Source organism: Cervus canadensis, chromosome 11, assembly GCF_019320065.1.
Source record: "Cervus canadensis isolate Bull #8, Minnesota chromosome 11, ASM1932006v1, whole genome shotgun sequence".
NCBI lineage: Eukaryota > Metazoa > Chordata > Mammalia > Artiodactyla > Cervidae > Cervus > Cervus canadensis.
Genome location: NC_057396.1, coordinates 5,520,401 through 5,664,579, shown reverse-complemented (window position 1 = coordinate 5,664,579; position 144,179 = coordinate 5,520,401).

Genomic DNA, 144,179 nt, shown 5'->3' with positions numbered 1-144,179 from the left:
AGTGCAATGAAGTGTCCAGTAGTGAGTTTTGAGATATCTATGGGTTTGGTGTGACTATGGGAAGCCTGTGTATTGAAGCTCAGCGGTATGTTCCTGAGTTGCTGGAGAATTTGCATTGTATGTCTTGTTCTAGAACTTGTTGGCTCTTGGGTGGTGCTTGGTTTCAGTGTAGGTATGGAAACTTTTGGATGAGCTCGTATCAATTAATGTTTCCTGGAGTCAGGAGTTCTCTGCTGTTCTCAGGTTTGGGGCTTTAGCCTCCTGCCTCTGGTTTTCCATATTATTCTCACAGTAGCCTCAAGACTTCTCCATCTATACATCACCGATGATAAAACATCTAGGTTAATGATGAAGTTTCTCCACAGTGAGGGACACCAGGAGAGGTTCACAGTTACATGGAGAAGAGAAGATGGAGGAGGGAGATAGCGGTGACTAGGAGAAGAAGAGGGGGAATCAAAAGGGGAGAGACAGATCCAGCAAGTAGTCAGTTGCCTAAGTGTTCTCTACAGCCCAGAACACACAATGAGATTCACAGAGTTGAGTAAAGAAGAGAAGGGGGAGGGAGGAGATAGAGGTGACCTGGTGGAGAAAAATGAGAGTCAAAAGGAAGAGAGAGCAATCAAGCCAGTAATCACACTCCCAAGTAAAAATGGGTACTGAAGATTGGGTTCTTAAAGAAAAATTTGGTAACAAATACCAAAAAGCAAAGATTGAAAATCTAGAGTAGAGGTTAGAATCTCCAAAATCTATATTAAAAAAACAAAACAAAGTCACAAAAATTATAAAATATATATATGAAGTTTGCTTTAAAAATAAGGTCTGTTTTCTTTTTTTTTTTTTTTTTTTGCAAGGTAATAGTAGGTTATCCCAAAGAAAGGCAATGCCAAAGAATGCTCAAACTACTACACAATTGCACTCATCTCACACGCTAGTAAAGTAATGCTTAAAATTCTCCAATCCAGGCTTCAGCAACACATGAACCGTGAACTTCCAGATGTTCAAGCTGGTTTTACAAAAGGCAGAGGAACCAAAGATCAAATTGCCAGCATCTACTGGATCATCGAGAAAGCAAAAGAGTTCCAGAAAAACATCTATTTCTGCTTTATTGACTATGCCAAAGCCTTTGACTGTGTGGATCACAATAAACTGTGGAAAATTCTGAAAGATGGGAATACCAGACCACCTGACCTGCCTCTTGAGAAACCTGCATGCAGGTCAGGAACTAACAATTAGAACTGGACATGGAACAACAAACTGGTTCCAAATAGGAAAAGAAATGTGTCAAGGCTGTATATTGTCACCCTGCTTATTTAACTTATATGCAGAGTACATCATGAAAAACGCTGGGCTGAAAGAAGCACAAGCTGGAATCAAGATTGCCGGGAGAAATATCAATAACCTCGGATATGCAGATGACACCACCCTTATGGCAGAAAGTGAAGAAGAACTAAAGAGCCTCTTGATGAAAGTGAAAGAGGAGAGTGAAAAAATTGGCTTAAAGCTCAACATTCAGAAAACTAAGATCATGGCATCCGGTCCCATCACTTCATGGCAGATAGATGGGAAAACAGTGGAAACAGTGTCAGACTTCATTTTTCTGGGCTCAAAATCACTGCAGATGGTGACTGCAGCCATGAAATTAAAAGACACTTACTCCTTGGAAGGAAAGTTATGACCAACCTAGACAGTATATTAAAAAGTAGAGACGTTACTTTGCCAACAAAGGTCTGTCTAGTCAAGGTTATGGCTTTTCCAGTGGTCATGTATGAATGTGAGTGTTGGACTATGAAGAAAGCTGAGCACCGAAAAATTGGTGCTTTTGAACTGTGGTGTTGGAGATGACTCTTGAGAATCCCTTGGACTGCAAGGAGATCCAGCCAGTCCATCCTAAAGGAGATCAGTCCCAGGTGTTCATTGGAAGGACTGATGTTGAAGCTGAAACTCCAATACTTTGGCCACCTGATACGGAGAGCTGACTCATTTTAAAAGACCCTGATGCTGGAAAAGTTTGAGGGTAGGAGGAGAAGGGGACGACAGAGGATGAGATGGTTGGATGGCATCATTGACTTGATGGAATGGATTTGGGTGATCTCTGGGAGTTGGTGATGGACAGGGATGCCTGGCGTGCTACAGTCCATGGGGTCGCAAAGAGTCGGACCAACTGAGTGACTGAACTGAACTGAATAATAGGTTATAAAAATGAAAATTAAAGGAGTACTAGGGGACTTTAAAAAAATTTAAATTTTTGAAAATGATAATAGTTAAAATAAATCTAGGAATTTCTCTGGAGATGTTGCAGACAGTGTGGGGTCAGTTCAGTTTCAGATCGTTCCTTGACCTGACTTATACTTCTCAAGATCCATAGGCCCCTTCCAATGTAGTTGGTGCTAAATATAGGGTTTTAATCTGTTGCACCTGTCACTCCCAAAGCAGTTCCCTCTATTTATTTTAGCTTCTTCCGTTTGTTGGTCTCTTCAGTGTCTAATTTCTGCCCTGACACAGTGGGGCGAAGGTGATCACTTATATAGGCCCACTTGTTCAGTCGTGTTGTGGAAAGGGAGGAACACTGCAAACACATGTCACTGGCATGTGTGGGGAGTACTTTGTAGTGTTTTGGCCACACTGGGTTTGCCCCCACTCACGGCGTGTGTGCTTTCCCAGTCTACACTGCTCAGGTTCTAGGTTGCTTTGCCGGGAACTGTCTGACGCGGGTCCTGGTTTACATGCACTTCCCAGGCCTAAGCCACTCAGGTTCAGGTTCTCAAGTACTCCACAAAGGCGCAGACTCGGTTGGGCTTGCGTTTTGTGCCTGTCCCAGGTCTGAGCAGCTCAGGCGGGCAGGTGCTTGGTGAGCACGGTCTCCCCCAGGTGGGGGGCACGTCTTATCGCCTCCCCCGTCCCTGCCGCTCAGTTTTCTGGGTGGCTGCGGGTGCGCCCCTCTCAGGTGTGCCGTGTGTCTCTTCTGGGGAGCTGATCTCTGGCTGCGACCCTCCAGGTGGACGTCAACCGTCCAGAATCCCAAGAAGTCTTGGTTAGCAACGGAGCCTGCTTGCAGTTTGGTAGAGGTTGCCTCTCTGGGGCTGAGTTTGCTGCTTCCAGCTCTGGCTGCCCCCAGCCTGCCTGTCTCCAGTGGAGGATGGGTTGGTCCACAGCCTGCTAGCTCTCCTCTGGTATTTGCTTAGTCCTTTGTTCTGCGAGCAGGCCTGGCAGTGCCTTAGGTTAGGGCTTTTCGTGGGATAGTTCTCTCTCTCTCTCTCTCTCTCTCTCTCTCTCTCTCTCTCTCTCTCTCTCTTTTTTCCTCTCTCTGGCTATCCTACAGTTTGGGTTGCTATTTCAGGTTAGTTCCCTCAGATTGCCCTCAGGGCATTCGGGCCTGATCCTTACCCTAAGCAATGCAGTCTGCACCTCCCTGTTCAGCCCCCACTTGCTGGTGGTGGGAGTTGCTGTTAGGCACGTAATCTGTGGGTTTTATTTATTTTCCTCCCAGTTATGTTGCCCTCTGAGATTCCAAAACTCCCCACAGACCCCGCAGTGAGAGTGTTTCCTGGTGTTTGGAAACTCCTCCTCTTTTAAGACTCCCTTCCCGGGATGGATCTCTGTCCCTGCCTCTTTTGTCTCTTTTTATCTTTTATATTTTGTCCTACCTCCTTTCAAAGACAATGGGCTGCCTTTCTGGGTGCCTGATGTCCTCTGCCAGCATTCAGAAGTTGTTTTGTGGAATTCGCTCAGCGTTCAAATGTTCTTTCGATGAATTTGTAGGGGAGAAAGTGGTCTCCCTGTCCTAGTCCTCCACCATCTTCTGAGCCTCTAATTTATAGTTCCGTTCTGAATGTTTAGTATTGCATAAAAGTAGCCACATTTCATATTTATGTTCACTTTATATTTGCTGCAAGATAAAGCCATGCAGTAACCTATAATTCAGTTTGTATGAGCTCTTTTAATCAGCTTCTACTTAACTGACTCTCTGGACTAACCAAACTTTGCTTTCCTGCTTTAGAATTTATTGATGGCAGCAGTGGTGGCAGGCAGCTCTGTATGTCTGCTCTTCTGTCTTACTCAAGTTGAATGGAAAACAAGAAATTTGTGTTTATTCCCAAAACTAGTTATACCTTTTGTATTTGTTATACAACTAACATATAATTTGATGGGTTACTAGTTAATCACTCAGTCGAGTCTGACTCTTTGCAATCCCACGGACTGTAGCCTGTCCAGCTCCTCTGTCCAAGGAATTCTCCAGACAATGGTACTGGAGTGGGTTGCCATTTCTCTCTCCATTCTAATTTGATTAACTAGTATGTAAATAGAAGAAATATCAGTGTGAAACTCATTGATTGCTTTGTAAAAACTCAATAAAATTGAGCATAAAATTGCTGCTGATTTGATTGTGGGAAAAACAACTTTAAAAAGAGAGAACAAAATCATAAAAATCTAGGAAAATGTTGCCTTCAGAATTCATTGCAGTGTCATTAAATGCTTACCTGACATAAAAAGGCAGAAATAGGTGATAGCAAGTGCTGCATTATGGGTAGGATTTATGCAAGAAATTGAATAGAGAACACTGGTCAGCCAAATTCATGGACCCTTTCCACTGGAACTGGAAGAATCTGGCAATCTTCTCATCACCTTCCACTATAGCACTAAACTGAAATTAATTTACCACACTGAGGCGATGATGCAATATTAGGCAATATTTCTACACTAATTCTGTTTGAAGACTACTTCTCATATAGGGAGGAGAGGAGAAATAAGAGGTCGAAGACAGCATTTTTTGTCTTTTTTGAGAACCAGAGAGTGTCAGACACTGCTACATTTTTTGCCTATTTAATCTCATTTAACCCTTACAAGAATGCTAGCATTGAAGTGTTAGTCTCATTTTACTAGTGGTGTTTTTTTGTTTGTTTGTTTTTTTAAGGCCAGGAGAAGATACATATATAGCCAAGGATACCTAGTTGAGAAGTGGCAGGGTCTAGACTCAGCTCAAGTCTTTTTTAATTCAAAGCCTGGATCTTTGCTATCCTCCATTTCTTTAGCAATCAAACACTAACTCTTAATATACAGTAATAATTTAGAGAAAGGTCTATATATCTCAAACTCAATCACTGAATGTGGCATAATGAATTTTAGGTAGGCCCATGAGTTCACAAAAGAATATAAAAAAGTGTTTACAAATCAATTCAAAGAAATATTTTTAATAGCATTCAGCTTCAAAATATCTATTCTAAATCTTCAAAATTTACAAGAGTACTCTTATAAACAATGAAACTTTAAAATAAAAATATTTTAAATAAAGTCTGCAAAAAAAGTTTATAGCTAAAAATTTCCCAATATCCCATTCCAATAAAAATACAGCTTTATTTTTGCAAATTCTTTATGCTATAATTGTGAGAATTCCATGGACAAAGGAGCCTGGCAGACTACAGTCCTTGGGGTTGCAAAGAATTAGACAAGACTGAGTGACTAACACACTACACTACACACTTAAGATGATTAGCAGATGATGACTTATTTCGATTAGCTTACTCTTATGAACAATGAAGGCTTAAAGTAAAAGGGTTTTAAATAATGCCTATAAAAATAAATTTTATAGCTAAAATTTTTCCTAATAGCCCATTCCAATAAAAAGACGGTTAAAAAAAAAAAATCTGTATGCTATAATAGTGAATGTATAACCTTATTATATTTTCTGACACTTTACCCTCAAAAAAAGCAAATGTTTAAGACGGTCTTCAAAATATTTCCTATACTTGACCAAAGAAGCACCTGCTGTAAAAATTAGGTCTCATCTCTAGTTAAATGTGTCAACACTGAACTTAAATTTCCCATGGATCTCAATGCTTGCTATTCCCTACTTGTACATGATTTTTCCTACTGTACTAACAAGGATTGGTTCATTCATTCATTCACAAACTCATAAACTCATTAAAGCAATTATTCAACAAATATTGAATTCCTACTACACACCTATCACTGTTATAGAGCCATGATGTAATGATAAATAAGTCACAGTTTCTGCTTCCTTGGGCAGTGTACCAGACTATACTCTCCAGCCTTCTTGAAATTACCAGACAGAGGGTGGGAACAAAGAAGCAAATTCAGTCAAATGAAATAGGAACAAAATAAATGCAAGTTATCTTCAAGCTTGGCATCAAAAACCTCTCAGTGATCCTCCACATGCCCCTTCTTCCACACCTACTGGCTGGAAAGAGGGATACACAGAAAGACTTTCAGTTCCTAGGGGATGATGAAGAAACCTGGCAGGGAAAACTCAAATTCTTAAAACACATGAAAGACCACTCATCCAACAGTTATGACATGGTGACATATAAACACATATTCTGATGGTGCAGCCACTGTGGAAAACAGTATAGTAGTAGGATAAAATCTTAAAAATAGAACTATATATGATGCAACAATTCCACTTCATGGAATATACCCAAAGGCAAATAAGACTGAAATATACTTTTAGATTTAATATGATTCTTCTTGGGCCCTGGAGCAAACTTGATTTCAAAAGATGGATGATCCTAAGCATAGGCCTTTTAAATTTTCAACTTACACTTTGATGTTTCATTTTATTATTTCTCAACCAAATATTTGGCAAATATTTTTTAGAATAATGATCTCTAATCCTTTTACCTATTCATTAATGAAATAGACCACTTTCTTCTAGGTAAAGTTACAGGTTAAGTCTCTGAAATGTAAAGCCGTTATTTAAGTTATTAAAAGATATGGTAAATAACTAAGATCCAAATGGAGACCAAATAGTGGAGAATGACTCTTTAATCTGTGGGAAAGACACATAAATCTCAGAGGTTAGCAAGCCCTCCAGGTATATTCTATGGCCTTGAATGTGGGTAGTGAAATCTGAGTGTGGGAGGCTAAAGATGGCAGAGGGAAGAGGAGAGTTCATAGAAATATAAGCCTACTTCAAGAAATGAAAGAGACATCAAACAAACAAACTTACACCTAAAGCAACTAGGGGAAAACAAAACAAAACAAAAAAGAATGTTAGTAGAAGGAAATAAATCGTAAAAATAAGGACAGGAATAAATGAAAAAGAAATAAAGCAACCTATAGAAAAGACTTAAGGTCGCTCAGTCATGTCTGACTCTTTGCGATCCCATGGACTATACAGTCCATGAAATACTCCAGTCCAAAATACTGGAGTGGGTAGGCTTTCCCTTCTGCAGGAGATCTTCCCACCCAAGGATCAAACCCAGGTCACACACATTGCAGGCAGTTTCTTTACCTGCCACAGGGAAGCCCATTGAGATATTATTACACAACTTACAAAGGACTAGGGAAACAGACTTTTTGGTTCAGTCGCTCAGTAGTGTCTGACTCTTTGCAATCCCATTGCAGCACGTCAGGCTTCCATGTTCATCACCAACTCCAGGAGCTTGCTCAAATTCACATCCATTGAGTCAGTGATGTCATACAACCATCTCATCCTCTGTCGTCCACTTCTCCTCCCGCCTTCAATCTTTACCAGCATCAGGGTCTTTTCCAAAGAGTCACTTCTTCACATCAGATGGTCAACATATTGGAGCTTCAGTTTCAGCATCAGTCCTTCCAATGAATATTCAGAACGATTTCCTTTAGGATTGATTGGTTTGACCTCCTTGCAGTCCAAGGGACTCTCAAGAGTCTACTCCAACACCACAGTTAAAAAGCATCAGTTCTTCATCGTGCAGCTTTATAAGCCAGCTCTCACAACTATACATGACTACTGGAAAAACCATAGCTTTGACTAAATGGACATTTGTGAGCAAAGTAGTGTCTCTGCTTCTTAATATGTTGTCTAGGTTGGTTATAGCTCTTCCAAAGAGCAAGTGTCTTTTAATTTCTTGACTGCAGCCACCACCTTCAGTGGTTTGGGAGCCCAAGAAAATAAAGTCTCTCACTCTTTCCATTGTTTCCCCATCTGTTTGCTATGAAGTGATGGGATCGGATGTCATGATCTTGGTTTTCTGAATGTTGAGCTTTAAGCCAACTTTTTCACTCTCCTCTTTCACTTTCATCAAGAAGCTGCATAGTACCTCTTCACTTTCTGCCATAAAGGTGGTGCCATCTGTGTATCTAAAGTTGCTGATATTTCTCCCAGCAATCTTAATTCTAGCTTGTGCTTCTTCCAGCCCAGCATTTCACATGATGTATTCTGCGTAGAAGTTAAATAAGCAGGGTGACAATATACAGCCTTGAGGTTTTCCTTTCCCAATTTGAAACCAGTCCTTGGTTCCATGTCTGGTTCTAACTGTTGCTTCTTGACCTGCATACAGATTTCTCAGGAGGCAGGTAAGGTGGTCTGGTATTCAAATAATTTTAAGAATTTTCCACAGTTTGTTGCGATCTACACAGTCAAAGGCTTTGGCATAGTCAATAAAGCAGAAGTAGATTCTTTTCAGGAAATCTCTTGCCTTTTCTATGATCCAATGGATGTTGGCAATTGGATCTCTGGTTCCTCTGCCTTTTCTATATCCAGTTCCATGAACATCTGGAAGTTCACAGTTCATGTACTTTTGAAGCCTGGCTTGGAGAATTTTGAGCATCACTTTGCTAGTGTGTGAGATGAGTGCAATTGTGCAGTAGTTTGAACATTCTTTGGCATTGTTGTTTTTGGGGATTGCAATGAAAACTGACCTTTTCCAGTCTTGTGGCCACTGCTGAGTTTTCCAAATTTGCTGGCATATTGAGTTGAGCACTTCCACAGCATCATCTTTTAGAATTTGGAATAGCTCAAATGGAATTCCATCACCTCCACTAGCTTTGTTCCTAGTGATGCTTCCTAAGGCCCACTTCATTTCACATTCCAGGATGTCTGGCTCTAGGTGAATGATCGCACCATCGTGGTTATCTGGGTCATGAAGATTTTTGTATAGTTCTTCTGTGTGTTCTTGCCACCTCTTCTTATTATCTTCTGCTTCTGTTAGGTCCATACCACTTCTGTCCTTTATTTTGCCCATCTTTGCATGAAATGTTCCCTTGGGATCTCTAATTTTCTTGAAGGGACCTTGAGTCTTTCCCATTGGATTGTTTTCCTCTATTTCTTTGCATTGATCACTGGGTAAGGCTTTCTTATCTCTCCTTACTATTCTTTGGAACTCTGCATTCAAATGGGTAAATCTTTCCTTTTCTCCTTTGCCTTTAGCTTCTCTTCTTTTTTCAGCTTTTTGTAGGGCCTCCTCAGACAACCGTTTTGCATTTTTGCATTTCTTTTTCTTAGGGATGGTCTTGATTCCTGCCTCTCATACAATGTCACAAACCTCTGTTCATGGTTCTTCAGGCACTCTGTTTATCAAATCTAATCCCTTGACTCTATTTGTCACTTTCACTGCATAATGGTAAGGGGTTTGATTTAGGTCATACCTGAATGATCCAGTAGTTTTCCCTGCTTTCTTCAATTTAAGCTTGAATTTGGCAATAATGAGTTCATGATCTGAACCACAGTCAGCTTCTGGTCTTGTTTTTGCTGACTGTATGGAGCTTATCCATGTTTGGCTAGAAAGAATATTCAAAAATTCACCAGCCAGCTTTCAACAGTGTGTGAACTGAGAACTTCCAGATGTTCAAAATGGATTTAGAAAAGGCAGAGGAACAAGAGATCCAATTGTCAACATCCATTGGATCGTAGAAAAAGCAAGAGAGTTCCTGAAAAACATCTACCTCTACTTTATTAACTACACCAAAGTCTTTGACTGTGTGGATCACGGCAAACTGTGGAAAATTCTTCAAGACATATGAATACCAGACCACCTTACCTGCCTCATGAGAAATCTGTATGCAGGTCAAGAAGCAACAGTTAGAACCAGACATGGACTGGTACCAAATTTTGAAAGGAGTATGTTAAGGCTGTATATTGTCATCCTGCTTATTTAACTTCTATGCAGAGTACATCATGTGGGATGCCGGGCTGGATGAAGCACAAGCTGGAAACAATTTTCCCAGGTGAAATACAAATAACTTCAGATACGCAGATGACACCACATTTATGGAAGAAAGCAAAGAGGAACTGAAGAGCCTCTTGATGAAAGTGAAAGAGACAAGTGAAAAAGCTGGCTCAAAACTCAACATTCAGAAAACTAAGATCATGGCATGTGGTCGCATCACTTCATGGCAAATAGATGGTGAAACAATGGAAACAGTGAGAGACTTAATTTTCATGGCACCAAAATCAATGCAGATGGTGACTACAGCCATGAAATCAAAATACGTTTGCTCCTTAGAAGAAAAACTATGACCAAGCTAAATAGCATATTAAAAAGAGGAACCATACCTTGCTGACAAGTCTGTCTAGTCAAATTGTGGTTACTCCAATAGTCATGTATGGATGTCAGAGATGGTCCATGAAGAAAGCTGAGCAACGAAGAATTGATGTTATTGAACTGTGGTGTTGGAGAAGACTCTTGAGAGTTCCTTGGACTGCAAGGAGATCAAACCAGTCAATCCTAAAGGAAATCAGTCCTGAATATCCGTTGGAAGGACTGATGCTGAAGCTGAAGCTCCAATCCTTTGGCAAAGAACTGACTCATTGGAAAGAACACTTATTCTGGGAAAGATTGAAGACAGTAGGAGAAGGGGATGACAGAGGTTGAGATGGTTGGACGGCATCACCAGCTCGATAGACCTAAGTTTGAGTTGGTGACAGGGAAGACTGACTTGCTGCAATCCATGGGGTCACAAAGAGCTGGATGCAACTGAGCGACAGAACTGAACTGATAGCAAAGGCAAATCTAAAAGATACTACAGCAAAGATAACATTAAAAGTTGGTTCTTCGAAAAAATAAAAATTGGCAAACCGTTAGTCAGACTCATTAAGATAATAGGCAGAAGACTCAAATCAATAAAATTAGAAATGGGGCCGGTCCCAAGATGGCAGAGGAATAGGACAGGGAGATCACTTTCTCCCCCACGAATTCATAAAAAGATCATTTGAATGTTGAGCAACTTTCACAAAACAACTTCTGTACGCGGGCAAAGGACTTCAGGCTCCCAGAAAGTTAGCCCATTCTCTTTGAAAGGAGGTTGGTCAAAATAAAAAAGACAAAAAGAGAGACAGAATATTTAGGAATGGAGACTTGACCTCAGGTGGGAGTCTAGAAGGAGAAGTTTCCACACAGTAGGAAATCCTCCCACAGGCAGGTCTGTGGGGAGTTTTGGAATCTCAGAGGGCAACATAATCAGGAGAGAAGAAGAAAAAAAAAAAAAAAACAGAATACACATCTAACTGCAACTGGGTGGCTCAGACATCACATCCACCACCAGCGAGCAGGGGCTGGACAGGGAAGCACAGGCTACATCATTGGTCATTAGGGTAAGGACAAGGCCTGGATGCTCTGAGGACAATCTAAGGGAGCTAACATGAGATAGTACCCCAAACCTTGGTATCGCCAGAGAGACAAAAAAACAAAAAACCTTTCCCACGAATGGCTCTAACTCGCAGCCTGTTGGTGCTCACAGAATAAAGGATTGAGCATATACCAAAGGAGAGCTATCCAGCAGCATATAGGCCTCTCCCCTACTGAGAGAGAGGGGCAGGCAGGTGACAGCCGGAGTCGAAAGGCAAGGGGCTACTGCAATCTTGGCCCCAGCGATGGCACCTTCCCTCCAAACTGAGAGTAGGTTCCTATGTCTTCTTGTGATCTTGGACAGTTGACATCTACTAGGTGTATCTCAGCCTGAGATCAGCTCCCCAGAGGAGACACACAGCACACCTAAAATGGTGCTCTCTGGCATGCCCGGAAAATTAAGCAGCCAGGATCAGGGGGTGTTTAATATTCCCGGCTCACATGGGACAGTGCACTCACCAAGCACCCAGCTGCCTGAGGTGCTCAGACCTGGGAAGGACACAAAACGCACCGCCCAACCGGGTCTGTGCCCTTGCAGAGCACCTGAGAACCTGAGCATCTTAGACTTGGGAAGTGCATGAAATGCAGTGCCCACTTGGGACACTGCCCTTGCAGAGCACCCTGGAGCCTGAGCAGTACAGACCCAGGAAGCACACGCTGCCTTGGGCTGTGGAAAACCCAGTGTGGTCCATCTACTGCAAGCACTCCCCACACATGCCAGCGATATTTGTTTGCAGTGTCCATCCCTCCCCACAATGCAACTGAACAAGTGAGCCTAAATAAGTGACCACCTTTGCCCCCTTGTGTCAGGGCAGAAATTAGACACTGAAGAGACTTGCAAACAGAGGAAACCAAAATAAACAAAGAAGGGGGAAACCCCTCTGGAAGTGCAACAGATTAAAACTCTGCAATTAATATTCACTGTGTATTGGAGGGGATCTATAGACCTTAAGAAAAATTACAAGCTGTAACAAGGAACTCTATGAAACTGAACTGACCCCACAACAGCTCCAGAGAAATTTCCAGATATATTTTAACAATTATCACTTCTTAATTATTTTTTTAAATTTAAGTTTTTTATTACTCTTTTAATTTTCTTTTTCAGAACATACTTCAGTTCAGTTCAGTTCAGTCGCTCAGTCGTGTCTGAGTCTTTGTGACCCCATGAATCACAGCACGCCAGGCCTCCCTGTCCATCACAAACTCCCGGAGTTTACTCAGACTCATGCCCATCGAGTCGGTGATGCCATCCAGCCATCTCATCCCCTGTCGCCCCCTTCTCCTCCTGCCCCCAATCCTTCCCAGCATCAGGGTCTTTTCCAATGAGTCAGCTCTTCACATCAGGTGGCCAAAGTACTGGAGTTTCAGCTTCAGCATCAGTCCTTCCAATGAACACACAGGACTGATCTCCTTCAGGATGGACTGGTTGGATCTCCTTGCAGTCCAAGGGACTCTCAAGAGTCTTCTCCAACACCACACTTCAAAAGCATCAATTTTTCGGTGCTCAGCTTTCTTCACAGTCCAACACTCACATCCATACATGACCACTGGAAAAACCATAGCCTTGACCAGACGGACCTTTGTTGGCAAAGTAATGTCTTTGCTTTTTAATATGCTATCTAGGTTGGTCATGACTTTCCTTCCAAGGAGTAAGCATCTTTTAATTTCATGGCTGCAGTCACCATCTGCAGTGATTTTGGAGCCCAAAAAAGTGAAGTCTGACACTGTTTCCACTGTCTCCCTATCTATTTCCCATGAGGTGATGGGACCAGATGCCATGATCTTAGTTTTCTGAATGTTGAGCTTTAAGCCAACTTTTTCACCCTCCTCTTTCACTTTCATCTAGAGGCTTTTTAGTTCCTCTTCACTCTCTGCCATAAGGGTGGTGTCATCTGCATATCTGAGGTTATTGATATTTCTCCCAGCAATTTTGATTTCAGCTTGTGCTTCTTTCAGCCCAGCGTTTCTCGTGATGTACTCTACATAGAAGTTAAATAATATATTACTACCTTCCAAAACAAGATCCTATTTTTTACAGCAAATTTCGTATATATATATATATATATATATTTAAATTTTGTGATTGATTTTATTTTGTATTTTTCATATTGTATTATTGAGAGTCTAACCTCTATTCTATATTTTCAGTCTTTGCTTTCTGATATTTGTTGTCAATTTTGTACCTTTAAGACTCTAATATTCAGTATCCATTTTCAGTTAGGGATCTGATTACTGGTTTGATTGCTCTCTCCCTTTTTAACTCTCCCTTTTCTCCCTCAGGTCATTTCTATATCCTTCCTCCCCAATCTCTTCTCTACATAACAGTGGAGAGCACTTCAGGATCTGATTACTGGCTAGACTGGTCTCTCCCCTAGGATCCAAATAAAGAGGAACAGCGAACTGCCAGCCTACAGAACAGGCACCCCAAACAAAGCAATCTAAACAAAATGAAAAGGCAGTGAAATATTCAGCAGCTAAAGGAGCATGATAAATGCCTGCCAAACCAAACAAAAAATGAGGAGATAGGGAGTCTACCTGAAAAAGAATTCAGAATAATAATAGTACAGATGATTCCAAATCTTCAAAACAAAATGGAGTTACAGAGAAATAGGCTAGAGGCAAGCATTGAGAAGATGCAAGAAATGTTTAAAAAGGACCTGGAGGAAGTAAAGAGGAGTCAGTCAATAATGAATAATGCAATAACTGAGATCAAAAGCACTCTGTAGGGAGCCAACAGTAGAATAACTGAGGCAAAAGAGAGGATAAGTGAGGTGGAAGATAGAATGGTGGAAATAAATGAAGCAGAGAGAAAAAAGAAAAAAATTATTAAAAGGAATGAGGACAATCTCAGAGACCTCTGGGACAATGTTAAATACCCAAACATTCAAAACACAGGTGCCCAGGAGAAGAAGACAAAAAGAAGCAGCATGAGAAAATACTTGAGGAGATAATAGTTGAAAACTTCCCTAAAATGGGTCAGGAAATAGCCATCCAAGTCCAAGAAAACCAGAGACTCCCAAACAGGACAAACCCAAGGCAAAACACCACAAGACACATATTAATCAAACTAGTGAAGGTCAATGCAAAAAGAAAATATTAATAGCATCAGGGGAAAAGCAACAAATAACACACAAGGGGATCCCCATAAAGATAACAGCTGATCTTTCAATAGAAACTCTTCAGGCCAGAAGGGAATGGCAGAACATACTTAAAGTGATGAAAGAGAAAAACCTACAACCAAGATTACTATTCCGAGCAAGGATCTCATTCAGATATGAAGGAGAAATCAAAAGTTTTATAGACAAGCAAAAGCTGAGAGAATTCAGTACCACCAAATCAGCTCTTCAACAAATACTAATGAATCTTCTCCTGACAGGAAACACAGAAAAGGTTTATAAACTCGAACCCAAAACAACAAAGTAAATGGCAACGGGATCATGCTTATCAATAATTACCTTAAATGTAAATGGGTTGAATGTCCCAACCAAAAGACAAAGACTGGCTGAATGGATACCAAAACAAGACCCCTATAAATGTTGTCTACAAGAGACCCACCTCAAACCAAGGGACACATACAGACTGAAAGTGAAGGACTCAAAAAGATATTTCATGCAAATGGAGACCAAAAGAAAGCAGGAGTAGCAATACTCATATCAGATAAAATAAACTTTGAAATACAGACCGTGAAAAGAGACAAAGCCTTTGACTGCGTGGATCCCAATAAACTGTGGAAAATTCTGAAAGAGATGGGAATACCAGACCACCTGACCTGCCTCTTGAGAAACCTGTATGCAGGTTAGGAAGCAACAGTGAGAACTGGACATAGAACAACAGACTGGTTCCAAATAGGAAAAGGGATACATCAAGGCTGTATATTTTCACTCTGCTTTTTTAACTTATATGCAGAGTACATCATGAGAAACGCTGGGCTGGAGGAAGCACAAGCTGGAATCAAGATTGCTGGGAGAAATATCAATAACCTCAAATATACAGATGTCGTCACCCTTATGGCAGAAAGCAAAGAGCTAAAAAGCCTCTTGATAAAAGTGAAAGAGGAGAGTGAAAAAGTTGGCTTAAACTTTAACATTCAGAAAACTAAGATCATGGCATCCAGTCCCATCACTTCATGGCAGATAAATGGGGAACCAGTGGCTGACTTTATTTTTCTGGGCTCTAAAATCACTGCAGATGGTGATTGCAGCCATGAAATTAAAAGATGCTTACTCCTCGGAAGGAAAGTTATGACCAACCTAGACAGCATATTGAAAAGCAGAGAGATCATTTTGTCAACAAAGGTCCATCTAGTCAAGGCTATGGTTTTTCCAGTAGTCATGTATGGATGTGAGAGTTAGACTATAAAGAAGGCTGCTTTTGAACTGTGGTGTTGGAGAAGACTCTTGAGAGTCCCTTGGACTACAAGGAGATCCAACCAGTCCATCCTGAAGGAGATCAGTCCTGGGTGTTCATTGGAAGGACTGACGTTGAAGCTGAAACTCCAATACTTTGGCCACCTGATGTGAAGAGCTGACTCATTGGAAAAGACCCTGATACTGGGAAAGATTGAGGGCAGGAGGAGAAGGGGATGACAGAGGATGAGATGGTTGGATGGCATCACCAACTCAATGGACGTGGGTATGGGTGGACTCTGGGAGTTTGTGATGGACAGGGAGGCCTGGCATGCTGTGGTTCATGGGATCACAAAGAGTCGGACATGACCTAACGACTGAACTGAACTGAACATAGACAATCTCGAAGAAATAAACAACCTCTTAGAATGGTACAACCTTCCAAGAGTGAACCAAGAAGAAATAGAAAACATGAATGGACAATCGCAATTGCTGAAACTGTGATTAAAAATCTCAACAACCAAAAGTTCAGAACCAGATGGCTTCACAGGCAAACTCTATCAAATATTAAGAGGATAGTTAACACATATTCTTCTGAAACTCTTCCACAAAACTGCAAGGAAATAAATACACCCAAGCTCGCTCAATGAAGTCACCATCGTCCTGATACCAAAACCAGACAATGCCATCATGAAAAAAAGAAAATTACAGACCAGTACCACTGATGAACATAGACACAAAAATTCTCAACAAAATACTAGCAAACTGAACCCAAAAACACATTAAAATATCATACACCCTGACTGAGTGGGATTTATTTCAGGGGTGCAAGATTTTACATTTGCAAATTGATCAATGTGATACACCATATTAATAAATTTAAGAATAAAAATAAGCATAGGATCATCTCAATAAATGCAGAAAAAGTTTTTGACAAAGTTCAACACCCATTTATTATAAAATTCTCCAGAAAGTGGGCATAGGGGGAACTTACCTGAACATAATAAAGGCCATATATGATAAATCTACAGTTAACTTTGTATTCAATGGTGAGAAGCTGAAAGCATTTCTTGTAAGATCAGAAACAAGACAAAAATGTCCATTCTTGTCACTTTCATTCAACATAGTTTTGGAAATCCTAAGCCACAAGATCAGGCTTCCTAGGTGGCACTAGTGGTAAAGAACCCACTTGCCAATATAGGTGACTGGGTTGGGAAGATCAATCCCTGGATTGGGAAGATCCCCTGGAGGAGGGCATGGCAACCCACTCCAGTATTCTTGCCTGGCAAATCCCATGAACAGAGGAGCCTGGTGGGCTACAGTCCATCGGGTCGCAAAGAGTCAGACACAACTGAAGAGTCGGATATGACTGAAACAACTCAGCACACATGCACAAGTCACAGATAACAGAGAAAGGAAGCAAAAGAAATCCAAATTGGAAAAGAAGTAAAACTGTCATATATGTATATGTTTAACTGATTCCATTTGCTGTGCACCTGAAACTAACACAACATTTTAAATCAACTGTACTCCAAGGAAAAAGTTTAAATAAATAAATTAAAGAGAAATCTGAGCAAGCTAAGTTGGCACTGAATAGTACGTCTAAAACAATAAATTTCAATGAGATTGCTATAAAATCTCTCTCAGTTCAGTTCAGTCGCTCAGTCATGTTCAACTCTTTGCAACCCCCTGGACTGTAGCACGCCAGGCTTCCCTGTCCATCACCAACTCCCAGAGCTTACTCAAACTCATGTCCATCGAATCAGTTATGCCATCCAACCATCTCATCCTCTCTCGTCCCCTTCTCTATATACACATTATATACACCTGTAATTCCAAGTTATATTTGTTGATATGGAAATTTTGTGCCAAAGGGCATATACATTTTTTCAAATATTGTCAAAATCAACTAATGGTATTTGAAGGGATAGTTTTTATGAACCCACTTCAGTATGTGTATATATATATAGTTTAGCACCTAAGTTTATATATAAACTTCAGTATATACATATAGTTTAGCACCTAAGTTGTGTCCAAATATTTTACAACCCCATGGACCCCAGGGTCCTCTGTCCATGGGATTTCCCAAGCCAGAATACTGAAGTGGGTTGCCATTTCCTTCCCCAGCGGATCTTCTCAACCCAGGGATTGAACCCATTCTCCTACATTGGCAGGTAGATTCTTTACTACTGAGCCAAAAAGGAAGTCCATATATATCTCTGAATCACTGACTATATGCTTGAAACTAACATAATATTGTAAATAAACTATACTTCAATTAAAAAACAACTTTGCAGCAACTTTGTTACCTGATATTTAAGATCTGAGAATGAACCTTGTCTGTCCTGCAGCTATACCATTTAAAGGATTTTTTTTAACGTCACCATATCTGTATCTTGGGATTGAAATTTAAAGCTTCTTTGTCTTTGATGTGATACCTAGCACCATCCTATCTCATTTAAACTTTTCTCTAATGATTTTGAGTAGTTTTATATCCCTATTGTTCATTTGTGAATTTGAGAAGTCTCTGCATAATAAACTATCAACTGTCATATTATAAATGTTTTCTAAAATTTTCCACTCATCTTTCAAATTTATTTATATTATGGCATACCAAATATATATAATAATGGAGTCAACTCTATCCATTTAAAATAATTTTTCAAATTATGTGTTTGAAAGTGATTTTTTAGAATGCTTCTAAGTTAAAAGTCTTTTCCATCTCTACAGAAGTATATAGATAGGTTTTCTCCTGAATTTAATAGCTTCTTGTTTCATTTAACACCTCAATATATCTGGATTTATTTTAATATATAGATAGTATATATTGTATAGGGATATTAATCTATATATATGTATTTTCAAATTACTATTCATTTGTTAGATATATATACATAGACATATAGATATTATATATTTTCAAATTATTATTCCATTTTTTAAAAACATTGGTTGACTCCTTTTATCTCCTAATTACTTGCAGTTTATTATTTAATAAAGTCAAACATACACACATGAGATTCTTTGTAGCTCACTTTATTATCCCTTTCATCTCTAAATCCTCATGTTAATATCACATTGTTTTGATAATATCTGATGTATCAAATACTTCCACATTTAAATACATTTACAAAATTTTATTATCTTTATTTTCTTATTCTTCAAATGAACTTCAAAATTTTTTTAGCTATCTTTATTTTTCAAGACAAATTTAAAGTCACTACCAAGTTCTAAAAGTAATCCAATGGGATTATTATAAGCACTGAATTATAATTAATTCTGATAGTGATTTTTTTTATGATATTTAAACTGTCCACTCAGGAATCTGGTATGCAAAATCATTTAGTCACTTCTACTTTTTATGGCCCACAGTATTTTTTTTAAATACATCTTGCTTAAAAAATATTAGGGAATATAATATAGAAAGCCAATATACAAAATCAAGTGTGTGTGTGTGTTTGTGTGTGTGTGTGTGCTAAATCGCTCAGCTGTGTCTGACTCTATGCAACCCCATAGGCTATAACCCACCAGGTTCCTCTGTCCATGGAACTTTCCATGCAAGAATACAGGAGTGGTCCACCATGCCATCTTCTGGGGGATCTTTCTGACCCAGGGATCAAACCCAAGTCTCTTGGGTCTCCCGCATTGACAGTTGGGTTCTTTACCACTAGTGTCAACTGGAAAGCCCCACAAAATCAAGTGGATGTGTATAAATAAAGATTACACAACATACAGACACCTACATAATGATAAATATTTGCTCTGGCACATGAGACATCTTTCTGTACTACTTGCTAGTCATTACTGGTATATTGGAAACCTATTGGTTTATTTATACTTATTTATTTCCAACTTCAGTAGTTGGGATCAAGGTAGAAAAACAGATGGCACATCCAAACACATAATTGATAAGAATTTCAAAAAGTCTACTGACAGAAGTAGAGCAAGGTCACAAATCCAATAAGAGGTGGTGAAGCACGAGGTACTGGCAACAGGGGAAGCCATTGCCTTGACTAGGCTGTGGGGGTGAGGGAAAGGTCTTGCACTGGGTACACAGAACCCATTAGGGTTGTCGCAATGGCAGAGGACCTCCTGAATGAATCCATGGCCTGACAAGGTGTAAACAGTAAACTACTACTATGATTTCATTCTGCTCTGCAGCTGGTGTCTGCCAGTTGCTGAATTCAACCAAAAGGTAAAAGGGGAGTATTCCCAGCTGAAAAGTTTTAAAGAACTCAACCCCACTACTGAGAAGAAAAGAATAAAGAAGGGCTCCCAAGAGCCAAATAAATAAGGGGAGTAGAAAAGCATGGTCTTTTAATAGAATTCAAACTTATGCATCTTTAAAAAAAAAAGGATAGATTTACAAATGTTGATAAGGATAATTACTGAAAATATTGAGTGAATAAACATAGGTTAAAAAATACAAGTTTGGTATGATTCAAGTCATGTATACTTATGAAACACAGAAAGCAGCAATATGTATCTTATGTACATAAACCAACTTATTAAAAATATCAAAAAGTAACAAAATGGAAAGAAAATATATGTATTAATTTCAGAGTTACCTCTAACAAGAAAGAGAATAAACCCTATGGGAATGAGAAGGCTTCCACTTCTATTTCATTAAATTAAAAACAGAGATTTGATATATTCTAAAGTCTCAGTAATGGACACATGAATTTGTGTTATACACTCTCTTTACTTTTCTGTACGTTTGAGGATTTTCATAATTAACATGACAAATCTAAAATTGGTGTGAGAAAGAAGGAGGGTGAGAGTAGCAAAGTGCCTTAAAGGAAGCAGCTGTATGTTTCTCTCTGATCGAGTTCTCTGAGTCAGGACGCACAAACAGATGGGGATTCTTTAAGTAGCCCGTGCTCCATAAACCAAAAGTCCAGTGCCATCTCCCTTAAGAGTCAATGGGGTGAGAGGGTATATATGGAGAGAGGGTATATATGTATACACATGTACATGTATATATGTGTATATACATATATGTATGTACATATACATTAGTTCATTCACTTTATTGTGCAGCAGAAACTAATACATCATAAAGCGAGTATATTCCAGTTAAAAAATAAATGATGGGGAAAGTCAGTGGGATTTGCAACCAGATTCCGACATTTGATTTTCCCTTAGTTTTAAGTAGTGTTGCCGTTTTCCTCCTTTCCTGTGACTTGATTTTAAGAAAGAATGTGAGATAACCTACACCAGCTTCTGGTAATGCTGATAGGCATCATTTTAAACTGGAGCTCACAGGAATGAAACAGTTTCTCTGAAGATTCTTGAGACATTGTATTGTAATTTATCTGTTTGTTGTTCTCTTCCTTAATAGTCTATAAATTCCTTTGAGAAAGAAAAGCATTTTGTATTTATTTGTCTTTGTGTCTTCAGCACCTGTCACAATGCCTGACAGCAATTAAAACAAACACTTTTGTTCAAGATATGACAATTTAGAAGTGCCTATCATTGCACAATAAGAGGAGCAAAATCGAAAAATGAAGACAATATATATAGAAAAAAATTTAAGAAAAGCTATATCTTAATAAAACACACTTACTATAATTAGGACAATTTTGACAATACATTTATTTCTATGTATATATATGTATTTCTAAGATATAAGTATTATTCTATAGTTCATGCCTATATGGAATTTATATTGATAATAAATTTATTTCAGCTGAACTATATGCTGCCCACTGACCTATACCACCAAGACCTTCTTGTTATTGTCTTTTTCTTACTTTTGTTTTAGTTTCTTTACTCTCTTCAATTTCAAACTAATGGAAAAATTGATCAAATAACACAGTAATAATAATAATAATAATAATAATCAACAAGCACCAGTATAATCTTTGCCTAGATAAAGGCTCTTTATAGCTAATTCTTCCCTATTCAGGATTCAATCAATGGATTGATTTTTATACATTACTTTCAGTTTCCACGTCCCTTTAGTCTCCTTTAATCTAGACATGACAAATTATCAACATATGTTTTTTGTTCTTCATAATATTTGCATTTTTGAAGACTCCAAGTGATTTGTCATATAAAAGTTATCTTCACCTGCATTTGACTGGTGGCTCCCTCACTTTCAGAAGTCCAGTTAAACATTTTTGGCAAAGATATTACTTAGGTGATTTTGTGTGTCTCAAAAGATGTGTGCATGATTAAAGGAAGTATGTGATGTCAGTTTGTTCTGATAGTAATGATGCCAAATTTGATCATTTGATTTAAGTAGTATTACCAAGTTACTCCTATAAAACACTGCTTTCTCTCTGTAATTAAAAAGTAATATGTGGGGTGGTTTTTGTAGATTGAATATTCTATTATTCCAATAAATGTAATATCCACTGATGAATCTTGCTTGAATAATTATTATACAGATTTTACAAAATAATGATTGTCTAATTCTGTCAGTCATTTTGCATTTATTATCTGACATCCTTTTTTAAAGCAGAGTTTTCTCTTCACACATACTTTTATTTTATCACTGTATAATAACAGATTCTATTTCTGACTTCAGTGTGCTATCATCCATTATCATTATTAGCTTTTTCACTGGCTTCTGAATAATTTTGATATACCACTATCATTTTTAAACATGCCTTTGCTTTCTGACTCAACAATATATTTCAGGATTTCCTCTTTTCCTTCTCCAGACCTGGAACTAGCCTTTACTCTAGTAACAGATTTTATTTTCTTGGGCTTCAAAATCACTGTGGACACTGACTACAGACTTGAAATTAAAAGACCCTTGCTCCTTCAGAGGAAATCTATAACAAACTTAAGCAGCATATTAAAAAGCAGAGACATCACTTTATCGACAAAACTTCATATAGTCAAAGCTATGGTTTTTCCAGTAGCCATGTATGGATGTGAGAGTTGGACCATTAAAAACCTGAGCACTGAAGAATTGATGCTTTTGAACTGTGGGCCTGGAGAAGACTCTTGAGAGTCCCTTGGACTTCAAGGAAATCAAACCAGTAAATCCAAAAGGAAATCAACTCTGAATGTCCATTGGAAGGACTGTTGCTGAAGTTGAAGCTCCAATACTTTGACCACCTGATGCAAAGAGTTGACCCACTGGAAAAGACCCTGATGCTGGGAAAGATTGAAGGCAAGAGGAGAAGAGGGAGACAGAAGATGAAATGGTTCCATAGCATCACCAACTCAATGGACATGAATTTGAGCAAACCCCGGGAGACAGTGAAGACAGGGGAGTCTGGCATGCTATAGTCCATGGGGTCACAAAGATTCAGACATGACTTAGCAACTGAACAACAACTAAACACTCCATTTTACTGGGATGGTGCTCAGATCCCAAAACTTTTGCAGTAAATATGATCATTGCTACTGAGGTCATTGCCTACATAGATCTCTGACCCATCTCCATTACCTTTACTATTCTACTGAAATAACCCACAGTTCTTCTGACAGGCAATTTGGCTTCCCTTCAAGAGTTCTTCCCACTGCATTCAGAGCAATCTTTCCAAAATACAAGTCCATTCCTGTTATACCCAGAGCAGAAGTATGTGTGCTTGCAAATATTTGTGTACTTTAAGACACTGAAAACCATTTGGTGGCTGCCTTTGGTTATAAGATAAACACTAAAATCATTAGTATGATCACAAAGACCTCACATGGCCTGTCCTTTCCATATGCCCCAGTCACATCTTGACCGCATTAACCCAGTCATAAACCAATATGACTAATGTCTTTCTAAGAAGAGAGAACTGGGACTTCCCTGATGGCCCAGTGATTAAGACCATGCTCCCAACGCAGGGGGCATGAGATCAATCCCTGGTCAAAGAACAAAGATCCTACAGACTGCAAAATGCAGCCAAAAAAGGAGGGGGTGAATTGTCTGGTATGTGAATTATATCATAGTAAAGCTGTTGTGTGTGTGTGTGTGTGTTAAGAAAAAAAGAAGAGGAAACTTAGACATAGACACAGCCAGAAGAAAGATAGTCTGAAGATAAAGAAGATGGCCATGTGGAAGCCAAGGAGCAAGGTCTAGAAAAAAATCCCTCCCTCTCAGCCCTCAGAAGGAACCCTGTCAATATGAAACTCAGATCTCTAGCCTCTGGAACTATGAGCAAAAAAATTTCTACTGTCTAAACCACTTAGTCTGTGGTACATTTTTAAAGCAGCCCTAGCAGGCCAATACACTATTTTTTTGCCTTTTAATTCTCCAGCATTTAGCTCAGAGAATTATATACCACAGAGACTTAATAAACATTTTTTTCTTATGAATTGAACTAATCCCCATGTTATGAAAAGATCCCGTGGAGGAGGGCATGACAACCCACTCAAGTATTCCTGCCTGGAGAATCCCATGGGCAGAGGAGCCTGACAGGTTACAGTCCTTTGGGTTGCAAAGAGTTGGATAGAACTGAAGCAACTTTACATACACACCATGTTATTGTGTATGCCTTCCCAATTAGAATGTAAATAACTTTGGTTTTGGAATCAAAACTGAATTCAAGCCTAACCACCTTACTAACTGACTTCGGAAAAGAATGCGAACCTTAGGTTGAAGTATAGGAATAGTAATAATCTAACTCGTGGGAGTAGTTTGATAATTCAATGAGATATGAATATAAAGTATTCAACACAGTGCCTGAAAAATAGTAAGCACTCAATAAATATTAACTATAATTGCCACTAACTGTCTCATATTATATGTGTAACAAAAACATAATGAGGCAGAATGGAGAAATATATAGAAGTACATTTTAGTGACCTCATAGGGGGATAATTTTAAACACATTTTACATTTTCTCTGGGGCCTTCCCTAATGGCTCAGTGGTAAAGAGTCCTCCTGCCAATGCAGGAGACACAGATTCAATCCTTGGGTCAGAAAGATCCCCTGGAGAAAGTAATGGCAACTCACTCCAATATTCTTGCCTGAGAAATCAGAGAAGACAGAGGAGTCTGGCGGGCTACAGTACAAGGGGTCACAGAAGAGTCAAACATGACTTAGCAACTAAACATTTTCCTCAGTATTTTTACTATAAGTGAACTGAAGAACATAATAAGTTCCCCAAAAGAAGAATATCTCTGTTCACTGTGTACTAAAATACTTTATGGGAATAGTCCTGGTTTAGGTCTCTCACAACCAATATTCTTTACAAAGAGACATATCCCCAGGGTAAGACAAGCTCAAATGCCCGGCAGTTCTCCAGATTGACGCACTATTAACTTTCAGAGTCAGAAGGAGGGCTAACCAGAGATAGGACTCTGAGAGAGTAGAACTATCCCACAGAGATTTACACACAGAACAGGGCTGAGCTGGAGGAAAGTAGATTTACGTATCTGAACAATACTGTTATTTCCTTCTGGGAAATGGCATTTTCACATCTATGTCACATTAGTGTTGGATGTAAAACTTTACATAAAAGGAAATAGTGAAATATGTACATTAGGGTGAGAATGTTCAATCTAGAAGATACTAGGGACTGTTGTTTTTCTTAAACACATGCACACACGCACAGTAGATCAGTGCCCGTCACCTCTAAGACTACAATGGAAATGCGTGAAGTAAGTCATACACAGAAAGACAAATACCATATGATATTGCTTATATGTGGAACATTTTTTTTAAAAGGGTACAAATGAACTTATTTACAAAACAGAGGTAGAATCGTGGATGTAGAAAACAAACTTATGGTTACCAGGAGATAATGGGGGGAGGGATAAATTAGGAGATTGGGATATACATATACACACTACTATAAATAAAAAACAGCTGATAAGAACCCAGTGAACAGCACAGTGAGCTCTATTCAATACTCTATAATGACCTGTGTGGGAAAAGAATATTTTTTTAAAAATGGATATATGTATATGTTTAATTGAATCACTGAGACCAACACAGCATTGTAAACCAACTATACACCAATATAAAATGTTTTAAATAAATAAATAAATGTAGGCTACTTCAAGTAGCAAGTGAAATCCATAAACCTTACTTAAGCAAAGAGCAGCAGAGGGGAAGACAGGGACAAGGAAGGGCCAAGTGTAAACTGAGGTAGTGAAGAGTGAGACTCACTGGCCTCAGCCATCCTGAGACAAGCTGAGAGTGAAATTTCAAGTTTGAGAAGCCCGATATGTTCTCTTAGCAAGTTTCAAGTATACAGTGCAGTATCATTAACTATCGTCACCAGGCTGTATCTTAGCTCTCCACAACTCCTTCATCTTGCATAACTGAAACTTCACACGTGTGACCAGCATTTTGTTCCCCCCAACCTCATTCCAGCAACCACTACTGTACCCTCTGCTTCTATGTATTTGACTATTTTAGATTCCACATACAAGTGAGATCAACCTCAGTAAAGTTAAGAACATTTTGAAAAGAAACACATTCTGATCTTGCCATCTCAGTTTGAGAAAATAGCTTCGGTAAATGATTTAAATGCTTTCCCATTATTTTTTAAAGATAAACTAGGATACTTCTGGGTCCATGTGGGACTACTTAGTCCTGAAAGGCCAAATTTTCCTATAACTAATCAAGAAAATGCTCTAAACTCCATTTGGATGATATTGATTGGTATGCTGCTCTCACAACAGCCCTTGGGAGGTCTGACCCACTTGAAACACTACAAATCAAAATTATTCTTACCCTTGGGAACAAGACATCTCCCACCTCAAGACAGTCTTCCAGACTGTACAATAGATAGGTACAAAATCTGCAGAGGCTCCCAAGACCTATAGCTGAATGATGGATACCCTTTCCCATCCAGCAGGATAACCTATCCAACTGTGAGCGTGTCACATCCCAAACTACTTTGCTTTCTCAAGATAGCTCGTGCTCACATGTGTGTGTGCTATCACTTCAGTTGTGTCTAACTCTTTGTGATCCCCTAAACTGTATGCATCTCATCAAGCTTCTCTGTCCATGGAACTTTCCAGGCAAGAATATAGGTGTGGGTTGCCATGCCCTCCTCCAGGGGATCTTCCTGACCCAGGGATTGAACCCAAGTCTCTTATGTCTCCTGCATTGACAGGTGAGTTCTTTACCACTAGCGCCACCTGGGAAGCCCAGCTAGATCCCCAAATTACCTCCATGTTTTTTTTCCCCAACTAAGGCAACTCTCCACCCACCCCAGTAAGCCAAGAGACATTTATGCCAACATAAAACACTATGGCCTCTTTCTCCACATTTTCAAGCATGCCCCTCCTGTCAAAATTGGAAGATTGCACAGAAGGTTAAGAAATTTTCAAAGCCCTTTCTGTTACAAAGTTTACTACTGTCTAGTTGTTATATTCAATGAACAGTACTATGTGGTTAAAAATAAATCAAATACAGCTAATGCTTTAAAAATAGCCACAACTTCACATCTGCAATGATGTGCTCTTTGATAAAGATGTGTGTTCATTTTTTTTAATAACTCCACATCCCATGACTAATTGCTGAGAAAATATTGTTTTACAAATTCCAGGTGGGTCACAAGCCCACTGATGATATCAGAGTATAAGTCCGTCATAGCTCTTCCTTTAAATTCTAAGCAACGACAATACCCAGCACTGATGATGCTGAAAGAAAAACATTTTTCTACAGAACCAAAGGCCATTTATGGGAATGTTTGAATTGCTGTTTAGTAAACACAGACACTTGGAAAGAGTCAACCATAAACTGAAAGCCCTGAGTATAAGAGACTGGGTAGAAAGAATAGCAAGCATCAGGTTTTCATGACCTAAGCGCAGACAGTTTGTATATGTTGTATACAACATATGTTGTATCTATTATCATAAATGTTTCTACAAGCCACTGAGGCAATAATCGTTCTTCTGAAAATGAACACTGACTTGTAGGTATTTAACAACTCAGTTTGTAATAGCTGTATTTTTGCACTTCATTTATGGTATTTCCTTTAATCATCATTTAAAAATTGTTTGCTAAATTAAAAATTATATTCATTAAACACAACAAATACTGTTGTGGTTCTCCATATCATCCCCACAGTCCACCTCAGATTCCAGCTGCAGTTTGGAGTTGCCAACATCCCATCTTAAGCATGCGCATTTCATCTAAATCAAGGAGCTTACTCAGCTCTGCAAAACCACAGCTCAAGAGTATGGGTGATTAAAGTCCCCAGAGGCACATTCCATCAGTGGGGCATGCAAGCCGGCAGAGAAGTGCCCTATTCTTTCTTTTAGATGAACAGTCCCAAGAGGTAATCTGTATGTTTCTCTGAGATTCTTACAAATCTGTGCCTGCCTCAGCTTCAGTGGCTTATCATGATATTGGTTTCTTCTCTTTCCTGTGCTCATTCTCTATGCTCCCAATCAAAATACCCGCTCCCAACTTCAAATCTCAGGCTCTGCTTTAGGAGAACCCAAACAAAGATGTCAAATATCTTAAATCTAGTGAAATCTAGATAGTGAAATCTTGGATATTGAGACAAAATCAGTGAGAGCAACATGGGAAAATATTATCTGATCATTGAACAAGTATCTATAAAGTACTTACTAGTGCCAAGCACTGTTCCATGCACTGAGAATGCTACTCCAGGGACTGGCTACTAAAAATAGCCATTTTCTGAGTTACTCATTAAATGACTGAGCCATTTTAATATTTATAAAACACTTTGGACTGTGTTACTGTTACTGACGCATATTAAGTGGTAGATGTCTATTAAACAAATAAAAAAATAAGCAAATGTATAAAATCCTAAGTATATATTGATTATGCCTCAAATTTTAAATCATGTCTCAGTTTTTCAACAAACTTTGATAGTTTTTTTTAACTAATTTTTTTAATTTTGAGATAGTTAAATATTTAATGTGATTATAAGTAGGAATAATAAAAAGATCCCAAGTACCTTTTATGTGAGTAGCTTAAGTTTAAATCTATTGCTAAGCAAATAATTCAAATCAAATTGTCTTTTTTTTTTTTTCCCCACTTGCCTGGAACTCAGAGTCCAGTGCTTTTATTTTTATTGAGGTGCAACTTTCATGTCAAAATTTACATTCATAATATTGTTGAACTACCATCCCTATTAAGTTCCAAAACATTTCATTAGCCTAAAGGAAAACTTCGTACCCAGTAAGCAGGCACTCCCAATTCTTCCCTTCTCCCAGCCCCTGGCAATCACCAACCTGCTTTCTGTCTCTCTGAATGTACCTATTCTGGGTTTTTATATAAACAGAATTGTGTAGTCAAAGGTATGGTTTTTCCAGTAGTCATGTATGGATGTGAGAACTGGACCATAAAGAAGTCTGAACACTGAAGAATTAACGTTTTTGAACTGTGGTATTGGAGAAAACTCCTGAGAGTCCCTTGGACTTCAAGGCGATCAAAGCAGTCAATCCTAAAAGAAATCAACCCTGAATATTAACAACATATTTGAAGGTTTATTTCTGGATTCTCTATCCTAGTCCACTGATCTTTATATCTGTCCAGTACCACACTGTTTTGATTACTGTAGCTTTTTAGTACATTTTGAAATGAACTAGAATTCCTTCATGGAGAAGGCAATGGTAACCCACTCCAATATTCTTGCCTGGAAATCCCATGGATGGTCTCTAAGAGTCAGACATGACTGAGTGCCTTCCCTTTCACTTTTCACTTTCATGCGTTGGAGAAGGAAATGGCAACCCACTTCAGTGTTCTTGCATGGAGAATCCCAGGGACAGGGGAGCCTGGTGGGCTTCCATCTGTGGGGCTGCACAGAGTGGGACACAACTGAAGTGGCTTAGCAGCAGCAGCAGGAGCCCTTCAACTTTGTTCTTTCTCACATTGTTTTGGCTCTTTGCAAGGTCACATGAATTTGAGGACTGGCTTTTCTGCTTCTCAAAAAAAAAAAAAAAATTGGAATTTTAATAGGGATTACAATGAATCTGTAGATCACTTTGTGTAATATTGCCTTTAAATTATCCAATCATTAACATAGGATATCTTTCCATTTATTTAGATCTTCTGTAATTTCTTCTAACAATGTTCTGTAGTTTTTCAATGTATAAGTTTTCGTCTCCATGGTTTAATTTATTCCTAATTATTTCATTCTTTTGGATGCAATTGTAAATGAAATAGTTTGCTTAATTTTATTTTCATGATTTATTTCTAGGGTATAGATATAAAACTGACTTTGTGTGTTGATCTTTTATTCTGTAATTTAGCTGAATTCATTTATAAGTTCTAATTGGGTTTTGCAGATTTTTTAAATTTTCTATATATAAGATCATGTCATCTATGAATAGAAATAGTTTTATTTCTTTCTTTCCAACTTGTATGCTTCTTTTTTTGTCTCATCGCTCTGGCTAAAACTTTCATCACAACCTTGAACGGAAATGGGAAATTGGGCCTCCTTGCCCTGTTCCTGATCTTACAAGGAAGAATTTCAGTCTTTAACCATTGCATATGAAGTTAATTGTGGGTTTTTCATAAATGCCCTTTGCTAGATTGAGGAAGTTTCCTTCCTCTTAGTTTAAGTTTTTATCAGGAGATGGTGCTGAATTTTATCAAATATTTTTCTGCTTTTATTGATGTGACCATGTGAGCTTTTTCCTTTCATTATATCACTGTGGTGTATTACACTGACTTTTATACATTGAGGCACACTTTAATTCTGAGAATAAATTCCATTTGATCATGGTATATAGTCCTTTTAATATGCTACTTAATTTTATTGAGAATTTTTTCATCTATATTCATAAGGGGGTGTTGGTTTATAGTTTTCTGTCCTTGTGATGTTATTATCTGGCTTTGGTATCAGAGTAATAGTCCACCCAAAATGAGCCTCTTTTAGACAGCATGTACTAGGATCATTTTTTTATCTTTTCTGACAATCTTTGCCTTTTAATTGGAGAATTTATTTAATTTTGAAGCAGTTACTGAAAAAGAAGGACTTTCTTCTGTGATTTTACTATTTGTTTTCTGTATGTTATATTTTTTTTGTTCCTCTATTCCTTTATTATTTTCTTCTTTTGTGTTTAATTTTTTATATCCTTTTATTCCTTTAATATTTTGTTTTCTGTATCTTTTTAGTTACTTTCCTACTGATTATCCTCTGCCCCAATAATCATGCTCCTATACAGTTCCATTTCTCCCCCTTGATGAAACTGTTATTACAAATAACATCTCTAAATGCTTTGTACAAATTAACATAGATTTATAATTTATGTTGTATGCATTTTTCTTTTAAGTCATGTAAGAAAAAAAGGGAAGTTACAAACCAAAAATACATTAAAATAATAATACTCTCACTTTTACTCACCTATGTACCTAACTTTACCAACATTTCCTATTTCATTGTATGGTTTCGAGTTGTGTTCCCTCATTTCCACCTGTAGGACTCCCTCTGGACAACTCTATGCAGAGTACATCATGAGAAATGCTGGGCTGGAAGAAGCACAAGCTGGAATCAAGATTGCTGGGAGAAATATCAATAACCTCAGATATGCAGATGACATCACTCTTATGGCAGAAAGTGAAGAAGAACTAAAGAGCCTCTTGATGAAAGTGAAAGAGGAGAGTGAAAAAGTTGGCTTAAAGCTCAACATTCAGAAAACTAAGATCATGGCATCTGGTCCCATCACTTCATGGGAAATAGATGGGGAAACAGTGGAAACAGTGTCAGACTTTATTTTTGGGGGTTCCAAAATCACTGCAGATGGTGATTAGTAGTGGTAGTAGTGAAGTCACTCAGTCATGTCCAACTCCTTGCGACCCCACAGACTATAGCCCACAAGGCTCCTCTGTCCATGGGGTTCTCCAGGCAAGAGTACTGGAGTGGGTTGCCATTTCCTTCTCCAGGGGATCTTCCCGACCCAGGGATTGAACCCACATCTCCCACATTGCAGGCAGAACGCAGATGGTGATTACAGCCATAAAATTAAAAGATGCTTACTCCTTGGAAGGAAAGTTATGACCAACCTAGATAGCATATTTAAAAGCAGAGACATTACTTTGCCAACAAAGGTCCATCTAGTCAAGGCTATGGTTTTTCCAGTAGTCATGTATGGATGTGAGAGTTGGATGGTGAAGAAAGCTGGGCACCAAAGAATCGATGCTTTTGGACTGTGGTGTTGGAGAAGACTCTTGAGAGTCCCTTGGACTGCAAGGAGATCCAACCAGTCCATCCTAAAGGAGATCAGTCCTGGGTGTTCATTGGAAGGACTGATGTTGAAGCTGAAACTCCAATACTTTGGCCAGCTTATGCGAAGAGTTGACTGCTTGGAAAAGACCCTGATGCTGGGAAAGATTGGGGGCAGGAGGAGAAGGGGCTGACAGAGGATGAGATGGCTAGATGGCATCACCAACTCAATGGACATGGGTTTTTGTAGACTCTGGGAGTTGGTGGTGGACAGGGAGGCCTGGCATGCTACGACTCATGGGGTGGCAAAGAGTCAGACACGACTGAGCTGCTGAACTGAACTGACTGTTGATGAACCACCTCAGATTTTGTTTATCTGGAAATGTCTTGAAGGATAGTTTTGCTGGGTATACAGTTCTTGATTGACAGATTTTTTTATTTTGTACTTTAAATATGTCATTCCACAACCTTCTGAATTCCAGGGCTTCTGCTGAAAAATAAATTTATTTTCTTATTGAGGATCACTTGTATATGATGGGTTGCTTATCTTGCTGCTTTCAAGACTCCTTGTTTTTGATTTTCAACAGTTTGCTTATAATGTGTCTTAGTATGGTACTCTTTGGGCATATCCTCCTTGGAATTTGCTTAGCTTCTTGCATGTGTACTGTGCTCAGACGTTCAGTCACATCCGACTCTTTGCAACTTCATGAATGGTAGCCCACCAAACTCCTCTGTCCGTGGAATTTTCCAGGCAAGAATACTGGAGTGGGTTGCCATTTCCCCCTCCAGGGGATCTTCCTCACCCACTGTTACTTCAAATATCCTTTCTATTTCTCTATGTCTCCTTTCCTTTGGGGTCTCTGATGCAGTTATTGGCACTCTTGGTGTTTCTAACAAGTCTCTTTTTCTTCTTTTTTCTTTCTTCTCCTCAACCTAGATAACCACAGTTGAACTATTTTCGAGTTTGCTGATCCTTCCTTCTGCCTGCTCAAATGGGCATGCTATTAAAATCTACTACTGAGTTTTCCATTTCTGCTATTGCTCTGTTAAGTTCAGAATTTCTTTGAGGTTCCTTTTTATAATTTCTATATCTCAAATGATATTCTTTATTAGTTGAGACATCATTTTACTGGTTTCCATTTAGATTTCTTTTTCATAACAAAAATTGGGGAGTTCCAAGGAGAGCAAGATTCCTCGATGTGTTTCAATTCTAATTGTGTATCTATAAGTTCTTTAGCAGCCTGTAGTTTCTCTTTTGTAAGGGGCCACTGCTCTGTCCAAATAGGCTCGTCATTCTTCCAAGTTATTTTAATAACTGCATTATTTGTTAAAGAGCAGTGGCCCCTAGGAAAAATGTGGAATGTATATCTGAGTTTGCCATTGCATAAGTAAATCCCTTCCTATTAAATTAAGGGGTGTATCTATCACATAAGGTCTTAAAGTTGCAGGTTGGCCTTCTGGTCCCTCACATCAGTAGATTGGAACACTTTGATAAACCTCTTGTACCTTGGTTTGAGAAACTCTTGCAGTTTGGCAAAAGACTTTTTATATAGGCTATGATTTGGGCCATAAATGTTTGGATATAATAGTAATATCAGATCCAGTATCAAAGAGACCAGAAAATATTTTACCATTAATTTTGATATTTATATTTTGTCAGGCATATTCAGATACCAATGATGTCCATAAAGATTGTTTTTGGTCTGTACTGCTGAATCCACCTGTCCATACATCACTAGAGGAGTTAATAGAAATGTAGGGTAAAAGAAGTAATTGAGCAATTTTGTCCCCCTTTTTGAATTGCCATAAAATCTTAGATGACGTCATAATTTGAATTTCTCCTTTATAATCTGAATCAATTACTCCAGGGTGAACAGTAATTCCTTTAGAAGTCTAATTAGATTGGCCAAGTAAAAGACCGAAGGTTTGTGGGGGCAGATTTTTGGAGGTTTTTTATTAGTTTCCTTAGGGCAATCTTTTTTTAAATGGTCCTTATCCCTGCATGTAAAACAGCCCTCATTTCCCTTTTTAAAGCAAGCAGCCATCGTTTCAGCTAGCATTTGCATTTTTTGAGTTTCTGATCCTAGATTGTGACAAGCCTTCAAATAATCAATAACAGTCCCTGTCTCACAAATTGGGGCTATAGACTTCTGACATTCCTGATTTGCATTTCATAAGCAAGTAATTTCTCTAGTTGCCTTTTAGGTTCTTCTCTGATTACAGTACGGGAAATAGCAGTTCCCAACCTAGCTAAAAAATCAGCATAAGTTTCATTAGGTCCTTGCAATATTTTAGTGTTGCTACCTGTAGGTTCCCCTTGAGGAATAATTCGATCCCAGGCTTCAAGGGCCACTGTTCTTAATTGTTCAGGCAACAAAGGAGGGCATTGTATTTGAGCTTCTATAGCGCCAAATTATCCGGTGCCAGTTAACACTTCAAAAGTAATTTGGTTTGGGGGAGTGCCAGCTCGAGCTTTTTTGTTAGCATGATCTCTGGCTATATCTTGAAACCACATCCTCCATTGAAGATATCCTCCTGGTTTAAGGAGAACTTTTATTAAAATTCACCAATCATAGGGAATAAAGGTTCCAATAGAAGCCCCATAGCATTTAGAATCTCTCTAGTAATGGGTGAATGTGGGCCATACATAACTACAGCCTTTTTCATTTGTTGCATGTGAAAAAAAGTTAATATGTTCATATTGAGGTATTATCTGCCTGTGAGTGTCAGCATTTCTTAAAACTGGAAAGGCAGAAAAATCATCGGCTTCAGAGACTTGTGATTGCAAAGCCAGCAATTCAGAGAGCCTCTGTCGTGAAGGAGAGTGAGTAGGTAGCAATTTTTTGCAATTATGAGTATGTGCTAGGGACTTATCATTATTATCCAGAAAAGTATTGCCAGTTTTTGTGTCAAAAGTGTCTCAGGAGAGTCGTTCTCAGAATCATTATGTCCTAGCAAAGGAGAGACTTTTTGATTCGCATCTGTTGGCAGAGGAGGAGCATTTGGAGCAGCCAGGGCAGGGCTTGTAGGAAAATTCTGCAATATTTTATGTTGTTCTAATTGGGCCTTTTGTAAAGTTTCATCATCTAATTCATATTCATGTAATAAGTGTTCTGTCTGTTGTCGAATATCAGGAGGGCTAGAATTACCTTGAAATGACAGAATTACAGCTTTAATGAGAGCCCAAAGGGGCCAGAAATCAATTGGAATATTTTTTCCCCGTCTGGTGGCTCATTCAACATTCTCTTTGACCTGGTGCCAAATTTCTAAATCAAAACTGCCTTCGTGAGGGAACCAGGGATTATGTTCAACTATTGTTTGAAGGCAAGCCTCTATTCGCTGGCGCAAAACCGAAAGTCCCTGAACTTTAAATAAATGATGAAGTAACGTAGAAAAGTGATAGGGCTTTCCATTTGACCCATGTCCTTGTACTTACTGACCTTAATAGGTCCCGAGTCACTCCGTCTGAAATGCCGTGTGTACCAGGTCCCTGTTTCAGGCGCCACTCGTTTGGGTCCTTTAATGGACCAGAACCTGGTGGTCCGGAGTCGACAATAAGAAAGTGAAAGAAGAAAAGAGGCTAATGTTCCCTGGGTTACACAGAAAACCAATAGAGCCCTAGGACAGGGCTTGTACCACTCACGTGGGCACAGGGTGCCCTCTTGAAGAGGTCTTGAAAGCCCAGGCAGGAAAATGAGCTTAGCAGGCTTCCATGCTCCAGAGAATCAGCCAGAAAGAGAAATAAAGAGAGAGAGAGAGAGAGATGGACACGGGGACCCAAGTCTCTAACGGAACAAGTGTGCTTTATTGAACTGTGTGAGTATATATATACTGTATTACAAGGTAACTTCTTCAGATAAAGATCAAAAGACCAGACTTTACAAGTTACTACGGAAACAAGGAGCAATAGAGGCCATAAAGCCAAAAGACAATCCATTTCAAAAGAGGGTCATAAATAATCACTTTCACCATATGGAAAATCTAATGAAGGAAATCCAATGCATGCATTCCATCTCTTGATCTCAGTCCTGGAAGCAGGGTGCCGCTCCGCTTCGCTTGTTCCTGACAGGAACTGATAAGGAACAGAGGGCTCTTGAGAGACAGGAAACAGCACACAGGAATCCTACTGTTAAACATCCCCTGACAGTTTCCTCTATCAGTTTACCCATGGTTTTCTTTAGTTCTTTCATCATATATGGAACAAGTGATTTAAAAATCTTTGTCTTTTAAGTCCAATATATGTGTTGCCTGAGAAGCAGTTACCATTCATTTTTCTAGGAATAACCCATACATTCTTGTTTTTTGTATACTTTACAATTTTTGAAACTGAACACTTTGAATATTATATTAACTCTAGAAATCTTATTCTTCCCCTCTTCATTTACTAAATTTTGGTTTACATTATTTTAGATTGTTCTTGTTTACTGTAGGTTTTAGTGATTTGCTTTCTATTTTTGTTATTTTTCTAAACTACTTTTGTAAAGCTTTTATTTTTTGTTGACTGTAGTCTCTGAAGTCTCTTGCAATCAAGTAATGTTGACAGAGATTGCTTTGAATGCCTAGATCCAAAAAAAGAAAGAAAAGGCAAAAATCTCTCCCAGCACTTGAAAATTGGTTCTCTTGATGCTTAACCAGGCTGTTCACAACTCTGAATTAGCCTGAGTTTGTGTTTTTACTGAGCCTAAAGAATGGCCAAAGGAGAAAGCTATGGGTGGTTTCTAGTTTTTACGAGCACGCACCTGCCCTGGGCATGCACATGTCTTTCTAGATTCCCTGGAATATGAAAGACTATTCAATGCCCTAAATTTTAAAAAAAGAAAAATTAAAAAAAACCTCTCTCCCCAGCTTTTCTTTCCAGGGTGCTGAAGGTCGAGTTGTTCTTTGCTGTTGTTTGTTTTGTTTTGCTTCAACTTTAATCTTTTGCCCCAGGCAGCAGCAAGTTTTTCATTTGCCTTAAAATGACTTCAAGGAATGCCCTTTGTGTGGCCACTCTTCACCCTGAGAAAACTTCAACTTAGGTGAAACAAAAGCAAACAATTTACATCGGTTCTTCAGGTAACCCCCAGATAGTTCAAAATATACAAACACAATTTTTTGAGAGTATATTGTACTTTGCTCCCTCCAGAAGCAGATACCAGGGCTCACGCTGTGCACACAGGCTGCCATTTTCCAGTCTACCATCAGACCAAGCAGAGGAATGAGGTGAGAGGAGGCAAACACCACAAAGCTTTCTTATCATTCATAAGTTGCCCCCTTTTAAAATAGCATGTTTGCTTCTTTTCTAAAAATCTTTGCCTATTTTCCAGAGTTCCCACAAAGTTGCTTCTAACAACTTTTGCATTATGTTTTGAAGTTTCTATAGAGAGAACAGGCCCTTGGATTTACCAACTCCTCCTTTAGGCCAACAGATGTACACTGCTGGTGGGAATGTAAATTTGTGCAGCCACTATAAAAAGACAATATGAAGATTCCTAAAATATTAAAAATAAAACTACCATACAATGTATTCATTTTACTTCTGGATATTTATTGGCAGAAAGCCAAAATAACACTCACTTGAAAAGAGATATGCATTCCTGTGTTCATTACAGCATTATTTAAAATAGTTAAGATATGAAAGCAACATAAATGATCATATGTACATATATGTAGGTATATGTACATATATATATTTATGAATATTAGCCATAAAACAAATGAAATCTTGCCATTTGTGGTAGCGTTGATGGACCTAAGTGGTATTATGCTAAGTGAAATATCAGACAGAAAAACACAAATACCATGTGAATTTACTTATATGTTAAATATAAAACCGAATTAAGTGAACAAACGTATCTAAGCAGAAACAGAACTATAGATACAGAGAGCAAACATGTGGTTTTCAGAGGAGAGAGAGGTGGGAAGGAGGAAAGAAATTAGATAAAGGAGACTAAGAGATACAAGCTTTCAGTTGCAAAATAAATGAGACATGGATATGAAATGTATACTCTGGGGAAAATAGTCGAGAAATATGTAATATCATTGTATGACAGATGACAACTAGACTTACTATGGTAATAATTTTGAAATATACAGAAATATCAAATCACTATGTTGTGTATCAGGAACTAGCATTATGTTGTAGGTCAATTAAACTTCAAAAAAATAAAACAAATAAAATCATTTAAAAAGAGATCATATTTGTGGCTACCAGGAATGTGGTGTGGGGAGGGAGAATTGGATGAAGGTGGTCAAAAGCTACAAACTTCTAGTCATAAGATAAATAAGTACTAAGGGTATAATATAGTATAGTTACTCTGTGTGTGTGTGTGTGTGTGTGTGTATTAGTCACTCAGTCGTGTCCAACTCTCTGTGACCCCACGGACTGCAGCCCACCAGGCTCCTCTGTCTATGGAATTCTGCAGGCAAGAATACTGGAGTGGGTTGCCATTTCCTTCTTCAGGGGATCTTCCCCCACCAAACCTGGTCTCCTGCATTGCAGGCAGATTCTTTACTGACTGAGCCACTAGCGAGGCCTAGTATAATTACAACTGTTGTACATTATATATGAAAGTTGTTAAGAGAGTAAATCCTAGGAGTTCGTATCACAAGGGGAAAAAAATGTTATATCTATATGAGATGATGGATGTTCACAAAACCTATTGTGGTAATCTCCTCATGATGTAAGTATTAATAAGTCAAATCATCATGTTGTACACCTTAAACTTACCAATACTGTATGGCAAGTATACCTCGATTATTTTAAAAAGCATAATCAGGGTTCAGGATGATGGTTGCAAAACACTTTCTGCACTTTGATTTGATGGAATATCTAACAGCTGTCCATCCTTGATAGTCATGAGTGAAAGCAACAGCTCCTGTGTTTTATATGCCCCATCTTCCCTTACCAACTAAATCCTTCCACTTATTCTTCTTTAATCTGGATCCAAATCAAGGTTGAATATCTTAATGAAGTGTGTGAAATACTCTTATGTACACTCATCTCTTCTCTCTACTTCTAGAGAACTTATTTCTAATATTTTTTTTTGTTTTTAATAAAATAATATACATACCTGAAACAAGTAAATGATAGTATAATAGTACCTTTTAAATGTTGAAAGTCATCTCCTGGTGTATAGGTCTCTTTTGGGGTAATGAAAATGAATTACAATTGTGGTGCTGGTTGTACAACTCTGTGAATATACTCAGAATCATTGAACCGCACACTTTATATGTGTCCGTCATATGTCATATGAATTATGTCTCAATAAAGAAGCCTATAAAAATAAAAAAGTTTTATAGTAAATAAAGAATTGTTTAATAATTGAAAATTATTGAAGAAAAAAAAAAACCCATATTTAAGCATTTAATTTTATATCTATCTCAGTACTGGACAAGTAGGATGCATTCCAAAAGCATAACGACATCATGAAAAGTGAGTGAAAGTCACTTAATCCTGTCCGACTCTTTGCGACCCCATGGACTATACAATCCATGGCATTCTCCAGGCCGTGATACTGGAGTGGGTAGCCTTTCCCTTCTCCAGGGGATCTTCCCAACCCAGGGATCAAATCCAGGTCTCCCACATTGCAGGCGGATTCTTTACCAGCTGAGACACCAGGGAAGCCCATTGACATTATCTTCTTTATCAAAGAATCTGCCTGCGATGCAGGAGACTGGAGTGCAATCCCTGTGTCAGGAAGATCCCTTGGAGAAGGGAATGGAAATCCACTTCAGAATTCTTTCCTGGGAAATCCCATGGACAGAGAAGTCTGGTGGGCTACAGTCCATGGGGCTGAGTCAGACATGACTGAGCAACTAACACTTTCACACTTCCCTCATCAAATAGGCCCACAGAGCACTATCTTAATCATAAATAGGCATACTCTTAAAAGATTTTCAACTTTCACTGTTTTCTAAAAATAAAATAAATATAAAAGTGATAATTCTTGAATCAAAGTAAAAAGGCAGTAATTTCATTAAAAGGCAAGTTTATATCTATTTTTATGCTTTATCTATTATGCTTTTGGAATGCATCCTATTTGCCCAGTACTGAGATAGATACATATCTATTTTTTTCTCCATTGCAGTCAATTAAAATCCCAATCATCTTAGACTCACATACCTGGATCTGAGAAAACATGTTTGCAATCTCCTTTCAAATTGATAAAATATTTCCAAAATATGTAACAAAACAAATAATCAGAAAAACATATGCATCAAAAAAATGTTATTTAGGGAAAATTATCAAGCATCACAAACATCTTTTGGCTTTCATTTTATTCTTGAGTCATCTATGATTAAAAACCTGTCACTGATATCACTTATATGTGGAATCTTTAAAAATAATACAAATAAACTTATTTACAAAACAGAAACAGACTCACAGACATAGAAAACAAATATATGTTTATCAAAGGAAAAGGATAAGGGTGAGATAAATTAGGAGTACGGGATTAACAGATACACACTACTCAACTGGCAGAGAATCTGCCTGCAGTGCAAGAGACCTGAGTTCAATTCCCGGGTTGGGAAGAGCCCCTGGAGAAGGAGATGGCAACCCACTCCAGTATTCCTGCCTGAAGAATTCCATGTACAGAGGAGCCTGGTGGGCTATAGTTGATGGGATTGCAAAGAGTTAGACGTGACTGAGCGACTAACAGTTTCACTTTTCACTGTATATAAAATAGATAAACAATAAAGACTTACTGTATAACAAGGGAACTATATTCAAAACCTTGTAATAGCCTATCATAGAAAATAATCTAAAAAAGAATATACACACATATATATACATGTTGTATATATATAAATCACTTTGCTGTATATCTGAAACTACACAATATTGTAAATCAACCATACTTTGATTTAAAATAATAATCTTTCAAATTGTCCTTTTTTCTTCTGAGCGAGATGTTGGGGGTAATAGTGATATGGAGGTAGCAACATTCCCTAATATTCAGGAGGTGCTGCCAGGGGAATAAATCTGTACAATATACACAATCATACAATGTAGAATATAATTTAAATGAATAAAACTTTTCACTTAAAAAAAAAAAACAAACCTTTTTTAACAAGGAAAAGAGAAGTAATTAGTACATCTTCAAAACAAGAGTCACAAGCAAGAGAGAAAATAAAATGCTTCATTTGAGATTCTTAGCTTGTTATCAAGGGTTTTCTAATCCAAAAAGATAAGAATATGTTAGCTAAATTAAAGTTATTCACACTTCGAATAATGGAGTCAAAAGTCTCTTCAATTGATGCTTTGTAACAAAATTCTTGTGTGCTCACATACCTTAACCTGTCACTTTTTTTGATCTGACAGTCTGAATTTACATGAAAAACACTATTCATGTTTTAGTGTGACTTGCATGTTGTTGGTGTTCCCCCCCCCCCATTTATTTTATTAGTTGGAGGCTAATTACTTTACAATATTGTAGTGGTTCTTGCCATACATTGACATGAATCAGCCATGGATTTACATGTGTTCCCCATCCCAATCCCCACTCCCACCTCCCTCTCCATCCCATCCCTCTGGGTCTTTCCAGTGCACCAGCCCCGAGCACTTGTCTCAAAATAATATCCAGAAAAACTGAGGCAATGAAGTCATGAAGTGGTTTGCTGGTATTATGAATTATTTCGTGTTTTTCTGATATTTTTTTCTGGCAAAGATTAGTAATTTGTTCATCTTTTCTAGATTCTTTGTTGTACGACTTCTTCTGCAGGTCTTTTGAGTTTGGGCATGTTCATGCCTGAACACAACAGCCATATGCTCAAAGCACTGTTTAACAAAAACAGCCTGTAGATTTAACCAACTATAAACTAAGCCATAAAATCACCTGTCCCATAAAACTGCTCTACCTGAAATAACTGAAGACTTCCTAACTATGAAATAAAATGGTTTTAAATAGCAGTCATGTTGGCAGTATTGATGAGTCAACATTTCTTCCCTTAGCTTCTCCAGTGATGTTCTCTAGCAGTTCTTTCCTTGCTTCTGCTCCCACATCCTTCCAACCATCTTCAGAGATTCCTTTTCTGCCAATTGTTCCCACTCCAAATGGTGTTAAATGCCAAAAAAAAAAACTTTAAATGTGTGGGAAAATGTTAGAAGTACCTATACAAAACTATTTTAATAGTGGTAGTGTTTGAGAGGGTGGTTATGTAATTTTTTTCTACCTTCTCTGATACCTTTCTTTAGCTTCCAAGTTCTCTTTCCTGAGACAAATTTACAAATAAATAAACAATAACTTTTTTTTTTTAAGTTTTAAGAATAAGATGGAATTCCCCATATTCCACTTTTAATGCCTTTCTCTTCCTATTGTATATATTCTCCTCTGGTTTTAGTCAGCAGATCTACAATATCAAAGTCTAACTTTACGTAGGTTGCCCCCTTTTTCAAAACGTGCATTCGGAAGTTAAAAGTGTGAAAGGCAAATAAAAGATACATGTGTTAGGGTACATTTACATGTTTGAAGAGCTTAAATTTTCTAAGACACTCTATATGCAGCATCTTTAGGAGCCGCAATTTATCCTAAAAACTTAGGGAATCAAGCCAGGTGTCCCCCTCCTTTTGCATGGGCCACAGGGGCCAGAGCAGAATATCTCCTTTCAGATGTCCCATGGGAGCATCAAGGAATACAAAATGAATTCTTATTCTTTACCTTTACTCTAAAATAATTTCTCATATTTTAACTGTCTCTAAATGGCATCTGCTCTAGCGAAGTATGCTATACAAGAGAGGAGAGAAAATTCAGGAGTCTAGAATAACACTTACATCTCAAATTTATACAACATTCTACTTAATTTTATTTATAAACATTTCTACCTTCTACTCCATCCTCACATACTTACCTTGGCTCAGACATTCATCATTTCCTAATCAGATCCATGATCTTGACAGTTTTCCAAGTTTGCAGTCTTGTCAAGAGTATGAGAACCCAGAACTTTCAGATGTACAAGCTGGATTTAAAAAGGCAGCGGAACTAGAGATCAAATTGCCAACAACCACTAGATCATAGAAAAAGCAAGGGAATTCCAGAAAAAAAAAAAAATCTACTTCTTCTTCATTGACTATGCTAAAGCCTTTGACTGCATGGATCACAACAACTGTGGAAAATTCTTAAGTAAATAGGAATACCAGACCACCTTACCTGCCTCTTGAAAAACCTGTATGAAGGTCAAGAAGCAACAGTTAGAATAAGACATGGAACAAAGGACTGGTTCCAAATTGAGAAATGAGAACAACAAGGCTGTATATTGACACCCTGCTTATTTAACTTATATGCAGAGTACATCATGAGAATTGCTAGGCTGGATGAATCACAAGCTAGAATCAAGATTGCCAGGAGAAATATCAACAATCTCAGATATGCAGATGATATCACTCTAATGGCAGAAAGCAAAGAAGAACTAAAGAGCCTTTTGATGAGGGTGAAAGAGGGGAGTGAAAAAGCTGTCTTAAAACTTAACATTCAAAAAACTAAGATCATGGCATCTAGTCCCATCATTTCATGGCAAATAGATGGACAAAAAGTGGATACAGTGACATATTTTATTTTCTTGGGCTCCAAAATCACTGCAGATGGTGACTGTAGCCATGAAATTAAAAGACACTTGCTCCTTGGAAATAAAAAGCATCACTTTGCCAACAAAGGTCCATCTAGTCAAAGCTATGGTTTTTCCACTAGTTGTATATGGATGTGGGATCTGGACCATGTAGAAGGCTGAGCACTGAAGAATTGATACTTTCAAATTGTGGTGCTAGAGAAGAATCTTGAGAGTCCATTGAACTGCAAGGATATCAAACAAGTCAATCCTAAAGGAAATCAGCCCTGAATACTCACTGGAAGAACTGATGTTGAAACTGAAGCTCCAATACTTTGGCTACCTGATGTGAAGAGGCAACTCATTGGAAAAGACCCTGATGCTGAGAAAGACTGAGGGCAGGGGGAGAAGAGGGTGATGGAGGATGAGATGGTTGGATGGCATCACCAACTTAATAGACATGAGTCTGAGCAAACTCCAGGATATAGTGAAGGACAGGGAAGCCTGGCATGTTGCAGTCCATGGGGTCACAGAAAGTCAGACATGACTTAATGACTGAGCAGCAACCTGCCTCCAGGCAACCAATCCACAACATTGTTTTAGAGTGATGTTTCTGTAATATAAATGTAATGAATAGTTAGCATTCAATAAACATTTTTCGTATACTTGAATGATCAAAATTGGGTAAATCACTATCCCTAATCTCAAAATGCTTAAAATATACCTGGAGAAACAGAGACTGACAAATTTAATTTTTCTACCTATACCATTGTATGTTTACAATGTTTTCTTTTACTTTGTAAAATAATTCTTTTGGAGTAAAGATATTTAAAACTGAAAAACATTTTAACAAAACTTTTAATAAGATGATATTTTAACAAGAAATTATATATATATATATATATAAAATAATATATTTAATTACTATAGTATAATGGGGCCTTCCCAGGTGGCACTAGCGGTGAAAGAACACACCTGACAATGAAGGAGACTTAAGAGACACAGGTTCAATCCCTGAGTCGGGAAGATACCCTGGAGGAGGGCATGACATCAAGTCAACTCACTCCAGTGTTCTTGCCTAGAGAATCCCATGGACAGGGGACCCTGGTGGGTTACAGTCCATAGGGCCACAGAGTCAGACAGGACTGAAGTGGCTTAGCACAGCACAGCAGTGCATGGTACAAAGAGGGAAAAATCATAGCAGACTTGTTATGTAATAACGAGCTGGTATCAAGTAAAGCTTAAATCATATTAAAGGGTATGAACAAAAATTTCACTGTGATTTACTTGGAGAAAGTTTTGAAAGAACTGAGCTACTGTGTGGCTTGGGATATTAGAGATTTTTGAACACAAATGTACCTACCCCAGAGCACTGGGTAGGATAATCATTAGAGCAGCTCCTTGTACAGATCCTATGTTGTGCAAAATAATTTATGGTTAAAAGGGAAAATGTTTTCTAAATGATGATTAAAATTCCTTTACTTTCATTTGCTTAGTTTTTGCTATGTGTCTGTGCTTAGTGGCTCAGTCATATAATATTCAAATCATTGGCCCCACAAAATAATGTATGAGTAACTAAGCCTTGATGAAAAGGATATTAATGACACTGATAATGGTGGTCACTTTAAGGATGGTTGATTGGGCTTCAAATAAAAAAGAATGGATGAGTGAATAAATAAATGAATGGATGGGTAGAGAGATAGATAACCAGCAAGTACATCCTTCTACTATTAAATTTAAACTAGCAATTTAATTTTACCAACTACCAATCATTGTTTTACATTCCTGTCATTAATTTGACTTTTAAAAGGCCTTTAGAATTGTTTTATTTAATTCATAGATTTGTTTTTGCTTGATAGGCATGAAAGAGTTCAAGTATGAAGAGATTATAACTAGTTTTATGTCCTTACATATTTAAGAAATACAGGGGCTTCCCTGGTGGTTCAGTGCTAAAGAATCTCCTTGCCAATGCAAGAAACATGGGTTCAGTCCCTGATCTGGGAAGCTCCCACATGCCGCAGAGCAATTAGGCCCAGGCACCACAACTACTGAGCCTGTGCTCTAGAGCCTGAGAGCCACAACTACTGAAGCCTGAGTACCCTAGAGCCCATGCTCCACAACAAGAGAAGCCACTACAGTGAGAGGCTTATGGACCATAGCTAGAGAGTGGGCCCTGCTCACCACAACCAGAGAAAAGCCCAGGCAGCAATGAAGACCCAGCACAGATAAAAATTAATTAATTTAAAAGTTAAAAAGAGAAATACAGTACTCAATAAAAAAATCTTTGAAAAATATTTCCTTATTTATGGAATTTCTATATTACTCAAGTTCGAGAAACACAGCTAAAAATAGTGAGTGAAAGATTGACACTTATGTATTAAAAGGTCACTGCCATTTCCCCAACCTAGACTACTACACAAAGCTACTTGCAGTTCTGTAAACACGTCTGTTCTCTCATTAATCTGATCCTTAATGGAAGAATTGCAGCAAGTCTCCTAAAATTCCCAAATTACTTGGTACTCTTCCATGCCTTTGCCTTCTTTCCACATCTGGGGTAAAGTTCCCAGACATTCTCACAGACTCAGCTGAGAAGTCACTTGCTCATTCATAAACCCTGCCCTGCAAGAGCAAATACTCTCATGGGAGGAGGAAAACCTAATTAAGTGATCAAGGAAGGGAATTTTAGATCTAGGAAACATAATATTGTCAAGAATGCTTGTGACCCGTAAAAACTAAAGAGAAAGGTTGTAACAGTAGTGAGAGGAGTCCTGAAGAGAAGCAGCCAGTGTTTAGGGAGATAGATCTACAAGTTTCACTGATGGGTTGGATGTCCATAGTGAAAAAAAAAAAAAAAAAAAACATGGAAGGAGTTTGAAAGACTAAGCCAGCAGCAGAGCTTTCCATATAGAAGAGAGATGTCAGAGGAACACAAGGTCAGTTTATCCCTTCTCCCTCTCCGTTAGAGTTTAATTTCTCTTCTTTGGTCATCTTATCCTCAATACAGAGTACTTTTTATTTACTATTTTCAGAACATTCAATATTTTATCCTGTGGTTATTTATGAATATAATATCTCTCTCCACTTTCATTATGCTCTAGGTCTCTGAAGATGAGGAAGGAATAACATTTTATTCAACTTTGAGTTAGGAACTACATAGGTGGTTAAAGCAGGAATATAAATGACAACAAAAAGAGCGAAGGGGATGGATAGGGCAAGAGAGAACTGTAGAAGACAAAGAAGGTTTGCAGAATTATTACATCTTCCACTTGGCTATTTGGGAACCACATCTACTAGATTCATCAGACTGGAGTATTAACATACATTAATATTTTGAGTAATTCTGAAGATGTATCTGGTTTTTTCGGATAGCTGAAAATCTAGAATTTCTAACATTGTGGTTTACCTTTAGCTGGTGCCTCCCATGAATTTTTTTATGCATGGAAGGTTTTTACCTATAGTCATCCAAAGAAAACTAGTATTGATTTCTGGAAACCAAGGGACTTAAGAAGGAACCACAGAGTCAGTGACAGAGCATTAACTGTTCCTGGTAACAAAGTGAATAAAAGCGTTCAGCAACAAAAGGCTTCTAGCCAGACTCTATAGCAGAAAGATTATCTGTAAAAATATCACACTCACCAGTTATCATCTTTGTTATAAAGAATAAGTAAGAAAAACAGTCACAAGACCTGACTATCATAGAAAGGTCATTTCCAACCTAGGCCACACTGAATGACCTATTGAGATGGTAGCAGGAAGTGGGGAAAGCTGACAGGAAAGTCTCACTGGATGACATGTGGCCTTTAACATGACTAACCCATGGGGCCTGACAGAATCTGAGTCAGTTGACCTACAGAGAAAATAGAAAACTTAACTTTTCAGTTCAAGTAATAGCCAGAAGCCTGAGAGCCAGATGCCTTTTATGTCTTCACACTTGCTTCTCTAAATAAAACATAATGGAAGTGACAAGGAGAAAACAAAAGTGAATTGACATCACAGGGTATAAAGATTACAGGGATGATCCTCATGAAGTTAATAGTTCTTGTCATATTTCAGACCAGATGATAGCATGACACCCCCAGCATTGGAGCCAGTGTTTATATACCTACTGGCTTTTAAAATAATAGCAAACGAAGCAACTGACAAAGAATTAATCTCAAAAATATACAAGCAAGTCCTGCATCTCAATTCCAGAAAAATAAATGACCCAATCAAAAAAATGAGCCAAAGAACTAAACAGACATTTCTCTAAAGAAGACATACAGATGGCTAACAAACACATGAAAAGATGCTCAACATTATTCATTATCAGAGAAATGCAAATCAAAACCACAATGAGGTACCATCTCATGCCAGTTAGAGTGGCTGCTATCCAAAAATCTGCAAACAGTAAATGCTGGAGAGGGTGTGGAGAAAAGGGAACCCTCTTACACTGTTGGTGGGAATGCAAACTAGTACAGCCACTATGGAGAACAGTGTGGGGATTCCTTAAAAAACTGGAAATAGAACTGCCATATGACCCAGCAATCCCACTGCTGGGCATACACACCGAGGAAACCAGAATTGAAAGAGACACATGCACCCCAATGTTCATCACAACACTGTTTACGATAGCCAGGACATGGAAGCAACCTAGAAGTCCATTGACAGATGAATGGATAATAAAGCTGTGGTACATATACACAATGGAATATTACTCAGCTATTAAAAGAATGCATTGGAATCAGTTCTAATGAGGTGGATGAAACTCGAGCCTATTTTACAGAACGAAGTAAGCCAGAAAGAAAAACACCAATGCAGTATACTAACGCATATATTTGGAATTTTAAAAGATGGTAACGATAACCCTATATGCAAGACAGCAAAAGAGACACAGATGTATAGAACAGCCTTTTGGACTCTGTGGGAGAAGGCGAGGGTGGGATGATCTGACAGAATAGCTTTGAAACATGTGTATTATCATATGTGAAACAGATCGCCAGTCCAGGTTCAATGCATGAGACTGGGCACTCAGGTCTGATGCACTGGGATAACCCAGAGGGATGGGATGGGGAGGGCGGAGGGAGGGGGTTTCAGGATGGGGAACACATGCAAACCCATGACTGATTCATGTCAGTGTATGGCAAAAACCACTACAATACTGTAAAGTAATTAGCCTTCAATTAAAATAAATAAATTTTAAAAAAATAAATAAAACAATTATGCAAGGAAAAAAAAGGAGAAGCTGAATATGATGAAGAATTGTCAATTTGCAAACTTCCTGAATTGAGCCAACAGATGAAAATGTGCAAATAGGTTAAGAGTTCCTGGAGCTAAGAGGAGAGACTCTTTGGAAAAATAATGAGGAGGAAATGGAAAATAAGATGAATGACCACTGCAGCCAGTTGGCAATTGCAGATGGAAAAAAAATGAGAGGGAAAAGTTTGTATGATGAGCCTGTGTGTCTATAAATAGTCTTTAGATTTTATGACAAGGGTTTAAAATAAATGATAAGAATTATAGTATTGAGACAAGGCTCATTGTCTAAACTTTTTAGTAGCCCCTATCACAGTCACTTACAATTTACATTAACTTAATTTAAAACATTCACATTTTCATTTAATTTCTTTTTCCATATCCATATCCATATTTTTGCTGTCTTCATCCATTCCAATTTGATTAATATTATCAGTCTGCTTTTTAGTAACTTGCAAACTTCTAAAATAGCACACATCACTTCGCCATATAGTTCATCACATCTGATACCTAGCAACAAGAAATATATTTAATATAGCACAAGTCAGGCAATAAGCAACCTATTATTCTTAAGGTCTTATTCACCACTTTACTGAAAACCATATTTGCTATTCAGGATGTTTAGATGCATTTGAGTACTTGAGGTTCTATTCTCCAAGTACTTTTACCAGATATAAAAAGAAAATGTTTCCATTCATCCTTTATTCCAAGTTTGTGGGTTTTTTTAATCACGTGCATTTTTATGAGAATCACACAGGTGTTCAGTGACACCAGTTCCACTTCTTTCCTAAGACTGTCAATTTCTCCCTCCTGTTGGTTATTTTCTCTAAACATAGAATGCTCAAAAATCTGACATCTCACAACACCTGCATGCACCCACATACACACAGTCATATGCACACTTACACACCTCTCTTTCAGTTCAGTTCAGTTCAGTTCAGTCGCTCACTGTTGTCTGACTCTTTGCGACCCCATGAATCGCAGCACTCCAGGCCTCCCTGTCCATCACCAACTCCCGGAGTTTACTCAAACTCATGTCCATCAAGTCGGTGCACCTCTCTTTACCTCATCCTCAAATCTGTCTACCCCTATGGCTCTGCCCAGTTTCACGACAGAATGCTTGGTGCATGCATGCATGCGAAGTCGCTTCAGTCCTGTCCGACTCTGTGCGACCCTATGGACAGCAGCCCACCAGGCTCCTCTGTCCACAGGATTCTCTAGGCAGGAATACTGGAGTGGGGTGCCATTTCCTTCTCCGCCTGATCCCATAGGAAGCTGTGAAACATAAACTGTACTGCAGAGTTTATTCCTGGACTGCCAATCCTGCTTATAGCACCTGTTCACACTGTTGCACTGTTTGCTGAACCCAGAGTAGGCAAGGCTCGAGCTAGGAGGTTGGAAGAAGACGCAGAGCCAGAAGAACTGCAGACACATTGATTCTCCCCTGCTGGCACAGCAGCTGTGGCAGCAGCCATAGCCTCACCTAACACAACACAACCTGTCTGTTGGCTGTCATAGCAGCCATAACAGTATTCTCTCCTGGCTGATGCAGCAGCCCTAGCAGTAGACACGCTGTATTCTCTCCTCTAGTGGCTGATCCAACAGACACAGCCGTGATGCAGCAGAAATGCTGCCCCTTTCTAAGTGGAGCACAAAGTAGCCTGTGACCAAGCGAATACCTTATGACACACATGGGCAGTGTTCTAAACGATCTCAGCTGCTGCATAGTCATTATTTACAAAACTGGGGTGAGAGAGCCTGAACACACCGTCTTAGCTAATTTGCTCTCCCCCTGCCAAACCCCCCGCCCAACTGTAGCTCTCCAGGCTCCTCTCTCCATGGAATTTTTCAGGCAAGAACACTGGAGTGGATTGCCATTTCCTACTCCAGGGCATCTTCCTAAGCCAGGGTTTGAACTTGCATCTCTTGGCAGGTGGATTCTTCACCACTGCACCACCTGGGAAGCCCTTTCCTCCTATTACCGCCCTTTAACTACTGTTATTCCCCAGGGTCGTTCTCGCTCTTCATTCAACTTGGATGATCTGATTAGCAGGCATGACTCCGAGTACCACTATTATGCTGATGGCTCCTGTCTTAGGTCAGGCTCCCTAGAAACAACTTGATTCCAGGATCCTTGTTAAAAATATTTAATTGAAGACACATTCTTAGGATAAGGGGGAGGTGGGGTGAGTGAAGCTAGATAAGGTAGAGAAAATAATCAAGCCAGAATGTGGTCTTGTCTGAAGACTAGCTTTAGTTTGTTCCATGGAGAAGCTCTAGAATGCAAACAAGATGTAGTCTCACCTTAATGAGAGGAACCTATACCCCTTTGCATTTTCATGTTAGTCAATCACTGGTTTTTGTCTGCCTGAAGGAAAGAGGTGCCAGGGGGTTGGGGGAACTCCCCAATAATTATTAGTAAAACCATTCCAGTGCCTGAGCTCACTAGGACAGAGCCAGAACACAGACGTAGGAGTGAACAAGGAAAGAGGCTAGTAGGTATCTCCTGATATCTCATTTCATCTACTTGATAGTTTAGATTTTTTTTAATTGTATACTTTCTGGTGGTCATTAAATTACAGTAGAAACACCCTCACACTTTGTAGTCACGTCCATAGGTTCATTACCACAGCAGTTCCCAACCTTTTTGGCACCAAGGACCAGTTTCATGGAAGACAATTTTTCCATGGATGGGGGTGGGGATGGGTAATCTGAGCTGTGGTGCAGGGGTGCTGCTCAGACAGTAATGCATTAATGCAAGTGACAGGGAGTGGCAGATGAAGCTTCACTTGCTTGACCACTGCTCCTCTCCTGCTGAGCAACCTGGCCCCTAACAGGCCATAGATCGGTCCTTGTCCATGACCCTGGAGCTGGGGACCCCTGCGTTACTATGTCTCTTCCCAAATGCATGATTGGGTTTACCCTTCACTTTGCAATTTTGTTCCTTTCAGGCCCCCTGGAAAACCTGTTAAGCTATTCACCACTGCCCGTATTTACATGTATATTCTTTACTTGGGTCAGTTTTTTCTCCACACATAGCTCTGTCAACTAGGAGGATTTCACCTCACTACTGTTTTTCAGGGCCACCTTCAAGGGGAAGTATAGTGAATCTGTTGTCTGTTTTTCAGTCAACCTATCTGTGATTGGGTTTACCCTTTTCTTCCTTCATCATCTGTTCATAAGGGAGTCTCCCCCTACCTTTTGCATATACATTTAGGCTGAAAATAAACATCATTAATAGTCGCATGTGATGGGTATCTGGGCCAGTTGCTCATGCAGTTTACTTGTAGCTCTGCACAAACCATATGATGTATCATTCCCATTATGTGATAAATAGCTTTTCATTTATCTTGCTTAATGAGTTTATGTATCTGCAACACCTAAATCATGATGGGCAGTTTCAGGTTCATGGTTACTTGGTGCCCAAGATGAGATGCTCACTTTCTCTTATGCCCCAGAAATATACCAAGAGCTGTTTGACTGGAGTACAATAGTTATAAAATGTATAAGGATTGTCTTTACTCTAGAACTTTATGAGTCTGTACTGTGTTTCTTCTTTGTGGCCTTGACAGAAACTCCAGACAGGATCTTTCTTTACCACTCTAGAATGTGGTATCTGCTAAAATGTATATCCCCAATAACAGAACTGCTCATACTGCAAACTAGACCTGTTGTGATGTCTTTCCTCAATCTTGATCTGAGTCCTTCTCAAAATGAGAAGCCTTCTATGTCATCAAATAAATTGAGCATTTAAGTAATCCTAAGTGTAGAATATGTGGACTACAAAACCCCAAAGGAGCCTACCAACCTTTCTGCTTTTTCCTTAGGGGTAGAAATACAAGGTACAATAATTGACCCATATTCTGGAAAGGATAGAAAGATGTACCCTAGATCATAGATCCCTAAACACCTCACTAATGTGATATGGCCCTGAATTTTTGTAGAGTTTTTCTCCTACCTTCTGGAGCACAAATGCTTTACCAAAGCTTCCAGAATACTCATTAGCTCTTGCTCATTAGATTTCATTAACATAAGGTAATCAAAATGGGGGAACAATGATCTTTTGCTGAATTTCCAGATAATTGAGATCCCTTTGAACTAAATTATGAGAAATAGTAGAATTAATAGACACCTAAAGAAAGATTTTGAAAGTATACTATTGACACTCCTCTGAGAATACAATCTGTTTCCAATCTTCCTTCATGATGGATAAGTAAAAGAATGCATTTACCAAATCAGCAGTCACATTCCATGTAGGGAAAGTAGTGTTAATCTGCTCTAGCAGAGATACCACAGCCGGCATAGCAACTGCTTTAGGTATCCTACTTGGTTAGGTTTATGGTCATCCATCATTAATGAAGCTGCAAATGAGACTTAAACCAATGCAACAGGCTGTTTTGAAGCAAGGACTCTTCAGAATTGTCCCAAATTGAGTCAAAAGCGTAGACCTTTAGAAACCCTGCTATCAGTCAATCATTGACAAAATCTTGTCTCCTGGGCAAGGTAGTTACACCTTCAAAGATTCAGTTCCCTGAGGCCAAGGAACACTGCTATGTGCCAATAGTAACTAATATTCTCAACATTTGGGGAAAATTATGATTGAAGAAGAAGGCATCTGAGTGAAACATGATAGCATCCGGTACACATTCTTACCTTGGCTTTGATGGTTAAATGTTGCACCTGGCCTCCGGTATTTAGGATCCTATAATCCACAGCACTACACTAGGGATCTAAATTCTGACAGCATGCTGAGCTCTTGATGCCACGGCTCCCTTACCAGTGTATTCCTTATTGCCTTGGTAAATGAAGTATACTAAGGAAAGTGGGAAGCTTGTGAATTTTCTTGTGTAGAAGACCCACTCTAGCATTCCCGCTTTTCTCAATTGTTGGAAAAAGAGAGTTGTAGCATCTCAGCTTCATTTAATGAGGGATATTTTTCTCTAAGCTTTCAAATAGAAATGTCAGCTGTGTATAAGCACCATCGCCTATGGTCTCAGGTGGTATAGGAAAAACCACCATATTGATAAATTTTCCTAATCCAGCTTCATATTCCACCCACTTGGTCTAGCACTCTCAAGATTCCCTCCCAGCAAGACTCTTCTATTTCTTGGTAATACAGGTAAGTCAGATCCTGGCTCCTCCTAAGGAAAGACCATTTATCTTCCCTTAGCAGAATTATGCAAATATTTGACCTAAATTATGGAATAGTGGGCAGGAAAGGAGATGGAGGCAGAATCTAATAAGAGAAAGCATTGTCATAGAAGGAATTGCCTTACTTGACTGTTTTGCATAGCTTCCAAGCAAGGGAGAAAGGATATTCTATATCCCAACAAAGGGTAGTAGGCCTCTTTTGCAGACCCAGAAGCTTCAGAGGCATCTAGAGGCTCACAAAGGTCTCAAGTGTCTGTACCCAAACACCTTCATTCCAAGTTTCAGAAATCCCACTCCTTCCTTAGCAGGGCTAACATTGGTGTAGAAGACTTGTCTAGGCTTAGAACTCAACCTTCTATTAAATTCTTCCATTCTGTGCCTGATCTTCATCCGTGTTTGTCCTCCAACTGCAAGAGAAAATAATTTCTTAAAATGATGTCTTGGAGGCCCTCTGACCCTCATGCTTTTCTTTAAATTGGTGATTAACAGATTTGACTAATCATTTCCTCTTATAAGTCCATGTGCTGTGCTTAGCTGTACTAAGTCACCTCAGTCATGCCTGACTCTGCAACTTCATAGATTGTAGCCCACCAGGCTTCAGCCATGATAGTCTCCAAGCAATAGAATAGTTACAATTCCTCCTATACCTCTAAAATGCTGATAGCTTATGGTGAACAATGTCGGATTTGTTATCTCCAAAGAAGATTTAGCTTCGGGACCAAGGACCAGGCTTGATCACTCAGGGCTTTTGTTTGGTCCAAGTTTTATTACAGTGAAAAAGGACAGAGGAAGTTTCTGACACAGACATCACAATGGGGATAGAGCTAGTCTTATCAAGACCCTATATACTTTTACCAGAAACACCCCCACAAAATACATCTTAAATTAACATGATTAGAAAAAACAATAGAAAGATGCTACCAGACCCACTCCCACAGCAAACATCTTAAGACAACAAGATTAGTTAGAAGGTTCTAGTTAAGAAGGGGAACCATGTCTTCAAGCAAGATACATTGTTGTTATATAATAATTAGTACAGAGCTTAAGGAAAAACATATCCTTGAGCAAGATGAATTGCTTCCTGGTGTAATCATTAGCTCTGGGCTTAAAGAAAGTTAGTCTTAAAGATTGCCATCATAACAACTCAGAGTTTAAGATAAAACATCTTATGTGACTAAAACAAAGCAATGCAGGGGGGGAAAAAAATGTCTTTTTCTCCTCCTCGAGAGCCCTGGACTTCTTATCAACCTACCTAAAAATTAACTCTCTCACTGAGACATTGCACTATTAGTTCTTTCCTTTCCACAAGGAATCCATCCCAGGATACTATCGATAAAAGTCTTAACAATTGCACTGCTATTAACAGCACACACTGTGAAATATTATATCAAATTATACCAAAGAAGTTATTGCACTGTTGTGAAAGTTCTAGGGCCCACAACATTTCCCAACCTGGGAATCCAGCAAAGGGACTGAGAACCCTCAGGGAATTTGACTTTGAAGGCCAGTGGGATTTAATTACAGAACTTCCTTGGGACTGGGGATACAGACTCTTGGAGGGAAGAAATAAAACCTTGTGCACACCAGGGTCCAGGAGAAAGGAGCAGTGACCCCACAAGAGACAGCCAAACTTGTCTGTGAGTGTTCAGGAGTCTCTGGCAGAGGCGTGGGTCAATGGTAACCTACTGTGGGGTCAGAGGCACTGAATACAACAGTCTTGGCATGAGTCCTTTTGAAGGAGGTCGTCATGATCACCATTACACCTACCACAGTTTGGTCTCAGGCCAAACTACAGGGAGGTAACACAACCCCACCCATCAACAGAAAACTGGATTAAATATTTACTGAGCATGGCCCTGCCCATCAGAACAAGACCCAGATTCCCCACAGGAAGTCCCTCCTAATAAGAAGCTTCCACAAGCCTCTTATCCTTATCCCTCAGAGGGCAAACAGAATGGAAACCATAGTTACAGAACTAACCAAACTGATCACTTGGATCAGAAACTTGTCTAACTCAATGAAACTAGGGACACCCAAGATAGATGGGTCATGGAGGAGAGTTCTGACAAAATGTGGTCCACTGGAGAAAGGAAGGGCAAACCACTTCAATATTCTTGCCTTGAGAACTCCATGAACAGTATGACAAGGCAAAAAGATATGACACTGAAAGATGAACTCCCAGGTTGGTAGGTGCCCAATATGCTACTGGATAAGAGGGGTGAAATAGCTCCAGAAAGAATGAAAAGGTAGAGCCAAAGCAAAAATAACACCCAGTTGTGGATGTGACTGGTGATGGAAGGAAGTTTCGATGCTGTAAAGAGCAATATTGCATAGGAACCTGGAATGTTAGGTCCATGAATCAAGGTAAATTGGAAGAGGTCAAACAGGAGATGGCAAGAGTGAACATAGACATTTTAGGAATCAGTGAGCTAAAATGGACTGGAATGGGTGAATTTAACTCAGATGACCATTACATCTACTACTGTAGGCAAGAATCTCTTAGAAGAAATGGAGTAGCCCTCATAGTCAACAAAAGAGTCCGATATGCAGTACTTGGATGTAATCTCAAAAATGACAGAATAATCTCTGTTCGTTTCCAAGGCAAACCATTCCATATCACACTAATCCAAGTCTATGCCCCAACCAGTAATGCTGATGAAGCTGAGTCTGAATGCTTCTATGAAGACTACAAGACCTTCTAGAATTCACACTGAAAAATGTCCTTTTCATCGTAGGGGACTGGAATGCAAAAGTAGAAGTCAAGAGATACCTGGAGTAACAGGTAAGTTTGTCCTTGAAGTACAAAACGAAGCAGGGCAAAGGCTAACTGAGTTTTGCCAATAGAAATCAGTGGTGATAGGAAACACCCTCGTCCAACAACACGAGAGACAACTCTACACATGGACATCACCAGATGGTCAATACCAAAATCAGATTGATATATTCTTTGAAGCCAAAGATAGAGAACCTCTATACAGTCAGGAAAAACAAGACCAGGAGCTGACTATGGCTCAGATCATGAACTCCTTATTACAAAATTCAGTTAAATTGAATAAAGTAGGGAAAACCACTAGACCATTCAGGTATGACCTAAATCAAATCCCTTACGATTATACAGTGGAAGTGACAAATAGATTCAAGGCATTAGATCTGACATATAGACAAGCTGAAGAACTATGGACAGAGGCTATGAAGTTGTACAGGAGGCAGTGATCAAAACCATCCCCGAGAGAGAAATGCAACAAGGCTAAATGATTTTATGAGGAGTCCTTACAAATAGCTGAGAAAAGAGAAGCAAAAGGCAAAGGAGAAAAGGAAAGATACCCATCCGAAAGTGGAGTTTCAAAGAATAACAAAGAGAGATAAGAAAGCCTTCCTCAGTAATCAATGCAAAGAAATAGAGAAAAACAATAGAAGGGAAAGATTAGAGATCTCTCAAAGAAAATTAGAAATATCAAGGAAATATTTCATGCAAAGATGGGCACAAAAAAGAACAGAAACTCTATGAACCTAAAAGAAGCAGAAGATATTAAGATGAGCTGACAAGAATACACAGAAGAACTATACAAAAAAGAAAAAAACTTAATGACCCAGATAACCATGATGGTGTTATCACTGACCTAGAGCCAGCATCCTGGAGTGTGAAGTCAAGTGGGCCTTAGGAAGCATCTCTACAAACAAAGCTAGTGGAGGTTGATAGAATTCCAGTTGAGTTATTTCAAATCCTAAAAGATAATGCTGTTAAAGTGTTGCATTCAATATGCCAGCAAGTTTGGAAAACTCAGCAGTGGCCACAGGACTGGAAAAGGTCAGTTTTCAATCCAATCCCAAAGAAAGCCAATGTCAAAGAATGTTCAAACTACCTCAATATTGCATTCATCTCACAGGCTAGCAAAGTAACGCTCAAAATTCTCCAAGCTAGGCTTCAACAATTCGTGAGCCAAGAATTCCAGATGTTCAAGCTGGATTTAGAAAAAGCCAAGGAATCAAAAATCAAATTGCCAACATCTTTTGGATTATAGAAAGAGCAAGAGAATTCCAGAAAATCATCTACTTCTAATTCATTGACTACACTAAAGCCTTTGAATGTGTGGATGACAACAAAATGGGAAATTCTTAAAGAGATGAGAATACCAGACTACCTTACCTGCCTCCTGACACAACTGTATGCAGGTCAAGAAGCAACAGTTAGAACTGGACATGGAACAAACTGGTTTGAAATTGAGAAATGAGTACATCAAGGATGTATATTGTCACCCTGCTTATTTAACTTCTATGCAGAGTACATCAGGTGAAATGCTGGACTGGATGAAGCACTATATGGAATCAAGTTTTCTGGGAGAAAATGTCGATGACACCACCCTTATGGCAGAAAGCAAAGAGGTACTAAAGAGCCTCGTGATGAAAGTGAAGCAGGAGAGTGAAAAACCTGGCTTAAATCTCAACATTAAAAAAACTGACATCATGGCATCCAGTCCCATCACTTCATAACAAATAAATGGGAAAGCGATGGAAACAGTGACAGACTTTATTTTATTGGGCTCCAAAATCACTGCAGATGGTGACTGCAGTCATGAAATTAAAAGATGCTTGCTCCTTGGAAGAAAAGCTATGATCAACCTGGACAGCTTATTAAAAAGCAGAGACATTACTTTGCCAACAAAGGTCCATCTAGTCAAAGCTATGGTTTTTCCTGTAGTCATGTATGGATGTGAAAGTTGGACCACAAAGAAAACTGAGTGCCAAAAAATTGATGCGTTTGAACTGTGGTGTTGGAGAAGAGTCTTGAGAGTCCCTTGGACAGCTAGGAGATTGAACCAGTCCAACCTAAAGGAATCAGTCCTAAATAGTCATTGGAAGGACTGATGTTGAAGCTGAAGCTACAATCTTTGGCCACCTGATGCAAAGAACTGACTCTTCAGAAAAGACCATGACCCTGGGAAAGATTGAGGGCAGGAGGAGGAAGGAAAGACAGAAGATGAGATGGTTGGATGGCATCACCAACTCTATGGACATGAGTTTAAGCAAGCTCTGGGAGATGGTGATGGACTGGGAAGCCTGGCGTGTTACAGTCCATGAAGTCCCAAATAGTCAGATATGACTGAGTGACTGAACTGACTGACCAAGAATTGTCAACAATCTGTTTACCACCAGTGATAGTATCCAGTTTGCCATGCAGTGGATAACAAGTCCAGTTCCAGACTTTGACCCTTACTATCTACTTCCTAGCCCAATATAAGAACCTTTGTTCAAAATATTTATTGGAGTATATGTTGGTAAACTGACAAGGTAATAGGTCTAATGTTTTTACTGAGTTTTTTTACTGATGCTTGCATGTTTTATCCATTCAAACTCTTAGGATATAAATTTTGAGGCTTTCTAGTTTGGTCAAAGTCTGTATGTGCTCCTCTGATTTTGTTTTCAAAAAATCTCAAAGTTTAGAGAACTCAAACAGGGATTCTATAACAACATAAAGGGATGGGAAAGGGTGGGAGGTGGGAGAGAGGTTAAAGAGGCAGGGAATGTATGCACACCTATAACTAATTCTTGTTGATGCATGACAGAAATCAAATCAATATTGTAAAGCAGTCAGTAATCAGTTCAGTTCAGTTCAGTCGGTCAGTCGTGTCTGCCTCTTCGCGACCCCATGAACCTCAGCACACCAGGCCTCCCTGTCCATCACCAACTCCCAGAATCCACCCAAACCCACATCCATCAAGTCGATGATGTCATCCAGCCATCTCATCTTCCGTCTTCCCCTTCTCCTCCTGCCCTCAATCTTCCCCAGCATCAGGGTCTTTTCAAATGAGTTCAGCTCTTCACATCAGGTGGCCAAAATATTGGAGTTTCAACTTCAACATCAGTCCCTCCAATAAACACCCAGGACTGATCTCCTTTAGGATGGACTGGCTGGATCTCCTTGCAGTCCAAGGGACTCTCAAGAGTCTTCTCCAACACCACAGTTCAAAAGCATCAATTCTTTGGCGCTCAGCTTTCTCCACAGTCTCACATCCATACATGACCACAAGGAAAACAATAGCCTTGAGGAGACGGACTTTTGTTGGCCAAGTAATGTCTCTGCTTTTTAATATGCTATCTAGGTTGGTCATGACTTTCCTGCCAAGGGGTAAGCATCTTTTAATTTCATGGCTGCAATCACCATCTGCAGTGATTTTAGAGCCCAGAAAAATAAAGTCAGCCACTGTTTCCACTGTTTCCCCATCTATCTGCCATGAAGTGATGGGACCGGATGCCATGATCTTAGTTTTCTGAATGTTGAGCTTTAAGCCAACTTTTTCACTCTCCTCTTTCACGTTCATCAAGAGGCAATTTAGTTCTTCTTCACTTTCTGCCATAAGGGTGATGTCATCTGCATATCTGAGGTTATTGATATTTCTCCCGGCAATCTTGATTCCAGCTTGTGCTTCCTCCAGCCCAGCGTTTCTCATGATGTACTCTGCATATAAGTTAAATAAGCAGGGTGACAATATACAGCCTTGACATACTCCTTTCCCAATTTGGAACCAGCCTATTGTTCCATGTCCAGTTCTAACTGTTACTTCCTGACCTTCATATAGGTTTCTCAAGAGGCAGGTCAGGTGGTCTGGTATGCCCATCTCTTTCAGAATTTTCCACAGTTAAATAATCAGTTAATAATAAATATTTTTTTAAAATCTCAAAGTCTTTCTACATACTGGGTTTTTTAAACATTACAAAATCATTTTTAAAACATTATAAATTACAGAAATTCTTATAAATAATAGATTGATGTACTAAAAGTCAATGTAGTACAACAGGAAGAAGGCAATTATTTTAAAGCTTATTTTATCTCTACATCATTTGCATCCCACAGTCAAAAATATTCTGTCATCTATTATTCAGCATAATTTTATAAAATTCAGGAACTGACTTTCTAAATATTTTCTTAAAATTACTTATAAATGAGTCACTCAAGACTATAAAGTATTATATGTTGTGTAATTCTTAGTAAGAAACTGTTTAATACAAAATAGTTAAGCTCCTGGTTGTCAAAATAAAGCTTTGAAAAATAGCAACATATAGTACATTATTGTATGGTATTGAAAACAGGAGAAGAAGGGGACGGCAGAGGATGAGATGGCTGGATGGCATCACTGACTCAATGGACATGAGTCTCACATATTCTGGGAGCTGGTGATGGACAGGGAAGCCTGGAGTGCTGCAGTCCATGGGGTATCAAAGAGTTGGGCACAACTGAGTGACTGAACTGAACTGATTATATGGTATTAATAAATGCAACATCAATAAAATACAAAATATTAATGTACTTAGTTCAGTTTAGTTCAGTCGCTTAGTTCTGTCCAACTCTTTGTGACCCATGGACTGCAGCATGCCAGGCTTCCCTGTCCATCACCAACTCCCAAAGTTTGCTCAAACTCTCATATCCATCGAGTCGTTGATGCCATACAACCATGTCATCCCCTGTTGTCCCCTTCTCCTGCCCTCAGTCTTTCCCAGGATCACAGTCCTTTCCAAGGAATCATTTCTTCACAACAGGTGGTGGAAGTATTGGGGCTTCAGCTTCAGCATCAGTCCTTCCAATGAATATTCAGGACTGATTTCCTTTAGGTTGGACTCGTTTGATCTCCTTGCAGTCCAAGGAACTCTCAAGACTCTTCTCCAACACCACAGTTCAAAAGCATCAATTCTTCAGTGCTCAGCTTTCTTTATAGTCTAACTTTCACATCCACACTTGACTACTCGAAAAACCATAACTTTCACTAGACGGACCTTTGTTGGCAAAGTAATGTCTCTGCTTTTTAATACTGTCTAGATTGGTCACAGCTTTTCTTTAAAGGAGTAAGCGTCTTTTAATTTCATGGCTAGAGTCACCATCTGCAGTGATTTTGGAGCCCCCCAAAAGTAAAGTCTCACACTGTTTCCATTGTTTTCCCACCTATTTGCCATGGCATAATGGGACTGGATGCCATGATCTTAGTTTTCTGAATGTTGAATTTTAAGCCAACCTTTTCACTTTTCTCTTTCACTTTCATCAAGAGGCTCTTTAGTTCTTCTTCACTTTCTGCTATAAGGGTGGTGTCATCTGCATATGTGAGGTTATTGATATTTCTCCTGGCAATCTTGATTCCAGCTTGTACTTTATCCAGCTCAGCATTAATGTACTTATTAATTGTGATTAAATCATAATTTAGTCTTCTTTGTAGTCTTTGACAATCTAAGCTGTTATCATATCACACAGAAGTGCAAATTGGTTTATATATTATATACAATGTATAATATATACATATATAATATATAATTTATAAGCCACATTATTTGTTATTTAATCTCTCTGTCCCTCAGCTTTCTCATGTCAGATATGGCAATAATCATATTACTCTGTTCATGGGGTTGGGGATAGAGTTCATTGTGTAATATATGTGAACCTTAAGAGGCAGTGGCTACCACATTTGAGATACTCAAATGTTACCTATATATATTTTATTCTCTCTGAACGTAAAGACATATTCAAAGATCTTTAAAGAAAGAGTTATGGCAATTCATTTTCAACACTATTATAGTATGTCTTATGGAGAATCCATGATTTTCCAAAAACTAATGCAACCACCATAACTGACTCCTTATTATGAACCAGTGTCTGGTTGTTTTGGTTTTTTTAATGGGAAAAGTCCAATAAAAAATAATTTTTCTCTTGTATTTATAGTATGATTTCTTAAATTTTTGAACTATCAAATCTTCTACAATATAGCTATTATTTTGAGCATTTTTTCTGTTCTTACAGATACTGATTTATGAACAGCATTTCATGAAATCACAAATATCACACAAATTTTAGAATTGGAAAGGGCATTTATAGCCACCTAATTTAAGTTCCCACTCAGGGCAGAATTTACTCTACATTGTAGAGTCTACAATATTTATGATGGTTCAGCCTCAATTTAAATACTTCCCTTTTGCCTATTGATCATATATTCTCCCTTATTCTATCGAGAATACCCATACTTTTCTACCATGCTCCTCTTCTACTTCCTTTCACCCTGTATGGCTCTTGGGAAGGACCCTTGTCTCAGGGGTAGCATAAATAACCCAGGAGAAGTTCATCAGCATATTGAATTCACCCATTCACAGTAACTGACTTAGAGATAGATGTGTGATCCATATTAATCCAGAAATATTGGGAAGAGACCCCCTTTTCTACCAATGTACATGAGAGGATGTGGATATGAGCTACTGATGTCTATTTTGTAGGCTTCTCTGTGATCTGTGGAACAGAATAGGTTGGAAAGCAGAAATGAGAGATATAGAGAAACAGGTTTTCAATGATATAGTTTGAGTCCTAGGATTATGCTGCACCTGGAATTTTCAGTTGAGTGAGGCAATAAATTTCATTTTTGTTATTGTGGTTTTGTTTGTATTATGGCTTTAGCCAGTGAGTGTTGATTTTTCTGTCACTTGCAAATAAAAGTATGAAAACCAACATGTCAAACAGATGTCTTCATAAATTATTCTTACTTTTAGGGTGTTCTTGAAGGAAGAAATTTTTATCACACTCTATACTAGACTCATGAACTCATTTTGAACTTGGGGCCAACTTAAACCTCTACTTAAGATTTTAAAGAGTTTAAAATATTTAAACACCATTGTTCATAATAATTTAAATGGTATAGTATGGTAATGAAACCGGTATCTGGCAGGGAATTAACCAAAATAGGCTTAGGTATAAATGAATATAAAAAGTAGTATCTCCATCATTGAAAATGAACATACATATGTTTATTAAAATATAGACACTATGCTAAGTGCTTTAATTGCATTATTTTATCCTTATAACAACTTATAAGGTAAGTACCAAAAATTATCTCTCTGAACCTCAGGTTCTTTATCTGTAGAGTTCTAATCTGTAAATTCCCAACATCACATAACTAATAAACATAGAAATTCAAGCAGACTTAACTCAGGTTCATGCTTTTAATCTGGAGCTTATACCCAATAAATCTGGTATGTAGACACACATTCTGAATGGTAAATCTTTTCAGAAAAAAATATTTTTTATTTAATTAACACCAATTCTATTAGCTTATGTACATTCAGCTTCTTGGAGTGATACTCAAGAGTCTATGGAATGCACTTCCATCTCATAAATATTTCATGCCTTCTCCAATTTTTTGGCATCATTTCAAGGTACAATAATGAATACTAAATAATGATGTCTAAGAGTCCAAGGGAGTTCACTGTGGGTCAAAGTAATATGTCAAGAGGCCATGGGAAGAGAATGTTACTGAGTCACTCAATTTTTTAAAAACTATTTTAGACTTCTCTAGTAGCATGGAGATCTTTAAATATAGAGTTTCCAGCAATTATGACAATTTTGATTAATTCTAGTCTATCCTCCCTTTGTGCGCATGCTAAGTTGCTTCAGTCATGTCTGACTCTTTGAAACCCTGTGGACCCTGAGCCCCACCAGGCTCCTCTGTCCATAGGATTCTCCAGGCAAGAATAATGGAGTAGGTTGCCAGGCCCCCCTCCGGGGGTCTTCCCAACCCAGGGATCGAACCTGTGTCTTTAACATCTCCTGCATTGGCAGGTGGGTTCTTTACCACAGGCACCACTGGGAAGCCCAGTGGCTTCCTTTAAGAAAAGTTAACTATAATATAAGCCAGAAAGTGATAAGTAATGCTAGAGAGAAAAACTGCACACAGATGTGAAAATTTATAAATATTAGTTGACATGAGAATCAAGCCATAACTTTTTTTTTAGGAAAGTATGTTTATTTTTAAAAATCAATGATCTCCATGCATGTCAGAATGTTTCACAATCAGATGGTGGAGAAATCTCTGCTTTTCTTCCATAGGTGTTTCTGTCAGTGTGTACCATTTGTGGATGAGTTATCTACTAACCTCACATTCTGGTGACAGTAAGTTCCAATAGCTGTTGCTAAAGAGTTTTGCCCTTTCATGGACCAACGGGGATTGCATAATTCAAGGAAGCTATGATCCATACCATGCAGGGCCAGGCAAGATGTATAGGTCAGAGTGAAGATTTCTAACAAAATGTGGTCAACTGGAAATGACAACCCAATCAAGTGTTTTTGCCAAGAGAACACCATGAGTGGCATGAAAAGGCAAAAAATATGACACCAGAAGATGAGCACCCTAGGTCAGAAGGTGTCCAATATGCTACTAGGAAAGAGTGGAATTACTAATAGATCCAGAAAGAATGAAGTAGCTGGGCCAAACTGGAAACAAAACTTATTTATAGATGTCTCTGATGGTGAAAATAGAGTCTGATGCTGTAAAGAACAATATTTCACAGGAACTTGGAATGTTAAGTTCATGAATCAAGGTAAATTGGATGTGGTCAAGCAGGAAATCAGTTTAGTTTCCTGTAATTGTGGTTTTCATTCTGTCTCCACTTTGATGGATGAGGATAAGAGGTTTGTGGAAGCTGCCTGATAGGAGGGACTGGCTGTGGGAAAAACTGGGTCTTGAAGGCCATGCTCAGGAAATCTTTAACCCGATTTTCTGCTGATGGATGGGGATGTATTCGTTCCCTCCCTGTAGTTTGACCTGAGTCCAAACTATGGTAGGGATAATGGTTCAGTTCAATTCAGTTCAGTTCAGTCACTCAGTTGTGCCCAACTCTTTGCAACCCCATGAACTGCAACATGCCAGGCTTCCCTGTCCATCACCAACTCCTGGAGCTTGCTCAAACTCATGTCCATCATGTCAGTGATGCCATACAACCATCTCATCCTCTGTCATCCCCTTCTCTTCTCACCTTCAATCTTTCCCATTATCAAGGTCTTTTCAAATGAGTCACTTCTTCGCATCAGGTGGCCAAAGTATTGGAGTTTCAGCTTCAACATCAGTCTTTTCAATGAATATTCAGGACTGATTTCCTTTAGGATTGTCTGGTTTGATCCCCTTGCAGTCCAAGGGACTCTCAAGTCTTTTCCAACACCACAGTTCCAAAGCATCAATTCTTCAGCACTCACCTTTCTTTATAGTCCAACTCTCACATCCATACATGACTACTGGAAAAACCAAAGCTTTGACTAACGGATATTTGTCAGCAAAGTAATGTCTCTGCTTTATAACATGCTGTCTAGGTTGGTCATAGAGTTTTTCCAAAGAGCAAGTGTCTTTTGATTTCATGGCTGCAGTCAATATCTGCACTCATTTTGGAGCCCCCAAAAATAAAATATGTCACTGTTTCTACTATTTTCCTATCTATTTGCCATGAAGTGATGGGACCAGAGGCCATGATCTTAGTTTTCTGAATGTTTAGTTTTAAGCCAACTTTTTCACTCTCCTCTTTCACCTTCATCAAGAAGCTCTTTAGTTCTTCCTCTCTTTCTATCATAAGAGTGGTGTCATCTGCATATCTGGGGTTATTGATATTTCTCCCTGTAATCTTGATTCCAGCTTTTGCTTCATCCAGTCCAACATTTCTCATGATGTTCTCTGCATATAAGTTAAAGAAGCATGGTGACAACATACAGCCTTGACGTATACCTTTCCCGATTTGGAACCAGTCTGCTGTTCCATGTCCTGTTCTAACTGTTGCTTTTTGGCCTGCATACAGATTTCTCAGGAGGCAGGTCAGCTTGTCTGGTATTCCCATCTCTTTAAGAATTTTCCACAGTTTGTTGGGATCCACACAGTCAAAGGTTTTGGCATAATCAATAAAGCTGAAGTAAATGATTTTCTGGAACTCTTGCTTTCTCAATGAGCCAATGAATGTTGGCAATTTGATCTCTGGTTCCTCTGCCTTTTATAAATCTAGCTTAAACATTTGGAATTTCACAGTTCACATACTGTTGAAACCTGGCTTGGAGAATATTGAGGTAATGGTGACCTCCTCCAAAAGGACTTATGTCAGCATGCTGTGCCTCCCAGGATCGCTGCAGTCAGTGTCCCTGATCATGCAGCAAGCCATTGTTGGCACAGGTCTCCGCCAGAGAATCCCAAACACTCACAGGCAAGTATGGCTTGGTCTCTTGTGGGGTCACTGTTCCTTTCCCCTGGATCCTGGTGCTCACAATGTTTTGTTTGTGCCTTCCAAGACTCTGTTTCCCCAGTCCTGTGAAAATTCTATAATCAAATGCAACTGACCTTCAGAGTCAAATTCCCTGGGGGTTCTCAGTCTCTTTGCTGGATCAACAGGGAATAGCTGAGAAAGGAAGACAGGTGAAAGGCAAAGAAGAAAAGGAAAGATACATACAGCTGAATGCAGAGTTCCAAATAATAGCAAGGAGAGATAAGAAAGCCTTCTTAAGTGAATAATGCAAAGAAATACAGGAAAATAATAGAATGGAAAAAAATAGAGATTTCTTCAAGAAAATTAGAGATATCAAGTGGACGTTTCATGCAAAGATGGACAGAATAAAGGAAAGAAAAGGTATGGACCTAACAGAAGCAGAAGAGATTAGGAAGAGGTAGCAAGAATACAAAGATGAACTATACAGAAAAGATCTTAATGACCCGGATAACAATGTGGTGTGATCACTCCCCTCGAGCCAAACATCCTGGAGCATTAAGTCAGGTGGGCCTTAGGGGCATCATTACATACAAAGCTAGTACAGGTGATGGAATTCCAGTGAGCTATTTCAATCCTAAAAGACGATACTGTGAAAGTGTTGCACTCAACTCAATATGTCAGCAAATTTGGAAAACTCAGCAGTGGCCACAGGACTGGAAAAGGTCAGTTTTCATTCCAATCCCAAAGAAAGGCAATACCAAAGAATGCTCAAACTACCACACAATTGCACTATCTCACATGATAGTAAAATAATGCTCAAAATTCTCCAAGCCAGCCTTTAACAGTATGTGAACTGTGAAATTCCAGATGTTCAAGCTGGTTTTAGAAAAGACAGAGGAGCCGACATCTGCTGGATCATCAAAAAAGCAAGATAGTTTCAGAAAAGCATCTATTTCTGCTTTATTGACTATGCCAAAGCCTCTGAGTGTGTGGATCACAATAAACTGTGGATAATTCTGAAAGAGATGGGAATACCAGACCACCTGAAATGCCTCTTGAGAAACCTATATGCAGGTCAGGAAGCAACAGTTAGAACTGGACATGGAACAACAGACTGGTTCCAAATAGGAAAAGGAGTGCGTCAAGGTTCTCTATTGTCACCCTGCTTATTTAACTTCTATGCAGAGTATATCATGAGAAATGCTGGGCTGGAAGAAGCACAAGCTGGAATCAAGATTGCCGGGAGAATATCAATAACCTCAGATATGCAGATGGCACCACCCTTATGGCAGAAAGTGAAGAGGAACTAAAAGGCCTCTTGATGAAAGTGAAAGAGGAGAGTGAAAAAGTTGGCTTAAAGCTCAACATTCAGAAAACTAAGATCATGGCCTCTGGTCCCATCACTTAATGGCAGATAGATGGGGAAACAGTGGAATCACTGTCAGACTTTATTTTTCTGGGCTCCAAAATCACTGCAGATGGTGATTGCAGCCATGAAATTAAAAGACACTTACTCCTTAGAAGAAAAGTCATGACCAACCTAGATAGCATATTAAAAAGCAGAGACATTAGTTTTCCAACAAAGGTCCATCTAGTCAAGGCTATGGTTTTTCCAGTGGTCATGTGTGGATGTGAGAGTTGGACTGTGAAGAAAGCTGAGCACCAAAGAATTGATGCTTTTGAACTGTGGTGTTGGAGAAGACTCTTGAGAGTCCCTAGGACTGCAAGGAGATCCAGCCAGTCCATCCTAAAGGAGATCAGTCCTGGGTGTTCATTGGAAGGACTGATGCTGAAGCTGAAACTCCAATACTTTGGCCACCTGATGTGAAGAGTTGACTCATTGGAAAAGACCCTGATTATGGGAGGGATTGGGGGCAAGATAAGAAGGGGACGAGAGAGGATGAGATGGCTGGATGGCATCACCGACTCGATGGACGTGTTTGTGTAAACTCCGGGAGTTTGTGACGGATAGGGAGGCCTGGCGTGCTGCAGTTCATAGGGTCACAAAGAGTTGGACACGACTGAGCAACTACTGAACTGATTCTATTTACTACTGTGGGCAAGAATCTCTTAGAAGAAATGGAATATCCCTCATAGTCACCAAAAGATTCTGAAATGTAGTACTTGAGTGCAACTTCAAAAATTACAGAATGATCTTTGTTCATTTCCAAGGAAAACCATCCAACATCACAGTAATCCAATTCCATGCCCGAAATACTGATTTTGAAGAAGTTGAAGTTGACCAGTTCTATGAATACCTACAAGGTCCTGTCGAATCACGCCAAAAAAAAAAAAAAAGAGAGAGATGTCTTCTTCACTACAGGAGATTAGAATGCAAAAGGAGGAAGTCAAGAGACACCTGGAATGACAGAGAATTTGGCCTTGCAGTACAAAATACTAAGAGTTTTGTCAAGAGAGCATGCTCTTCAAAGCAAATCTCTTTTCCTACAACACAAGAAACAACACTACACAAGGACGTGTCCACTGGAGGATGAAATGGCAACCTACTACAGTATTTTGGACACAAGGACATCACTAGATGGTCAATATAGAAATCAGATTAATTACATTCTTTGCAGTTGCAGATGGAGACGCTCTACACGGTCAGCAAAAACAAGACCTGGTGCTGACTGTGGCTCAGATCATGAGCAACTTATTGCAAAATATAGGCTTAAATTGAAGAAAGTCAGAAAAAAAACCACTAGGCCATTCAGGTATAACCTCAATCAAGTCCTTTATGATTATACAGTTCAGTTCAGTTTAGTTCAGTCACTCAGTCGTATCTGACTCTTTGGAACCCCATGAACCACAGCATGCCAGGCCTCACTGTCCATAACCAACAGCAAACCACGTCCATCGAATGCTGGGCTTTAAGCCAACTTTTTCACTCTCCTCTTTCACTTTCATCAAGAGGCTTTTTAGTTTCTCTTCACTTTCTGCCATAAGGGTGGTGTCATCTGCATATCTGAGGTTACTGATATTTCTCCCAGCAATCTTGATTCCAGCTTGTGCTTCCTCCAGCCCAGTTTCTCATGATGTACTCTGCATATAAGTTAAATAAGCATAGTGACAATATACAGCCTTGACGTACTCCTTTTCCTATTTGGAACCAGTCTGTTGTTCCATGTCCAGTTCTAACTGTTGCTTCCTGACCTGCATACAGGTTTCTCAAGAGGCAGGTCAGGTGGTCTGATATTCTCATCTCTTTCAGGATTTTACACAGTTTATGGTGATTCACACAGTCAAAGGCTTTGGCATAGTCAATAAATTATACAGTAGAGGTGATTAATAGATTCAAGGGATTAGATCTGGTAGACAGAGTGCCTGAAGAACTATGGGCAGAAGTTCAGAACATCATACAGGAGTCAGTGACCAAAATCATCCCAAAGAAAAAGAAAGGCAAGAAGGCAAAGTGGTTTCAGTGCTATTCTCTCAGAACATCCCACCCTCGCCTTCTCCCACAGAGTCCAAAAGAAGACCCCAGAGGGATGGAATGGAGAGGGAGGTGGGAGTGGGGATTGGGATGGGGAACACATGTAAATCCATGGCTGACTCATGTCAATGTATGGCAAAAACCACTACAATATTGTAAAGTAATTAGCCTCCAACTAATAAAAATAAATGAAAAAAAAAAAAAAGAAGGCAAAGTGGTTTTCTGAGGAGCCTTTACAAATAGCCAAGGAAAAAGGAGGAGCAGAGGCAATGGAGAAAGGGAAAAATATAACCAACTGAATCCAGAGTTCCAGGCAATAGGAAGGAGTAATAAGAAGGCCTTTTTAAGTGAACAATGCACAAAAAAATTGAGGGAAAAGTAGAATGGGAAAAACTAAATGTCTCTCAAGAAAATTAGACATATCAAGGGAACATTTCATGCAAGAATGGGTACTATAAAGGACAGAAAGTGTAAGGACCTAACAGAAGCAGAGGAGATCAAGAAGAGGTGACAAGAATATACAGAAGAACTGTACCAAAAAGGTCTTAATGACCCAGATAACCATGATGCTGTGTTCACTCACCTAGAACTGAACATCCTGGACTGTGAAGTCCAGTGGGCTTTACGAAGTGTTACTATTCACAAAGCTATTGGAGATGATAGATTTCCAGCTGAGCTACTTCAAATCCTAAAAGATGATAGTTTTAAAGTGCTGCACTTGATATGTCAGAAAATTTAGAAAGCTCATCAATGGCCACAAGACTGGAAAGGTTTACATTCCAATCCCAAAGAAGGGCAATGAGAAAGAATGTTCAACCTAATGTACAGTTGTGCTCATTTCACATGCTCACAATGTTATGCTCAAAACCCTTCAAGCTAGGCTTCAGCAGTATGTGAACTGAGAGCTTCCAGATGTACACTTTCAATTTAGAAGGAACAGAAGAACCAGAGCTCAGATTGCTAACATTCGTTGAATTATGGAGAAAGGAGGGAGTTCAGAAAAAGATGTACTTCTGCTTCATTGACTACAATAAGACTTTGACTCTGTGAATCACAATCAACTGTGGAAAATTCTTTAAGAGATGGAAGTACTAGGCCATCTTACCTATCTCCTGAGAATCCTGTATGCAGGTCAAGAAGCAACAGGTAGAACAGGACATGGAACAACAGACTGGTTCCAAATTTGGAAAGGAGCACATCAAGGCTGTATATTGTCACCCTGCTTACTTAACTTCTATTCAGAACACATCATATGAAATGAGACTGCGTGAATCACAAGCTGGAATCAAAATTACTGGGAGAAGTATCAACAACCTCAGATATGCAGATGACACCACCCTTATGACAGAAAGTGAAGACGAACTAAAGAGACACTTGATGAAGGTGAAAGAGGAGACTGGGAAAAACTGGCTTGAAACTCAATATTAAAAAAACTAAGATCATGGCATCCGGTCCCATCACTTCATGCAAATAAAAGAGGAAAATTAGGAAGCAGTGACAGACTTTATTTTCTTGGTCTCCCAAGTCACTGTAGATGGTGACTGCAGCCATGAAATTTAAAAGAGGTTTGCTCCTTGGAAGGAAAGCTATGACAAACCTAGACAGTATATTTAAAAGCAGAGTCATCACTTTTCTGACAAAGGTCCATCTAGTCAAAGCTGTGGTTTTTCCAGTGGTCATGTATGGATGTGAGTGTTGGACCATAAAGAAAGCGGAGCACTGAAGAACTGATGTTTTCCGACTATGGTGTTGGAGAAGACTCTTGAGAGTCCCTTGGACTGCACAGACATCAAACCAATCAATCCTAAAGGAAATTAACCCTGAATATTCATTGCAAGAACTGATGCTGAAGCTGAAGCTCCAATATTTTGGCCACCTGATGCAAAGAACTGACTCATTGGAAAAGACCCTGATGTTGGGAAAGATTGAGGGCAGGAAGAGAAGAGATGACAGAGGATGAGATGGTTGAATGACATCGCCAACTCAATGGACATGAATCTGAGCAAACTCCAGGAGATAGTAGAGGACAGAAGATCCTAGCTTGCTGCAGTCCATGGGGTTGCAGAGAATCAGACATGACTTGGCAACTGAACAGCAATGGCAACAACAACAAGAAATTTTATCCATGATGGCAGAAATTTTCATTCTGTTTGCCCTCACCTTTACCCTTGTGTCTAAACACTGGTTGGCCCAGTATAGGCAGTCAATAAATAGTTCTTAAATAAACTAAATAAAGGTGTAGTTCTTAGCAACTGCTATGACTGCATTTGGCAGCACCACCAGTGAAAACTGCCTTCAGCATCTGCTTTCCTTAACCACTGTAAATTTGGGGTATTTCTTGCCTCTGGGACAGCTTTCAGAGTTCTAGTAGCTGGATGTCTCAAGGGTAGTTTCTGAGCACATTCCTATTGAGCAATTCAAGAAGTGGTCCCTGCTGAGAGCTCTGGATAAAATCCTACACAACTCTTCTTAACAGCTCTGTGGAATGATCCAAAGCTCTGTGGACTTGTAATCTGAGCATAATTCAAGGACCATCACAAAGGCCCATGCTAGCTGTGTGTTCTTACTCCTGTGTTCCAACTCAGAGCATAGTTCCCTTGACTCACTAAGGGAACCCTTTCAATAGTTGAAGTTATCAATAATTCAATTCACCAAATATGTACTGAGTGTCTACTATAAGAAGGCATTCTTCCAGATACTTAATATAAGGCTCATAAATTTCTCCTAAGGACTTCAAATTCAGTTAAATGTGGAAATTGACGAAAGCCCCAGATTGCCCTTCACGTATGGTGTGATTCTTACATTTATATAGCATTTTCAAGTTCACAAACACCCTTACATTTATTTCCTGACTTAGAGCTTCATATCACCCCTGGAAGATAGACCTAAAATAAAAAAAATTAAAAAATAAACGCACTATGCTGTACACCTGAAACTAAAAAAGTGTTGTAAATTACACCCCAATAATTTAAAGAAAAAAACAGAATAAGCTTGTTGCCTAAGATCACAACAACTCTTAGACTCCTTAGTAACCAGAAAACATCAGTGCTTGGTCTTTTACTCAAGTCAAGAGACATTTTCACTAGATATTTGTGTCTTCTCTCAGGTACTATAAATTTCTTATTGCTGTTATTCAATGCAGATATTTATTGATTTATTTATATATTCTATCTTTTAAGCATCTCATCCACTCAAGATACTGGAAGTATTGTGTGTATATAGCATCTTTTCTCAAGGCTGTTTTACATTATAATGAGAAAAATAAAATATCTATAGGTATATATGTTAAAACAGGAAGTGAAACATGCCATAAAAGAGCTCCAAAAATAAAAGTATACGAGAGAAATAATTTCCAGCTGGAGACAGAGCAAGTAAGATTTTCTGCAAATAAGACACTGCAAATAAGAAATACATGACTAAAGACAAAAATTCCATTTAATGATCTTTGCAAAACATCCCACTATTTTGGTAAGTTATAAGCTAAGGAAAAGACAGAAGGAAACTATGACCCATTTAAAGTTCATGACATTGTTCTTGCATTTAAAAAAAAAAAAAAAAAAACTGAACATGAAGTGCAAGTGCATGAATTCCCACACTGGCTAATTGTGAGTGCAAAGTTAACTGAGGATCTCCACCCACCCACCCCCAATGCACTTTTCATTGGAGAAAACTTAGCTTAAATTGGTAGAAAATCATAAGCTTCTAAGTTTAGCTGACTGAAAACCAAACCTATCAAAGATAAATCTTAGTCACTGCTGGCAGAATCATCTTCCTCCTGGTTAAACTCCATGTGTTAAATGTAGTTCATATTCTGTTCATTCAGTTGATTACACATAACACAAAACAAAGTGGCACAGTCACGTGCAATCCAAATTTGAATCAATTGTGAGAATATCCTTAGTGCCACTGTAATTAGGATTGGCTTAGATACTAGGTGGAAATTCATCAGCCAATATTGTCCTCTAAGAGAGAATGTGTTTACTGAAAATGTACTTGCACCAATCAGCCTGTCTTTTTTCTCTTCCAATTTTAAAGTATTATACTGGAACCAAGAAGAGGCATGATTTTGTTTTCAAGAGGCAATGCTTTTAACTAATAGCTATGGCTTTTATCGTTATTTTGGGTTTGGGCTTTTTGCTTTTAGTTATATGTCTCTAAAGACAGTATTTATTTTTGGTTTTTCTTTCAATGTGCCATTAAGACAGAAGAGAAAAACATTATTTGAAACATTTTGAAGCCTTCAGATGAAAATACTCAAAACCATTGGAGTAGAGAACTAGGGGCAATCAAAGGCTTAGAAATAACAGCCAGATTAAGTGAAGACAGGAAGTTACAGTAGCATAGTTAAATGAGTATATAAAATATATAAACTTATTTTGTGATAATAATCAAAAGTTACATTATACATTATAAAGTATATAAACTTATTTTGTGATAATAACCAAAAGTTACATTATCAAGATGCTAACGGATATTGTAAATTAAGTAGTTTTAGGTACATCTCATATTTGTAGAGTGTTTATAATTTGGAAATTTACAAATTTTCACAATTTATAATTTTAGATGTTTTCTCTATGTGCTTTATATTAGAAGTATATATTTTCATTTCTTAGTTGTAGAAACTAAAGCCCAGAAGGGTAGGTGTTGACCCAAGTCATATGATGAGCTGGTGGAGGAGCATGGATGTGAATCTTGGCTTCTGGTTCCCAGTTCCAGTGCATGTTTACCATCCTACATTCCTGTTGAGTGGTTTCAAAAATTCCAAAAATGAGAGTATACCTGGCTTCTTTACAAAAGTAAGCAGGAGAATGGAGGGATGTCCTTCACTCAGCAGAAGAGATTAGAGGAAAATGAACTAGAAACTGCATGTGTGTTCACATTATTCAAATTCTTTTTAAAAGATAGATTAGCTACTCAAAGAAAAAAATTAGAAAAAAAATTTTAATTAAAGGTTGGAAATGCTTGGGGTGAGTCAATAAATGTCAAATGGATTATTAAAGCTGGTTTAGGGACATTTTATGGCCAAATGAGTAATAAGATTAAAATAGCTAATAATAATTAAGAACTTATTTACCAGGTACTGTATGTACTAAGTGCTTTAAGCATACTGCATCACTGAATACTCACATTATGAAGCAGGTATTACTGTGATCTCTATCTTACAGATAAAGAAATAAAGGAAAACAGGTTGAAGCTTTTCCCCAAAGCCACAAACTGAACAGTGGCAGAAGTGGGACATAGGAAGTCTAATTCCAAGGCTAAAGTTCTAACAACCATACTTCCTCTACTAGTTCTAGTTATTGAGTCCAAACTATGTCAATAGTATACAATTACGTTACTACAATCCTCATTATTCCTAAGAACCCTAAAATACATATAATACCCACATGCTTTATACCTGGGAAAAAAATTTTAGAGACTAAGTGGAAAAAATGTAAAAGTTTAAGGAAGAACTTAACCAAAGTCAAAAAGGAACAGAAGAAAGTGCTCTCACCAGAGGCAGGTAAAGGAACCTCTTATGAGAGAGAAAGGACTCTTTGACATTAAAATGAACCAAATGTCGAGTAGAATAAGGCATTTAACTGCCTGTGTCATTTAACAGTTCACTTAAGTCATTTTGGGAAGGTGATATAAATCAAATTTCAGTGGCTTGATGATGTGACTGTGAGGTGTGTGCATCCATGCACACACACTCAGTTGTGTCCTACTCTTTGGGACCCCATGGACTGTAGCCCGCCAGGCTCTTCTGTCCATGGAAGTTTCCAGGCAAGAGTACGGAAGCAGGTTGCCATTTCTTTCTCCAGGTGATCTTCATGACCCAGGGCTAAGACCCACATGTCTTACATCTCCTGCATTGGCAGGCGGATTCTTTACCACCGAGCCACCTGGCTGAGGACACATCAAATATAGTGTAAAAGAAAGACAAGAGAGCAGTAGCTGAAGGGAACGTCCAGAGAGACTATCCTTGACATAAAGATATTGGAACATATTTGAACGGAGATGGAAAAGACTCTTTGAAGGGAGGTATTTAAGATACAAGCAGAGGATGAGGTAACCAAAGAAGCTAAATCCTGAAACCGGGGAAGAAAGATGGAATTCACAGCACTTGTGGGGAGATTTGCTTAGACAGGGTGAGGGCCAGCCATTTCAGGATATCTTCTATGTCAACAGGGTGATTGAAGAAGTGGAATAAAATGCAGAATACTAAAATATTAGTTCATTTTGATAGATGAAGAGGAGGCGAGATGAGTGGCAGAGAGTTGTCTGAATATCAAGGTCATGGGAAGACTCCGGAGTTCAAAGAATGAGAAAACGTATATCAACTGAAAGTGGATCAAAGCTTAATTTCAAAGCACTGGGCTTATGGAAGAGGAATTAGTAACAGTTTGTCATTTGCAAATGTGCAACATGTAAACATCACCCTATCCCACAGTACACTCACGTATTTTGGAAAAAAAGTTTTACTAATCTTCATCATGTTATTTCAGGACCTGCAAAATTATTGTGAATCATTAGTTATATAATAGCTTCCCTGGTGGCTCAGTGGTAAAGAATCTTCCTGCAATGCACAAGATGCCTGTTTGATCCCTGGGCCAGAAAGATCCCCTGGAGAAAGGAAATGGCAATTCATTCCAGTATTTTTGCCTGGGAAATCCCATGGGCAGAGGAGCCTGGCGAGCTACAGTCCACGGGGACATAAAAGATCTGGACACGACTTAGCAACTAAAACCACAGCAACAATAACCATTCATTATATGAGACTGCTCCTACCATGAAATTTTAATAATTTTTTCTAAATTAATTTTTCTTCTAACATTCCCTGCTTGCCTCTGTGTCTATCCCTTTTTATATACATATAATTTTAAAGGTTACTTTCCATTTACTGTTATTACAAAGTATTGGCTATATTCCCCACACTGTACAAAACATCCTTGAGCCTATCTTATACTCAATAATTTGTACTTCCCACTTTTCCCCACCTCAATATTTCTTCTCCCATGCTCTCTCCACTGGTAACCACTAATTTGTTTTATCTGTGAGCCTGTTTCCTTTTTGTTATGTTCACTATTTGTTGCATTTTTTAGATTACATATATAAATGATAACTTTTGTCTTTCTCTGTCCAACTTATTTCATGTAGCATGATGCCCTCCAAGTTTATTCATGTTACTGAGAATGGCAAAATTTCATTCTTTTTATGATTGAGTAGTATTCTATTGTGTATGTATACCAGACCTCTTTTGCACAGTTATCTGTTGATGGCCATTTAGGTTACTTCCACATCTTGGCAATTGTAAATAATGCTGCTTTGAACACTGGGGCACATGTATCTTTTCAAATTAGTGTTTTTGGTTTTTTTCACATATATACCCAGGAGTGGAATTGTTGAGTCATATAGTCGTTGTAATTTTAATTTTCTGAGCAACCTCCATACTGTTTTCCACAGTGACTGCACCAATTTACATCCCCACCAATAGAGTACATGGGTTGCCTTTTATCTACATCCTCGCCAACATTTGTTCTATGTATTCTTTTTGATGACAACAGTTCTGATAGATGTGAGGTGATACTTCACTGTGGTTTTGATTTGCATCTCCCTGAAGATAGTGATGTTGAGCATCTTTTCATATGCCTGTTGGCTGTTTGCATTTCCTCTTTGGAAAAATGACTATACAGTTCTTCTGACCATTTTAAATCAGATTTTGGGGGGATTTTTGTGATGCTGATTGTATGAGCTATTTATATACATTGGATATTGATCTCTTATCAGTCATATCATTCCGAATATTTTCTCCTATTCAGTAGAATGCTTTTTCATTTTGTCAATAGTTTCCTTTGCAGTGCAAAAGGTTTTAAGATTAATTAGATCCCATTAATCTATTTTTTGCTTTTATTTTCTTTAGTAGAGAGATATAAAATTATATCAATGCAATTTTTGTCAAAGAATGTTCTCCCTATGTTTTCCTTTAGGAGTTTTATAGTAGTTGATCTTACATTTAGGTCTTTGATCCATGTCGAGTTTATTTTTGTATATGTTAGGGGTTGTTCTGATTTCATTCCTTACTTGTAGCTGTCCAGTTTTCCCAGCAACAGCACCACTTATTGGAAAGTCTCCATAGTATATTCTTGCCTCTTTTATCATAGATTAATTGATCATAACTATGTGTTTATTTCTGGGCTTTCTTTTTTTTAATTTCTGGGCTTTCTATCCTGTCATATTTGTCTCTGTCTGTTTTTGTGCCATGCTATTTTAATTATGATAGCTTTGTAGTATAGTCTGAAGTCAACGAGTATGTTTCCTCCAGTTCTGTTCTTCTTTCTCAAGAATGTTTTTGCTATATGGGGCTTTGTGTTTCCATGCAAATTTTAAAATTATCTGTTCTACTTCTGTGAAAAGTGCTGCTGTTGATAACTTGATAGGGATTGCATATAATATGTAGACTGCCTTGGGTAATATGGTCATTTTAGCAATATTGTTTCTTCCAATCCAAGAGCACTGTATCTTTCCATTTGTTTGCATCATCTTCAATTTCTTCAATGTCTTAAAGTTTTTAGAGTATAGGTCTTTTGCTGCCTTAAGTAAGTTTATTCTTAGTTAGTTTAATATTTTTAATGCAATGGCAAATGGGATTGTTTCCTTAATTTTCTTTCTGACGATTCATTGTTAGTGTAGAGAAATGCAGGAAATTTCTGTATGTTAATTTTGTATCCTGCAACTCTACCAAATTCAGTGATGAACTTAGTAGTTTTCTATTTATAGATTCATGTTGTCTACAAAACAGTAACAGTTTGACTTCTTTCATTCCAATGTGAACCCCTTTTATTTCATTTTCTTCTCTGATTGTAGTGGCAAGGACTTCCAAACTATGTTGAATAAAAATGGTAAGAATGGGCATTCTTGTCTTGTTCTTGATCTTAAAGAAAATGCTTTCATATTTTCACCATTAATTATAATGTTAGCTGTAGTTCAGTCATATATGGCCTTCATTACGTTGAGGTAGGTTTCTAGGCTTCCCTGGTGGCTCAGATGGTAAAGCATCTGCCTGCAATGCAGGAGACCTGGATTCAATCCCTGGGTTGGGAAGATTCCCTGGAGAAGGAAATGGCAACCCATTCCAGTACCCTTGCCTAAAAATTCCCATGGACAGAGGAGCCTGGTAGGCTACAGTCCTTGGGGTCTCAAAGAGTCGGACACGACTGAGTGACTTCACTTTCTTTCTTTCTTAGGTTTCCTCTATACACAGTTTCTGGAGAGTTTTTTTCATAAATGGATGTTGGATTTTATCAAAAGCTTTTTCTGTATCTATTGGGATGATCATATAGTTTTACTCTTCAATTTCTTAATGTGGTATATCATATTAGTTAATTTGTGTATATTTTAAAAATCCTTGCATCTCTAGGACCAATCCCACATGACAATGGTGTCTGATCCTCTTAACGTACTGTTATATTTGGTTTGCTAGTATTTTATCGAGGATTTTTCATCCATGTTCATCAGTGATATTGACCTCTAATTTTCTTTTCTTTCTTTCTTTCTTTTTTTTTTTCTTTGATATCTTTGTCTGGTTTTGTAATTAGGGTCACCTCATAGAATGCCTTTGGAAATGTCCTTCCTCCGAAAATTTTTTAGAATAGTTCACAAGATTAGGTGTCAATGCTTCTATAAATGTTTAATAGAATTCAACTATGAGTCCATTTGGTCCTGGACTTCTGTTCATTTAAAGCTTTTTAATTACTGATTCAGTTTTATTACTGGTAATTCTTCTGTTCATATTTTCCATTTCTTCCTGATTAGATTACACATTTCTAAGATGTTGCCCATTTATTCTAGGTTGTTTACTTTATTGGCATATAGTTGTTCATACTAGACTAAAGATCTTTTGTATTTCTGTGGTGTTGGTTGCTCGATTCAGTTCAGTTCAGTAGCTGAGTCATGCCCCACTCTTTGCTACTCCATGGACTGCAGCATGTCAGGCTTCCCTGTCCATCACCAACTCCTGCGGCTTGCTCAAACTCATGTTCATTGAGTCAATGATGCCATACAACCATCTCATCCTCTGTCATCCCCTTCTCCTCCCACTTTCAATCTTTCCCAGCATCAGGGTCTTTTCCAAGGAGTCAGTTCTTCACCTCAGGGGGCCAAAGTATTGAAGCTTCAGCTTCAACATCAGTCCTTCCAATGACTATTCAGGACCGATTTCCTTTAGGATGGACTGGTTGGATTTCCTTGCAGTCCACAGGACTCTCAAGAGACTTCTCCAACACCACAGTTCAGAAACATCAATTCTTCAGTGCTCAGCTTTCTTTATGGTATTGGTTGTAGCTTCTCCTATTTCATTTCTGATTTTATTGATTTCTGTCTTTCTTTTATTCTTGATGAGTCTGGTGAAAGGCTTATCAATTTTACCTTTTCAAAAAAGCAGCCCTCAGTCCCACTGATCTTTTGTAAGTTTTTAGACTTTGTGTCATTTATTTCTGCTCTGATCTTTATTCTTTCCTTCTACTAACTTTGGAAATTTTTGTTCTTTATTCCTCTAGTTGTTTTAGGTTTAAGATAAGCTTGGTTATTTGAGATTTTTCCTATATTGCTATAAACTTCCCTCTTAGAAATGCCTTTGCTGAATCTTATACATTCTGGATCATCCTGTTTTTGTTGTCAATATTAATCTACGTGCTTTTAAAATTTCTTCCTTGACTTCTTCAGTGATCCATTGATTATTTAGAAGCATACTGATTAGCTTTACAGGTTTGAATTTATTTAGCTATGTCGGGTCTTAGTTGTGGCATGCAGAACCTATGTTTCATTATGTGGGGTCTTTCACTGTGGCACACAGACTTCCTAATTGTGGCAGGTGGGTTCAGTAGTTGCAGCACGCAGTATTAGTTGCTCCACAGCATGTGGGATCGTAGTTTCCCAACCAGGGATTGAACCCACATCCTCTGCATTACAAGGTAGATTCTTAACCACTGGGCCATGAGGGAAGTCCCTATATTTGTATTTTTTGCAGTTTCTTTTTTCTTGTAGCTAATTTCTACTATCATGGCATTGTGTGAAAAGATACTTGATACAATTCAATTTTTAATTGAACTTTTTAATTTTACCAGGATTAGTTCTGTGGCCTAACATGAGATCTATTCTGGAGAATGTTCTATAAGCACTAGAAAAGAATGTGCATTCTGCCTCTTTTGGATGAAATATCTATATATGTGTATTAAGTCCATTTGATCAAATGTGTCTTTTTTATTTCTTCTGAATGATCTATCCATTGATGCAACAAGTTAAAGTAGCCCATACTACTATTGTGCTACTGTCAGTTTCTTTATATCTGTTAACATTTGCCTCATATTTAGGTACTCTTATGTTAGGTGTGTATATATAATTGTTATGTCTTCTTCATGGATTGATATCTTGATCATTATGTAATATCCTTTGTCACATGTAACTGCCTTCATTTTAAAGTAATTCTTTTTCTGATGTGAAGATAGCTAGTCCAGCTTTCTTTTGGTTTGCATCTGCATGAAATAGCTTTTCCCATCCCCTCACTTTCAGTCTACATGTATATCTGAAGTGAGTCTCTTATAGGCAGCACATATGTGGGTCTTATTTTTATATCCAATCATCCACTCTATGTCTTTTGGTTGGAGCATTTAGTCCATTTCCATTTAAGGTGATTAGCAGTACATATGCTATTGCCATCTTGCTAATTCTTTGGTTTGGTTTTGTAGGTCTTTTTATGCCCTTTCTTCTTCTCCTGTTCTCTTCTCTTGTGATTTGATGACTAACTTTATTGTTATGTTTGGATTCCTAGTGTATGTGTGTATGTATCTATTATGGATTTTTGGTTTATGTTACCATAAGGTTTTTGTATAGTAGTCTCTCTCCTCTGTGTGTGTGTGTGTGTGTGTGATTTTTTAAGCTGCTGATCTCATAACTGCAAATGCATTTTTGAAACCCTGCTTTTATACTCTCCTCTTATTATTGGTTTTAAGAGCATATTTTATGTTTATTTGTATTATGTATCTCTTAACTGCTTATTGTGGATATAGATGATTTTATTACTTTTATCTTTTAACTACTATACTAAATTTGTGGATAGATGATTTCCTATGCTTACTAGATATTTGCCTTCACTCATGAGCTTTCATTTTGTAATACCCTCATTTCTGTTTGTGATCTTTTCTTTTTAGCCTAGAGGAGCTCCTTTAACATTTGTTGCAAAGCTGGTTTGGTAATGCCAAATTCTTTTAGCTTTTTCTGGTACATAGAATCTTTGAGCTTACCTTCAAATTTGAATAAAAACCTTTCAGGTAGAGTATTCGTGCTTGGAGGTTTTTCCCTTTCTTCACTTCAAATATATGTGCCACTCCCTTCTGACTAGCAGAGTTTCTGCTAGTTGACTGATACCCCTATAGGTGTTCCCTTGAATGTTATTTGTTGGTTTTCCCTTTCTGCTTTTAATGTTCTCTTTTTATAATTTTGTCATTTTAGTTACAGAGTGTCTTGGTGTGTTCCTTTTGAGGTTCATCCTGTATGGGAATCTCTGCATTTCCTGGACTTGGGTAACTGTTTCCCATGTTAGGGAATTTTTCAGCTATTATATCTTAAAATATTTTCTCAGGCCCTTTCTCTCTCTCTTAACCTTCTGGGAACCCTGTAGTGTAGATCTTAGGGCATTTGATGTCTTTGTTTCTTTTTATTCTTTCATTCTGTTTAGTGGTAATGATTTTCACTACTCTACTTTCTAGCTCATTGATCCATTTTCCTGTATCATTTAGTCTACTATTGGTTCCATCTAGCATATTTTTATTTCTGATTTTGTATTCTTCATCTCTGTTTAGTTGTTCTTATATTTTCTAACTCTTTGTTAAAAACCTCTAACTTCTCCCTCTATATATCTAGTCTTCTTCCAAGTTCTTTAATCATCTTTACAGTTATTACTCTGAATTGCTTCTTAAGTAGATTGTCTATTTCTCTTTCACTTAATTCTTCTTTGGGGGTTTAATTTTGTTCCTTCATCTGAAACATGTTCATCTGCCACCTCATTTTGCCTACATTACTGTTTATATTTTTATGTATGTGGTAGGTTAGTTACACTTCCCAGCCCTGGAGAAGTGGCCTTCTGTAGGAGACATCCTATGTATCCCAGCCCTTCCCATTCATCACCCAAGCTATATGCTCTAGGGGTTTCCCCTAAGGAGGGTTGTGTGGGTCCTTCTGTTGTAGCTGGCAATACTGGTAATCTGGTAGACTAGGTTGGCTCCTAGCCTGATTGGTTAACAAGCTCTGTCTTGTGTGGATGCTGCTGGCTGCTGTTTAATGGGGCCTGGTCACAAGGTGGCTGGCTGAAGAACCCTAGGGGGCCCTAGGGTTACTGCTAGCTCACTGCTGGGCAAAGTCAGGGTCCTGAAGAATTCAGAGCTGTTGTCTGCCCAATGGAGTTCAATGCCAGGTCACAGGGTTAGTCCTGGACTACTGGCAGATAGAGCTGTTTTCTGGAGTCTGAGTGGAGGGTCTAGGGATCCCAAAGATTGCTGGTAGGGATTGGCTGATTTCTGATACAGTTGGATATGGGGCCCAGGGTGTCCCAAAGTTTGCATTCATGGACAAGCCCAGGGCTCATCTTGTCCAAGGGTAGGTTGTGACCTGCTGTGAATGTGCTGAGTCTGCAAGCTGCAGGATATATTTTTATTTTGCTTTATAACTGGTGTCTTCCACCAGATGAGTAAGGTTGGTCTAGAAGCTAGTTAAGGCTTCCTGGAGGGAAGGGTCAGTGTTTGCCCACTGGAGGGTAGAACTGTGGTTTGGCCCTCTGGTGGGCAGGGCCATGTCTAGGGACATTTATGGGCTCAGGAGGCCTGTTTGCTGATGGGTGGGGCTGTGTCACTGCCCAGTTAGCTGTTCAGCTGAGACATCCCAGCACTGACACCTAAAGGCTGTTGGATGAGGCCATGTCTTGGTGCTAATGAACTAAGATGGCAGCCACCAGCAGAAGTGTTCACATGATAAAATGTTGCCTAGTATAACTGACATCAGTGTCTACATCCCCAGAGTAAGATGTAACTGCATCCCTGACTCTCCACAAGTCTTTCTAAGAACAGTAATTAGGTCTGATCCAGGCTCCTGTCAAATTTCTGCTCTTGTCATGGATACCAGTGTGTATGAAATTTGAGGGGCACCCTTTAAGGTTGAAGTCTTTATTTCCCCCAATCCTGTGGGGTTCCCAAAATTAGTTCCATTGGCTTTCAAACCCAAATGCTCCGGGGTCTCGTTTTCCCAGTGCAGGAGCCCAGTGTGGGGCTCAGAACTCTCTTATGGGAGAACCTCTATAAATAATTATTCTCCAGTTTGTGGGTTGCCTACCCAGGGATATGAGATTTGATTATATCTCAAGTCCACCCTTCCTGCCTGTCTCATTGTGGTTCCTTCCTTGTGTCTTTAGTTGTAGAAGGTCTTTTCTAGTAGGTTCCAGTCTTTTTCAAAGACAGTTGGCTGCAGATAGTAGAGATTTTGGTGTGCTCACAAAAGGATCTAAACTCAGTCTCTTTCTACTCTGTCATCTTACTCACTCTCTCACATCTGTGTCTATTCCTCCTGCTAATTCAGCTCCACCTCCCAAGAAGTTCAGCAAGGCTTAATGGTCCTCTTAGAGGCAACTGCCAGGTAGCCCACTCTGGACCATTCACACCAGGACTGAATTCTCTGTTCAGTCTTCTTAGGGTGATCCCTCACTGCTCAAATCATGGCCTGCAAGCCAGCAGCCTAGGCTTCCCCAGACACACCAAGTCATAATCTTCATTCTTTCAAGGTCTCCAGGCCAGTCTTACACACATTACAATTTGAGATGCATCAGTTTAGACTTCTCTTCACAACCTGCTTTAACCTTAACTCTGCTTGTTTATGTCCCTTTCAATTTCCATTTTAAATTTCTGAAAGAAAGGCAATTTTTCATTCACTTTGCCTACAACATATTTGCCTCTGGATTATAGTACCAACCATTTTTAGCTCAGGGTAGGCAATTCTTCAGTTCCTTTTCAGGTTCATCTTCTGCTGTTACAACCCTCTCAACACAACTTATTTGTTCAAGCCACAGTCATGCATCTCCACCCAAAAGCAAGCCATGTGCTATCATACTACTAAGACTTTTATCATGCTATTCTTTTGATCACTTCCCAATCCTTTTCCTTTTGATGAACTACTAATCATCATAAAAATTTATTGTCAACTATCCTAAAAAGACTATGTGCTCAGTCACCCAGTCATGTTCAACTCTCTGTGACCCCATGGACAGTAGCCTGCCAGGCTCCTCTGTCCATAGAATTTTTCAGGCAACAATATTGGAGCAGGTTGCCATTTTCCTACTCCAGCAGATCTTCCCAACCCAGGGATCGAACCTGCAACTCTTGCATCTTCTGCATTGGCAGGCAGATTCTTTACCACTGAGCCACAAGGGAAGCCCCCATACTATACTGGATCTTAGCCAAAAGGCTGAGAAGTGAAAGCAATATAAGCTGTGCCCAAAAACCTATTATGCAGGACTGCTCTTTTCTCTACCATTATCTCTCTTTGTTACACATCTGTTATGTCAGATATAAATACTATATTATATATTTCTTTATCTACTTCATGAGGGCAGAACTATATTTTATTCATCTTATATCTCTAACACAATTCCTAGCACCTTGCCAACACCCAGTTATAATGAATGTGTAGATAGATGTATGACATGGACATAGATATTGATATAGTTTACTTTTATGCTATATTTAGTTAATTTATATATATTCGAGTTTATATATACAATTTCATATATTTATATGTAGTTTTTATTTAGTTTATATGTTTAGTATGTATGTATTTAATTTGTATACAAAGGATGAGATGGTTGGATGACATCATTGACACAATTGACATATGTTTGAGCAAACTCCAGGATATAGTGAAGGACAGGGAAGACTGGTGTGCTGCAGTCCATGGGATTGCAAAGAGTTAGACATGACTTAGCAACTCAAGAACAACAAATTTTATAAATATGTGTACAATCTAATTTATATACATGTAATTAATAAATATATTTTGTCTATATTTGTGTGTTTGTGTATGTGTGTCTTCAGGGTATGTGAATTAGCTGAGTTTCTCAGTAGAAAATACCAAAAATAAAACAAAAAACAAAACCAAAAAATTATGAAACTTATTAAACATAAGGGAGTTGGGGAAAAAAAAACTTCGTTCTCACAGCCCCCAAAATAACTGACATAACCACATAAATCCCATGAGCTTATGCAATTTGCTTTCAGCCGAAGCCTTAGATGCTTTTGTTGTTGCTTAGTTGATCAGTTTTGTCCAGCTCTTTGTGACCCCATGGACTGCAGCACACCAGGCTTGCCTGTCCTTCACCATCTCCCGGTGCTTCCTCAAACTCATCTCCATTGAGTCAGTGATGCCATCCAACTATCTCATCCTCTGTCGTCCCTTTTTCCTTCTGCCTTCAATCTTTCCAAGCACCAGGGTCTTTTCTAATGAGTCAGTTCTTTGCATCAGGTGGCCAAAGTATTGGCGCTTCAGTATCAGTCCTTCCAAAGAGTATTCAGGGTTGATTTCTGTTAGGGTTGACTGGTTTGATCTCCTTGCAGTCCAAGGGGGGTCTCAAGAGTCTTCTCCAACACTACAGTTTAAAAGCATCAGTTATTCAGTGCTCAGCCTTCTTTATATTCCAACTCACATCCATATATGACCACTGGAAAAACCATAGCTTTGACTAGGTGGACCTTTGTTGGCAAAGGAATGTCTCTGCTTTTTAATATGCTGTCTAGATTGGTAACAGCGTTTCTTCCAAGGAGCAAGCATCTTAATTTCATGGCTGCAGTCACCATCTGCAGTGATTTTGGAGCCCAAGAAAATAAAGTCTGCCACTGTTTCCATTGCTTCCACATCTATTTGTTATGAAGTGATGGGACTTGATGCCAGGATCTTCGTTTTTTGAATGCTGCATTTTAAACCAGCTTTTTCACTCTTCTCTTTCACCTTCATCAAGAGGTTCTTTAGTTCCTCTTGGCTTTCTGACATAAGGGTGGTGTTATCTGCATATCTGAGGTTAATGATATTTCTCCTGGCAATCTTGATTCCAGTTTGTGCTTCATCATACATGATGCATACATGTAAGTTAAATAACAGTGACAATATACAGCCTTGACGTACTCCTTTTCCAATTTGGAACCAGTCCGCTGTTCCATGTCCAGTCCTAACGGTTGCTTCCGGATCTGCATACAGACTTCTCTGGAGGCAGGTAAGGTGGTCTGGTGTTCCAATCTCTTGAAGAATTTTCCACAGGTTGTTGTGATACACATAGTCAAAGGCTTTAGCATAGTCAGTGAGGAAAAAGTAGATGTTTTTCTGGAACTCTCTTGCTTTTTCTATGAGCCAACGGATGTTGGCAATTTGATATCTTGTTCCTCTGACTTTTCCAAATCCAGCTTGACCTGGAAGTTCTCTGTTCACATACTGTTGAAGCTTAGCTTGGAGGATTTTGAGCAATACTTTGCTAGCACGTGAAATGAGTGTGGTTGTGAAGTAGTTTGAACATTCTCTGACATTGCCTTTCTTTGGGATTGGAATGAAAACTGACCTTTTCCAGTCCTGTGGCTACTGCTGAGTTTTCCAAATTTACTAGCATATTAAGTGTGGCATTTTCACAGAATCATCTTTTAGGATTTGAAATAACTCAGCCAGAATTCCATCATCTCCACTAGTTTTGTTCATAGTGATGCTTCCTAAGGCCCACTTCTGAAGGCAATCCAAGATGTCTGGTTCTAGGTAAGTGATCACACCATCGTGATTATCTGGGTCGTGAAGATCTTTTTTGTACAGTTCTTCTGTGTATTCTTGCCACCTCTTCTTAATCTCTTATGCTTCTGTTAGGTCCATACCATTTCTGTTCTTTATTATGCCCATCTTTGTATGATATGTTACCTTGGTATCTTTAATATTCTTGGAGAGATCTCTACTCTTTCCCATTCTATTGTTTTCCTCTTTCTTTTCATTGTTCACTTAGGAAGGCTTTCTTATCTCTCCTTGCTATTCTTTGGAACTCTGCATTCAGATGGGCATATCTTTCCTTTTCTCCTTTGCCTTTCACTTCTCTTCTTTTCTCAGCTATTTGTAAGACCTCCTCAGACAACCATTTTGCCTTCTTGCATTCTTTTTCTTTGATCACCACCTCCTGTACAATGTTACAAACCTCCATCCATAGTTCTTAAGACACTCTGTCTATCAGATCTAACCCCTTGAATCTATTGTCTGTCTATCTAATCTAATCCCTTGAAACTAGATGCTTAATAGTTACCAAGTATCTAGGTAAGCTACTCAAACTAGACTTGTGATCATTTTACTCAGTCATGCTCTGCGTGACTTTCAGCTCTTCCAGTTCCTTTCTGAGCCACTTATAATGCAAAACTCTTTTTTAATAGCCACAACAGTCAATAAATAAGCAAGTATTCATAGAAAGTCCAAAATGTACAAGAACAGAGTTAAAGAAGGAGTTCTCATCCCTAGGAATGTGAGAAGGAAAGACTTTATTATATTTCAGGCATTATTCTGGACATTTCACATGTATTTTCACTGCTATCTTCAAGACAACTTAAAAGGTAACCATACTATGATTATCCTCCAAGGATATTTTTAAGTTTTTATTCATAAATTATAGTTTAACAGAAAGGGTTGCACCTTGAAATCACTGAGAACAAAAATTCTCATTTTGACACTCATCTTTCAGAAGAAAAATCAATGCCCATCTTCTTTTTAAATATTTTATGAATTTTAATACATCCTATGAGGTGACTTCCCAAACTACCAATAAATATTGATTTTAAGAGCTAAATATGATGGAAAACTTATTGGGAAACTTTTCTCTGCTAATGAATATTGGTTTGTTTTCCCTTCACTCCAGGTCAGAAAAATCCCAATAGATAATTTCTGAAATGAATCCTAGAGTTTTATATAACTATTACAAGTTGTTATTTGGATAGAATAATTGATAAGAATCAAGCTCTATCTGCACTGAAATATATAAAAATGAGCAGTTCTTCAGCAAACAGAGACTCTTCAGTAAACTGGAAATTTGTGATTTTACACCTCACAGTCAGTTCCCATTCCAGTGTATCAAGATCTATTTTGAATATTGTTATTAATGTGCCTTCAGAAATATAATTTTCTCTTAAAATTATTTTCAAGTATGATTTTCTATTCTCTTAAGTATAATACTTAATTTATTCTTTTTATCATGTGATGATTTCAGCAGATTGTGTCAATCATTTTCCACAATGCAGATTATGCTTAAAATGAAATTCAGTGATGGCTACAAAGTACTATTATATATACCTACTGCTCTCCCTTTCTTCTAGTAACCATGGCTCTTCCTGCCCTCAGTTCACAAGTGTAGCTGAGAAGTAACTCTGACCACACCTAAGAGAGCTGAAAGTGTGTGGGCAGTTTGTCAGAACAGTCTCAAGACCCAGTGAAGTTCAAGCAAAAAGTCTTCACCCCTCCCTTGCCTCCTTTAACTGGCTTTCCTTCTTCTACTGCTCAAAACCTGTGCCTTCCCAAAGTTTCCTCTGTGGTCCTTAGGAAAGTTCTGACTAGGAAAACTGACTGATAAAAGAGGTCCTTGTTCTCACTGGATAGTTGATTTTTCCTGGGACCCTTTCACCTGATTCAAAAGTACCGCATGCAGCCACATATATCTTATGCCACACATACCTTAACAGTTTTGTCTTACAATCGATATGCTCCCTGTAAATATTAGCAGCAACCTCATTTTTCCCAAGGAGACATTAACCTTGTTTCTTAACCCAAGCAAAGATTCCTTGACAAATCAAACAATCATCCTATTGTCTTAACTGGATAATGCTCCTGAGGAAATGCTAATGAGGTTAATTTCGCTAAAGGTATTTTATGTTTTTGCAAGTGAAAGCAATTGAATGAATGATGACGTCAAACCTTTTGCTCATAATAACCAGAAACCTGGTGGGGAGGTTACAGCTAACCCCTGGGAAAACAAGGAGAACTAACGAGAAACATTCTTTCAGCTGTGCTCAGCTAAAGGAGGAGTATAACCTCAAAATGTTCCTAAGAAACAAAACTTTTCAGCCACAGTAATTTTAGAAGTAATAATTTTCCTATTATCTTCCAGTGAGACGTGGTTTATCTTACATATATTTTAAATTTATCTTTGAAGCTTTGTTTGCCACAACTAATTCAAATACCTGAAGAGAGAGGTCTTTCTTACGAATAAATGTCATTCTTCCAAAATCATCTTGACTAACAAAGACTCCTGGAAACCTGAATATTGTCTTAAATCTATGGTTCTTCAACTTCAGTTTGCATCAGAATCCTGGAGGGCTTGTTAAAACAGAGTTGGGGGCCCTATACCCAAAGTTTCTGATTCAGTAGGAGTGGAATAGGGTCTAAGAATTTACATTCCTGACAAGTGCTCAGGTGAGCTTGATACTGTTGATTTCATGCCAAATTTTGAGAATTATAAGAGGTAATAATTAATAAGCTACTGTATTTATGACAGCACTCTCTAAAATTGTTAATTTTGTGTAAGAAGTTAGCAGTTAAATAGTGAAGAGAAATAGCTCCTATTATGTCCTGAAATGGTAATAAAGATTTATATTAGTGGATTAAAAAAATTAGCTCTTTTAAAATACAAGGTGATGACAGGATTCCTATAACTGATCAGCTGATGGGTCAGTGGTGAAATGCATGTTACTATCCCAAGGTACCGTTGTCCCTGGCCTGTGACCTGAAGTAATTCATGAGCTTCACACTAGAAAGACCTTCCAGGGATTACTAGCCAAATGTGAATGGTGCCATTTATGAAGGAAAGAATATCTAAATAAGAGAGGCAAATTAAAGAAAAGTAGGAGAAAGAAGGGCTTTGAAAGAATGAGGTTTTGAAAAAGCAATGCAAAATCTCACCTATGGTCTATCATAATTTGTCTCATCTGCTAAGAAAGTCTATTCCAAACTGTAAGAGTAGGTCTTGGCCTGATATTGAAAACAATCTTTCCAATGTTTATTCTATGACCATTGTCTTTTTCCTTCCCTTTTTTCTACTTTCTAACAGTGGAAACTTCTTGTTGGTGTTTTTAATTAAACAAGACCACCATCAGCGCCACATAAAAATGACATATTTCATATGGTTTTACTTAGAGATAATTCATGTTATAACATTTCTGGAGGGCAATTGGCTGTATAAAACAAAAAAAAAAATTTTAAGTAGGTATTTTTTGAACCAGCAAATCCCTTTCTTGGAATTTATGTTGATGGAAATCAGCATGAATATATCTTCAAATGTAGCAGTCTTTATTTTTAAAACAATAAAAAAACCTAAATGAAAATGAAAAATGACAAAACCTAATAACAATCTTTCTAAACTTGTGGTACATTAATATAAGCCACTTAAATATTATAGGAGAATTTTAATTGATATAGAAAGATATTCAAGATATACATTTTTATAAGTCCAAAACATGTTCTAAATTATTATTTTGGAAAAATGTGAATATGTGAAAGACAGTGAGTAAACACCAATATACTAACCTATAATCTCACTATCTAGAGACAAATGCTCACTGAATTCTTTACTTGTCCAGATTTTTTTTATGATAATTTGTATTTCATAGTGAGAAAAACAAAATTTAAATAATTTAATATTTTAAATAATTGTGAATATAATTTTTATTCCTTAAAAGATAAAGAAGCTATTTGAGAACTATAGAAAACTTAATTTTATTTTCACATGTAAATAAATTGTTTGGGTCAGAAAAAAAAATGTTGAGTCTACAAAATATAAGGAAAAATTATCTGAGTTCATCAGTGAAAATTTTTCACAACCAAAAATTTGTTTTTCCAGTTTCTAGGGTAAGTCAAAACTGATCAGTCTTTTTAAAGAGAATCACATTATTTCATTGAAAGAAACTCTTCCACTACTGGGGTGTTACTAGATACAATACTTTTTTTACTAAAAATATGTGAACAGAAGATATGTGGGATTTTGTTTCTTTTTATTTGGTGTCCAGTGCTTCTATTCATGAAAAGGTCAATATTCTAATATTCACTCAGTAAAGGGTATAAATTTAATTTTCTTTAGTTATTCTGTCCTAAAATGGTCAGCATCAAGGTATGGCTAGCACAATTGTTTGCAGTGTGGAAACTACAACCTGCTCAGGAACACAGAGGGATTTCTAAACAGTGGATTTTTTTTTTCTTCATGCTAAAGCACCGATGGCTAGCCTGCTACACTAAGTTGGACACATGCCAAGTTCCAACAAAGCTCAAAATCCTTGTGGTAGTTTCTTCTTCATTTAAATACTGCCTCAGATCTAGGTCCTACCACCTGAGTTATAATTCCATATTATACCTGCCATGTCCTTGTGATTTAATTACTTAAATAATTCTAGTTTCTTGAATACTTTGGCTATAACTGCTTGGAAAAGATAATTCAAAAAGAAATCTGAGAAAGATAATATCTAAACCATAAGATTGTTTCTGGCCCCAGCTTTTTAATCTTTGCACTTCTTGCTCAGTAAAGATTTCTTCTGTTTGCACAAGGCCCAAAGACATGAAGCAACTATACAAATAATTCACATTATTCTAGTGGGCCATTTTTTCCCCCTGAATGTGTTTATTTTTTAAATTTTTAACGGAGCATAGTTGATTTACAACACTGTGTCAGTTTCAGGTATACATCCAAGTGACTTACTTATACAGATATCTACTTCTTTTTTGGATTCTTTTCCTATCTAGGCCATTACAGAGTATTGATTAGAATCCCCAGTGCTACAGAGCAGGTTCTTATTAGTTATCTATTTTATATACAGTAGTGTATGTTGTGTGGATCCTAGTCTCACAATTTCTCTTTTGCCCCCTCTTATGCAGATGACACCACCCTTATGGCAGAAAGTGAAGAGGAACTAAAAAGCCTCTTGATGAAAGTGAAAGAGGAGAGTGAAAAAGTTGGCTTAAAGCTTAACATTCAGAAAACTAAGATCATGGCATCTGGTCCCATCACCTCATAGGAAATAGATGGGGAGACAGTTGAAACAGTGTCAGACTTTATTTTGGGGGGCTCCAAAATCACTGCAGATGGTGACTGCAGCCATGAAATTAAAAGACGCTTACTCCTTGGAAGCAAAGTTATGACCAACCTACATAGTATGTTAAAAAGCAGAGACATTACTTTGCCAACAAAGGTCCGTCTGGTCAAGGCTATGGTTTTTCCAGTGGTCATGTATGGATGTGAGAGTTGGACTGTGAAGAAAGCTGAGCACCGAAAAATTGATGCTTTTGAACTGTTCTGTTGGAGAAGACTCTTGAGAGTCCCTTGGACTGCAAGGAGATCCAACCAGTCCATCCTGAAGGAGATCAGTCCTGGGTGTTCATTGGAAGGACTGATGCTGAAGCTGATACTCCAATACTTTGGCCACCTCATGTGAAGAGTTGACTCATTGGAAAAGACCCTGATGCTTGGAGGGATTGGGGGCAGGAGGAGAAGGGGACGACAGGGGATGAGATGGTTGGATGGCATCATCGACTCGATGGGCATGAGTTTGAGTAAACTCTGGGAGTTTGTGATGGACCGGGAGGCCTGGCGTGCTGTGATTCATGGGGTCGCAAAGAGTCGGACATGACTGAGTGACTGAATTGAACTGAACTGACCCTGTGGTAGCCATGTTTGCTTTCTACACCCATGACTCTTATTTTATAAATAAGTTCACTTGTATCTCCTTTTCTTAGATTCCACATATAAGTGATATTACATGACACTTGTCTTTCTGAGTCTTATTTCACTCAGCATGACAATCTCTAGGTTCATCCATGTTGCTGTAAATGGTGTTCATTTTATCCTTTCCATAGCTGAGCAATATTCCATTGTACATATATTTATACCACATCTTCTTTATCCACTCCTCTGTTGATGGATATTCAAACAGCTTCCATTTCTTATCTATTGTAAATAATGCTGCAGTGAACATTGGGGTGAATGTATCTTCTAAAGCTATGGTTTTTTCCAGGAATATACCCAGGAGTAGGATAGCTTCATATGGTAGCTCTATGTTTAGTTTTTTAAAGAACCTCCATAGTGGCTGTACCAATTTGCATTCCCACCAACAGTGTAGGAGGGTTCCCTTTTTCCCACACCCTCTCCAGTGTTTATTGTTTGTAGATTTTTTTGATGGTGGTCGTTCTGATTGGTGTGAGGTGATGCTTCATTGTAGTCTTCATTTTCATTTCTCAAAAATAATTGGTAATGTTGAGCATTTTTTCATGTACTTTTCAGCTATCTGTATGTCTTCTTTGGAGAAATGTCTATTTAGCTCTTCCCCCTACTTTTTGATTGGATTATTTGTTCTTTTGGTATTGAGTTGCCTGAGCTCTTTGTGTATTTTGGATATTAATCCCTTGTTGGTTGCTTCATTTGCAAATATTTTCTCTCAGTTTGAGGGTTGTCTTTTCATTTGGTTTGTAGTTTCCTTGGCTGTGCAGAAGCTTTTAAGCGTAATTAGGTCTCATTTGTTTATTTTTGTTTTTATTTTCACTACTGTAGTAAATGGATGGATCAAAAAAGATCTTGCTGCAATTTATGTCAAAAAAGTATTCTGTCAATGTTTTTCTCTAAGAGTTTTATAGTATCTGGCCATGCGTCTAGATCTTTAATCCATTTTGAGCTTATTTTTGTGTATGGTGTTGCTGCTGCTGCTAAGTCGCTTCAGTCGTGTCTGACTCTGTGCAACCCCATAGACGACAGCCCACCAGGCTCCGCCGTCCCTGGGATTCTCCAGGCAAGAACACTGGAGTGGGTTGCCATTTCCTTCTCCATCACCTTTTACTACAGTCAGTCTATAACCAACCTCATGACTGAAAACGTACAAGTTTCGAGTAATCGTTCGCTCCTTCCTCCTTGCATCCTCCTCTACTTACAGACATGAGCCTAAGAACAAAAGTGTAATTAGTAGACAGTGTTTCAATTCAGGGTCAAGACTGGGCTTTATCACTAAGTGACCTTGGGCATGGCACTTACTTGCTGTTGACTCAGTTCCCTCAGCTGTAAAAAAAAAAAATTCTTTCTTTTACATATAGCTGTCCAGTTTTCCCAGCACCACTTATTTAAGAGATTTTTTTCTTTTCTCCATTTATATTCTTGCTTCTATTGTCACAGGTTAGGTGACCACAGGTATGAAGGTTTTTCTTTGGGCTGTCTATCCTGTTCCATTAGTCTATATTTCTACTTTTGTGCCAGTACCATTCTGTCTTGATTATTGTAGCTTTATACTATTGTCTGAAGTCAGGGAATCTGATACCTCTAACTCCATTTTTCTTTCTCAAGATTGCTTTGGCTTTTTCAGGGTCTTTTGTGTTTGCATACAAGTTGTAAAAATTTTGTTCTAATTGTGTGGAAAATGCCATTGATAATTTGAGAGAGATTGCACTGAATCTCTGGGCTGCTTGAGGTAGTATAATCATTTTCACAATATTAATTCTTCCAATCCAGGAACACTGAATACCTCTCTGTCTGTTTTGTTGTTGTTCAGTCACCCAGTCATGTCCAACTCTTTTGACCCTGTGGACTGCAGCATGCCAGGCATCCCTCTCCCTCACCATCTCCTGAAGTTTGACCAAGCGTATGTCCTTTGCATCAGTGAGGCCGTCCAACCCTCTCATCCTCCGATGCCCTCTTCTCCTTCTGCTCTCTCATTTCTTTCATCAGTGTCATACAGTTTCTATGGACAGGTCTTTCGCCTCCTTAGGTAGCTTTATTCCTAGGTATTTTATTCTTTTTATTGCAGTGGTAACTGGGATTGTTTCCTCAATTTCTAGTTTTGATCTCTTTTTGTTTTTGTATAGGAATGCAAGAGATTTCCATGTGTTAATTTACTATCCTGCAACTTTACCAAATTCACTGATGAGCTCTAGTAGTTTTCACATAGCACCTTTAGGATTTTCTACGTATAGTATCACGTCAACTGCAAACTGACTGTTTTACTTCTTCTTTTCTAATTTGCATTGCTTTTATTTCTTTTTCTTCTTTGATTATCATGGCTAAGACTTTCAAAACTATGTTGAATAACAGTGGTGAGAGTGGACATCCTTGTCCTGTTCTTGATCTTATGGGAAATTACTTCAGTTTTTCACCATTTGACAATGACTGTTGTAGGTTTGTCACATGTCATATATGGCCTTTATTATGTTGAGGTAGGTTCCCTGGTAGCTCAGCTGGTGAAGAATCTGCCTGCAATGCAGGAGACCCTGGTTTTATTCCTGAGTTGGGAAGATCCCCTGGAGGAGGCATGGCAACCCATTCCAGTATTCTTGCCTGGAGAATCCCCATGGACAGAGGAGCCTAGCGGGTTGCAGTCCATGGGGTCACAAAGGGTCAGACATGACTGAGTAACTAATCACAGCATAGCACATGTTCCCTCTGTTCACTTTCTGGGGAATTTTTATCATAAATAAGTCTTAAATTTTGTCAAAAGCTTTTTCTGCATCTATTAACATGCTCATATGGTTTTAATTCTTCAGTTTGTTAATATGATGTATTATACTGATTGATTTGTGTATGTTGAAGAATCCTTGCATCCCTGCGATAAATCCCACTTCTCTATGGTATATGATCCTTTTAATGTTTTGTTGGGTTCTGTTTGCTAGTGTTTTGTTGAGGATATTTGTGTCCATGTCCATCAGTGATATTGGCCTTTAATTTTCTTTTTTGTGTGATATCTTTGTTTGGTCTTGGTATCAGGGTAATGGTGGCCTCACAGAATGAGCTTTGGAGTGTTTCTTCTCTGAAATTTTTGGAAGAGTTTGAGAAAAATAGATGTTAACTCTTCTCTAAGTATTTGATAGAATTCACCTGTGAAGCCATTTGGTCCTGGTCTTTCATTTGTTGGAAGATTTTTGACCACAGGTTTGATTTCAGTACTTGTGATTGGTATGTTTATATTTTCTGTTTCTTCCTGGTTCAGTCTCAGAAGGTTGTACCTTTCTAAGAATTTGTCTCTTTCTTCCAGGCTATCCATTTTTTTTTTTTTTTAATTGATCAGTTGACAAAAAGGTTGTGACCAGAGTTCACAGGAACTAGTCCTTCATTCTCTTAAGATCAATAGTTTAGTATTTGCTAATTCAGTATACAAGGCAACTTAATAGAATATAACTACTGCACACAAGATTTGATTGTGTGTGTGTGTGTGTTCATGTATGTATTTAGGTAGATAGCTAGATAGATAAATAGATAGATACAGGGTTTTATAATTATTTGAGGTACAATTTTCATAGAGGTAATAATTAGCATATATTAATAGTTGCTTGTAGTAGTCTTTTATGATCCTTCGTGTTTCTGTGGTGTCAGTTGTAACTTTTCCTTTTTCATTTCTAATTTTGCTGATTTGAGCCCTCTCCCTTTTTTCTTGATGAGTCTAGCTAAAGATTGATCAATTTTGTTTATCTTCTCAAGAAAACCAGCATTTTGTTTCATTGATGTTTTGTATTGTTTCCTTTGTTTCTATTTCAGTTATTTCTGCTGCTATGATTTTTGTGATTTCTTTCCCTCTGCTAACTTTAAGTTTTGTTTTTTCTTCTTCCTCTAATTACTTTAGGTTTAAGGTTAGGTTGTATACTTGAGATATTTCTTGTTTCTTGAAGTAAGATTGTATTGCTATAAACGTCTCTCTTAGAACTGCTTTAGCTGCATATGATGCATTATCCTGTATGTATTGTCATCTGTTTCTAGGTATTTTTTAATTTCCTCTTTGATTTCTTCAGTGATTCATCAGTTGTTTAGTAACATTATTTAGCCTCAGTGTGTTTGAGTTTTTAACAGATTTTTTTCTGTAATTGATTTCTAAACTCATAGTATTGTGGTTGGAAAAGATGCCTGATATGATTTAAATTTTGCTAAATTTACTAAGGCTTGATTTGTGACCCCAGGTATGGTCCATCCTGCAGAATGGTCTTTGTACACTTGAAGTTGTATTCTGCTGCTTTCAGATGGAATATCCTATAAACAGCAATCAATTGTATCTGGTCTAATGTGTTATTTAGAGCTTGTGTTTCCTTACTGATTTTCTGTCTCGATGATCTTTCCCTTGGTGTAAGTGGAGTGTTAAAGTCTCCCAAAATTATTCTGTTACTGTTTCCCCTTTTACAGCTTTTAGCAGTAGTCTTATATACTGAGGTGCTCCTATGTTAGTGCGTAAATATTTGCAATTGTTATATCTTATTCTTGGATTGATCCCTTGATCATTATGTAGTGTCCTTCTTTGTCTCTTGTAACTGTCTTTATTTTAAAATATCTTGTATGTGATAAGAGTATTGCTGATCCAGGTTTCTTTTGATTTCCAATTGCATGGAATATCTTTTCCCATCCCCTTACTTTCAGCCTGTATGTGTCCTTAGGTGTGATGTGGGTCTCTTGTTGACAGCATATAAATAGGTCTTATTTTTGCATACATTCAGTCAGTCAATTTTTTGGTTGGAAAGCATTTCATTCATTGGCATTTAAAGTAATTATTGATATATATATACTTCTATTGCCATTTTCTTAGTTGTTTTCAGCTTGTTTTTATAGGTCTCTTTTCTTCTCTTCTTTTTTCATTCTCTTCTCTTGGGTTTCTTGCTTTTAGCAATTCTTGTAAAGCTGGCATAGTGGTGCTGAATTCTCTTAGCTTTTTCTTGTCTGTAAAGCTTTTGATTTCTCTCAAAACTGAATGAGAGCCTTGCTGCATAGAGTAGTCTTAGTGAAAGTGAAGTCACTCAGTTGTGTCCAACTCTTTGCAGCCCCATGGACTATAGCCTACCAGGCTCCTCCGTTCATGGGATTTTCCAGGCAAGAGTACTGGAGTGTTGCCATTTCCTTCTCCAGGGGATCTTCCTGGCCCAGGGATTGAACCCAGGTCTCCCGCATTGCGGGCAGATGTTTTACCATCTGAGCCACCAGGGAAGCCCCAAGACTACTCTACTAAGAGTAGTCATAGGTGTAGGTTTTTCCCCTTTCATCACTTATAATATGCCTCTCCCTTCTGGCCTGCAGACTTTCAGCTGAAAAATCAGAGATTTTATGGAGATTACCTTGTATTGGGTTGGCCAAAAGATCCATTCAGGTTTTCTCGTAGATGATATTTGTTGATTTTTCCTCGCTGCTTTTAATATTTCTTCTTTGTATTTAATTTTTAATTGTTTGATTAATATGTATCTCAGCATATTCCTCCTTAGGTTTATCCTGTGTGGAACTCTCTGTGCTTCCTGGGCTTAAGTATCTATTTCCTTTCCCATGATAGGGAAATTTTTGACTATGGTTTATTCAAATATTTTTTCAGGCCCTTTTTCTTCTTCTTCTGGGACCTCTATAATTTGAATGTTTGTACTTTTAATATTGCCCCAGAGGTTACTGAGACTGTCCTCATTTCTTTTCTTTCTTTTTCTTTACTCTCTCCCAGAGCAGTGATTTCCATTATTTTGTATTCCAGCTCATTTATCTGTTCTTCTGTCTCAGTTAACCTACTATTGATTCATTCCAGTGTATTGTTCATTTCAGTTACTCTTTTGTTCATCTTTTTTTTGTTGTTGTTTGTTCTTTAGTTCTTCTAGGTCTTTGTTAAGCTTTTCTTGTATCTTCTCAATCTGTGCTTCCTTTCTGTTTTCAAGATGATCTATGGATTATCTTTACTATCATTACCCTGAATTCTTTTTCAAGTAGATTGCTTATCTCCTCTTCAGTCATTCTCATAGATTTTTATCTTGCTCTTTCATCTGCAACATATTTTTTTGTCGTCTCATTTTGTCATACTTACTGTGTTTGTGATCTCCTTTCCACAGGCTGTGGGATCATAGTTTCTCTTGCTTCTAGTGTCTGCCCTCTGGTGGATGAAGTTTTTCAGAGGTTTATGCTGTTGTTGCCTTGATGCATGCGAAGTTGCTTTAGTCATGTCTGACTCTGTTCAACCTTATGGACTGTAGCCTGCCAGGCTCTTCTGTCCATGGGATTCTCCAGGCAAGAATACTGGAGTGGGTTGCCATGCCCTCCTCCAGGGCATCTTCCCAATCCAGGAATCAAATCCATGTCTCTTACATCTCCTGCATTGCAGGCAGGTTCTTTACCACTAGTGCCATCTGGGAAGCCCCTTGATGGGAATCCCGTTGTTAGGGGATTTTGATTGATGGTGTGGTGATTAGAGTCTGCCCTAGATATTAAGCAGGGCCTCCCCTTTGCTCTGTGGTTCTCACTTCCATCAGGCATGAGTGTGCTCCCTAGTTGTTGGAGTAGAAGCCCCCCTGATCCATTTCTTAGCTGTGATTCTGATCTGCATTCAAGGTAAGCAGGATTAGAGCACTCTACCTGGGAGAGAAGTCACTGAGTTTCCTCCTTTGAAGCTGTTCACCTGTGAATGTGCTCTGTTGTGTCCCCTTTCTCCCAATGTACAGATTCACAAAGTATACAGTTTTGGCACTGCTCTCAGACCCACTTTAACTGTGGCTGTGCCAGAAATTGGCCCTGGTGGCTATCAAGCATTGCTTTCACCTGGCCACCAGTGCAGGTACACTGAGGTTAGGCCCCAGTATGGCAGTAGTTACGCACCTACACCACTGCAGGAGCTATAGAGGCAACTCAAGCTCGGATCTGCCCTACTCCCAGCTGCATATGCCCACAGGCCCCACAGCTAGCTACTAATGCCAGACTTACCTACAACAGCCCTTGATGTCCTTTTGGATGTTTTGCAGGTGTTGAATTTAGGTATAAGCACAGGAGTAACTCCACAGTTTGTGCAGACACAAGGAGAGATTTTAGCTCTTCTTCCTTAGCCACAAAGCCCCTGGGGCTCATCTACGGTTTCAGCTGTTCCTGTGGGTGAATTTCCTAGCTGGGGGAGCTATCTGCACCCTCCTGGGACAGTGGCCCATATTCAGGCACCCACTGGCAGATTTCTTAGTAGCAAGAGTTTTCTGTGTTCTCCCAGGACAGCAAGGCAGATGCCAGCACCTGCTGATGGATTGTCAAGTAGCAACAGCAGTCCACACCCTCCAGGAACAGCAAGGTTCCAGCACTCAGGGCTGGATTTCTCAGTCATGAAAGATTTCTAAAGCTTCCCAGGACAGCAGGACAGGTTTTGGCACTCACTGGTGAACTTCCCAGCAGCAAGAGCAAGAGCAAGGCAGATCCCGGCCCCCACTGGGAGATTTCCCTGTAGGGAGTTGTCTATGCCCTTCTGGAACAGAGGGAGAGTTTCCAGCACCCACTGACAGCTTTCCCAGTCTTGAAAGCTTTCTCCACCTTCCCAGGAGAGCAGGGTGGGTTCCCGCATCCATCAACTGACCTCCTAGACATGGAAGCTATCCATACCCTCCTGAAACAGCTTGGCCCGATACTGAGGACCGCTGGGGAATTCCCAGGAACAACTAGATCTGTCCTCACCCCTTTGGGTCTGCGGGGGCTGGTACTGCGCCCCCGCTGTTACATTTTTAAAAATATAAACTGGAAACAATTATGAAGCTATTCATAACGACACACTATTGGAATTTTCTGCTTGATCTCAAGTAAGCAATGAAAGACAACTTCCTATTGAGAAATCAAAAACCCAGAGAACTGTTACAGAAATTCCTAAAAACATAGGGAAATTTTTCCCCTATTTTAAATTAAAGTTCATTAATGATTTGTTTTAAATATTTGGTATAGATTGTAATTTATTTTGGTTTGCATGTAGTCTTCACTTTTGAGCACTCAAATGAGTCTTATTTGATTTAAAAAAAGAAAAGAAAAAAAAAGGACACTAACAAAAGTTTCTGGGTCCTTGTTTAGCTATTACCTTGAATGTTTGGTATCAGTAATCAGTACCAAGCAAATATTTGTGAACTTCTTAAGTTTTCACAATCCATTCACAAAATTTATTATTGTGAACATCAAATCAAATGTGACACAGTCAAAATATAATTATCATTTTTTTTAAGTAGAGAAATGGAGAAAGAAACTAACATTATAGTTTAGACCAATAATACCCAGTCACTGAACTTTAATTTTTGTTAATAAAAGCTTTTATTTAAACTTCACAATGACTAGAATATATCATTATTCTCGAGATGAGAAAACAAAAACTCAAGAATTTTTAAAGTTATTCAGACAAAATGATGAATAATAGTGGGTTTGGGGAAGTAACCAGTTAAATATGTAAAACTACAGTTTATGACTCCATTAATTGAGGCAATCCTAAATTTCAAGTTAATACATATTATAACTTTCCCCTTTAGAAATTTGGCAGTTTCCACTTACTTTCCTAAAAATAAGGGCTTTCCTGGTGGTTCAGATGGTAAAGAATCTGCCTGTGATGCAAGAGACCCATATTCAATTCCTAGGTTGGGAAGATCCCCTGGAAAAGGGAATGGCAACCAACTCTAGTACTCTTGCCTGGAAAATTCCATGGACAGAGAAGCCTGGCAGGCTACAGTTCATGGGATCACAAAGAGTCAGACACAACTAAGCAACTAACACACACACACCCTAAAAATAAACATTCTTATCTTTAAGGTAATTCAAGTACATCCTTGCACCTTGCAAACTAAGGCATCTTAAATTATTTATTGAAATAATATTTTAGTCAATGTGAAAAGTTATTACATGCATAGAATGTTTGGATGCATATTAATAAAATAAAATTCTTTAAAAATAAATTTTGCTAATCAGAATTTTCCCCCTCACCCTTCATGTCTTTTTTTGCTCATTATCTATCTATCCATCCATCCGTTCATCTATTGTCCCCTTCTTCCCTCTCCCCCTCCCTATTATAGGCAGTAACTGTTTCAAGGGCTGAGATAACAAAGAACTCACTGCCTCCTGGAGGCTCACACTCCAGAGGAAGAGACTCAGAGAAAAGTAACATAATTTGAAAAAAGAAAAATGATATTATAGGATGTAAACAAAGAGCTTAGGGCCTGAGAAGAGAAAAAAAACTACAAAATTTATATTTCTGACATACATTTGCCAGTCATTTGTCATTTTTGAACTTGACATTTGAAGTGATGTCTAGAATGCCTCACAAAAGTACCAGTATTCCCATTGTGAATTTTAGTAAGACAAAGCAATGAGTTTTTGTGTTTTCCATAAGTGGACTTTACATAATGTAAGAAAAAAATGCTTTATGTGCAACCAGAAAAAGAAATTAATTGATATTTTTAAATAACATACACAAAATTTATCCAAAGAAAAAACCTCTAGAGGTACACTTTTTCACAGTGTTAGGAGAAGGATACAAGAATGTAATGTTTGCTGCAAAGAACTTGAAAATTGCACCATCATTAATTTTTTGGATAAGGAACACCACACACACTCAAAAAAGACATGCTGTGGCCATTACTATTTCCAATCTTATATTCTTGTAGTGTTTTAGAGCTGAAGAGAGCCTTATTGACACCATCTTCTTCCACTAGTTCTCTTAACAAAAGTTGGGAACTACATGGAGCAGAAAGAGCACAGAGTTCCATCTGAGACATGCTAAGCTACAATGTTAGAAGGGGAAGATTATCAACCCAAACTGATGGAAAGAAATTTTAGAAAGAGCATAGATCTGGGTAATGTTCTATAATTATAAGTAATATGATTTCTATGAGAGAAAACTGAATGCCAAGAAGACTCTATGTATCTATTGTTACACTGCCTTCATTAATGTAAACAGTGTTAAGCTCCTTGTGAAATCTGTCCATGCTCTTCAAATTACCTGAAAGTCTACTTTCCCCACTAGATCTTCCTCTTTAATAGGCAACTCAATTATCAGCACCAGCAAAGACCTTCTCCAGCCACCTCTTTTGACAATGACTTTGCCTTTAATAGTCAACTTTGTATTATAGTGAAGACACAGCTGTTTTTGTTCACATCCAGATCTGCCACCAATGAGTCACATGAACTTAGGCAAGTAGACTTCCTCTGCCTTTACAAGGGAACTCATATATGTATTGGTACTAATCAGTACCTTCCACATTGTCTTGTATGTTAGCTTTGTCTTTTAAGCTGAATGATACTTTTGTCTGACAAAACTCTGGAAATGATGAAAATTGTTAAATGCTATCAAAAATTCCATATGTAAATTAAGATTTGAGGTTTGGAAGGTGTTTTTATGTATTAGCATCTCTATTTTTAGGCACTTGAATTTGATTTCCAAATTTCTTCTTGCTCCATAGTTTTTAAATTTAGTGACAAGAAAGTAAAGTCCAGATGAGTTAAGTGATAACATCAAGAACAAATAGCTAGCTATTTACAGGATAAATTGATTTTGACTTTTACTTTTGTATTTTTTGTTTTGTATTATATTAGTAAAGAAAGATAAGAATTATTTGAATGATTGAAGTAAAGGTCTGCCTGTATATTAGTGAACTGCTTCTTAAAAGTCTTTCAAGTACTATTTTCCAAAGTCAAAAGTGACCAGATGTTTTTATGAATAAAGTTTGGCTCTCTTTAAGGTGGCTAAAACAAAATATATGTACACTGTCAATATGTGATTTTATATGTATATATATATATATATATATGTTTATATTCAACAGAATATGGTGCAAAATCTTAATATACAGAGTGACCCACAATCTTAAAAAGAAGTAAGAACCACTGGTATAAATGATATATTAAGTCTCTTTCACTCTAAAATTCTACGACTACATCATTAAGTCTGCTACTTATAAATAGCTAGATTTTTGTGGTCAAATTCTTCATAATTAGCATGGATTGGAATGTCACACATACTATTTTAAACTTCAGAAAAATAACAATATTTACTTCTATTTTTAAGACAATGCTAAAATAAAAAATTTTCATCATTTCTGGCTTTGGGTTACTGCATATAGGAACGCCGAGAATGAATGAACTTTATATTACAACAGAAGGCAATGCAACATGAATTACAAAAGTGCTTGAATCAAACAAGACCACGTCAACTCTTCATCAGAGAAATACACTGATTTCCAATCATGGACATCTCAAGCTGTGCATAATTATTTATAGAAATGTTCTTCCTCTAGTTTGTACTAGATCATTCTCATTTTAAAAAACAAAAACATAGTCAATCAGAACTAAAATTGAATAAATTAAATATAGTAGTAAGACACAAAACAAGAGATACCTCTATCTTCTTTGGGCAAATTGCTTAACCTTGTCCAAGTCTCCATTTCCTCTGTTATAAAAATAAAGAAGTGAGGATTCAAATCTCCTCCATTTTCCTCATCTACAAAAACCTTACTCATCCTTTAGACATGGCTTACCTCAAATTGTTTGTACCTAGTTATTTGTATCCTCATTTATTTGTAAAGCCTCAGCTATTTGTAAAGCCTTCTCAGCCAATTTAAGTTCAACTCAGTTGAGTCACTCGTCGTGTTTGACTCTGCAACCCCATGGACTGCACCACACCAGGCTTCCCTGTTCTTCACTATCCCCCAGAGCTTGTTCAAACTCACGCTCACTGAGTCAGTGATGCCAGCCTACCATCCCATCATCTGTTGCCCTTTCTCTCCAGCCCTCAATCTTTCCCTGCATCAGGGTCTTTTCCAGTGAGTCAGCCCTTTACATCAGCCCTTTACATCAAGTATTGAAGCTTCAACCTCAGTCCTTCCAATGAATATTCAGGGTTGATTTCCTTTAGGATGGACTGGTCTGATCTCCTTGCTGTCCAACGGACTCTCAAGAGTCTTCTCCAGCACCATTTCAAAACAATCAATTCTTTGGTGTTCAGCCTTCTTTATGGTCCAGCTCTCACATCCATACAGGACTACTGGAAAAACCATAGCTTTGACTATACAGACCTTTGTCGGCAAAGTGATCTCTGCTTTTTAATATGTAGTCTAGGTTCATCATAGCTTTCCTTCCAAAGAGCAAGTGTGTTTTAATTTCATGGCTTCAGTCACAATCTCAGTGATTTTTGGAGCCCAAGAAAATAAAGTTTGTCACTGTTTCTGTTTTTACCCCATCTCTCTGACATGAAGTGATAGGATTGAATGTCATGGTCTTAGTTTTTTGAATGTAGAGTTTTAAGCCAAATTCTTCACTCTCCTCTTTCACCTTTGTCAAGAGGCTCTTTAGTTTCTCTTTGCTTCCTGCCATAAGGATGGTATCATCTGCTTCTGCATATCTGAGATTATTGATATTTCTCCTAGCAATTTTGATTCCAGCTTGTTCTTCATCCAGTCCAACATTTCACATGATGTACTCTTCATATAAGTTAAATAAGCAGGATGACAATATACAGCCTTGACGTACTCCTTTCCCAATTTGGAACCAGTCCTTCATTCAATGTCCCATTCTAACTGTTGCTTCTTGACCTGCATACAGGTTTCTCAAGAGGTAGGTAAGGTGGTCTGGTATTCCCATTTCTTGAATAATTTTCTACAGTTTGTTGTGATCCACAGAGTTAATGGCTTTAGCATAGTAAATGAAGCAGAAGTAAATGTTTACCTGGAATTCCCTTGCTTTTCCTGTGATCCAAAGGATGTTGGCAATTTGATATGTGGTTCCTCTGCCTTATCTAAATCCAGCTTGTACATCTGGAAGTTCTTGGTTCATGTACTGTTGAAGCCTAGCTTGAAGAATTTTGAGGATTACCTTGCTAGCATGTGAAATGAGCCCAATTGTACGGTAGTTTAAACATTCTTTGGCATGGCCCTTCTTTGGGATTTGAATGAAAACTGACCTTTTCCAGTACTGTGGCCACTGCCGAGCTTTCCAAATTTGCTGACATATTGAGTGTGGTGCTTTAACAACATCATCTATTAGGATCTGAAATAGCTCAGCTGGCATTCTGTTACCTCCACTAACTTTGTTCTCAGCAGTGCTTCCTAAGGCTCACTTGACTGGGATGGTTTTGGTCACTGCCTATTGTACAGTTTTATGAACTTCCGGTCATAGTACTTCAGACACTCTATCCCTTGAATCTATTCATCACTTTCACTGTATGAGCATAAGTGATTTGATTTAGATTATAGCTGAATGGTCTAGTGCTTTTCCCTACTTTCTTCAATTTAAGCCTGAATTTTGCAATAAAGAACACAGTGTTCTTGTGTGGCTCAAGTCAGCTCCAGGTCTTTCTTTTATTTTCCCACTGACTGACTAGAGCTTCTCCATCTTCAGCTGTAAAGAAAATTATCAGTCTGATTTCAGTATTGACCATGTGGTGATGTCCATATGTATCATCATCTCTTGCATTATGGGGAAAAGGTGTTTCCTATGGCCAACATGTTCTCTTGACAAAAGTCTGTTAACCTTTGCCCTGTTTCATTTTCTACTCCAAAGCCAAACTTGCCTGTTTTTCCAGGTATCTCTTGACATCCCACTTTTGTATTCCAATTCACTATGATGAAAAGGACATCTTTGGGGGTATTAGTTCTAGAAGATCTTGTAGGTCTTCATAGAACCAGTCAACTTCACCTTCAGCATTGATAGTTGGGACATAGATTTGGATTAATGTGATGTTGAATGGTTTGCCTTTGGAAGGAACAGCAATCATTGTCATTTCTGAGACTGCACTTGCATTTCAGACTCTTTTGTTGACTATGAGGACCATTTCATATCTTCTAAGGGTTTCTTGCCTACAGTAGTCATCTGAATTAAATGGTCATCTGAATTAAATCCACCCATTCTAATCCATTTTAGTTCACTGATTCTTAAGATGTCGATGTTTAATCTTGCCATCTCCTGCTTGACCATGTAAATTTACCTTGATTCACAGACCTAACCTTCCAGGTTCCTATGCACTATTGTTTTTTACAGCATCAGACTTTACTTTCACCAGAAGACACACCCACAACTGAGCATCATTACTACTTTTGCCCAGCCACTTCATTCTTTCTCAAGCTATTAGTAACTGACCTCTGCTCTTCTCCAGTAGCATATTGGATACTTCCAACCTGGGGGATATGACCGTCTCTTGTCATTTTTTTTTCCTTTTTTCTTTCTTTTTTTTTGCCTTTTCATACTGTCCATGGGGCTCTCCAGGCAAGAATACTAGAGCCAGTCACTATTTCCTTTTCCAGTGGGCCACATTTCATCAGAACTCTTCACTATTACCCATCCATTATGGGTGGACCTACACAGCATGGCTCATAGCTTCATTGAGCTATGCAAGCCCCTTCACCACAACAAGGCTGAACAAGAAGGGGATACACAGTGCGACAAATTCTCAAATCACAAAAATCTATCATGCCTGTGTTCAATAAAGGGAAGTTTAAAAATACCTTCCAAAAACAAAGGATTTCAAGATTCACAGCTATTTAGGGGGGAAAATAGCAAAAAGAGACTTTTAAGTACAGATACAGTAAAATTGTTCTTTTGGAAGAATGGCCAAAAGGTAAGCCTACCATATACAATAAGCCTGGCCATATATAATAAGTCTACAGCAAACATTATTCACAATAGTGAAAAACTGAAAGCATTCACCCTAAGCTCAGGAACAAGACAAGGGTGTCCACTTTGACCACTATTATTCAAAATAGTTCTGGAAGTCCTAGCTACAGCAATCAGAGAAGAAAAAGAAATAAAAGGAATCCAGAAAAGAAGTAAAGCTCTCACTGTTTGCAGATGACATGAAACTGTACAGAGAAAACCCTAAAGATAGTATCACAAAATTACTAGAGCTAATCAGTGAATTTAGCAAAGTTTCAGGATACGAAATCAATACACAGAAATCACTTGCATTTCTATATGCTAACAATGAAAAATCAAAATGAGAAATTAAGGAATCAACCCCATTCACCATTGCAACAAAAACAATTAAATATCTAGGAATAAACTTACCTAAGGAGACAAAAAAAACTGCACAGAAAATTATAAGACACTAATGAAAGAAATTAAAGACAACATAAACAGATGGAGATATACTCCATGTTCCTGGGTAGGAAGAATCAATATTGTGAAAATGACTATACTACCAAATGCAATCTATAGATACAATGTGATCCCTATCAAATTGTCAGTGGAATTTTTCACAGAACTAGAACAAAAAGTTTCATAATTCATGTGGAAGCACAAAAGACCCCAAATAGCCAAAGCAGTCTTGAGAAAGAAGAATGGAGGTGGAGGAAACAACCATCCTGACTTCAGATTATACTACAAAGCTACAGTCATCAAGACAGTATAGTACTGGCACAAAGACAGAAATATAGACCAATGAAACAAGATAGAAAGCCCAGAAAGAAAGCCATTCACCTATGGGTACCTTATTTTTGACAAAGGAGGCAAGAATATACAATGGGGCAAAGACAGCCTCTTCAATAAATGGTGCTGGGAAAACTGGACAGCTGCATGTAAAAGAATGAAATTATAGCACTTCCTAACACCATACACAAAGATAAGCTCAAAATGGATTAAAGACCTAAATGTAAAACCAAAAACTATAAAACTCTTAAGGAAAACATAGGCAGAATACTTGATAACATAAATCAAAGCAAGATCCTCTATGACCCACTGCCTAGAGTAACAGAAATAAAAACAAAAGTAAACAAGTGGGACCTAATTAAACTTTAAAGCTTCTGCACAGCAAAGGAAACTATACACAAGGTGAAAAGACAACCCTCAGAATGGGGGAAAATAATAGCAAATGAATGACTAAAAAAAAAGATTAATTTCCAAAATATACAAACAACTCATACAACTCAATACCATTAAAACAACCCGATTAAAAAATGGGAAAAAGACCTAGACATTTCTCCAAAGAAGACATACAGATGGCTAATAAACACATGAAAAGATGCTCAACATCACTCATTATTAGAGAAATGCAAATCAAACCTTCAATGAGATATCACCTCACACCAGTCAGAATAGCCATCATTAAAAAGTCTACAAACAATAAATGCTGGAGAGGGTGTGGAGAAAAGGGAACACTCTTGCACTGTTGGTGGGAATGAAAATTAATACAGCCACTATGGAAGACAGTATGGAGATTCCTTAAAAATCTAGGAATGAAACAACCATATGACCCATCAATCCCACTCTTAGGCATATACCCTGAGGAAACCAAAATTGAAAGACATGTATCCCATTGTTCATTGCAGCACTATTTACAATAGCTAGAACATGGAAGCAACTTAGATATCCATCGACAAATGAATGGATAAAGAAGTTGTGGTACATATACACAATGGAATATTACTGAACCGTAGAAAGGAATGCATTTGAGTCTGTTCTAATGAGGTGGCTGAAACTGGAGCCTATTATACAGAGTGAAATAAGTCAGAAAGAGAAAGAGAAGTATTCTATTCTAATGCATATATACAGAATCTGGAAAAGTGATCCTGAAAATTTATTTACAGGGCAGCAATGGAGAAACAGACATAGAGAACAGACTTATGAACATGGGGAGAGGGGAGGAGAGGGTGATATGTATGGAAAGAGTAACACAGAAATTTACATTACCATATGTAAAATAGATAGTTAATGGGAATTTGCTGTATGAAACTCATACAGTTTCTCAAACTCAAGAAACTCAAACAGGGGCTCTGTATCAACCTAGAGGGGTAGGATGGGGAGGGAGTTGGGAAGAAGGTTCAAAAGGTAGGGGATATATATATATACCTATGGCTGATTCATGTTGAGGTTTGACAGAAAGCAACAAAATTCTGTAAAGCAATTATCCTTATCCTTCAACAACAAAAAAATAATTAATTTAAAAAATAATTCTTTTGGATTCTATCACATCAGAATTTGGAGCAATTTTTATATTCAGTATAGCAGTAAAAGGATGAAGTATACTGCTTCCCAAGGATCAAGTAAATGAAGAACTGAGAGGAAAGAAAACTTTCTGTATGTGAATGTTTACATATTTTTCTCTTTTGCGTATCATTTAAAATCTATGTTATCTATAGCAGGGATCAGCAAACTGTAGTTTATGGGCCAGCAACTGTTTTTGTAAATAAAGTTCCTTGGAGAATATGGTGAGTGATATCAGCTGCGTGGCAACATAAGATGCCCCTCCTATTTGTGCCCCTTTTCAACAACTAAGCTTTGGCATCCATCTATGAACATAAGTACCTCTGTGGAAGTTGTGGGATCCAGCACCATATGCCAAGGGACCCAGGAGAGTTCCACATATGAAGTGGCAGATAGATATCCCTACAGATTGTGAAATCAGCAAGATCTGGCAAATGGACTCCGATCCCTTTTGGCCTTGGTTGTAGAAAACCTAGAGAGTGCTGCTTTGGGTAGACAAAATGGATGAGAGGGCCTTCAAAATAATAATAATAATAATAAGTCCATCCTTCCCAAATAGAGATTCTAGCACTCCGCTGTAGCAAAAATAACAACAACAACAACAACAAAAATTGGGGGGGCGGGGGTGGTACCCAAGTTTGGATACATTGGAGAAGATAAGTGGAAATTTGAAATCACCATCCCTCCCCCAAAACAGCATGGCAAACTTTCTTTCAAAGGGGAGGGAAAGCAGTGAGTGAGTACCCAACTACTCCAGTTGTGTGGAACACTGCTAGAAAAACACATTTCTCTCCTGTAGCACCCAGATTAGCAAGTTGACCTCCCCAATAGGGAGGGAGGTGAGGAAAGAGGCAGATAAGAATATCAAAGGGCATTAAAATGACACTGTTCCTGTTGACTTTTTCAGGACTCCAGCAAGAAACCTAGCCAAGGGCTACTGAGAGAACTTCACTTTAGGATTCCCTCACCTTGTACCCCAAGTATTTAGTGATATGCCAGCATTTCCTCCAACTCTGGGGCTAGATCCTCATGCACACACCTGAGATTAGTGGCCAATATCTGCTAGAGTAACTTCAGAAAGCTAAGCCAAGCTATCAGGTAGGGAGAAACCACAAACACAAACAATAGCACCAATTTTGAAACACAACAGAGCAAGTTCCTGAAGCTGGTCTGGTGACTTCTAAGAACCAAGAAGACATAAGACATCTACCCAAGAATGAGCAAGAAGTGTGGAATAAGTGCATCCATTCATTGTTGGAGAAATTCCCAGATATAAGCAGGACCAATAAAAAGAATCTACCACATTAAACCAGTAAACATTTGAGGGAGTGATTGATACAGCTAATACAAAAACAAGAATGCAAAGCTCCTGAAGAAAGCATGTTACCTGCTTCCTGAGAAGTCTGTATGCAGGTCAAGAAGCAATAGTTAGAACCGGACATGGAAAAACAGACTGATCCCAAATTGGGAAAGGAGTAAGTCAAGGCTATATATAGTCACCATGCTTATTTAACGTATATGCAGAGTACATCACGTGAAATGCCAGGCTGGAGGAAGCACGAGCTGGAATCAAGATTGCTGGCAGAAATATCAATAACCTCAGATATGCAGGTGACACCACCCTTATGGCAGAAAGCAAAGAAGAACTAAGGAATCTCTTGATGAAAGTGAAAGAGGAGAGTGAAAAAGTTGGCTTAAAACTCAGCATTCAGCAAACAAAGATCATGGCATCTGGTCCCATCATTTCATGACAAATAGATGGGGAAACAATGGAAGCAGTGAGAGACTTTATATGGGGGGGTGGGGGGGGCTCCAAAATCACTGCAGATGGTGACTGCAGCCATGAAACTAAAAGACAGTTGCTCCTTGGAAGAAAAGCTATGACAAATCTAGACAGCATAATAAAAATCACATACATTACTTTGCCAACAAAGATCTGTAATAGTCTAAGCTATGGTTTTTCTAGTAGTCATGTATGGATGTGAGAGTTGGACCATAAAAAAGCTGAGAACCGAAGAATTGATGTTTTTGAACTGTGGTGTTGGAGAAGACTCTTGAGAGTCCCTTGGATAGCAAGGAGAACAAATGAATGAGTCATTCCTAAGGGAAATCAGTCCTGAATATTCATTGGAAGGATTGATGCTGACGCTGAAACGCCAATACTTTGGCCACCTGTTGCAAAAAACTGAGTCATTTGAAAAGACCCTGATGCTGGGAAAGACTTAAGGTAGGAGGAGAAGAGGATGTTAGAGGATGAGCTGATTGGATGTCATCACTGACTCGATGGACATGAATTTGAGCAAGCTCCAGGAGTTGATGATGACAGAGAAGCCTGGTGTGCTGCTGGGGTCATAAAGAGATGAGTGACTGAACTGAACCGAACTAGAATGGACCAGAATGGGCGAATTTAATTCAGATGACCATTATATTTACCATGTGGGCACGAATCTCAGAAGAAATGGAGTAGCCCTCTGAGTCAACAGATGAGTCTGAAATGCAGTACTTGGGTGTAGTCTCAAAAATGACAGAATGATCTCTGTTAATTTCCAAGACAAATCATTCTCAGAGTAATCCAACTTTATGACCCAGCCACTAATGTTGAAGTTGAAGTTGAATGGTTCTATGGATGACATCTGAGACCTTCTAGAACTAACACCAAAAAAAAAAAAAGATGTTCTTTTCCTTATAGGGGACTGTAATGCAAAAGTGGGAAGTCAAGAGATGCCTGGAGTGACAGGCAAGATTGGTTTTGAAATACAAAATGAAACATGGCAAAGGCTAACACAGTTTTGCCAAGAGAACACGCTGATCATAACAAACACCCTCATCCAAAAACACAAGGGTCTCTACACATGGACATCACCACATGGTCAATACAAAAATCAGATTGATTATATTCTTTGCAGCCAAAGATGGAGAAGCTCTATACAGTCAGCCAAAACAAGCCCAGGAGTTGACTGTGGCTCAGATCATGAATTTGTCATTGCCAAATTCAGACTTAAATTGAAGAAAGTAGGGAAAAACCACTAGCCCATTCAGGTATAATCTGAATCAAATCCCTTATGATTATATAGTGGAAGTGACAAACAGATTCAGAGGATTAGATCTGACAGATAGAGTGTCTGAGGAAGTACAGATGGAGGTTCATGTCAATTGTACAGAAGGCAGTGGTCAAGACAATCCCCAAGAAAAAGAAATGCAAAAAGACAAAATGGTTGTCTGACAGGCCTACAAATATCTGAGAAAAGAAGTGAAAGGCAAAGGAGAAAAGGAAAGATATCCCCTGTGAATGCAGTGTTCCAAAGACTAAAAAGGAGAGATAAGAACATCATCCTAAGTGAACAATGCAAAGAAATAGAGGAAAACAATAGAATGGGAATGTCTAAAGATCTCTTCAAGAAAATTAGAACTACCAAGGGAACATTTCATGCAAAGATGGGCACAAAAAAGGACACAAACTCTATGGACCTAACAGAAGCAGAAGAGATTAAGAAGAGGTGGCAAGCTGTGGAGAACAGTGTGGAGATTTCTTAAAAAACTGGAAATAAAACTGCCATTTGATCCAGCAATCCCACTTCTGGGCATACACCCTGAGGAAACCAGATCTGAAAGAGACACATGCACCCCAATGTTCATTGCAGCACTGTTTATAATAGCCAGGACATGGAAGCAACCTAGATGCCCATCAGCAGATGAATGGATAAGGAAGCTGTGGTACATATACACCATGGAATATTACTCAGTCATTAAAAAGAATTCATTTGAATCAGTTCTAATGAGATGGATGAAACTGGAGCCCATTTATACAGAGTGAAGTAAGCCAGAAAGATAAAGACCATACAGCCTACTAACACATATTATATGGAATTTAGAAAGATGGTAATGATAACCCTATATGCAAAAGAAAGAGACCAGAACGATTACAGAACAGACTTTTGGACTCTGTGGGAGAAGGCGAGGGTGGGATGTTTTGAGAGAACAGCATCGAAACATGTATATTATCTAGGGTGAAACAGATCACCAGTCCAGGTTGGACACATGAGACAAGTGCTTGGGCCTGGTGCACTGGGAAGACCCAGAGGGATCAGGTAGAGAGGGAGGTGGGAGGGGGGATCGGGATGGGGAATACATGTAAATCCATGGCTGATTCATGTCAATGTATGACAAAAACCACCACAATATTGTAAAGTAATTAGCCTCCAACTAATAAAAATAAATTTAAAAAAAATCATACATCGTGACCAAGTGGGCTTTATCCCAGGAATGCAAGGATTCTTTAATATCTGCAAATCAATCAATGTAATACACCACATTAACAAATTGAAAGATAAAAACCATATGATGATCTCAATAGATGCAGAGAAAGCCTTTGACAAAATTCAACACCCTTTTATGATTAAAACTCTCCAGAAAGCAGGAATAGAAGGAACACACCTCAACATAATAAAAGCTATATATGCCAGACCCACAGCAAGCATTACACTCAAAGGTGAAAAATTGAAAGCATTTCCCCCGAAATCAGGAACAAGACAAGGGTGCCCACTCTCACCACTACTATTCAACATAGTTTTGGAAGTTTTGGCCACAGCAATCAGAGCAGAAAAAGACGTAAAAGTAATCCAGATAGGAAAAGAAGAAGCGAAACTCTCGCTGTTTGCAGATGACATGATCCTCTACATAGAAAACCCTTAAGACTCTACCAGAAAATTACTAGAGCTAATCAATGAATATAGTAAAGTTGCAGGATATAAAATTAACACACAGAAATCCCTTGCATACCTATACACTAACAATGAGAAAACAGAAAGAGAAATTAAGGAAACCGTACCATTCACCATTGCAACAAAAATAATAAAATACTTAGGAGTATATCTGCCTAAAGAAACAAAAGACCTATACACAGAAAAAAAAAAAAAAACCTATACACAGAAAACTATAAAACACTGATGAAAGAAATCAAAGAGGACACAAACAGATGGAGAAATATACCGTGTTCATGGGGAAGAATCAATATTGTCAAAATGGCTATTCTACCCAAAGCAATCTATAGATTCAATGCAATCCCTATCAAGCTACCAACGGTATTCTTCACAGAACTAGAACAAATAATTTCATAATTTGTATGGAAATACAAAAAACCTTGAATAGCCAAAGCAATCTTGAGAAAGAAGAATGGAACTGGAGGAATCAACCTGCCTGACTTCAGACTCTACTACAAAGCCACAGTCATCAAGACAGTATGGTACTGTCACAAAGACAGAAATATAGATCAATGGAACAGAATAGAAAGCCCAGAGATAAATCCACGAACCTATGGACACCTTATCTTTGACAAAGGAGGCAAGGATATACAATGGAAAAAAGACAACCTCTTTAACAAGTGGTGCTGGGAAAACTGGTCAACCACTTGTAAAAGAATGAAACTAGAACACTTTCTAACACCATACACAAAAATAAACTCAAAATGATTAAAGATCTAAATGTAAGACCAGGGACAGGATGGGGAATACGTGAAATCTATGGCTGATTCTATCCAATGTATGACAAAAATAAATAAATAAAATTTAAAAAAAAGAACCAAAAAAAAATATAAATGTAAGACCAAGAGAACTATAAAACTCCTGATGAGAACATTAGGCAAAACACTCTTCCGAATAAATTCACAGCGGATCTCTAATGACCCACTCCAGAATATTTTGAAATAAAAGCAAAATAAACTAAGGGACCTAATGAAACTTAAAAGCTTTTGCACAACAAAGGAAACTATAAGCAAGGTGAAAAGACAGCCCTCAGATTGGGAGAAAAATAATAGCAAATGAAGCAACAGACAAAAGATTAATCTCAAAAATATACAAGCAACTCCTGCAGCTCAATTCCAGAAAAATAAATGACTCAATCAAAAAATGGGCCAAAGATCTAAACAGACATTTCTCCAAAGAAGACATACAGATGGCTAACAAACACATGAAAAGATGCTCCACATCACTCATTATCAGAGAAATGCAAATCAAAACCTCAATGAGGTACCATACACGCCAGTCAGGATGGCTGCTATCCAAAAGTCTACAAGCAATAAATGCTGGAGAGGGTGTGGAGAAAAGGGAACCCTCTTACACTGTTGGTGGGAATGCAAACTAGTACAGCCACTATGGAAAACAGTGTGGAGATTCCTTAAAAAACTGGAAATAGAACTGCCATATGACCCAGCAATCCCACTTCTGGGCATACACACTGAGGAAACCAGATCTGAAAGAGACACGTGCACCCCAATGTTCATCGCAGCACTGTTAATAATAGCCAGGACATGGAAGCAACCTAGATGCCCATCAGCAGATGAATGGATAAGGAAGCTGTGGTACATATACACCATGGAATTTTACTCAGCCGTCAAAAAAGAATTCATTTGAACCAGTCCTAATGAGATGGATGAAACTGGAGCCCCTTATACAGGAGTGAAAGTAAGCCAGAAAAGATAAAGAAACATTATAGCATTACTAACACATATATATGGAATTTTTTAGAAAGATGGTAACGATAACCCTATATGCAAAACAGAAAAAGAGACACAGAAATACGGAACAGACTTTTGAACTCTGTGGGAGAAGGTGAGGGTGGGATGCTTCAAAAGAACAGCATGTATACTATCTATGGTGAAACAGATCACCAGCCCAGGTGGGATGCATGAGACAAGTGCTCGGGCCTGGTACACTGGGAAGACCCAGAGGAATCGGGTGGAGAGGGAGATGGGAGGGGGGATCGGGATGGGGAATAAGTGTAAATCTATGGCTGATTCATATCAATGTATGACAAAACCCACTGAAATGTTGTGAAGTAATTAGCCTCCAACTAATAAAAAAAGTAAAAAAAAAAAAAAAGAGAGACACAGACGTACAGAACAGACTTTTGGACTCTGTGGGAGAAGGCAAGGGTGGGATGTTTTGAGAGAACAGTATCAAAACATGTATATTTTCTAGGGTGAAACAGATCACCAGTCCAGGTTGGATGCATGAGACAAGTGCTCGGGGCTGGTGCACTGGGAAGACCCAGAGGGATGGGGTGGAAAGGGAAGTGGGAGGGGGGATCGGGATGGGGAATACATGTAAATCCATGGCTGATTCATGTCAATGTATGGCAAAAACCACTACAATATAAAATAAAAATTAAAAAAATAAAAATAAAAAGATCATGGCATCTGGCCCCATCACTTTATTGCAAACAGATGAGGAAACAATGGAAACAATTACCGACTTTCTTTTCTTGGGCTCCAAAATCACTGCAGATGGTGACTGCAGCCATGAAAATAAAAGATACTTGACCCTTGGAAGAAAAGCTATGACCAACTTAGACAGTATATTAAAAAGCAGAAGCATTACTTTGCCAACAAAGGTCTGTATAGTCAAGGCTACGGTTTTTCCAGTAGTCATGTATGGATATGAGAGTTGGACCATAAAGAAGTCTGAGCACTGAAGAACTGATGCTTTTGAGCTGTGGTGTTGGAGAAGACTCTTGAGAGTCCTTTGGATTGCAAGGCGATCAAGCCAGTCTATCCTAAAGGAATACAGTCCTGAATATTCATTGGAAGGACTTATGCTGAAGCTGAAGCTCCAATACTTGGCCACTTGATATGAAAAGCTGACTTATTAGTAAAGGCCCTGATGCTGTGAAAGATTGAAGGCAGAATGAGAAGGAGACCACAGAGGATGAGATGGTTGGATGGCATCACCAACACCGTGGATTGAGTTTGAGCAAACTCTGGTGTAGTGAAGGACTGGGAAGCCTGGAGTACTGCAGAACATGGGGTCGCAATGTGTCAGACATGACTAAGTGACCGTACAACACTAACAGCATAACTACATCAGAGCACCCAAATATATTAAGCAAATAGTAACGGTTCTGAAGAAAAAAAGAGACAATGATACACTAATAGTGCATGGATGCGTGCTAAGTCACTTTAATTGTGTCCGACTCTTTGCAAACCTATGGACTGCAGCTTGCCAGTCTCCTCTATTCATGGGATTCTCCAGGCAAGAATACTGGAGTGGGTTGCCTAGCCCTCCTGCACAGGGATTTTCCCAACCCAGGGATCGAACGAACACCACATCTCCTGCAGCTCCTGCATTGTAGGCATATCATTTGCTGCTGAGCCACTAGTGAAGCCAACAATAACAGTAGAGGACTTCAGTACATTTAGCAACGGTTAGATCATCCAGAAAGTAAATCAAGGATAAGTTGGACTTAAATCATATATTTGACTAAACCAGCCAAGTGGACATATATAGAAATTCCATCCAACAACAGGAGAGTGCACCGTATTCTTCTCAAGTACCCAAGGGGCACTCTGCAGGATAGACCATATTATGGTCAAAAGCAAATCTCAAGAGAACTTTTAAAGATTTAAAGTATACCAAATATCATGAACTTAGAAATTAACAAGAGGAGAGCTGGAAATTTTGCAATCATATGGAAACCAAAAAGCACATTCCTGAACCAATGGGTCAGGGAAGTAATCAAAAGGTAAATTTAAAAAATTAAAAAAAAAAAAAAAATTTGAAACAAATGGGAAGTTTCAACATCAATACACCAAAACCTGTGGGAAGTTGCAAAAACAGTCTTTGAGGAAAGTTTATAGTGGAAAAAATGCATACATTTAAAAAATAGAAAGATCATAAATAAATAATTTTACAACTCAAGGAACTAAAAAAAATAATAACTAAGTGAGAAGAAAGAGGGAAATAGCAAAGATCAAAGAAGAAATAAAATAAAGAGCAGAAAAAACAATAGAAACGACTGACAAAATTAACAGCTTTTTTTTTTTTAAAGATAAAATTGACAAACATTAGCGAGGCAAATGAAGTGGAAAAAAAGACTCAAGTAAATAAACATTTTAAGTGCATAAGAGTCACCACAATTGACACTACAGAAATACAGAGGATCAAGAGAAAACTATAATCAATTATATGCCAACAAATTTGATAACCTAGAAGAAATTTTAAATTTCCTAGAGACAACAACCCACCAAGACTGAATCACAAAGAAATAGAAAATCTGAACAGACCAATTTTCAGTAAGGAGATTGAATCAGTAATAAAGAACATCAACAAACAAAAGTCCAGGACCAGATATTATGTTTAATTCTACCAAACATTTAAAGAAGAATTAATAACAAACCTTCTCAAACACTTTCAAAAATAGAAGAGGAGGAATTTTTCCAAACTCATTTTATGAGACCAGCACTACCCTGATATCAGAACCAGACAAGGACACTACCAGAAAAAAAAAGACAGAAAATTACAGACTGATTCCCTGGCAGCTCAGATTCTTTACGAATCTTCCTGCAGTACAGGAGGCCCATGTTCAAGCTCTAGGTCAGGAAGACCCCCTGGAGAAGGGGATGGCTACCTACTCCAGCATTCTTGCCTGGAGAATTCCATGAAGAGAGTAGCCTGGTAGGCTACCGTTCATGGGTTCAGAAAAAGTTGGACACAACTGAGTAACTAACACTTTCACATCTATGAATGTACATGAAAAATCCTCAAGTATTAGTTTTCATATTTGATGAATATTATAAACTCTCAGATCTAAAAAGTTCAACAAATCTCAAGAAAAGAAAATGAAGAAAGCTAAACCATGTCACATTATAATCCTAAGAGGGAAATCTATGTCTTTAATCACTTATATTAGACAGAAGAAAGTGTAATATCAATGATAAAAGCTTCTACCTTACAAAGTTAAGACAGTCAAACCCAAAGTGAAGAGGGGCAAAGGAATAAAGAGAGTGGAAGTAAATAAAATATAAAACAGACATACAACAGAGAAAAATGATAAAAATAAATGCTAGTCCTTGTAATGGATTAATAAAATGATATACCTATTTTAAGACTGAAAAAGGAAAAGAGAAAGAAAACAAAAATTTCCAATATTAGAAATAAAAGAAGTAAAACTATAGATTCTAAAGATATTAAAAATAAAGTAATGAATAACTTTATGCTGATAATTTAATAACTTAGAGTTAAAAGCAAATTCTTGAAAAATAAATACTTAGCAAGACTATATGAACATTCTATCAATGAAAATTGAATTTGTTAATAAAACCTTATCACAAAGAAAACCCCAGTCACAGTTGATTTCACTGATAAATTCTGTTTGACATGTCGGGAATAAACATATCCATCTTATACAAACTCTTTATGAAAATTGAATAGGAAGGAACACTTTCCAACTGGTTTTCTGACATCAGCAGAATCCCAATACAGAAACCTGGAGGAAAAAATTTACCAGAAAGAATATTACAAAATAATACTTCTCATTAAGATAAAAGCAAAATTCCTTAGCAAAATATTGCTAAGCAAATTCAGCAATACATATAAAGGATAATACATCAAGATAAAATTCACAAAGGTGAATATCAGAAATGCAAGCCTGGCTTAATATTCAAAAACCAATCAATATAATTTACCATCTTAATGTAATTAAGGAGAAAAACATATTAAAAATGAGATCATTTCAATTGATTCAGACAAAAGCCTTCATGATAAAAATTCAGACCTACCTGATAAATGGTCTCAATGAAAACCTACAGCTAACATCAGTCTTAAAGGTAAGATTGGGTGTGGTTTCCCTAAAACCAGGAACAAAGCAAGGATGTCTACTATAACTATTTCTACTCAATACTGTATAAAGTGTTCTGCTGGTATGGCAAGAGAAAGAAATAAAAGGAATAAAGATTGTAAAGAAAATTATTTACAAAAGATATCATTGCTTATATAGAAAATCCTAGAGAATCAACAGGAAAATGTCTAGAATTCATGAATGAACTTAACAGTGTTTTAGAATATAGGGTCAATAGGCAAAAATTCAACTGTATTTCTATTTGGTAGCATCAAATGTTTAGAAAATAAATGTAAAACAAAACAATTTGCAAAATATGTAGGAATAAACTTAATCAAAAAAAAGTGCAAAATCTTATTTTAAAAACTAGAAGACACTGCAGAGAGAAATTTAGAAGAATGTTAATAAATGACAGATACACCATGTTCATGAATTGAAAACTCATAAACTGACATTAATTCTCCCAAATTGATCTGCAGATGCTCAAGCCAAATCAAATCCCAGCAGACATTTTTTCTGTAGAAATAAGTAGGTTGATTTCAAAAATAATATAGAGAAATGCAAAGATCTGAGTAGCCAATATACTCTTTTAAAGAAACAAAACTGAAAGATACTACATGATTTTAAGACATGTTATAAAATTACAATAACCTATATAGTGTGGTATTGGTCACAAAATGGGAATATAAATCAATATGTATGATAGAGAATTTATAAATATATCTAAGTATACTAAACCATATGTACACACAGATAATACATACTTACCCATATATGGTTAATAGGCTTTTGAACATTTTTTTTAACAAATGGTGCTAAAGCAATTTGTTACTCACATGAAAAACAAATCAACCTCAATCACTGTCTCACACCATGTAAAGTTAATATGAGATATATCATAAATCTGTATTAAAAAGATAGACCCATAAACTTTATAGAAGAACACAAAGGTGAATATCTTTGCAATTCTGAGAAGCAAATATTTTATAGGACACAAAAATCACTAACTATAAAAGAAAAAAGTAGTGATTAATTAAGGTCTAACACGTTTTTTTAAATGCTTCTGCTTTTTAAAGAAATCATTAAGAAAATAAAAGCCAAATCATACATGTGCATAAATAGATAGATAGCTAGATAGATGGCAAAGTACTTTTATCAACTTTTTATCCTACAAAAAAAATTTTTTTCTTAATGGAAAACATGGGCATCAGACACTTTGAAAAAGAAGATGTGTGAATAATCAACAAATATATGAAAATATGAAAGATGATTACAAGTTTAAAACAACCAGTAAATGCAACTTCAAACTCATAGACAAAATTAAAGGACTAATAGTGCTGACAAGAATTTAAGCAACTGTAACTCTCGTATGTAGCTGGTGAAAATGTAAACTGATACAATCACTTGAAAACAGTTTAGCAGTTTCTTTACTAGTTAAATTTACATTTACCACATGATACACTAATTCTGCCCTCAGGTATTTACCCAAGAGAAATGAAAACATATGTCCACAGAACACTTACCCATTACAATATTATTGATAAGAGAAAAAAAAGGACAAACAACCCACATATTCTACCACTTGTAGAATGGACAAATTTTGGCACACTCATTAAATGCAAAACTGCTTGACATCAAAAATGAACAAACTACTAAAACACAGAAGTGTATAAATCTCAAAAACATCCTATTGAGAGGGATTATCCCAAGATGGTGGAGGGATAGGAGGAATGGGGAGATCACTTTCTAGCCCACAAATTCATCAAAAGATCATTTGAATGTTGAGCAACTTCCACAGAACAACTTCTGAAGGCTGGCAGAGGACACCAGGCACCCAAAGATGGAGCCCATTCTCTCTGAAAGGAGGTAGGACAAAATAAAGAAGACAAAAATATAGACAAAAGATTTAGAGACAGAGACCCAACCTGGGGAGGAAGTCTAGAAGGAGAAGTTTCCACACAGTAGGAAACCCTGTCACAGGCAGGTCTGTGGGGAGTTTTGCAATCTCAGACTGCAACATAACCAGGAGAAGAGGAAGAAGAAAAAAAAAAAAAAAAAAACACAGAATGCACACCTAACAGAAATGGCCAGTAGAGAAGTAGCCCAGACACTCCCGTTTGCCACCAGTGAGCTCCAGCTGTGAGCAGGCTCCCAGTTGCTAACCACGTCTTCCTGGGAACCTGGACAGTTGACATCTACCAGGAGTATTGCAGCCTGATATCAGCTCCCCAGAGGAGACCCATGGCACACCTGAGATGGTGCTCTCTGGCACACCCGGGAAACCAAGCGGCCAGGACCAGGGAGCTGATTAAGATGCACAGCTCACCTTGCAAAATAAAAAGACCTTATTTTTAAAGCAAACTTCACTGATTCATATCAATGTATGACAAAACCCACTGAAATGTTGTGAAGTAATTAGCCTCCAACTAATAAAAATTAAATAAATAAATAAAAATTTAAAAAATTAAAAAAAATAAAGCAAACTTCACATATGTATATTTTTTAATTTTCTGATTAATTTTATTTTCTATTTTTATATTGTATTTTGAGAATCCAACCTCTATTCTGGATTTTCAATCTTTGCTTTTTGGTATTTGTTACCAATTTTGTACCTTTAAGAGTCTAATTTTCAGTGTCCATTTTCACTTAGGGATTTCATTATTGTCTTGATTGCTCTCCTCTTTTGACTTCAGCTTTTCTCCCCCAGGTCACCTCTATCCATTCCTCCCGCTTTTCTTTTCTATTAACTCTGTGAATCTCTCTGGGTGTTTCAGGCTGTGGAGAGCACTTAGAGAATTGATTTCTGGCTAGACTTCTCTGTCCACTTTTGACTCCCCCTATTCTCCTCCTGGTAACCTCTTCTCTTCTCCATGTAACTCTGTGAATCTCTCTGGGTATCCCTCACTGTGGAGGATTGGTTCACCATTAACCTAGATGTTTTATCATCTGTGATGTATGGATGGAGAAGTCTTGAGGCTACTGTAAGAGAAGGACTAAAAGCCAGAGGCAGGAGGCTTAACTCCAAAATTTGAGAACATCAGAGAACTCCTGATTCCAAGGAACATTAATAGACAAGAGCTCACCCAAAGGTCTCCATACCAACACTGAAACCAAGTTCCATCCAAGAGCCAACAAGTTTCAGTGCAAGACATACCACGCTAATTCTCCAGCAAAGCAGGAACACAACATTGAGCATTAAAAGACAGGCTACCCAAAGTCATGCCAAACCCATAGACAGCCCCCCCCCAAAAAAAAAAAAACCTCACTACTGGACACTTCATTGCACTCCAGAGAGAAGAGATCCAGCTTCACCTACCAGAACACAGATGCAAGGTCCCCCAACCAGGAAACCTTGACAAGCCACTAGTGCAACCCCACCCACAGGGAGCAGACTCCACAATAAAGAGGAACCACGAACTCCCAACATATAGAAAGGGCACCCCAAACACAGCAATCTAAATGAAATGAAAAGGCAAAGAAATATGCAGCAAGTAAAGGAATCTGATAAATACCCACCAAACCAAACAGAAGAGGAGGAGATAGGGAGTCTACCTGAAAAAGAATTCAGAATGATGATACTACGGATGATCCAAAACCTTGAAGACAAAATGAAGTTACAGATAAATAGACTAGAGACAAGGTTTGAGAGGATGCAAGAAATGTTTAAAAAGAACCTGGAAGAAATAAAGAAGAATCAATCAATAATGAATGATGCAATAACAGATCAAAAGCACTCAGAATGGAACCAACAGGAGAATAACTGGATCAGTGGAGAGAATAAGTGAGTTGGAAGATAGAATGGTGGAAATAAATGGAGCAGAGAGGAAAAAAGAATTAAAAGAAATGAGGGCAACCTCAGAGAACTCTGGGACAATGTTAAACCCCCCAACATTTGAATCGTAGGTGTTCCAGAAGAAGAAGACAAAAAGAAATGACATGAGAAAATACTTGAGGAAATAATAGTCGAAAACTTTCATAAAATGGGGAAGGAAATAGCCACCCAAGTCCAAGAAACCCAGAGGCTCCCAAACAGGACAAACCAAAAGCAAAACACCCCAAGACACAATTTAATCAAGCTAATGAAGATCAAATACAAAGAGCAAATATTCAAAGCAGCAAGGGTAAAGCAACAAGTAACACACAAGGGGATCCCCATAAGGATAACAGTTGATCTTTCAATAGAAGCTCTTCAGGCCAGAATGAATGGCAGGACATACTAAAAGTGATGAAAGAGAAAAAACTACAACCAAGATTACTATACCTGGCAAGGATCTCATTCAGATATGAAGGAGAAATCAAAAGTTTTACAGAGAAGCAAGACCTTAGAGAATTCAACACCACCAAACCAGCTCTTCAACAAATGCTAAAGGATCTTCTCTAGACAGGAAACACAGAAAAGGTGTATAAATTCGAACCCAAAACAACAAAATAAATGGCAATGGGATCATACTTATCAATAATTACCTTAAACGTAAATGAGTTGAATGCCCCAACCAAAAGACAAAGACTGGCTGAACGGATACAAAAACAAGACCCCTATATATGATGTTTACAGAGACTCACTTCAAACCAAGGGACACAATCAGACTGAAAGTGAAGGGCTGGAAAAGATATTTCATGCAAATGGAGGCCAAAAGAAAGCAGGAATAGCAATACTCATGAGATAAAATAGACTGAAATAAAGACCATGAAATGAGATAAAGAAGGACACTACATAATGATCAAAGGACCAATCCAAGAAGAAGATATAACAATTATAAATATATATGCACCCAACATAAGAGCCCCTCAACACATAAGGCAAATGCTAACAAGTATGAAAGGGGAAATTAACAGCAGCGCAATAATAGTGGGAGACTTTAATATCACACTCACACCTACAGATAGATCAACCAAATAGAAAATTAGCAAGAAAACACAAGTTTTTTTAAATGATGTAGTGGACCAATTAGAGGTAATTTATATATAAGGCATTTCACCCCAAAACAATGAATTTCACCTTTTTCTCAGGTGCACACGGAACATTCTCCAGGATAGATCACACCCAGGGCCATAAATCTAGCCTTGGTAAATTCAAAAACATTGAAATCATTTCAAGCATCTTTTCTGATCACAATATGGTAAGATTACATGTCAACTATAGGGGGAAAAAACTATTAAAAATACAAACATATGGAGGCTACACAACACGCATCTGAATAACCAACAAATCACAGGAGAAATAAAAAAGAAAATTATAATATGCATACAAACAAATGAAAATAAAACATGACAACCCAAAACATATGGTATTCAGTAAAAGCAATGTTAAGAGGAAGGTTCATAGCAATACAAGCTTACCTCAAGAAATAAGAGAAACATCAAATAAATAATCTAACTTCACACCTAAAGCAACTATAAAAAGAAGAAATTAAGAACCCCAAAGTTATCAGAAGGAAAGAAATCCTAAAAATCAGAGCAGAAATAATGAAAAAGAAACAAAAGACACTATAGCAAAAATCAACAAAACTAAAAGCCAGTTCTTTGAGAAGAAAAATAAAATAGACAAACTATTAGCCAGACTCATCAAGAAAAAATGGGAGAAGAATCAAACCAATAAAATTAGAAATAAAAATGGAGAAATCACAGCAGAAAACACAGAAATACAAAGGATCTTAAGAGACTACTATCTGCAAATATATGCCAATAAAATGGACAACTTGGAAGAAATGGACGAATTCATAAAAAAGTATAACCTTCTAAAACTGAACCAAGAAAAAGTAGAAAATCTTAACAGACCCATCACAAGAACAGAAATTGAAACTGTAATAAAAAATCTTCCAACAAACGAAAGCCCAGAACCAGATGACTTCAGTTGAATTCTACCAAAAAGAAGAGATAACGCCTACCCTACTCAAACTCTTCCAGAGAATTGCAGAGGAAGGTAAATTCCCAAGCTCATTCTATGAAAGCACCATCACCCTAACACCAAAACCAGACAAAGATGTCACACACAAAAAAGAAAACTGCAGGTCAATGTCACTGAGAACATAGATGCAAAAATCCTCAACAAAATTCTAGCAAACAGAATCCAACAACATATTACAAAGATCATACATCATAACCAAGTGGGCTTTATCTCAGGGATGCAAGGATTCTTCAATATTCACAAGTCAATCACCACACTAGCACATCACATTAGCAAATTGAAAGATAAAAACCACATGATCATCTCAATAGATGCAGAGAAAGCCTTTGACAAAATTCAACATCCATTTATGATTTTTAAAAAAACTCCAGAAAGCAGGCATAGAAGGAATATACCTGAACATAATAGAAGCCATATACTACAAACCCACAGAAAACATTATTCTCAATGGCAAAAAATTGAAAGCGTTTCCTCTGAAGTCAGGAAGACGACAGGGTGCCCACTCTCACCACTACTATTCAACATAGTTTCAGAAGTCTTAGCCACAGCAATCAGAAGGAAAAAAAAAAAGAAGAAGAAGAAGAAGAATCCAGATTGAAAAAATCCAGATTTGCTTTCCAGAGAAAGCAAAACTCTATTTTCAGATGACATGATCCTCTACATAAAAAACCCTAAAGACACCACCAGAAAATTACTAGAGCTAATCAATGAATATAGTAAAGAAACAGGAAATAAAATTAATACACAGAAATCCCTTGTGTTCCTATACACTAACAATGAGAAAACAGAAAGAGAAAGTAAGGAAACAATACCATTCACCATTGCAATGAAAAGAACAAAATACTCAGGAATAAATTCACCTGAAGAAACAAAAGACCTATACACAGAAAACTATATAATGCTGATGTAAGAAATCAAAGATGATACAAATAGATGGAGAAATATACCATGTTGGTGGATCAGAAGGATCAATACAGTGAAAATGAGTATACTACCCAAAGCAATCTATAAATTCAATGCAATCCCTATCAAGCTACCAACAGGTTTTTTTCACAGAACTAGAGCAAATAATTTCATAATTTGTATAGAAACACAAAAGCTTCAAATAGCCAAAGCAACCTTGAGAAAGAAGAATGGAACTGGAGGAATCAACCTTCCTGACATCAGACTATACTACAAAGCTACAGACATCAAGATAGTATGGTGCTGGCACAAAGAAAGAGAAATAGATCAATGGGACAAAATAGAAAGCACAGAGATAAATCCACACACCTATGGACACCTTATCTTTGACAAAGGAGGCAAGAACATACAATGGAGAAAAGACAATCTCTTCAACAAGTGGTGCTGGGAAAACTGGTCAACCACTTGTAAAAGAATGAAACTAGAACACTTTCTAATACCATACACAAAAATAAACTCCAAATGGATTAAAGATCTAATAGTAAAAGAAAATGTAAAACCTAAAAAAATAATAATAATAAATAAACAAGATTCAACATTAAAAATAAATAAATAAATAAATAAAGATCTAAATGTAAGACCAGAAACTGTAAAACTCCTAGAGGAAAAAATAGGCAGAACACTTGATGACATAAATCAAAGCAAGATCCTCTATGACCCACCACCCAGAGTAATGGAAATAAAAGCAAAAATAAACAAACGGGGCCTAATTAAACTTAAAAGCTTTGGCACAGCGAAGGAAACTATAAGCAAGGTGAAAAGACAACCTTCAGAATGGGAGAAAATAATGCCAAATGAAACAACTGACAAAGAATTAATCTCCAAAATATACAAGCAGCTCCTGAAGCTCAATACCAGAAAAATAAATGACCGAATCAAAAAATGGGCCAAAGAACTAAACAGACATTTCTCCAAAGAAGACATACAGATGGCTAACAAACACATGAAAAGATGCTCAACATCACTCATTATCAGAGAAATCCAAGCCAAAACCACAACGAGGTACCATCTCATGCTGTTCAGAATGGCTGCTATCCAAAAATCACAAACAATAAATGCTGGAGAGGGTGTGGAGAAAAGGGAATCCCCTTATACTGTTGGTGGGAATGCAAACTAGTACAGCCACTATGGAGATTACTTAAAATACTGGAAACAGAACTGACATATAACCCAGAAATCCCACTGCTGGGCATACACGCTGAGGAAACCATTATGAAAGAGACACATGTACCCCAGTGTCCACTGCAGCACAGTTTACAATAGCTAGGACTTGGAAGCAACCTAGATGCCCACTGGCAGATGAATGGATAAGAAAGCTGTGGTACATATACACAATGGAATATTACTCAGCTATTAAAAATAATGCACTTGAATGAGGTGGATGAAACTAAAGCTTATTATACTGAGTGAAGTAAGTCAGAAAGAAAAACACCAATACAATATATCAATGCATATATATGGAATTTAGAAAGATGGTAACGATGACCCTTTATGCAAGACAGCAAAAGAGACACAGATGTAAAGAACAGACTTTTGGACTCTGTGGGAGAAGGCAAAGGTGGGATGATTTGGGATAATAGCATTGAAACATGTATATTACCATATATAAGACAGATCACCACTCCAAGTTTGATGCATGAAACAAGGCACTCAAAACAGGTGCACTGGGACAACCAAAGAGATGGGATGAGGAGGGAGGTGGGAGGGGGTTTTGAGACAGGGGAACACATGTACATCCGTGGCTGATTCATGTCAATGTATGGCAAAAATCACCACACTATGTAAAGTAATTAGACTCCATTTAAAATAAATAAATAATTTTTAAAAAGCAATTTTTTTAAATCCTATTGAAATAAAAAATAATATAAAAAAAAGAGGATTGACTAGGAATAAGAGAGAGGAAATTGTATAGGAGTGATAAAAGTATTTGTTATGTTAACTGGGATAGTTTTGTTGCTTGGGTGCTTACATTTAGCAGAACATATTGAACTGTACACTTCAAATTTATTTGCCATCAAATGAACAAATTATATCTCAAATAAAACTGGCAGCTGTAAGATTACTGTTAGTTTATACATGTTTTGTACACAAAATGATAAGCCACACAGATTCCCTTCAAGAAAGAGCTTGTTACCTAGCTGTGGAGAGTACATCTCTCAGCCCTTGGCAACCAAGCCAATGTATGAAGGATGTGACTTGACCAACATCCTAGCCTTTCTGAAGCAGCCAGCATTCCCTGACTGAACAGAGTGGAAGAATAAAGGTCCAATCATTTTGGCCTGACCTGGGCCTCATCTCACTCCCTTATTTCCCCCTACAACACACACACTGCTACACCCCTTCCCCCAATGGTGTTGGCCACCACTCTGATAACTGTGATGCTTCCTCCACCCAATTCCTCCTCCTTCCTTTTGCAGGTGTTGATCTCTGGCACATATCTTACACACTAAACTCCATCTCCTTATCTACTTTCAGAGAGATCAACTTGTGATAATTCACTTTGGCAACACTGTGAGTGGCACTTTGGCATCGCGTATCTGTGGAGTTTCTCTAAGACATATCTTAGCCACATGCCCCAAAATCCTTGCCTTGGGTGCGTTTCACCTAGCTTTACTTAGCAGAATATGAACAGTCCTTCAAAAGGGACTTCCTAAAAACTGAAGCATAACTTTTTATCTCTTCTGATAGTATGTTGGAATCTTTTCTAGATGTTCTGCTTCTATTCAGTCAGGATAACAGGAAACAGATGGCACACTCAAGTTGGTGAACTGGGAAAAAGAAAAAGAAAAGATTATTTATATAAGTTGGGTAGGCCATATGGAAATCAGTGAAGGATAATTCAGTACCTAGAGTCTAACACCAACAGGATGTCCTAAGAAACTCCCACTGGGCCTGAAAGTGTGGGAAAGAGGCATGGCAAATGGAATCAGAGATCGGTGTGTGAAGAGCTCCTAAGAAAATTTTTCTAAGAATTACTACATTTTGTTAATAATTTATCATTATTACATAGTTTCAGAAAAATGATTAAAATATTTCTAATTCGACATTAAAACTCCTAAATAATTATTTGACCAGTATTATATGCCAATAATTTCATTCAACAAATATATATTGAATATATACTATGCCAGGCATACATTTAGCCATAAATTTATAATTATAAATTTATTTATTTACATATAAATAAATTTATTTAGCCATAAATTTATAATTATATTCAAATTACATTTAAGTTGCAGTCTAAAGTTTCTGTAATTACTGAATACTTTTACCACTTGGCACATCCATACTACCTATGTACATCATTGAATGAAGGCACATTTACCCAACAGGAATTTGTATTATAATTAACTTCTGGTGGAATTGTTATGTGTGCTCAGTTGCTTCAATAGTGTCTGACTCTGTGCAGCCCTATGGACTGTAGTCCTCCAGGCTCCTCTGTCCATGGGATTCTCCAGGCAAGAATACTGCAGTGGGTGCCATTCCTTTCTCCCGGGGATCTTCCTGACCCAGGGATCGAACATGCATCTCCTGTAGCTCCTGAACTGCTGGCAGATTTTTTACTGCTGAGCCACCCCAGAAGCCCACTGTGGAATTGTTATACTAAGTTATTATTGTTGACACACTCAAATATATTTTTGTGAATGATTTGTGTGAGTAATCAAGGACATTTCTGATTTAGGGTGGAAAAAGTAGTATATAATAAAATAGTCAGTGCATAGAGGCAAACAACAGGGAAAAGAATTATTCAAACATGTACTTTGAAAATTAAAGTCACATTCATTATTAAACTAGTAAAAACCTGAGAAGTCTGTGCATCTTTTGGGTCCTCCAGGAAGCAGATGCTCAGGAGAAGCTAGGCAAACAAGAGGCTTACTGAAAGTGTTAACTCACTTCAGTTGTGTCCAACTCTTTGTGACCCCATGGACTGTAGCCCACTAGGCTCCTCTGTCCATAGGATTCTCCAGGGAAGAATACTGGGGTGAGTTATTATTTCCTGCTCCATGGGATCTTCCCAACCCAGGGATAGAACCAGCATCTCTTATGTCTCCTGAGGAGAGCTCTTTACTACTAGAACCACCTGGGAAGCCCTTACTGAAAGTTCAGTTCAGTTCAGTCTCTCAGTCATGTCCAACTCTTTGCAACCTCATGGACTGCAGCATGCCAGACTTCCCTATCCATCACCAACTCACAGAACTTACTCAAACTCATGTAAATTGAGTCAGTGATGCCATCCAACCATCTCATCTTCTGTTGTCCCCTTCTCCTCCTGCCTTCAATCTTTCCCAGCATCAGGGTCTTTTCCAGTGAGTCAGTTTTTCATATCAGGTGACCAAAGTATTGGAGTTTCAGCTTAAGCATCAGTCGTTCCAATAAATATTCAGGACTGATTTCCTTTTGGATAGATTGGTTGGATCTCCTTGCAGTCCAAGGGACTCTCAAGTCTTCTCCAACACCACAGTTCAAAAGCATCAGTTCTTCGGTGCTCAGCTTTCTCTATAGTCCAGCTCTCACATCCATACATGACTACTGGAAAAACCATAGCTTTGACTAGACAGACCTTTGTCAGAAAAGTAATGACCTTGCTTTTTAATATGCTGTCTAGGTTGGTCAGAGCTTTTCTTCCAAGGAACAAGCGCCTTTTAATTTCATGGCTGCAGTCACCATCTGCAGTGATTTACTGCAAGTAGTTTCTATGAAAATAAAGGGGAAAGGAAGCAGGAGCAGACAAGGAAATTCTTCAGACTGTAATACTGTTCTGAAACCTCTGCCATTAAAGTTGTATCATTTGCATATCTGAGGCTGTTGCTGTTTTTCCCAGCAATCTTGATTCCAGCTTGTGATTCATCCAGCCCAGCGTTTCATATGATACACTCCTCATGCAGAGCTTCCCTTCTGGCTCAGCTGGTAAAGAATCAGCTTGCAATGCAGGAGACCTGGGTTTGATCCCTGGGTTGGAAAGACCCCCTGGAGAAGGGAAAGGCTATCCACTCCATTATTCTGGCCTGGAGAATTCCACGGACTGTATAGTCCATGGGGTTGCAAAGAGTTGGACATGACTGAGTGACTTTCACACATAATCATTAACATAGAGCCTAAGAAAAGCATACCTATGAATAAGATGTATTATTGTGCTGTGTAATCATTAGCTCCAGACCTAAGGAAAGGCCAGGTCTCTAGTGAGATGTATTGTTGCTATATAAGCACAGGGCATAAAAGAAACATGTCTTACCTGACTAAGGCAAACAAATGTTTGAAAGAATGCTTGCCTTCTCCTCCCTTAAGGGCCTTGGACTTCCAATCAACTTGCCTAAGCTTTAACTCTCTCAGTATCATGGGTTAGACAAATAATAAGGCCTAGGCAGCAGAGCTAATCACACCAGAGCCTGGTCTTAAGGCAGAAACAATTCCTGCCTGGGTCCTACTCAAATCTGGCAGCCTTCTCGGTCACTCAGCAAATGGTCTAGAATACAACTACTGAGTGTGGAATGTGCTGCCCTCAAAACCCAAATAGACCCAACAGATCCTGTTTCTTTCTTTGTGGTAGAGGATGCAAGATGCTGCAAATTATCTTTCATATTGGAGTAGGTTTTCCAGCATGACCCTGAGCACTGGATCTCTAAGATTTTCTTGAATGGCACATTATGGAATCTTTGGATATTTTGTTTCCCATTCAATGTAACTTTTTTCCTGTGATCTCCAGCATGCTAACCACAGCTTGTTTATCTGGCTTAATCAACATGATGTCACCAATTTAATGGACTGATGTGATATTCTTAGGATGTCCAGATGGCCCAGATCTCTTTTGACCATATTGTGACAGAAAACCTTATGGCAAAACTCATGTAAATTTTTGCTTATTCCTAGTGAATGCAGTTTCTGATACTTTTTTCTGACTGGGAGAGAAAACAGCATATTTACCAAATCAGTGTCTGCACACCAAGAGCCCAAGACCTTATTAACATACCATAGCTATGATTCCATAGGCAGCATAGCAGCCAGAGTGGGGACCAATACTTAGTTGAGTTTATAGTAATCTATAATCTCTTTTGAGAATCCATCCAACTGCTGCAGGAAAGAAACAGGTAAATTAAAGAGATAGATGAGGGGACCACCACCCTTGCATCTTTATGATCCTTAGTGGTGGAAATAATCGCTGCCATATCACCTGAAATGTGCAATGATTATTTTATCTTAGCAGAAAGTAGAAGTTGGAGAGGAATGAATGCAGTTTTAAAGACTCCCACTTTGCCTTCCCCACTATAGGATAAGGCCTAGAGTATGGTAGTTACATCAGCTGCTATGTATATCAGTGCCATTAATACATTCCTAAACCAAGGAAATGGTCATGAGACACCCAGTCTTGGACTCAGTAGATCTAATGGAAACTGCAACTTGGCCACTACTCCATTTACTGCCCAGAACAGAGCCACAGTTATGCTCTTGGTCTCCAAGTATCAATGTCAACCCAAATTCTGTGTCCAAGATTCTTCAGAACATCTAGTGCACTGTCATCCAAGTAAATAGCCATAGGTCCCTCTAGGAAAAGATCAGAAGAATTGACATAGTATATGTTTTATTGTGGTGTTTCTAGGGGTATGCTGGCCAGATTTAACAAAAGAAATACAGGACACATTTAAATTTGAATCTCAGATAAGCAATGAATAATATTTAGCCAAAATACTTCCCATGTATTGTATAGACCATGCTTATACTAAAACACTGTTGTTTTTCTAAAATTCAAATTTAACTAGGCATCCAGTATTTTAGTTAGCAGCTCTATCCTGACCATCTCTTCAGTCAACAGATTCCAGATCTGAGAAATGGATTGTGTCCAGGTCTTGAGCAAGATACTATGTTGGAGCAGGGAGTAACTTCAGACTTCAGTCTGCTGCTTATGTATTTTTGTCTTCTGCCTTTAGCATGTACGGTTAAACCTGTTTTGCCCTTGGTGACATCATGTTCTTTAATCATCTTTGCGATTCCTTCAAGGTCAAGCCATTTTGATGACTACCCTTCAAACTTACTGGGCTTCCCTAGTGGTTTAGACAGTAAAGAATCTGCCTGCAATGCAGGAGACCTGCATTCGATCCCTGGGTCAAGAAGATCCCTTAGAGAAGGGAATGACAACCACTCTAGTATTCTTGCCTGGGGGATTCCACAGACAGAAGAGTCTGGCAGGTTACAGTCCATGGGGTCACAAAGAGTCAGACATGACTGAGTGACCAACACACACACACTTCTACCTTACTGACCTTTATGATAATTGTGACTGCTAAGCTTCTGGAAGCTAACTACCACCAATCTCTGTTGCTTTGTGGCCCTGTTATTTCCACTGCAGTTCATGAGTCCAGCTCTATGGCCAGTTTTCCTACTGTCAACCCCGACCTGCAGAGAAATCACCACAGCACTTTCACTTGATGCTGATTTCTGTCATCAATACATTCCTGATTGTAAATGCATCCCTTGGGCCCTTCAGTGAAATAAAATAATTCCCTGTTGGATCTTCTGACATCATGTGACATTATCCATTTCCACATGCCTCTTTTTCTGCATCTGTTAATACTTTTCTACAGAGTGTCAATTACAAAATTGGATACTATGTACTCTATTACAAAATCTGGTGGAGGGGTGGATATGTTTTCACTCCAAAGTTACTTAGAGTATGTTGCCAGTGGTTGGTAATGAGATTATGGGAGACTTTTTTTCCTTTACACCTTTATATATTTTATAAAATTTTTTCAGTCACCAGTCATCTCATTAGCCTACAAAAAAATTCTTGTCAAAATGGTGATAAGGAAAATAATTTTCTAAAAATAAAAGTGATGACAAAATTAAGAACATTGGAAAAGATACAGAATACCTTTGAGCAGCGTTGAAGCATTTTTTTTATAATGTCAGTTACTATGATAATGCTGAGGTTCAGGTAATTTATAGACTGAAGCCGTTTGATGGGCATAAGTACAATAGATGTGCAAAAAAAAACAAAAAGTCTAAGAAATCTTTGTGACACTGCTGTATAGGAGCTAAAAACTTAAATGCCCACCAAACTGAAGTAGAATTTTTAAAATTAGAGACCAGACTACAATTCTCAGAAAATTCGATCAGTTTTCATTCTTATCTGGAATTACATCACAGCTTCTCCCATTTTAACATGACTAAATTAATCTGGGCTCTGAAAGTAAAAGGTAGGTAGAGCTTTTTCAATTCTTTTATGCAATATAAACAAATTACCTATTGTTGTTTTTTTTCAAATTATAGCTCTAAATTCGTTATTTGAAAACATACTGGTTGGCAAAGTATTGACAATATTTATTCTTAAAACACTGTATTTAGTAGGTTCAGAAAAATGGAAGAGTCACAAGAGATGCTCTCTGCCTTACCTCCTATACCAAATATCAGCAGAAACTCTTTTTTTCAGACACTCATCCTTATATTACTAATATAATGTGTCTAAGTTACCATAAAATTACACTAAGAGAATCAGAAAATGAATGAGGGGACCTGCACCAGAATCATATAGCCACTGCCTTTCTCCTGGGCCATTCTTCTTAGGAGTCTGTAGCAGCCAACCCTATCACATCAGTCTTCAACACATAATGGCACTCATCATAGCTGACACCGAAACACAAACAATCACAGAGATGCTGCACAATATTATTTCTTCCCCATCTCTTGCTTTTCATAAGCCTGAATCAGTCACCCCAGTGAGTTAGTTCTCCTCAAAATAAAAATGTCTGCAGGAACTTTCCTGGTGGTCCAGTGCCTGGGACTCCATACTTCCAATGCAGGGGCCACGGGTTCAATCCCTGGTCAGGGAACTAGATCCCACATATTGAAACTAAAATGCTCACATGCAGCAACTGAAAGATCGGCAGGCTGTAACAAAGACCAAAGATTCCATGTGACCCAACCAAGACCAGACGCAGCCAAATAAATTTCTTTTTTAATTACCCTAAGACTGATTTTTTTTTAAGGAAATGCCTCCAGCACCTGCCCTCTGTACTCCATCCCTATCATTATTGTTACTGCAGAGTAAGGCTTTGGAGTTAGACAGTTTGGGGTTCCAGTTCTAGTTCTCACATATGATTTTTGAATAAATTACTTAACCTCTTTGAGAAGTTACTTAGCCTGGATTTCATTGTCTATAAAATGAGAATATCTCTTATATGGCATATTTATAAAAATAAAAGATTATGTGCAGTAAGTACTTAGCCTTATAAGTAGTATAAAGTAGCTGCTCAATAAAAAGGTGGTTTACTTTGCTCCATCCCTTAATGTCTAATCTGACCTTCACTATATGATACCCTTCTAATGCAACTCTTTGCCTTCTTTTTCCTCTTCACTCTCATCCTCTCTATTTTTGCCAAAACTTCTATATTTATAAAAAAAATTAATCATACCATATCCCCACCAAAAAATTATGTCACATTGTTTATAAGATCAACTCTCAAATTCCTAGCTCACCATAAAATGTCTTTATGATATGACTCCCGTTTTTCCACTCCTCTCATTATTTGAGCCAAAGACAACCTTTGAATATCCATTATATGTCAGGTATAGTGGATGTGGTGGGTAGCAAGACTCACATGACTCATATTCATAGAGCTTATTTAACAGTCTCCATCATGTTAACTCTTTCCTGAACAGAGTATTTATTCACCATACAGTTTAAAATGAGGAAAGGGATCAAATCTGATTGAAGAACTCAGAGGAAAAGAAGGGAAAATTGAAATGGTAAATTCAACCTCTGGTTTTAGTTTAACTCTAGCAGGAGAGAAAAGTTGATACAGGAGCCAGTGGAGCTATGCACAGCTGGAGGAGAGTCCAAGTCCCTTGGAAGTGATTATCAGACAGGCCTTCTAGACAAATTGGCATGAGGGCAGGATCTTAAAGGTAGGTAGAATTTCTACAACCAGAGGAGGTGTAAGGTATTTCCAACTGAGAAGCACATCCAGCCAGGCCAACACCTTGCCAGGCAAGTTTGAAGTTACTGTCAGAGAAACAGGGTGTTCAAATTATAATGTCTAGGTTTATTTACCTACAGGAAATCTGGTTATCTTAAAACAATCATCCTCAAACTTGAGTCAGCATCACCTGGCTTCATTGAAGTATACTAAGGTCTGAGCCTGTTTTTACCACTTTTTTCAGGTAATTCTGAAACACACAAAATATTGAGAAACAGTGTCCTTAAAGAGCTAAGCCAATGCTTTCCAAAGCATGGTAAATGCAGCAGTATCACCTGGAAGCTGGTTACAAAAGCAGGAAATGAAAACCACCAGATCTACTGAATGTTATGTATTAATAAGATCCTCATGTGATTTATATGAACTTTTAACTCTAAGAGAAACCAGTCTAAACCCTAGCTTCACCCTAGGAACTTTAAAAATTACTGATACGTAGATCTCATCCTAAGATTCTTACTTAATTTGTGTAGAAGTGACCTGGATGTGAGTTTTAGATGATTCTTAGGTGATTCTAATAGGGATTAAAATTTACAAATCATGGACCTAAGCAATTTTCAGGCTTTCCTGATTCTTTATAAGTATACTAAACTAATATGGGCTCCTTGATAGTTTTTAATAGTCCCATAAAGACAAAAGAAATCTGAAGAAATTTCAGTTAATTATAAAATATTAGAACAGATTAATCTTTCACTAACTTCATATTACAAACCCATACACATGCTTAGTTTATATGTTATAGAAGGAAGCAATAAGAATAAAACTATATATCATATATGTAAGCTCTTCTAGTTATCAAAGTGCTCAGATATTACATTTAGCAGCTCACTGCAAAAGTTTCTATTGCTTAATTCATAGGGAAATTGATTGGGAGAAAAATAGAAGGGTTCCCTTAACCAAAAGGGCTCTGACATTTAAAAGAGGGTATTTTGAACCTTAGAAGTCAATAATACTTGCATATAGAACATGTTCATATTGTAAAAAAATTAGAATTAGCATATATAACTTACTTTGATTTTGTAATTAAAGACTCACTAGTACAACAACCAAAAAAAAAAAAACTTATTCTAATTATTCTTTACCAGCTGAGCCACAAGGGAAGCCCAAGAATACTGGAGTGGGTAGCCTATCCCTTCTCCAGTGGATCTTCCTGACCCAGGAATTGAACCGGGATCTCCTGCATTGCAGGTCAATTCTTTACAATCTGAGCTATTAGGGAAGCCCTATTCTGATGATACTATACATTTTAAAATTCATAAAATTCATCATTACAATATTGAGTCTATCCTTGATTAACATAGCTTCTCTGCAAATAGTTTAGGGTTTTTTTCATGTTTTAAATAAAATTTTATAAATTTATCTTTAAAAATAAAATCAAGGTCATAAAATTAATGATTTTTATAGCCTTTAAATGTATATAAGAAGACCAAAAATATCTTGATGCAAGAAAATTCTATGGGGTGAAATTGAATTTAATTTCTTTGGATACATGAAATATGTTATTTCCATATTTTACAAACTATCTAATTGCCTATGATCAGCAGCATTTATGATTATATTGCCATCTGCTGGTGAATAAGTTAAGATTCTCATATAATGATGTAATGCTTATTTTCTTTTAAAATAAACTTGATTTTTTGCTATTGTTTTCAGTGAATGTATATCTCACATTAAAATTTAAAACTTCATAAGAAAAAGTCTTTGAATCATCATATAAACCAGAACATAGTTAAGGCCTATTACAAAATATGCTTTGGGAAAATACACAAAATGAGGATTTGTGGGTGTTGATTTACATGCAGGGTTTGGTCCACTGTCATCCTCAGTTCTAAGACTGCAGGATAGAGTGTGCCTGGACCAGGGGCCCGGGGTCACCCTGAGCTGGTTTCTGAGCCCACTGCTGTCAGCTGGCCAGAAGCTGGGTTCCCATCAAGCATATGGGGCCCCTGGACACCATGGGGCTGGTGTGGTCACCAACTGGTGACTGACTCTGGCCAGGGTCTTCTACCTCAACCACAAGTGTAACAAGGATTAGTTAAATCAGTCGTCCTGAAGCCCTTCTGGTATCTGCTGGTGCTGCTTCCTTTCATCTGCCTCTGGAACAGCCCAAGCTCTCAGGCTGGATCTTGAGGAAACCTACAGCATGATTTAGGCTTTATATGTTTTTGAAAACAGCTTTGGTGTGTGAATGCACACAACATTAAAGCTCACTCTGAAACTTGAAAGAAAAAAATAGACTGAAGAATACTTCAGCATGTCCCTGGCCACGGTTAGGTTATCGACAACGGGGAGTAGAGATGGGTTCTCTGCTAAGGCATTAAAGACAAGTCCAGGATTCTAGGGAATCCTGAAAGTGCAGTACTCAAATAATTACACCTGGTGCCAAAGCAGAAAGAAAGGCAGAGAGACAAGGCACGTGATTATACATAGGATACACCCATATTAGGAGGAAAGTTAGGACTTGTATAGAAAAATATAGGTCATTCTACACCTCTGAATGTGATTGGACTTTTGCTCCTAAAGATATAAGTATGTGGAATCCCTTCAAGTCCGTGGTGGCTCTGGTGAAGAGCGATCTAACGCTTGAAAAAGGAACGGCTTTGGGAGTGTGCTCTGACTTTCCCCTCTGCAGAGACCTGGGGTGTTTTTCCCACTCCCCCCCTGACACACAGGGAGGAGAACATTAGCCAAGACTTCAGGCTCAAGGTAGGAATGCAAGGCTCCAGCTGGGTGATGGCCTTTCTGTCCCAGAAGGTGGCTGCCTCCAGGAGGTACGCTGCTGTCTCTCCCTCACAGTCTTTAAGAGAGTGCTGTCCCCTCTATGCCTTCTCCTTTATCTGCCTCTTCCTCCCTGACCAAAAATACTTTGTGGAACCCAAAGAAGGGGTCGACATGTGTCTCAGCTTTCTAAATGTAGGACCACTCTTTCAGACCTCCACTTATCTCTTAGACAATGCACTCCCAGCCATTGCTAGAGGTACAGAGACACCTCCACAGACTTTGCTGTGTTGTGCTTGGGCACTCAGCCGTGTTCGACTCTTTGCTACCCCACAGACTGTAGCCCGCCAGGCTCCTCTGTCCATGGAATTCTCCAGGTAAGAATACTAGAGTGGGTTGCCATGGGCTCCTCCAGGGGACCTTCCCAACCCAGGGATCAAACCCAGGTCTCACAAATTGCAGGTGGATTCTTTACTGTGTGAGCCAGCAGGGAAGCCCAATACCAACAGTGTAATTTTATGAATAATTTATTATGATTAGAAATAAAGAATGGCAACTGTAAGTGTTCATAGCCAGTTTTTATACCAATATTTCACAGTACAGCCTGATGCAAGACAGTTCATCTTTGTTTTCTCTATATAAATCAAGGAGTTGACCAGACTAACAAAGACAACTAGGTCTTTCATGGGGTGATGATTAATTTTATGTGTCAGTATGGCTAGGTCACGAGGAGGGCATGTCAACCCACTCCACCACATGCGTGGCTCGGTCTGGATACATTATCACGGTATCCAGATGATTGGTCAAATGTTATTCTAGATATTTGTGTGAAGGTTATTTTTAGATGATATTTTCATTTAAATCATTAAAACATTTTTAGTAAAGCAGATAAACCTCCAATGCGGTTGGGCCTCATTCAATCAGTTGAAGACTTTAATAGAAAGAGAGGGAGGTCTCCTAATGGCTCTCTTTCTCTGGAGACTCCTAACGAATACACATGGTAATGGATTTATGTCAGCTAAAGTTACAAAGAATGTTCATTTATAAGTTAAAATGAGACATATTATTCCATAATACTTTTCTAAGTTAAAATGAGACATATTATTCCATAATACTTTTCCCCCATCAAGGTAACTGAAAAAACCAAATTTGTCATCAGAAAGGGAAATCAATGGCTTCAAAGAATAAGATATTCTTGGCACTTGATATGCTGAAGTTATTTTTCTATAGAGTATGCATTTGCCCTTTGCTTTTGGTTAGCTGATCAGCATCTGGGAGGTTGTAGCTAGCACACCTTGAGTCACCCTAAAAGTCATGTATTTGTAGCCCTGCTATAGTCTTCTTCCCCTGAGTGTAGGTAGGGCCTATGACTCACTTTTATACCAATAGAAAATCGCAAAGGGGTCAGCAAGTCACTGTCTTGTTAGCTGACATTATATAAGACTCAGTCTTAGCAAACTGGAGAGATTCTCCAGTCAGCGTTAAAGAAGCAAACAACCATTGGGGGCCTACAGAGAAGGCTACATGAGGGCCTGAGGGCTTCAGTCCTATAACAACGAAGACACGAATTCTGCCAACAACCAGAATGAGCTTGGAAGAGGATTCTCTGCTCAACAAGCCTGCAGATAAGAACTCAATGTGGCTGGCACCTCGATGGAACCCTATAAGATCCTGAGCAGAAGACCCACCTAGGCCATGCCCAGACTCCTGCTGACAGAAATCATGAGATAATAAATGTGTTTTGTTGTAGTTTACTAAGCTGTAGTAATTTGATAAACAACAATTATAAGCTAACACAGAGACAGTCCTCATTGTTTTACTCTTTCTCAGAAGCAGTGTCCTGCATATCATTGTTGATGGCAATGGGACTCAGACATTTCTTCTCTGTTTCCCCACATCAAATTAGGGATTGTGACATTACGCCCATTCAAACAGATGCTCTCAAGATTTAAATCTTGGATAAAAAACATGAATATTCACAGAAAACAGTAACAGTAATATTAAGAATTACACATAATTTTTTACTATTACCTATCACTTTTGCCGGCTGCATGGAGCTGTGCGGTGCTGGAGTGACTTTGAGGAGATACCCCACTTCCAAGGGCAAAGAAGACCTAGCAAGATGGTAGGAGGGGCAATTTGCATTTAGAATAAAACCCTATTTCCACCAGAGACGTTCAGAGGGCTCAAACAAACCTTATGCACACCAGGACCTAGAGACCCCACAGAGACTGAGACAGAACTGTCTCTGAGCATCTCCTGTGGAGCTACAGGTCAGCAGTGGGCTGCTGCAGGGACAGGCGCTCTGGGTGCAGCAGACCTGGGTGTGGCATAAGCCCTCAGGAGGAGGTCGCCATTAACCCCACCACAGAGCCACCAGAAGTTACACAGGACTGGGAAACAGACTCTCGGAGGGCACAAACAGAACCACGTGCACCAATACCCAAGAGAAAGGAGCAGTGACCCCACAAGAGACTGACCCAGACTTGCCTGTGAGTGTCCAGGAGTCTCCAGCAGAGGTGTGGGTTGGCAGTGGCCTGCTGCAGGGTTGGGGGCACTGAGTGTAGCAGTCCATGCACGGGACCTTTTGAAGGAGGGCGCCATTATCTTCGTTACCTCCACCATAGTTTGGCCCCAGGTGAATAGCAGGGAGGGAACACAGCTCCACCCATCAACAGAAAATTGGACTAAAGATTTACTGAGCATGGCCCCAGCCATCAGAACAAGACCCAGCTTTCTCTGTCAGTCTCTCTGTCAGTCTCTCCCATCAGGAAGCTTCCATAAGCCTCTTATCCTTCTTCATCAGAGGGTAGACAGAATGAAAGCCACAATCACAGAAAACTAACCAATCTGATCACAGGGACCACAGCCTTGTCTAACTCGATAAAACTATGAGCCAGGTAGGGCCACCCAAGATGGACAGGTCACAGTGGAAAGTTCTGACAAAACGTGGTCCACTGGAGAAGGGAATGGCAAACCATTTCAGTATTCTTGCCTTGAGAACCCCATGAACAGTATGAAAAGGTGAAAAGACAGGACACTGAAAGCTGAACTCCCCAGGTCAGTAGGTGCCCAATATGCTACTGGAGATCAATGGAAAAATAACTCCAGAAAGAATGAAAAGATAGAGCCAAAGCAAAAACAACACCCAGTTGTGGATGGGACTGATGATAGAAGCAAAGCCTGATGTTATAAACAGCAATATTGCATAGAAACCTAGAGGGTTAGGTCCAT